We start from the raw sequence: 144,179 nt of genomic DNA, 5'->3' as shown, positions 1-144,179 counted from the left end.
TTACAAACCATTTCATAAGAACACTCTACCTTCAGATGGTGAGGGAAACCTGTACATAAACACCAAGAAGGACACAAACTCGTCTGGAAACTACAAAAATCCAGGCAGAAGCATAAAACAAGAAATCATGAGAATTTTTAGGAGTTTGGTTCTCAACAGAAAACTCTATTAACAAGCATATTAAACTGGATGCAATTTATGAACCTGTGTATCTGCAGGATCAGGGCCGAGCGGTGAATCACGGACACCCAAAGAACACACGCTCACAACAACCAATAACCGGGGATCCAGGAATAACCGGGGATCCAGGGATATGGGCCAGCGGAGATCACTCAGCTATATGGTTGGCTGGGAGCCAGCAGATACTAGCAGACAATGTGATAGCCAGCCAATCAGAACCACGAGTGAATCCAATATAAACGCGAACACCCGGTTCAAACAATACTCAATTGCCCACTGATGATGTCATCTCGACTGGTGATGAAACATTTGCCACCTAACCTCCAGGCTCGGTGCACAACCCCACAAATGCATATAAGCTATGCGTAAATACATAATTACCAGCATGTATTTACAAAGTAAACAGCATTATAAAAAGCCGTTTAAAATGTTTACAATGCAGTGACTGAGGTAATAGATAGAGGGGGTGGGTCTCTAACTAAAATGGTTGATCAGATTAACTGCCTGGGAGAAGAAACTTGTAAGATGTCATGAAGGTTTTTGTTTTAATGACACTTTCAGAAATGGAGCTTTTGGAAAAGGCAGTTTGCAGGGTTGCCACTGTTCCAGGATTTACACCCAGTGAGGATAGAGTGGTAGCAATAGTGCTCATTGTGAAGAAATAACTGCCACCTGCAACACTGACAATAATACTCATGGACAATTTGGCCTGTTGACAAAATGCTCTGCAACAGATTTCTATTTTAGATTGGCTTCTAGTATAATTAAAGCATAAAACACTGAAAGCACTCAGCAGGCCAGGCAGCATTGAGGAAAGAGAAAACAGAGTTAATCTTTCAGTACAAAGAAGTGACTCCAACCTGAAACATTACCTATTTTTCTTTCCACAGATGCTATAAGACCTGCGGTTTCTAATTTAAATAGATTTCTGACTTCTGCAATTATTTGAACTTCATTTAGTTTTTAATGTGTTTCCCCGCATGTTTCTTTGTGTGAGCTGTTTTTGGAACAATGTATGAAAGGAGACTTACAGCTGTTTGTTACTAAATCTAAAATGGCTAAGAGCTTGCACAACGCACATCACTACACCTTGCGTGAAGTCAGACACGTGGGTGTCTGTGACAGAGAAGGTCTGCCACAGGTCATTTCTTCCCTCCCCCAGTAGTCCTGTAATTTTCATTGTCCCTGTCTTGGCAGTGCTGACACTGTGCTTATCGGGTGCACATGCTGGGCTAACACGTGCAACATGGACACTTATTTTTGTACTTGAACACAAAGACAGTGGCATCCTTTGATACGTCCTGGTTTTTGTTACTTCCAGTTTCAGGGAGGGGACCTGACTGATGGGTGGGGTGTCTTCAAAAGGTGCCTGTTTGTGGTGGCACCTGCTCTGTGCTCTCTCAGTGGAAGAATTCGATTTGGGGGATGGGGAGGAGTGCTGGCTCCTGGAAAATCGTTAGTTGTTGATCGATTTTGTTGTGCAAGGTCATTGTGATCTCATTTGTGATGAATGTATTTCTTGTCAAATGTGGCAGAAGAAAGCAGCAATTGGATTTGGATTAAAAGGAAAGACAACAACTGGGCTGCAAGATGAAGACAGGAGGGTATGGAACTGAGGGGGGTGTATCTGGGACACCAGGTAGCACCGTTGAGCCCTCTGGAGACGTCGTGAGCTTATCAACGAAACGTCAAGGAAGGAGGGTGCCCACCTGATGACTCCAATGACGTACCTACCCTCCCTCCTTGTCACCACTCCAAACCCACTGCCAACATCAAGAGTGCCAACTTACCATAGGGATTGAAACATCAAGTCCTAGTAGCTCTACTGGACATTTGTGATTGTGAAGAAGGATGTGGATTCCTGTGTTTGGTTTTTCGTGTAATTGTTCAGGCTCATGATAACAACTCCCCCGACATTTGCAAAGAATAGACTATCAAATTTCTCCGAGAGTAAGGAGATCCTTCCTTAAAGGCTCATTTTGGTGCCAGTGGGGAGGGGAGAGAGTGTGGTAAGGTGAGGTATATTTCTTCAGACTGATGGTTTGGATCTGAGGTCCTAAAGGTCTGATGGTATATAACTGCATTTTCTCTTTTGTAATTTTCTATAAGTTCTCCACCTCTGGCACACAATAAACACCTCCGCACTGAATGTGCTATTGCGGACTGCTACCTGATTTTTACAGTCCACGGCTTCATGTAGCCCTCACCGAAACCCAACAGTGAGACAGTATCAAGTTAATTCATTCACAAGCACAAATGAAATAGGTGCCAAAAGAACAGACTGGAGTTTGAGCACAGATCAGCTGTGTGAATATTTAGAGGTCATTGGTGAATACGGAACAATCATCTCTGGGAAAAGGATCACAGATTTGTCACGTCACTAGAGGAGGATTTTCAAGGCTCCAAGGAATTCCAGGTTTCATAGAAACATAGAAACATAGAAAATAGGTGCAGGAGTAGGCCATTCGGCCCTTCGAGCCTGCACCGCCATTTATTATGATCATGGCTGATCATCCAACTCAGAACCCCGCCCCAGCCTTCCCTCCATACCCCCTGATCCCCATAGCCACAAGGGCCATATCTAACTCCCTCTTAAATATAGCCAATGAACTGGCCTCAACTGTTTCCTGTGGCAGAGAATTCCACAGATTCACCACTCTCTGTGTGAAGAAGTTTTTCCTAATCTCGGTCCTAAAAGGCTTCCCCTTTATCCTCAAACTGTGGCTCCTTGTTCTGGACTTCCCCAACATCGGGAACAATCTTCCTGCATCTAGCCTGTCCAATCTCTTTAGGATTTTATACGTTTCAATCAGATCCCCCCTCTATCTTCTAAATTCCAATGAGTACAAGCCCAGTTCATCCAGTCTTTTTTCATATGAAAGTCCTGCCATCCCAGGAATCAATCTGGTGAACCTTCTTTGTACTCCCTCTATGGCAAGAATGTCTTTCCTCAGATTAGGGGACCAAAACTGCGCACAATACTCCAGATGTGGTCTCACCAAGGCCTTGTACAACTGCAGTAGTACCTCCCTGCTCCTGTACTCGAATCCTCTCACTATAAATGCCAGCATACCATTCGCCTTTTTCACCGCCTGCTGTACCTGCATGCCCACTTTCAATGACTGGTGTATAATGACACCCAGATCTCGTTGCACCTCCCCTTCTCCTAATCGGCCACCATTCAGATAATAATCTGTTTTCCTATTTTTGCCACCAAAGTGGATAACTTCACATTTATCCACATTAAATTGCATCTGCCATGTATTTGCCCACTCACCCAACCTATCCAAGTCACTCTGCATCCTCTTAGCATCCTCCTCACAGCTAACACTGCCACCCAGCTTCGTGTCATCCGCAAACTTGGAGATGCTGCATTTAATTCCCTCATCCAAGTCATTAATATATATTGTAAACAACTGGGGTCCGAGTACTGAGCCTTGCGGTACCCCACTAGTCACTGCCTGCCATTCTGAAAAGGTCCCGTTTATTTCCACTCTTTGCTTCCTGTCTGCTAACCAATTCTCCAGCCACATCAATACCTTACCCCCAATACCGTGTGCTTTAAGTTTGCACACTAATCTCCTGTGTGGGACCTTGTCAAAAGTCTTTTGAAAGTCCAAATATACCACATCTACTGGTTCTCCCCTATCCACTCTACTAGTTACATCCTCAAAAAATTCTATGAGATTCGTCAGACATGATTTTCCTTTCACAAATCCATGCTGACTTTGTCCGATGATTTCACTGCTTTCCAAATGTGCTGTTAACACATCTTTGATAACTGACTCCAGCAGTTTCCCCACCACCGATGTTAGGCTAACCGGTCTATAATTCCCCAGTTTCTCTCTCCCTCCTTTTTTAAAAAGTGGGGTTACATTCGGCCACCCTCCAATCCTCAGGAACTAGTCCAGAATCTAACGAGTTTGGAAAAATTATCACTAATGCATCCACTATTTCTTGGGCTACTTCCTTAAGCACTCTAGGATGCAGACCATCTGGCCCTGGGGATTTATCTGCCTTCAATCCCTTCAATTTACCTAACACCACTTCCCTACTAACATGTATTTCGCTCAGTTCCTCCATCTCACTGGACCCTCTGTCCCCTACTATTTCTGGAAGATTATTTATGTCCTCCTTAGTGAAGACAGAACCAAAGTAATTATTCAATTGGTCTGCCATGTCCTTGCTCCCCATAATCAATTCACCTGTTTCTGTCTGTAGGGGACCTACATTTGTCTTTACCAGTATTTTCCTTTTTACATATCTATAAAAGCTTTTACAGTCAGTTTTTACGTTCCCTGCCAGTTTTCTCTCATAATCTTTTTTCCCCTTCCTAATTAAGCCCTTTGTCCTCCTCTGCTGAACTCTGAATTTCTCCCAGTCCTCAGGTGAGCCACTTTCTCTGGCTAATTTGTATGCTTCTTCTTTGGAATTGATACTATCCTTAATTTCTCTTGTCAGCCATGGGTGCACTACCTTCCTTGATTTATTCTTTTGCCAAACTGGGATGAACAATTGTTGTAGTTCATCCATGCAACCTTTAAATGCTTGCCATTGCATATCCACCGTCAATCCTTTAAGTGTCATTTGCCAGTTTATCTAAGCTAATTCACGTCTCATATCTTCAAAGTTACCCTTCTTTAAGTTCAGAACCTTTGTTTCTGAATTAACTATGTCACTCTCCATCTTAATGAAGAATTCCACCATATTATGGTCACTCTTACCCAAGGGGCCTCTCACGACAAGATTGCTAATTAACCCTTCCTCATTGCTCAAAACCCAGTCCAGAAAAGCCTGCTCTCTAGTTGGTTCCTCGACATGTTGGTTCAAAAAACCATCCCGCATACATTCCAAGAAATCCTCTTCCTCAGCACCTTTACCAATTTGGTTCACCCAATCTACATGTAGATTGAAGTCACCCATTATAACTGCTGTTCCTTTATTGCACACATTTCTAATTTCCTGTTTAATACCATCTCCGACCTCACTACTACTGTTAGGTGGCCTGTACACAACTCCCACCAGCGTCTTCTGCCCCTTAGTGTTACGCAGCTCTACCCATATCGATTCCATATCTTCCCGGCTTATGTCCTTCCTTTCTATTGCGTTAATCTCTTCTTTATCCAGCAACGCCACCCCACCTCCCCTTCCTTCATGTCTATCCCTCCTGAATATTGAATATCCCTGAACGTTGAGCTCCCATCCTTGGTCACCCTGGAGCCATGTCTCTGTGATCCCAACTATATCATAATCATTAATAACAATCTGCACTTTCAATTCATCCACCTTATTACGAATGCTCCTTGCATTGACACACAAAGCCTTCAGGCGCTCTTTTACAACTCTCTTAGCCCTTGTACAATTATGTTGAAAAGTGGCCCTTTTTAATGCTTGCCCTGGATTTGTTGGCCTGCCACTTTCACTTTTCTCCTTAGTACTTTTTGCTTCTACCCTCACTTTACACCCCTCTGTCTCTCTGCACTGGTTCCCATCCCCCTTTTGTGAACTAACCTCCTCACGCCTAGCCTCTTTAATTTGATTCCCACCCCCCAACCATTCTAGTTTAAAGTCACCTCAGTAGCCCTCGCTAATCTCCCTGCTAGGATATTGGTCCCCCTAGGATTCAAGTGTAACCCGTCCTTTTTGTACAGGTCACGCCTGCGCCAAAAGAGGTCCCAATGATCCAAAAACTTGAATCCCTGCCCCCTGCTCCAATCCCTCAGCCACGCATTTATCCTCCACCTCATCGCATTCCTACTCTCACTGTCGCGTGGCACAGGCAGTAATCCCGAGATTACTACCTTTGCGGTCCTTTTTCTCAACTCCCTTCCTAGCTCCCTATATTCTCCTTTCAGGACCTCATCCCTTTTCCTACCTATGTCATTGGTACCTATATGTACCATGACCTCTGGCTCCTCACCTTCCCACTTCAGGATATCTTGGACACGATCAGAAATATCCCGGACCCTGGCACCAGGGAGGCAAACTACCATCCAGGTCTCTGAACTGCGTCCACAGAATCGCCTATCTGACCCCCTTACTATCGAGTCCCCTATCACAACTGCCCTCCTCTTCCTTGCCCTACCCTTCTGAGCTACAGGGCCAGACTCTGTGCCGGAGGCACGGCCACCGTCGCTTCCCCCCGGGTAAGCTGTCCCCCCCAACAGTACTCAAACAGGAGTACCTATTGTTAAGGGGCACAGCCACTGGGGTACTCTCTATTACCTGACTCTTCCCCTTCCCCTCCTAACCACTTGTCTGCCTCCCGTGGCCCTGGTGTGACCACCTGCCTGCAACTCCTCTCTATGGGGAGAGCACCATAGGACAGATAAGCCAATGTGTAGTCACAGTACAGTTGTTTCAAATGGAGCAAGAGCACCATGGACAGATAAGCCAATGTGTAGTCACAGTACAGTCGTTAAAATCTTTCACCCTTCCTATCGGGTGGATGTGCGCCATCTTTATTTTCCCCCAGGGTTGGGAAGTCAAGAATTAGAGAGCACTGGTTTAAGATGAGAAGGGAGAGTTTTAATAGGATCCTGAGGGGCAACTTTTTCTTCCCAGTGGGTGGTCCATTTATGAAAGGAATTGCCAGAGGAAGTGGTTGAGGCAGGCACGATAATGTTAACCTGGTCCTTAACACCCAGAAGACCAAGGGGATCATTGTGGACTTCAGGCATACTAGGAGCCACACTCACGTCCCCATCTACTTTAACGGAGCTGTAGTGGCGCGTGTATCAAGCTTCAAATTCCTTGGTGTCCACACTTCCAAGGATCTCACCTGGTCCCTGAACTCCTCCATCCTGATCAAAAAGGTGCAACAGTGCCTTTATTTCCTGTGGAGCATCAAGAGAGCTCACCTCTGTTGCAGGATACTGATGGACTTTTACTGCTGTACCATTGAGAGCATACTCACCAACTGTATCTCAGTGTGGTATGGCAATTGTCCCGTATCGGACCGCAAAGCACTCCAGTGGGTGGTGAAAACTGCCCAGTGGATTATCGGCACCCAATTGCCCACCATTGAGAACATCGACCATAAACGCTGCCTGGGCAGGGTGAAAAGCATTATCAAGGATGCATCTCACCCTAACCATGGACTTTTTACTCTCCTCCCATCCAGTAGGCACTACAGGAGCCTCCGCTCCTGCACCAGCAGGCACAGGAAGAGCTTCTTCCCTGAGGCTGTGACCCTGCTGAAACTCTCATCACAGCACTAAGCAGTATTGCATCTATATTGTATTGTCTTAGTACTTCTATATTTGTGTGCTGTAGCACTACTTTTTATTCACAGTTATTCTGTAAATAAGACTATTTTTTGCATTCCTGGTTAGACGCTAACTGCATTTCATTGGCTTTGTATCTGTACTCAGCACAATGACAATAAAGTTGAATCTAATCTAATATAATGTTTAAAAGGTACTTGAACAAATATTTCTCCCATGGTCCACTCTCCTCTCCTATCAGATTCCTTCCTGTCCATCCCTTTATCTTTCCTACCCACATGGCTTCACCTATCACCTTATAGCTATCCTCCTTCCCCTCTCTCCACTATTTTTTATTCTGGCCTCTTCCTCCTTCCTTCCCAGTCCTGAAGCAGGGTCTCTGCCCGAAACATCGACTGTTTATTCATTTCCATACGTGCTGCCTGATCTGCTGAGTTCCTCCAGCAGCTTGTGTGTGTTACTTGGACAGGCACCTGGTTAGGAAAGGCTTCGTGGCATATGGGGCAAACATGGGCAAATGGGACTATCCTGGATGGGAATAGTTGGTTGGCATAGGCCAAGCTGAACAAAAAGTCTGTGACTCTGTGACTGTGCAAGTCTGAAGGAGTAGGATTAGTCCACCACCTCATCTATATTTAGAGAGATAATGATGAAGCGATTGCATAAAGAGTTGTTTTATCTTATGTATTCATTGGTGCTACAAGCCACAGGGACCATTCCCTTCCACAAGCTCATGATTTCAGACCGTACACCAGTATCGGGTAGTTGTACCATTGCCGACAGATAAGGTTGGTAATGCCATTTATTCAGCTGTGTTGGTCCACCAGTACTCTCCCAAGGGAGATGGTAATTCAAGAATTAGCATCCAGTTCTCACTCTTCAATTGAGAAGCATAATTTCGACAACTGATTCAAATATGATTATTGCTCTTTGTACCTCCTCTCCAGTCATTTTCTGACCAATGCAGGCATGCTTCATCTTTCACGCTCAATCAATAAAACTCATCCATTGGGACATCAAGAGGAAGTTACTCAGAAAAATATGGGAGATGTTAGGAGACATCCCCAACCAATAGCTGCAGGACTTGTGGCTTTAAAGAGATGAATGCAATGTCCTTTAGGAGTATGTGGGTGAAAAATGGGCAGCTGGAGAGAAATTTCTGTGCCAGGAATAGGATGCCCAATGAATTTCATTTCTCCCAATGAAGTTCAAAGTAACTCTATTATCAAAGTATAATTGTTACGTAACTGGCAACAATGAATATCAATCGAGACAGGTTATATAAAAACAACCAAACATTTATTAAACACGGATAAACAGTAAAAAACAAACGAAAACCTGAACCGGAAGTTAACCGCTATGCGGCCGTTCAACAAATCGTCACTTGGCACTGGTTAAATGCGAAAACAGTTCTTTTCGAAAGCGGTAAAATCAGATATAGTTCTTAAAAGGGTAAATTCGAAAGTTCAACAGATTTATACATTCAATTTGGAGAGACTTCTCTGGAGAGAATTTCTTCATAGACGCGACTTTCCTGCTGGTTCTGTCCAAAGGATTCACGATGCAGGAAATAAACGGCTTAAAACAACTGACCTTAATTTCTAGAGAGCAAACCTTGCATGAACTACCTTGCTCTTTCAGCAGGAGTTATCTCGATGCAGGTGGCTACTTCCTCAACAAAGACTCAATAAGGTCGATCCCTTATTAAACTGCCGAACATTCCCAACTTATTTTAATCCTTCATATCCTGTACTTCAATGAAGTCTTCACTCTCCAATACTACTGAAAAGGTACATCAACAAATCTAGAAAAAATTGCCAGTCCAGCACTATTGCAACAGAACGTAATACCCCTTTCTAAAAATGAAACTGCATCATAAAATAAATACGCAACAGAAATGGAGACACAGTCGCACGTTCTAGCTGGAGAACTAAAAACTAAAAACTAACTGCGTCATCTGAGGTCTTCCCTTATATACCCGTGGGGAACATGCCCTCACGTGACCTCACATCGGCGGGAAAAGTACATCAGGTGACCTCCAAAAGACCATTACATCATTCTCACAAAAAAAGTCACAAGATCTCCTTGAGGTATCTAAAGAAAATATATATGCCACCATAAGATTCACTTTCTTGCAGGCATACTCCATAAACCAAATAAACATATTAGAATCAATAAAAGACTGCAGCAACAGAGCGGACAACCAGGGTGCAAAAGACAACAAACTGTACAAATGCAAAAAGAAAGATTAAAACTAAATAAATAAATAAGCAATAAATATAGAGAACATGAAATGAAGTGTCCTTGAAAGTGAGCCCGTAGTTTGTGGGATAGTCCTGTGATAGAGCAAGTGAAGTTGAGTGAAGTTACCCGCTCTGGTTCAAGAGTCTAATGATTAAGGGGTAGCGCTGTTCCTGAACCCGATAGTGTGAACCCTAAGGCTCCTGTAGCACCTTCCTGATGGCAGGAACAAGAAGAAAGCAGGGCCTGGGTGACGGGGGTCCGCAATGATGGATGCTGCATTCCTGAGACACACAGGATTTCTGGGCAGGCAGCACAGCAAGGTGTTACCACACATGTGAGAATTCACATAAGGAAGTTGGAATCGTAGAAAAAGTCATGCTCATAATGAGCAACAGCAAAATGGCTTATCTCGGCTTAATCTGTGAATAATCAAATCTGTTCCTGATATTGTTGAGGAAGTAAACAGACACTAACAAAATGACAACTAAATCACAGTGTGGGAGCTACTGGGAGAGTGCCTGAATAACAAACTGGTATCTAGATCTGTGCAAAGGCACTTAACAATTATTTTCAGCCTGCAAATTACAATCCAAATTGAACATTTTTAACATATTGTTACAAACAGTTGGTAAGGAATTAAAAATAAAAATAACAAAGTGTTTTGAGAAGCTCAGAGCCAGAGAGAGATATGATGGTTTATCAACTGCTGGAGGAACTTTGCAGTTCGAGCAGGTTTGAGAGCAAAATGAAGCAAGGTGGGGAAAGGAGTGTGAAGATTAGAAGACTGGAGACAGTTGCCAGGGGGAGATATGCAGGGCTTCGAACCAAAGTGTCAGCAATTCCTTTCTCCCCACAGATGCTGTTCGACCTGCTGAGTTCCCACAGCAGATTCGTTTTTGACAGCCGGATCAGCATTACAGATGGGTTGGCGGAGAGAGGCAACTAATTTCTGAGTTGGAAAGGAGATGGAATGTGAACAGAATTGGTCTCCAGGTGCCCGAGATGGATGTCCACTGCAGACAGAAGGCTCCTTGAGTATGCTGCTTGGGTAACTTGTCCCAAAGCATCTAGTTAATGTAGTCAATATTTATAGTTGGTAACTGTTCCTTTCCTCCAATCCAGGAAGGATCACAACACTTTGGTGGGCTTCTCTTCTGTCACTCTGTAGATCATTGGCAGGTGCTATTTTGGCTGATGTTTATCAGGGCTAAATTAACAATCTGCCGGAGAAACTCAGTGAGTCAAGCTGCATCAGTGGGAGGAAAGGAATTCTTGATGTTCAGGTCAAAACACTACAAAAGGAATGAGAATGGGGAGGGGAGATGGCTAGTATAGAGAGGAAGGGATGTGGTGAGACAGGATCCTGAGATGATCGGTGGGCTGAGGAGGCGTATGAGATGATGGACAGGTTGACCCAGGTAGGGGAAGGGAGCAGGGATAGAGGGATAGTGTCGGGAAACAGGTGAATGACAGATGGAGGCAGATAAAGAGAGAGCAAGAGAAATATTGAGAGGCAGATGAAGCAAGGTGCGGGAAGGAGTGTGAAGATTGGGAGACTGGATACAGCTGCTGGGGGAAATATATGTCAATAATTCCTTTCTCCCCATAGATGCTGCTCAACCCACTGAGTTCCCCCAGCAGGTTCTTGCTCCAGATTCCAGCATCTGCAGTCCCCTGTGTGTCCTCTCTGAATGACATATGCACCGACCAAAGTAAACTTACTAAAAAGGACACAACTTAGTCTCCACCTTTTTTTTTAACATATGAAGATATATCATCGTCATTATCACATGCCGTGTCATAAGACGTGGGCGATCATGGTCTTCCATCTGTCTTTAACCTGAGAGGTTCTAATAAGCTCCTCAAAACTTTTGCCTGTCCATCCCTGATGAGGGTTTCTAAAGAGAAAAAGTTTGAAGACTAGCTTTATTTATCACCTGTACATCAAAACATACAGAGAAATGCATTATTTACATCAAATTAGATCAGCGAGGACTGTACTGGGTGCAGCCCACAAGTGTCACCGCACTTTCAGCACCAACATTAGCATGCTCACAATATACAATTTACTAACCCGAACTGTCTGTCTTTGGAAAGTGTTAGGAAGCTGGACCACCTGGAGGAAATTCATGCAATCACGGGGAGAATGAACAAGCTCTTCACAGACAGCAGTGGGAATTGAATCCAAGCGCTGGTTGTGCTAACTGCTATACCACTACGCCATTCCGTACATCACCATGCTGCCCCATTCAGGATACCATTCCCAATTAAGCCAAAGCTAGATAAAGCATTGGCCTTGTGTGGTACACTTATGTGTTATGGGCCTAATCCGTGGCCTTAAAAGAGCCACTGCGGAATGACAATGGCAGGGTATCTTTGTTGAAGCATGGAAGTGAATCGAGAAGGAGAAGGTGTACAAAGCCCAAATGGCCACTGCACAGCTCGCTGATTTTCAGGAGCTGAGGCAACACAGCTCTTTTGGCAGCTGCTCTTTGGCTAACCTCTTCAGGAGTACCCCAGGAGTGATGCCTGGTTTCTAGCGCCAAGTAAATATCTTGGCCAGTAGGTTAACCTGACAAAATGAGAGAGGGAGTTCAGCAAGAAAAAATGAAATGACCTTAGCTTTCTCAATCCTTTTCATTTTATTGTTTATTGATTTGTTGAGCACAACTCATGCTGTGTGTAAATTCTTAGACTGTGCAATCACAGCAAAGAGCTGGTAACCTTGATTTGTTCCTAAGATCTATTATAATGGTCAAGTGGCTCCATATATCACCAGTGTCTTTGAATGCATGTTTGTAAAAGGGCATTCCTTACTTACTGGATGAGGACGATAGCGCTGCAGAATTGGCTGTCTGATTTAATATTGAAAATGACATGCCATTCTCCAAAACGCCTTTTTAAATGCTTGGGTACAAGAGTTCCCTTATTCTGTTTAAAATGAACAATTCATAAGTTGTCAGATTTAAATGGAAAAATACTTACCATCAAATGATTTGAAATGGAAAATCTCTGCGCTTAAGCAGATTCTTCGCCATCATCCTTCCTCGGAAATATGTCAACAGTGCTTCTTCCTCACTGGAAGTCCTGGAACTCCCTATCCACCAGATTATAGGAAAACTTACACTAGTAGAACTGCAATGGTGAAGATGGTGGCTTATCACCACCTTCTCAAGGGTGGTTACGGACTACCAATGAATGCTGGCTTAGGAGTGCAGGGGTGCCAGGCAATAAACAAATAAATCATTATTCTCCGGTGATCCCGCTGCATAAAAAAATATTTTGAGCTCAGCAGAATGGATGCTTCTACAAGGATGAACTTGGACCAGTAGAGACTTAAAAGGAAAAATTGATAGACTCTCTGTTGTGCAAATCATACAGCAGGCTGCAGTAAACCCATAATCCTTTTATGGGATAGACATGGTCAATTGAATTTCTGTTTGTAAGGTACAGTAACCGAAAAATGGATGCAAAACAGTCAGAGGATTTTACACAGAGAGTGATAAGTATGTGGAACGTACTGCCAGGCTTGCTGATAGAGGTGCTTACATTAGGAAGATTTAAGAGACTTTTAGATAGGTACATGGATGAAAGAAAAATAGAAGTTTACGAGGGAGGGAAGCATTAGGTTTATCTTGGAGTAGGTTAAGAAGTCAGCACAATATTGTGGCCGAGGAGCCTGTATTGCGTTATACTATTGCTCTATGTTTATTTATTATTTATTATTATGTATCAGTTTTTGAAGCTGAATTTTTGCATAAATGAAAGAGCACATTTCAATCCACTTGGAAACTTGCTTTGTACACAATGTATTTAATATTAAAAATTTCAATCAGAAAACATTCCCCTTCACCCCACTCCCCCTTTGTCTTAGCAAGAAAAATTTTTTTCCCTTCATTTCCTGAGAGAATTGACTTATGCTGGGGTCAGTTCATCATCTCTTGCATCTCACCCATGAAACAGCCTTTGTAGCTTGGGCATTCTATTACAACTAAAATTTCTCTCGTCCTCGCTACCTGGTTAAAACTGCAAATCTTGCTTGTTTTATTTCTTCTTATCCTATTGTCATTGAATCTATTTGTGGCACTCCACCTGAGTTCACTTAGGCAAATGACCAAATTTAGACCAGAGAGATCTCCTACCATATTACAACCTACATCCACTCAAGGTTAGGACTACATCATTGCTGTGCTTGGTATTTGTTGTGTATTTGTCTCACTTCTCTCTGGACCATAGTGCTGTCTGTGTGGCGTTTGCAAATTCTCTCTGTAACTTGTGTGTTTCCTTTGGATATTCAGATTTCCTCCCACATACCAAAGATTCCTGTTAATTATTGAGAAAGTAAGGAGGCATGGGATCCAAGGGGACATTGCTTTGTGGATCCAGAATTGGCTTGCCCACAGAAGGCAAAGAGTGGTTGTAGACGGGTCATATTCTGCATGGTGGTCAGTCACCAGTGGTGTGCCTCAGGGATCTATTCTGGGATCCCTACTCTTTGTGATTTTTATAAATGACCTGGATGAAGAAGTAGAGGGATGGGTTAGTAAATTTGCTGACGACACAAAGGTTGGGGGTGTAGTGGATAGTGTGGAGGGCTGCCAGAGGTTACAGAGGGACATTGATAGGATGCAAAACTGGGCTGAAAGTGGCAGATGGCATCCAACCCAGATAAGTGTGATGTGGTTCATTTTGGTAGGGCAAATATGATAGCAGAATATAGCATTAATGGCAAGACTCTTGGCAGTGTGGAGGATCAGAGGGATCTTGGGGGCTGAGTCCACAGGACACTCAAAGCTGCTACGCAGGTTGACTCTGTGGTTAAGAAAGCATACGGTGCATTGGCCTTCATCAATTGTGGAATTGAGTTTAGGAGTCAAGAGGTAACATTACAGCTATATGGGACCCTGGTCAGACCCCACTTGGGGTACTGTGCTCAGTTCTAGTCACCTCACTACAGGAAGGATGTGGAAACCATAGAAAAGGTGCAGAGGAGACTTACAAGGATGTTGCCTGGATTGGGGAGCATGCCTTATGAGAATAGGTTAAGTGAACTCGGCCTTTTCTCCTTGGAGTGATGGAGGATGAGAGGTGACCTGATAGAGGTGTACAAGGTAATGAGAAGCATTGCTCATGTGGATAGTCAGAGGCTTTTTCCCAGGGCTGAAATGGCTAGCATGAGAGGGCACAGTTTTAAGGTGCTTGGAAGTTGGTACAGAGGAGATGTCAGGGGTAAGTTCGTTATGCAGAGAGTGGTGAGTGTGTGGAATTGGCTGCCGGCGGCGGTGGTGGAGGCAGATACAATAGGGTCTTTTAAGAGACTCCTGGATAGGTACATGGAGTTTAGAAGAATAGAGGGTTATGGGTAACCCTAGGAAATTTCTAAGATAAGGACATGTTCAGCACAGCTTTGTGAACTGAAAGGCCTGTATTGTGCTGTAGGTTTTCTATGTTTCTAATTATAAATTTCCCCAAATGTAACTAATCAGTGAGGTGTTAATAGACATATTTGAGATCATAAGGCACAGTGATATGTAGAGAGATGGGATTATTGAGTTTGCTCTGAGAGTCAGCATGGATACAATGAGCCAACTGGTCTCCGATATCAAAAACAAATATAAAGATATGAATACTACATTTCAGCTGTCTGCTGCATGTGCATGAGCTTCACATTAAGATTAGATCAGGAGCAGATACTGCATAACACTCTAGTCATCAAGTTCGTATGTCAGTTGTGCTAAATGGTCAGTGAGCCAGTCTCCAAAACATTACTGTACTCAGCAGAAATTTCATTGTTATCAGTTTACATATCAGCTTTTGAAAATCATTGTCATATCACATGGTCTCAGAAGATACAATACTTAATTTAATGTAGAACTGAACCATTTTAGTTTTGGGAAGGGTCTTGTATGGTCAGAGGTGAAGCATTGGTCCGAGTGGAAGTTTTGATTTTGTGTATGTTCTTGCACCTACATCCCATTGCTGGGGTCTGAGGATGTAACTGACATGCTCACTTCAGTGCAATAGCATCAGAGCCTCTTCCTTTTGGGTCTGATGTTGAATCGAGGCTCACCCTGCCTTTCTAGTCGTATGCAAAGTGTTCCATTCCACTATCTGAGCGGAACTCTAGTTTCAGTCCGTGAATCGGAATGATTTCAGTCCGATTAACTGATTGATAGAGTCTACAGACTGTAGTGTCGGTAGGCTGCATAGTGCTGATGGGGCAAAAGCAAATTACGGAGGTGCAGCTGACAACAGGACTACCCTTTTTTGAAAGCAGTTCTCTCTCAGCCAACAGCAGTGTCCAGGGCAACAATATATCAAATCACATCACATGACACACCCAGTCCTTATGCTTAATTTAGAGGAAAAATTCAATATTTTGCTCTCTTGCTACTTGTCGTGCCTCCATACGCCTTCCATCCATCTACCTGTCCAAATTTCTCTTAAATCTTGAAACCAAGCCCACATCCACCACTTGCACTGGAAGCTCGTTCCACACTCTCACCATCCTCTGACCCGCTGAGTGGAGAAACTCCCTCTCATGTTCCCCTTAAACATAGAAACATAGAAACATAGAAAATAGGTGCAGGAGTAGGCCATTCGGCCCTTCGAGCCTGCACCGCCATTCAGTATGATCATGGCTGATCATCCAACTCAGAACCCTGTACCAGCCTTCCCTCCATACCCCCTGATCCCTTTAGCCACAAGGGCCATATCTAACTTCCTCTTAAATATAGCCAATGAACTGGCCTCAACTGTTTCCTGTGGCAGAGAATTCCACAGATTTACCACTCTTTGTGTGAAGAAGTTTTTCCTAATCTTGGTCCTAAAAGACTTCCCCTTTATCCTCAAACTGTGACCCCTCATTCTGGACTTCCCCAACATCGGGAACAATCTTCCTGCATCTAGCCTGTCCAATCCCTTTAGGATTTTATACGTTTCCATCAGATCCCCCCTCAATCTTCTAAATTCCAACGAGTATAAGCCTAAATGACGAAGGGTCTCAGCCTGAAACGTCGACTGCACCTCTTCCTACAGATGCTGCCTGGCCTGCTGCATTCACCAGCAACTTTGATGTGTGTTGTGAGTATAAGCCTAGTTCATCCAGTCTTTCATCATATGAAAGTCCTGCCATCCCAGGAATCAATCTGGTGAACCTTCTTTGTACTCCCTCTATGGCAAGGATGTCTTTCCTCAGATTAGGGGACCAAAACTGCACACAATACTCCAGGTGTGGTCTCACCAAGGCCTTGTACAACTGCAGTAGTACCTCACTGCTCCTGTAATCGAATCCTCTTGCTATAAATGCCAGCATACCATTTGCCTTTTTCACCGCCATCTGTACCTGCATGCCCACTTTCAATGACTGGTGTATAATGACACCCAGGTCTCGTTGCACCTCCCCTTTTCCTAATCGGTCACCATTCAGATAATAATCTGTTTTCCTGTTTTTGCCACCAAAGTGGATAACTTCACATTTATCTACATTAAATTGCATCTGCCATGAATTTGCCCACGCACCTAACCTATCCAAGTCACCCTGCATCCTCTTAGCATCCTCCTCACAGCTAACACTGCCGCCCAGCTTCGTGTCATCCGCAAACTTGGAGATGCTGCATTTAATTCCCTCATCCAAGTCATTAATATATATTGTAAACAACTGGGGTCCCAGCACTGAGCCTTGCGGTACCCCACTAGTCACTGCCTGCCATTCTGAAAAGGTCCCGTTTATTCCCACTCTTTGCTTCCTGTCTGCCAACCAATTCTCTATCCACATCAATACCTTACCCCCAATACCGTGTGCTTTAAGTTTGCACACTAATCTCCTGTGTGGGACCTTGTCAAAAGCCTTTTGAAAATCCAAATATACCACATCCACTGGTTCTCCCCTATCCACTCTACTAGTTACATCCTCAAAAAATTCTATGAGATTCGTCAGACATGATTTTCCTTTCACAAATCCATGCTGACTTTGTCCGATGATTTCACTGCTTTCCAAATGTGCTATTATCACATTTTTGATAACTGACTCTAGCAGTTTCCCCACCACCAATGTTAGGCTAACCGGTCTATAATTCCCTGGTTTCTCTCTCCCTCCTTTTTTAAAAAGCGGGGTTACATTAGCCACCCTCCAATCCTCAGGAACCAGTCCAGAATCTAAAGAGTTCTGAAAAATTATCACTAATGCATCCACTATTTCTTGGGCTACTTCCTTAAGCACTCTGGTCTGCAGACCATCTGGCCCTGGGGATTTATCCGCCTTTAATCCCTTCAACTTACCTAACACCACTTCCCTACTAACATGTATTTCGCTCAGTTCCTCCATCTCACTGGACCCTCTGTCCCCTACTATTTCCGGAAGATTATTTATGTCCTCCTTAGTGAAGACAGAACCAAAGTAATTATTCAATTGGTCTGCCATGTCCTTGCTCCCCATAATCAATTCACCTGTTTCTGTCTGTAGGGGACCTACATTTGTCTTAAGCAATCTTTTTCTTTTCACATATCTATAAAAGCTTTTACAGTCAGTTTTTATGTTCCCTGCCAGCTTTCTCTCATAATCTTTTTTCCCTTTCCTAATTCAGCCCTTTGTCCTCCTCTGTTGGACTCTGAATTTCTCCCAGTCCTCAGGTGAGCCACTTTTTCTGGCTAATTTGTATGCTTCTTCTTTGGAATTGATACTATCCCTAATTTCCCTTGTCAGTCACAGGTGCACTACCTTCCTTGATTTATTCTTTTGCCAAACTGGGATGAACAATTGTTGTAGTTCATCCATGCGATCTTTAAATGCTTGCCATTGCATATCCACCGTCAACCCTTTAAGTGTCATTTGCCAGTCTATCTTAGCTAATTCACGTCTCATACCTTCAAAGTTACCCCTCTTTAAGTTCAGAACCTTTGTTTCTGAATTAACTATGTCACTCTCCATCTTAATGAAGAATTCCACCATATTATGGTCACTCTTACCCAAGGGGCCTCTCACGACAAGATTGCTAATTAACCCTTCCTCATTGCTCAATACTCAGTCTAGAATAGCCTGCTCTCTAGTTGGTTCCTCGACATGTTGGTTCAAAAAACCATCCTGCATTCATTCCAAGAAATCCTCTTCCTCAGCACCCTTACCAATTTGGTTCACCCAATCTACATGTAGATTGAAGTCACCCATTATAACTGCTGTTCCTTTATTGCACATATTTCTAATTTCCTGTTTAATACCATCCCCAACCTCACTACTACTGTTAGGTGGCCTGTACACAACTCCCACCAGCGTTTTCTGCCCCTTAGTGTTATGCAGCTCTACCCATATCGATTCCACATCCTCCCGGCTTATGTCCTTCCTTTCTATTGTGTTAATCTCCTCTCTAACCAGCAACGCCACCCCACCTCCTTTTCTTTCATGTCTATCCCTCCTGAATATTGAATATCCCTGAATGTTGAGCTCCCATCCTTGGTCACCCTGGAGCCATGTCTCTGTGATCCCAACTATATCATATTCATTAATAACAACCTGCACTTTTAATTCATCCACCTTGTTATGAATGCTCCTTGCATTGACACTCAAAGCCTTAAGGGGCCCTTTTTGATGCTTGCCCTGGATTTGTTGGCCTGCCACTTTTACTTTTCACCTTACTACTTTTTGCTTCTACCCTCATTTTACACCCCTCTGTCTCTCTGCACTGGTTCCCATCCCCCTGTTGTGAACTAACCTCCTCTCGCTTAACCTCTTTAATTTGATTCCCACCCCCAACCATTCTACTTTAAAGTCACCTCAGTAGCCCTCGCTAATCATTTCACCCTCCACCCTTAACCCACGACCTCTAGTCTAGTATCTCCCAACATCAGTGGAAAAAAATCTGCTTGCATTCCCTTTTATCTACACCCCTCATAATTTTATATACCTCTATCAAATCTCCCCTCAATCTTCTACACTCTAGGGAATAAAGTCATAATCTACTCAATCTTTCCATACAACTTAGGTGCTCAAGTCCTGGCAACATGCTTGTAAAATTTCTCTGCACTCTTTCAATCTTATTGACATCTTTGCTGTAGGCAGGTGACCAAAGCTGTACACAGTACACCAACTTAGGCCTCACCAACATCTTATACAACCTCACCATCCCAACTCCTGTACTTGAAACTTTGATTAATGAAGGCCAATGTGCCAAAAGCTCTCTTTAAAAACTATCTATCTGTGATGCCACTTTCAAGAAATTATGGATCTGCATTCTCAGATCCCTTTGTTCTATCTCACTCCTCAGTGCCCTACTATGTAAATCCTACCCTGGTTTGTCCTGACAGAGTGCAACATCTCATATTTGTCTGCATTAAATTCCATCTGCCATTTTTAAGCCCATTTTTCCAGTTGGTCCAGATCTCGTTACAAGCCTTTGTAGTCTTCCTCACTGTCCACTATGCCCCCAATCTTGGTGTCACCTGAAAATTTGCTGATCCAGTTTACCACATTCTCAGCCATTGATATAGGTGACAAACAACAATGGACCCAGCATTGATCCCGACTCACTAATAGTCACAGGCCTCCAGTCAGAGAGGCAACCCTCTACAACTACTCTCTGGCTTCTCCCATGAAACCAATGTCTAATCTAATTTACTACTCCATCCTGAATGCCTAGTGACTGAATGTTCTTGACCAATCTCCCATGCGGGACCTTGTCAAAGTCCTTGCTTAAGTCCATGTAGACAACATCCACTGCATTGCCTTCATCAATTTTCCTGGTAGCTTCTTCAAAAAAACTCCATAAGATTGGTTAGACACAACCTATCATGCACAAAGCCATGTTGACTATTTCTAATCAGTCCCTGTCTATCCAAATGCTTATATATCTGATCGCTTGGAATATTTTCCAATAACTTATCCACTATTGATGTCAGGCTCACCAGCCTATAATCTCCTGGTTTATTCTTATAAATTTCCTAAACAATGGAACAACATTAGCCATCCACTAATCCTTCAGCACCTCACTCATGGCTAAGGACATTTTAAATATCTCTGCTGGAACCTCTGCAATCTGTGAACACCTTGTCAGGCCCTGGGAATTTGTCCACCCTAATTTGCCTGAAGACATCCTCCTCTGTAATCTGTAGATGGTCCATGTCCTCACTGCTGCTTTGCCTCATTTCTATAGACCCTGTGTCCATATCCCCAGTAAATACAGATGCAAAAAATCCAGTTAAGATCTCCCCCATCTCTTTCGGCTCCATGCATAGATGACCACTGACCTTCCAGAGGATGTTGTCCCTTGCTATCCTTTCATTCTTATTACTGTATATGTGTGTAAACCCTTGAGATTATACTTTATCTTTTCTGTCAGAGCAAACTTATGCCTTCTTTTCACCCTCCCAATTTCCTTCTCACATTTCACTTGCATTTCTTAAACTCCTCAAGTACCTGAACACATTTGACAAATTCTAGCCCCGTTACAGTATTGGGGTCCAACTCAATATGTGGAAAGTTAAAATCACCTACTATGTTTCTTGCAAGAGTCTGCAATCTCTCTTCAAATTTGTTCCTTTAAATTCTACGGACTGTTAGGTAATGTATAATATAATTACATTAAGATAGTCATCCCTTTCTTATTCCTCAGTTCTATCCTTATAGCTCAGTAGACGAGCTCTCCAGTCTGTCCTCTCTGAGCACTGCCATGACATTTTCCCTGACTTGTAATGCCAGCCCCTCCCCTTTTAGTCCCTCTGGCTCTATCATGTGTAAAACATCAGAACCCTGGAGCATTGAGCTGCCAGTCCTGCCCCTTCTGCAACTAAGTCTCACTAATGGCTACAATATCATAATTCCATGTGTTGATCCATGCCCTGAGCTCATCTGCCTTTCCTACAATACTCCTTGAATTGAAATATACATAACTCAGATCATTAATCCCACCATGTTCAACCATTCGTTTCCTGACTTTGTATGTAGGCTTAACAACATCTTTCCCCACAACTACTCCACTATCTGATCCAGCACCCTGGTTCCCATCACCCTGCAACTCTAGTTTAAACCCCACTTCATGCAGCACCAGCAAACCTTCCCTCTAGGATATTGGTCCACCTCTAGTTCAAGTGCAAACCATCCCTTCTGTACAGGTCCCACCTTCCCTGGAAGAGAGACCAATGATTCAAAAGTCTAAAGCCTTCTCTCCTGTACCACCTCCTTAGCCATGTGTTAAACTGTACGATCTTCCTATTTGAGGCCTCACTAGCATGTGACACAGGCAGCAATCCTTAGATCACAGCCCTGGAGGTTCTGTCCTTCAACTTGACAGCAAATTCTCTGAACTCACTTTTCAGGATCTTGTCACCCTTCCTACCCATGTCATTGGTACTGACATGGACCATGACCTCTAGCTCCTCACCCTCCCACTTAAGGATGCTGTGGACTCAATCTGAGATGTCCCTGACCCTGGCACACAAGACGCAACAAACTATCCTGGAATCTTGTTCTCTTCCACAGAACCTCCTGTCTGTTCTCCTAACCTTTGAATCCCCATTGCTACAACTCACCTCTTCCCACACCCCTCCCCTCTGAGCCGTAGAGTCAGACTCAGTGCCAGAGAACTGACAACTGCGTCTGTCCTCTGCTAGGTCATTTTCACACACACCCCCAGCAGTATCCAAAGCATTATCGAAACCTGTTGTTGAGGGAAACATCGACAGGTATGCTCTGCACTGGCTGCCTACCCCCTTTTCCCCTCCTGTCAGCCTCCCAGTTATCTGTGTCCTGCTCCCTGGGTGTAACTACCTCCCTGTATGTCCTGCCAATCAGCTCCTCAGCTTCCCAAATGATCCGGAGTTCATCCAATCCCAGCTCCAATTCCTTAACACTTGAATCTCTCAAGTTGAGAGTCAAGGTAATAATGCTAATGCAAATTCAATAAGTATACTTAATTAACTGTGAAACATTTTGCAACACTTCAGAAAGAACCAAATAAATTGCAAGTTGTTTATTTATTTCCAAGCAGGTTGCACGTTCACTTTGACATCTGTGTTGATGTGAGACAGGATTGCTAGATTTGTAAAGCAAGTGAAGCCCTGAAGTTTTGAATTATACAAGAACACTCTGACACTTCAATTACTGACAATCATTAAAAATAAATACATTTTATTTTGTACAAAATAAAATAGAATTACGGTCACCTTAATTTTCTGAAGCAGGCAGATATTCACTGGTGTGCCATTAAAAAAAATCCACTGCTTCCAATATTCTCTATCAAACTCAATCACTTGATAAAGATTTAAAATAGACAGAGATCCAGACATCAATAAGGCAGACAGCCATTACATCAGTGTGGTTACAAGTGCTGAGTGCGCTTATTTACTGTAGATGTCAGCAGTTAGTTAACCAGAGGACTGGTTATTGTTCTAAAATCAAAACTCTATAAAGCTGCGATCGTGCATTGATTTGGATTTTTTTTTGTTTGAAAGAAAACAGAAACGTTCTCTGGTTTGAGCTACATTTCAAGATATTTTCTGTGCAATTTCTAAAAATGTACAAAACCCATAGTATCTTGAAAGTTGGCCCTTCTCCAAATACAACATATTGTCATTGTTGACTGCTATTATGGGCAGTTGTAATTGCGAATGTGAAATGAAGAAGTAACCTTCATAAAGAAAATGGACACATCATTTGCAGAATTTTGAAGCTGAACTATGCAGATCATGCTACATGTACAAAATGGTTGTATGGCTTGTCAGGATAGACATGGAGTTGCTATTTCTCCTGGATGTCGTGTCTAGGAAACCACAATCTTAAAATAAGAGGTCAACCAGTTATGAGAAAGAATATGAGAAGAAGTTTCTTTATCCAAGGGTTGGTGAGTCGTGCAGATAGATCGAATGCTATAGAGGCCCAGACATGGAATATAGCCAGAGATCAACGGGTTCTGAATAATTATAGAATTAGGCATACAAATATTAATCCATGAAAGTGATGCTGAGATAAAAGATATGCCTTGATCTTACTTAATGGCAGAGCCAAATGGTCTTTTTCTGCTTCTGTTTGTTATGGTTTTATATATTCGTTTTCTATTGAACTGAAATGCTAAATGGGCAACGTGGTTCTACATGAAACCTATTGGACTGTTTGAGAGAGTCAAAGTATTTCTGAAATTCTTAGTCACCTGATGTTCTTGAACTTAAGTTATTCTGCTGATTTCCAATTAGACAGACTCATAGAGTAGCACAGCATAGAATCAGACCTTTTGGCCCAACTCATCCATGTCAAGCACCGCAACCTCCTTGCTAGTCCCAATTGCTCACTTTCAACCCATAACGCTCACATCTATGTACGCATCCAAATGCTTCTTAAATGTTGCAATTGCACCCACCCAGACAACTTCCTCTGTCAGTTCATTCCTCTGTGTAAAGAACTTACCTCTCAGGTCTCTTTTAAATCTCACCTCTCTTATCTTGTATCAGTGCCCTCCTGTTTTGAACTTCTCAGCACCGGGGAAAAGACTGCAACCACTCACTTGATCCATACCCGTCATGATTCCATAAACTTCAATGAAGTCCATAAGACCATAAAGTATAGGAGCAGAAGTAGGCCATTCAGCCCATCGTGTCTGCTCCGCCATTCAATCATGGGCTGATCCAATTCTTCCAGTCATCCCCACTCCTCTGCTTTCACCCCATACCCTTTGATGCCCTGGCTAATCAAGAACCTATCTATCTCTGCCTTAGATACACCCAATGACTTGGCCTCCACAGCCACTCCAATAAATTCCACAGATTTACCACCCTCTGACTAAAGTATTTTCTATGCACCTTAGTTCTACATCGATGTCCTTCAATCTTGAAGTCATGCCCTCTTGTCCTAGAATCCCCTATCATTCTCCTGCACTCCAGCAAATAAAGATCCTATATGGTCAACTTCTCCCTAGAAGTCGGGCCTTCTAATCCAGGCAACATCCTCCTTTGTAACCCCCTCCAGCACGACAATATATTTCCTACAAATGGGTGACCAACATTGTACACAGTAATCCAAGTATGGCCTCACCAAAAACTGCAACATAATGTCTCTACTCCTAAACTCAGTGAACTGACCAATGGAGGACAGTATACTAAACGACTTATTCACCACCATGTCTAAATTTGTGACTGCTTTCAGAGAAGTGTGCACTTAAACCCTAGGATCCTTTGCTTCAAAATAGATATCAATGTTCTGACAAGCAATGTTTTTGCATCAGTCTTCACTGTGGAGGACACTAGCAGTATGGTGGAAGTTACAAAGTCGGGGGTCATGAAGTGTGTGAAGTTACCACAACTAGAAAGAAGTTCTTGGGAAATTGAAAGATCACCTGGATCAGATGGTGTACACCCCAGAGTTCTGAAAGAGATGGCTGAAGAGACTGTGGAGGCATCTTTCAGGAATCAGTAGATTCTGGAATGGTTCCGGAAGACTGGAAAATTGCAAAAGTCACTCCACTCTTCAAGAAGAGAAAGAGGCAAAAGAAAGGAAATTATAGGCCAGTTAGTCTGACCTCAGTGGTTGGGAAGATGCTGGAGTCAATTATTAAGGATGAGATCTCTGGATATTTGGAGGCACCTGATAAAATAGGCCGTAGTCAGCATAGTTTTCTCAAGGGAAAATCTTGCCTGACAAGTCTGTTGGAATTCTTTGAAGAAATAACAAGCAGGACAAAGGAGAATTGGTTGATGTTGTGTACTTGGATTTTCAGAGGTGCCACACATAAGGCTGCTTAACAAGCTACGAGCCCGTGGTATTCCAGGAAGGATTCTAGAATGGATAAAGCATTGACTGATTGGCAGGAGGCAAAGAGTGGGAATAAAGGGAGTCTTTCTGGCTGGCTGCCGGAGACTAGTGGTGTTCCACAGGGGTCTGTGTTAGGACTGATTCATTTCATGTTATATATGTCAATGATTTCGATGATGGATTTGATGGCTTTGTTGCAAAGTTTGAAGACAATATGAAGATAGGTGGAGGGGCAGGTAGTCTTGAGGAAGTAGAGAGGCTACAGAAGGACTTAGACAGATTAGGAGAATTGCAATGAAATGGCAGGTGGAATACAGTATTGGGAAGTATATGTCATGCACTTTGGTAAAAGAAATGGAAAAGCTGACTATTTTCTAAATGGAGAGAAAATACGAAAAACTGAGGTGCAAAGGGACTGGGGAGTCCTCGTACAGGACTCCCTAAAGGTTAACTTCCAGGTAGAGTCTGTGATAAGGAAGGCAAATGCAATGTTAGCATTCATTTCAAGAGGACTAGAATATAAAAGTAGGGATATAATGTTGAGACATTCTAAAGCACTGGTGAGCAGTTCTGGGACCCTTATCTTAGAAAGGATGAGTTGAAACTGGAGAGGGCTCAAAGGAGGTTTCTGAAAATGATTCCAGGATCGGATGGCCCGTCATATGGAGCTTTTGATGGCTCTGGGGCTGTATTCACTGGAATTCAAAAGAACGAGGGGTGAAAGGCCTTGATGGAGTGGATGTGGAGTGGACGTTTCCTGTGGTAGGAGAGTCTAGGACCAGAAGACACGGCCTCAGAATGGAGGGATGTCCTTTCAGAACAGAGATGAGGAAGAATTTCTTTAGCCAGAGCATGGTGAATCTGTGGAATTCTTTGCCACAGACAGCTTTGGAGGCCAAGTCTTAAGGCAGATTTAAGGCAGAAGTTAATAGATTCTTGAATGATCAGGGCCTGAAGGGATATGGGGAGACAGCAGGGGATTGGGGCTGACAGAAAAATTGGATCAACCATGATGAAATGACTGAGAAAACTTGATGGACCAAATGGCCTAATTCTACCCCTATATCTTATGGTCATATGGTCTTATCCATTGTATAAGTCCTTCGCTGGTTAGCTGTTGAAAATGCATCATCAAATACTTATCACAGTTGAATTCCATTTGCCTTTCTTCAGTCTAGCTCCATAATTTATCAGGATATCTTTGCAATTCATTGCAACCTGCTACAATATCATCAAGATCCCCTATTTACTATCCACAAATAATTCCTTCCAGTAACTTCCCTACAACTGAAGTTAGCCTCATCGCCCCGACCTGTCCTTGCTACCCTGATTAAACAATAGAAGAGCATTCACCTGTCTCTAATCTCTGGGACTTTGCCAGATGCTAATGACAAAGCCAAGATCCTATTTGTTCCTTGGCTTCCTATAATGTCTAGGGATGTGCTTGGTCAAGCCCTGAAGATAGTATCACAACTGCAGAAAGACAGGATGTCATGGAGGGATCATCCGCTTGGTCAGAGTGGGTGGAGTCAGAAACAGGAAGTGAGCAATCACTCTATTGGGATTATTCTATAGCCTCCTCTCATAGCAACGGAGCCACTGAAGAGCAGGTCAGTAGGCAAGTATTAGAAAGGTACAGAGATAACAGGACTGTGGTCATGGGTTTAGATGGGGAATGTATTTAATTGGGGAGTGAAAATTTATGATGCTATTAGGCAGGAGCTTGGGAGAGTGAATTGGGAACAGATGTTCTCAGGGAAATATATAACAGAAATGTGACAGTTGTTTAGGGAGGACGTGCATGCAGTTCCGGATAGGTTTGCCCTTCTGAGGCAGGAAAAGGATGCTGAAGGAACTATGGTTGACAAGACATATGGAAAACCAAACAACAGAGCTGCAGAGGGACTTAGGAATCCACGTGCAAGACTCCAGAAAGTTAATTTACAGGTTGAGTCTGTGGTAAAGAAGGCAAATGCAATGTTGCCATTTATTTCAAAGGGAATAGAATATAAAAGCAAGGAGATAATGCTGAGCCTTTATAAGACACTAGTCAGGCCACACATGGAGTATCATCAACAGTTTTGGGCCCCATATCTCAGAAAGGATGTGTTGTCATTGGAGACAGTCCATAAGGTTCAAGGGTATGATTCGTGGAATGAAAGGGTTAACATATGAGGAGCATTTGGTAACTTTGGGCCTGTATTGACTGGAATTTGGAAGAATGCATGGGGATCTCATTGAGTCTACCAAACGTTGAAAGGACTAGATAGGGTTGACGTGGAGAGGATGTTTCCTTTGGTGGGGGTATCCAGAACCAGAGGACACAGCCTCAAAATTGAAGGGCGACCTTTTAGAACAGAGGTAAGGAGGAATTTTTTTAGCTAGAGGGTAGTGAATCTGTGGAATGCTCTGCCACAGACTGCGGTGGAGGCCAAGTCTGTGGGTATACTTAAGGTGGAAGTTGATCGTTTCCTGGTCGGTCAGGGCATCAAAGAATATGGTAAGAAGGCAGGTATATGGGGTTGAGTGGGATCTGGGATCAGACATGATGGGATGCCAGAGCAGACTCGATGGGCTGAATGGCCTAATTCTGCTTCCTATGTCTTGAGTTTTTATCGACTAAGATGAAGAAAGAAGTATAGTTAAGGTTCAGAAAGCAAGGATCAGGTGATAAATTCGAAGATGATATGAAGGTGGTGGGATTGTGAATAGTGTAGACGGTTGTCATAGTTTACAGCAGGACTGATAGGAGGCAAAGCTCGGCTGAGCAGTTAGTGTTGAATGCAGAAAAGTGTGACACAATACACTTTGGAAGGTCAAACTTGAAGGCAAAGTGTAGAGTTAATGGCAGGATTCCTAGCAGTGTGGAGGAACAGAGTGATCTTGGGGCCCACATCCTTATATCCATCAAAGCTACTGTGCAAGTAGAACTCCACTTAGACCAGACTTTGAGTGTTGTGTTCAGTTCTTGTTGCCTCATCGTAAGAAGAATGTGGAAACTTCATAAACAGCGCAGAAGAGATTTACCAGGATGTTGTCTGGATTCAAGAGCATGCTTTATGAGGGAAGGTTGAATTAGATAGAGCTTTTCTCTTGGAGCAAAAGAGGATGAGACAATTTTTGATAGAGGCACATTAGTTGATATGAGGCATAAATAGAGACGACAGCTGGTGCCTTTATCTCAACACTGAAAAGGCTCATATGAAAGCGTATGATTTTAAGGTGGCTGGAGGAAATTATGGGCAGGGTATCAGAGGTAAGCTTTTTCATGGAGAATGGTGGGTGTGTGGAATGCACTGCCAGGGGTGGTGATAGAGGCAGATATGTTAGGAACATTAAAGAGACTCTTAGGGACATGGATGAAAGAAAAATGGTGGGGTACGTGGGAGGCAAGGGTTAAATTGATCCTGCAGTAGGTTAAAGGGTCAGCACAACTTTGTGGCTCGAAGGGCCTGTACCGTACTGTACTGTTCTATATTCTATGTCAATATGCTTCGGTACTTCAAGTACCTCCTTTCTCGTAATATATGTGGATCCAAGAGTTCAATGATTATTACCATCATTTCTTTGTCTTCTACGATATTCTCCTTAGGAAAAATCAAGAAGGGGACATCTCTTGCTGCTCCACACATAACCAGCCCTGATGGTCTTTGGGAGGTTCTAAACTCTCCATATTCACCCTTTTACTGTTAATATAACTGAAGAACTTCTTGGGAATTTCTTTAACATTGCCCGTGAAATCCACCTCATCCCCTCTTTATGTCCATTCCCTGCTCTTAGGACCATTGTAGGCTCTTTAGAGTGAGCCTACTTACCTCAGAGTTTACAGGAGCGGCCAAAAGATCTGCTTGGTCTCCTTTGTGTTCAGTGTCTACTGCTTCATTACTTCTCAAAATCTATCAACAATTGATCTCAATTGTACCCCTGAGAAGGCTTATACTCTAGACGGGTATCAAAAAATGTGATGCTCCCTTTATCGCCATTAAAGCATATATAGTGTGCATGTTGTGGTAATGAAATTGAATCAACCTCAAGCAGGTATTAAAATGATCATTGAATGATAGGCCATACTTAGTTCATCACATCTGTGCTTGTCATCACCAGGGCTCAGCAATCATTTTTTCCTTATATAGTTCTCTTTTGAATTTACTTCTTTCGATCTACTCATTATATATTCAAGATAATCATGAATTACAAAATAAAAGAAACAATTTTTACAAGTTTGCCTCTGTTTATTTGTTATCAGTAACCTGAAATCTGTATCATCTGACAACCAATCCAGTTGCTGTGAAAATATTCATGAAGTGCAACTTTTTAATGTTATGACAGTGGAACTCACGGTAGCCTAGTGCACTTACCATGAATGCTTCAACAAGTCCTCATACTCTGTGAAGAGCAAGGCTGTGAAAGAGCCACATATCACAGTTGGCAGGATGGAGGAAAAAATGGTTCAGAAGCTAGAAATGTCTTTAAATTAACTAAAATCTGTCTGCTTACACCAAAATATAGTCAGCATATGTTACAAGAAGCTGGAATTTCAGGTTAGGAGGCAGAGAGCAAAATCAAAGGTGCTGTTACCACAGTTTTGAATATTCGTTGGTTTTATGGTATTATTTCTGTATTACAAACACAGAAATGGTTAAATGCTCACATTTCCTGGCTTAGATTTGTCTACTATACGAAAAGGAATTAGTTAACCAGAGAGAAAAATTAGACAAAAATAAGACAAAGGAGCAGAAATAGGCCATTTGGCCCATCGAGTCTGCTCTGCCATTTAATCACAGCTGATCCTTTTTCCCCTTCTCAGCACCATTCCCTCGCCTTCTCCCCATAACCATTGATGTTGTGTCCAATCAAGAACCTATCAAGCTCTGCCTTAAATACCACCAACAACAAGGCCTCCACTGCTCCCTGTGGTGATAAATTCCTCAAATTCATCACCTTCTGGCTAAAGAAATTTCTCTGCATCTCTGTTTTAAATGGATGCCCCCCTACCCTGAGGCTGTAGCCTCTTGTCAAGAGCTCCCCACCATGGGAACCATCCTTAACACATCTACTCTGTATAGGCTTTTCAACATTTGAAAGGTTTCAATGAGATCCCCCCTCATCCTTCTAAATTCCAGTGAGTACAGACGCAGAGCCATCAAACGTTCCTCGTATGATAACCCTTTCATTCCTGGAATCATCCTTGTGAGCCTCCTCTGAACCCTCTCCGATGCCAGCACATCTTTTCTAAGATGAGGGGCCCAAAACTGTTCACAATACTCAAGGTGAGGCTTCACCAGTGCCTTATAAAGCCTCAGCATCACATCCCTGCTCTTGTATTCTAGGCATCTTGACATGAATGTTAACATGGCATTTGCCTTCCTCACCACTGACTCAACCTCAAGTTAATCCTTAGGGTGTTCTGCACAAGGACTCCCAAGTCCCTTTGCATCTCAAATTTTTGGATTTTCTCCCCACTTAGAAAATAGTCTGCACATTTATTTCTACTATCAAAGTGCATGAACATTCATTTTTCAACGTTGTATTTCATTTGCCACTTTCTTCCCCATTCTCCTAATCTGTCAGTCCTTCTGCAGCCGACCTGTTTCCTCAACACTACCTGCCCCTCCACCAATCTTCATATCATCTGCAAACTTGGCAACAAAGCCATCTATTCCATCATCTAAATCATTGATATACGACATAAAAAGAAATGGTCCCAACATGGTCCCTGCAGAACACCACTAGTCACTGTCAGCAGCTCCTTCCAATTTACTTTGGTTAACTCCTCTCTCCTACCACTGCAATTTCTTTTACTCCACTGAAATACTGCTGTGTCAGACTTTACTTTCACCCTATGAAATTTCAAGTTGAATTCAATCATATTGTGATCACGGTCTCCTAGGAGGTCTTTTACCTTAATCTCCCTAATCACCCCCGGTTCATTACATAATACCCAATCCAGTATAGCTGATCCCCTAGTAGGCTCAGTGACAAACTGCTCTAAAAAGCCAGCCCATAGGCATTCAACAAACTCACTCTCTTGAGATCCATTACCAACCTGACTTTCCCAATTGACCTGCATGTTGAAATCTCCCATGACTTTCATAACATTGCTCCTTTGACACGCCTTTTCTATTTCCAGTTGTATGCTGTGGTCCACATCCCAGCTACTGTTGGAAAGCCTGTATATAACTGCCACTGGGGTCCTTTTACCCTTGTAGTTTCTTAACTCATCCTACAAGGATTCAACATCTTCCAATTCTATGTCACATATTTCTACTGATTTGATGCCATTCTTTACCAGCAGAGCCACGCCTTCCTATCCCTCCAATACAGTCCGTAACCTTGGACACTCAGCTCTCAACTACAACCATCCTTCTGCCACGATTCAGTGATGGCCCAAACATTAACCTGACAATCTGTAATAGTGCAACCAGATCATCCATCTTATTTCGTATGCTCCATGGACTGAGATAGAACACTTCAAGTACTGTATTTGCTATCCTTTTTCATTCTGCATTCCTAATGCACTGGTATTAGTTCTAACCTTCAGCCTATGCATATACTTGTAACCACTAGATCTGCCTGTTCCAAGCTCCATAGTCCAAGGATCATCCATGATCTGCAGCCTGTGACCTAACTTTCACAAATCATATCATGTAATATATCAGAACCCGAGGAGTGTTGAAAGCAAGATATGGATAAGATGGTTCCTCATATGAGATTACCTAGAGAGAGTGGTCACTTCTTAAAAATAAGTGGTCACCATTTAAAGACAGACGATGCCTTTTTTTTTTCAAGATGGTCTGAAGTCCTTGTGACTCTGTTCCTCAAAAGGAGATGGAAACAGAGTCTCTGATTGTTGTTAAATTAGAGGAAGATAGATTCATGAAAGCAAGGGTATGAATAGTTACTGAGGGTAGCTGGAAATGCATACTTAAGTTGCAATATTATCAAATGGTGCTATGTACCCAAGGGACAGAGTGGCCTTCCGTCACTAATGCATTATCAGGTTTCAGGTTTAATAAAGCCTCGCTTTTAAGACATCAAGTTTTTAGAATGCCTTCACATCTCTGTCACCTTGTCCAACCTCACAACCTTCCAAGGTAATATATGGTTCTCTATTTTGGTGTCTTGATCATCCCTGAATTTACTCTCTCCACTAATGGCAGCCATTCCTTCAGCTACCTAAACCCGCTCTGGGATTTCCTATCTCGACATTCCCACTTCCCTTACCTGCTTAAAGATGCTATTTTGACCAAGTGTCCTATCTTCTGCTGTATCTGAATATCTTTGTGCAATAGGTGTCAATTTTTGAGGGTAGCTCTCCTGCAAAGCTCTTTGAGATATTCAGCTTCACTTAACAAAATGAAAGTTATTGTTATGACAATTTATTGAATCACACGGTAAATGTAGCTATGCTGGTAGTCTCATCTTAGAATAGAACTCATTACATTATTTATATTTGCACAAACACTTCTGAGGTATTTATTACCCATTTCATTGTTGATTAATGTTGTGGCAGCAAATGCGATGAAAAATGATTTCTCTCACTTTTTTTACATTTTCTAATCTACATGGTCATTTGTGGCATAAGTTATGCACTATTTCATTATATTGGGTTTACATTATATTTTATCATATTATTTGGATCCCACAATGTAACATTATAGTTACTACTCAGATTTCAGGGTGACTACCTATAAAACAAAGCTTATTCCTAAAACGTGTCTAATCTTGAAAAAGAACTTACAAATTGAATGTAGAAGTTGCAAAGGTTTTTCATTAGTGCTGAAGGCTGCATGATTCTGGAATGTAAGAGTTGCAATGTCCTTGGTCACATAGATCTTACCACTCCACACTGCAATAGTTCACATACCTTAGAAGTATTCCACAAGGACCTATTTACAGCAGAATTCTTTTTCTTTGATGTTACAGTATGAATTTCCACTTGTCATCTTTCATGATGCATCCGGCTCCTGAACTTTTTGTCAGTAAAATTGAACATCATTTTCAGATTTACTGATAGTGAAGCTTACTGGAAATATCTGTTTTCAAAGGTTTTAAGGCATAAGTCAAACAAGGTCAGGAGTCAAATAATCAATGCTCATATCTCTTTCTTTCTACCTTTTGAGAGTTATAAGGTGTAGCTTTTATTTAAACCGAGCTCACTCTACACTCAGTGACTATTTTATTAGGTATACCTGTTAGTTAATGCAAATATCTAATCAGCCAATCATGTGGCAGCAGCTCATTGCAGAGAAGCATGCAAACATGGCCAATAAGTTCAGCTGTTGTTTAGAACAAGCATCAGAGTGGGGAAGAAATGCGATCTAAATGACCCTGACGGTTGGAATGATTGTTGGTGCCAGATGGAGTGGATTGAGTATTTCAGAATCTACTGATCTCCTGGGATTTTCATGCATAACAGACTCTCGAGTTTACAGAGAATGGTGCAAGAAAAACAAGAAAAAATCCAATGAGCAGCAGTTCTCTGGGCAATAGTGCCTTCTCAGAGGAGAACGGCAAACTGGTTGAAGCTGACAGGAAGGCAGCCGCAACTCAAATAACCATGTGCTACTGCAATGGTGTGCAGAAGAGCATCTCTGAATGCACAACATGTCAAACGTTGAAATGGATGGGCTACAGCAACAGAAACCACAAAAATATATTCAGTGGTCAATTTATTAGGTGCAGAAAGTATCTAATAATGTGGCCACTAAATGTATATACTGTATAGCATACTATTCTAATAGTCATGCATCTTTCAAAGCATGAGCTTAAAACCATATTTTCCCTTGATTAGAAAAGTTGAACGATACCAGTACTTACATAGAAATGAGAAATAAGACCACCTGCAGAACAGAACAGGATTTTCGTGGCAACAGAACTGAAGCTACCAAAGTTGCAGTTGTCAGTAGCAAGAGAAGTATTGACATAGTTACAAACAAACCCTTATTGGTGGCCACTCTAGGTGCATCCTAGAATTAATTCTGATAAGTTAGCTTTGTGAATTGTTGAGCTATGAACTGAAGCTAATTAGCGAATCTTATCTTTCTAAGCAGGTTTTTGAACTGTGTGCGTGCCCTTTGTGCAATCTACAAGTGCAAGAAGAGAAATCTCTGAACTTGTGAACGAGTGAGTGAGCGAGCTCTGTGGTGGCTGCAAAAGCCCCTTCCTGTCGTAGACTTGTTGCTGTTTGTTTCCTTCCATTCACTAAGATTGACGATATTGTTTACATCGGGAATAGAGGAAGAAGCAATGAATTTCAGAAAAGCATTAGAATTCACAGTGTGTGTGCAATTTAAAATAAATATTAGTTTTTCCCCAGACTCAGCAAAGTCGAGCGACATTCTGATTTGCATCTACTCAATGTAGTTAGTAAAATAGCCATAGTTCACAAAATTTAATGCTCTCAGCAGATAAAGCATAAATTAGCTGAGACTTATTTTACTTCCAATGTAACAAAAATGTAAATCTTCTGAAGCACATACATTTATGAGACAGCAACACATCATGTACAGAAGATTGTTGGAATGCAGAGAGTACTGACTGAGAAATTTTTGGGTAATACAATAAGTGGGTCAAAATTCTGGAACTTCCTCTCTGAAACCTCAATTCCAGAAGGCAACTCAACGCCTCCTTCTCAGTGACAACTTGGAACGATCAACTAAGTGCAGCTCCTGAGTGAATATTTTTTTAAAAACACGCGGTGATCTCTTCAAGGGTTGCTGAAACTTGTTTCTGAGTGGCACCCCATGCATTTTGTTTTTCTGAACATCGCAAAGGGGTTCAACATGTGCAAAGGATTTAACAACAACTTCAGGCATAAGTCTATCACTTTTACATTGGTATTGGTCGTCTTCTTCTTAAGTCCATCACCTCTACTAGGACGTAGGCCACCAACAGCAGCTTGCCAGTCCTCTGTACAGGGCCAGTCTTTCAGTCTTTCAAAGTGTAACCCATCAAAGATCCTTCCTTCCCCAGGGATGTGATCGTTGGACTTCTGTTGCTGTTTTTGTAGCTTTGAGTTTTGACAGAATGGGGTTGCTAGCCCAATGCCCAACCCTCCTCCTTTCGCAGCCAGGCTAGGGACCATCCATGGCAGAGTTATCCATATTGGTATGGTATATTATTATCACATGTACAAAGATACGGTGGAACACGTCTTGCATACTGTTTATACAGGTCAAATCATTATACAGTGCATTGAGCTAGAATATGGTAAAACAATAACAATGAAAAATAAAATGTAAAAGCTACCAAAAAAGTGCAATAAAGGTAAACAATAAAGTACAACATTATAATAATGTAGGTTGTGAGTACAAAAGCTGTTTTCCAGAGATTGATAAGAGTGGGGTAGGAGCTGTCCATGAGCTTGGTGGTACGTGCTTTCAGGATTTTGTATCTTCTACCCAATGGGAGAGGGGTGAAGAAAAAATGTTGATGGTGGATAGGGTCTTTTACTGAGGGAGTGAGGAGTACAGAGTCCATGGAGGGGAGGCTGGTTTGGTTCCTGTGACATGCTGAGGCAAATTCACAACCATCTGCACTTCCTTGTGGTTGTGTGCAGGGCAGTTGCCATACCAAGCCGTTATGCATCCAGACAAAATGTTTTCTATGGCGCATCGATAAAAATTGGTAAGTATCAACTGGGACATGTTAAATTTATTTGGCCTCTTCAGAAAGTTGAGATACTTCTTGGTCTTTCTTGGTCGTGACATCAACATGTTTGGACCAAGACAGGCTATCGGTGATGTTCAGTCCCAGGAACAGGAGAGGGTGAGATGAGTACTGTACACCGTTAACATGTATGAACGGGATTTCTGCATAATTCCAGTAAAATTCCAACAGGGCAGCAGGGTCAGTGCTGATAAATCCCTAGGCCATATAGAAACCTACATTTAATCCTCAAAACAAAAGCAGTAATTGCAAAATATCATTAGAGGGCCCAGGTGTGACAATTGTCATTCTACCAACTGAACAGAATGTGATAGAAGTGAAATGACGAGCTGGTTCCAAGATAAATGTTGGAACGTGGGAAACAGAAAAATGCAATAAAGTCACAGACTCAGAGAGTTAGCCTGGAAACAGTCAGTTGAGTTTACTGACATGGACAAATACTTGTATGCACAGGTGCAATGAAAAACCTATTTGCTGCAACATCATAGGCACATAACATCTGATACACAGCGTTCACAAGTCAAACATAAGTTGTAATAATAATAAATGCTTTATTGATCCCGAGTGAGAAATTCTTTTGTTACTGCAGCAACATTTAAAAACACACTTAGCTGTGTGCAGACTTAACTAATATAAAGTACAGAATATTAATATACACTATAATAATAATGATCAAATGTGCAATAATTTGCAATAATAATTTACAAAATAATAAAACAGAGACTATTGTACTATGATGTGTGTTCTCCTGTCACACAGAGATGAACTGTTGTATATGTTTATTGCATTATATTACATAAATTATACAAAAAATTATACAAGAAAGAACACAATTAGAATTGAAAATACAACAAAGTGCTCAAAGTAGTCAAAATGTTGCTGTACTGGGGCAGTGAGCAGGTTCGGTTCAAAAACCAAATGGCTGAAGAGAAGCAGCTGTCGTTGAACTAGGCTGTGTGGAACCTCATCCTGCCCAAAGGTAGCTCAGAGAAGATGACATGGCCCGGTGGGGCCAGTCCGCCACATATACACTGACCATCATGCCTATTTGTACTAGTCCTACTTGGCGGCATTAGTTCTATATCCCACTATGCCCTTCTCATTAAAGTGTCTAGACAGATGCCTTTTAAATATTGTCGCTGTTTCTGCCTCTAGCAGATCATTCAAAATACCAATTACTCTTCATGTGTAAAATTTACCCCTCAGATCTCTTTAAACTTCCTCCCTCTCACCTCAAACCTATGCCCATTAGTTTCAGACACCCTTACCATGGAAAATAGACACTGACTCTTTATTGTTTCTCTGCCTATATACACATATTTTATGTAGCTCTATGATTTCATCTCTCAATCTTCTTTAAAGGAAAACTGTCACAGCCTATCCAATCTCTCCTTATAATTCAAGTCCTCCAAACAGGGAGGACCTTGGAATCCTTGGAATCTTTTCTGCGCCCTCTCCATCTTAATCACATCTTTCCTGTGGTGTGGTAGCCAGAAATGCACACAATACTCCAAATGTAGCTTTTCATGGCTTTTCAAAGATGCAAGGCATCCTTGGACATTGTTAATCTGGAACGCTGCATTCAATTTGCTGATTTATTGGATGAGAGCAGAGCGAATGGAGGGGGAGCTACTGGCCTTGCTTGTAGTGAAGACTAGGCCTGAAGCCCTATTGCTGCCTGAAGTGAGGGGACGAAGCCATTGGCACTTCATTGGGACAATGGGGAGCAGCGTCACTGCTCTTCCAGGGTTTCGTTCAGCAGAAGACAAGCTCTGCTGTGGCTGACTGATGATTTTTTTTTGGCTGCACTCTATGACCTCGGGGCCTCAACCTTGTTTTTCAGCCATCGGGGGAAGAGACATCCGAGCAGACGCGCTCTACCAGGGGCAACGTACCACAGTTTTGGTGACTGCAGATTTCAAATGGACTGCGGGGTCTGGACTATGTACATATATAATTGTCTGGTTGTATTTTTACTAACATTCTATATGTGTGAGGACTGGGCCTCAATGCCATGATGTCGCCTAGTGGGCATTGGGGCCAGTTGACAGATGATACCAGTGGGCTGGGGGGTCTGAACTAAATACATGCATATTTTGCATTGTTGTATTTTACTGATACTCCATATGGGTTTGTTGACTTGTATGTGTGAGGGCTGGGCATCAAGACACGATGTCGCGGGGGCGGGGGAGGAGAGGCGGGGGAGATGTGTGCGCTTACTATGTGTGACTGTTGGTAATGTGTATTTGCACCTTGACCCCGTAGTAATGTTGTCTGTGTTTGGCTGTATTCACGAGTATTCGTATATGATTAAGACCATAAGACCATAAGACCATAAGACAAAGGAGCAGAAGTCGGCCATTCGGCCCATCGAGTCTGCTCTGCCATTTTATCATGAGCTGATCCATTCTCCCATTTAGTCCCACTCCCCCGCCTTCTCACCATAACCTTTAATGCCCTGGCTACTGAGATACCCATCAATCTCTGCCTTAAATGCACCTCCTCTGCCGCACCTGGCAACAAATTCCACGGATTCACTGCCCTCTGGCTAAAAAATTTCTTCGCATCTCTGTTCTGAATGGGCAGCCTTCAATCCTTAAGTCATGCCCTCTCGTACTAGACTCCCCCACCATGGGAAACAACTTTGCCACATCCAGTCTGGCCATGCCTTTCAACATTCGAAATGTTTCTATGACAATTGAATTGAATTAATCAATGTTTTGAATAAATACAACGTGACGTCCTAACCACTGCACTCAGTGCCTCGGTCATTGAAAACAAGTTTACCATACACCTTCTTCACTGTCCTGTTTACCTGTGTTGCCACTTTCAAGGAAATACGTACTGAAAGTCCTTGCGATGAACTTTGGTTTTAACAGAGCATCGTTACTGGTCTGAATGTGAAGGGGAAAGATCCTGTTTCAGCAAGCTGCACCATCAATGTTTAAATCAATCTTTGTCAGCTGAGTGTGCAGGTCAGAGGGGAATGCTATTAAAGAAGTTTCATGCATCTGAACTCACGAATGAATGTATTTCAAAAAAAACAGTATTAAACATTTGCTGCTACATTACATGTGACTGTATTGTAAATTCTCACAAAAGCAATCACAGCTTCTCCAGTGGTCGGTTTGTTAAAATAGTTGTCTAAAAATCAGTGATTTAACATCACTATTTTGCTTATCATGCCTTCAATTTCAATGAAAACTGAAACATAATAAGGACGCATAATAAATTTCACAAAGATTGTGATTTTCCATCTGGGTCTTCCTCTAGGGACTGTTTCTTTTTATGCTGTATATCAATGGTTTAGATGATGGAATAGATGGCTTTGTTGCCAAGTTTGCAGATAATACAAAGATTGGTGGAGGGGCAGCTAGTGTTGAAGAAACAGGAAGGCTACAGAAGGGCTTAGACAGATTAGGAGAATGGGCAAGAAAATGGCAAATGAAATACAATGTTGGAAAATCCATGGTCATGCACTTTTGTAAAAGAAATAAATGTGCAGACTATTTTCTAAAGGGGGAGAAAATCCAAAAATCTGAGATGCAAAGGGACTTGAGAGTCATTGTGCAGAACACCCTGAAGGTTAACTTGCAGGTTGAGTGGGTGGTGAGGAAGACAAATTCATTTCAAGAGGTCTAGAATACAAAAGCAAGAATGTGATGCTGAGGCTGTATAAGGCACTGGTGAGGCCTCACCTTGACTATTGTGACAGTTTTGGGCTCCTCATCTAAGAACAGATGAGCTGGCATTGGAGAATATCCAGAGGAGGTTCGCAAGGATGGTTCTGGGAATGAAGGGGTTATCATATAAGGAATGTTTAATAGTTTTGGGTCTGTACTCGCTGGAATGGGGGCGGGGGGGATCTCACTGAAACCTTTTGAATATTGAAAGGCCTAGACAGAGTAGATGTGGAAAAGATGTTTCCCAAGTTGGGAGAGTCTTGAACAAGAGGGCACAGCCTCAGGATAAAGGGGCATCCATTTAAAACCGAGATGCAGAGAAAATTTCTTTAGTCAGAGGGTGATGATCCTGTGGAATTTATTACCACAGGCAGCTGAGAGGGGAAAAAGGTGGAGCTTGATAGGATCTTGATTGGACACGGCATCAAAGGTTACAGGGAGAAGGCAGGGGAGTGAGGTTGAGGAGGGGAAAAAATAATCAGCTCTGATTGAATGGTAGAACAGACTCAATGGGCCAAATAGCCTAATTCTACTCCTATGTCTTCTGGTCTTCTGTTGTCTGACTCATGGTTTTGCAGAGCAACCTGGGCATGTACACTAGTGCCAAAAGCCTGCCGGAGTGCTGTCATCATAGGTGTGGGCCTTTTAGCTTTGGACCATTCATGCACAAGCAGGCCTTTGTGGCACTATCATGATCAAAAGAACTCTGCCCATTCTGTAAGCACCTGTCTTATCATTGATCCCTGTCAACCAAGCATTGCCTTCATTTTCTAAGCAGCCCTCACCCTGACTCTTCTATCACTCCTAGCCTCAATCCTTCTGCCTACAGAAAGTTTCAACCACCCCAATTTCCAATTAGCTCCAACTCTTATATATAAACCATATAACCATATAACAATTACAGCACGGAAACAGGCCATCTCAGCCCTTCTAGTCCATGCCGAGCGCTTAATCTCATCTAGTCCCATCTACCTGCACTCAGCCCATAACCCTCCATTCCTTTCCTGTCCATATACCTATCCAATTTTTTTTAAATGACAAAATCGAACCTGCCTCTACCACTTCTACTGGAAGCTCGATCCACACAGCGACCACTCTCTGAGTAAAGAAGTTCCCCCTCGTGTTACCCCTAAACTTTTGCTCCTTAACTCTCAACTCATGTCCCCTTGTTTGAATCTCCCCTACTCTCAATGGAAAAGCCTATCCACGTCAATATCTATCCCCCTCATAATTTTAAATACCTCTATCAAGTTCCCCCTCAACCTTCTGCGCTCCAAGGAATAAAGACCTAACTTGTTCGACCTTTCTCTGTAACTTAGGTGCTGAAACCCAGGTAATATTCTAGTAAATCTCCTCTGTACTCTCTCTATTTTGTTGACATCTTTCCTATAATTCAGTGACCAAAACTGTACACAATACTCCAAGTTTGGCCTCACCAATGCCTTGTACAATTTCAACATTACATCCCAACTCCTATACTCAATGCTCAGATTTATAAAGGCCAGCATACCAAAAGCTTTCTTCACCACCCTATCCACATCAGATTCCACCTTCAGGGAATTACGCACCATTATTCCTAGATCACTCCGTTCTACTGCATTCCTCAATGCCCTACCATTTACCATGTATGTCCTATTTTGATTAGCCCTAACAAAATGTAGCACCTCAATCTCTCTATCTTTCATTCCTCACAATCCCACTATTCCTATATTAGCTTACCCTTTCTACATACCAATCAGCTTTCTGATCCACCAACACTTCTCCAGTCCCTAGATCAAGCCACCACCTCTTCATGTGACAAGCTGCAGCCTAAATAGCTCCTCCAACGCTTAGTCCACGAATGTTGAACTCATGAAAGAAGAGCCTTCTTTCATGCAAGCCTACATATTAGAGTTAACTTTTTGGGAATTATGTCCAATTGAACTTCTGAACGGCTAGCCAGCAAACAAAACTTTTGTTGGTCCACTGTGAAGTTAATCACCCAAATCAAACACTTTCCATTTTCTAGGTAATTATATTTTAGCACAAGTATGGGACATAAAATCGAATTTGGTAATGATTTCTATATGTTACAGACTCTAATATATTAGGAGTGGTATTGAAAATCTATAAAAGAATAAACAATCTGCCAGAGGAACTCAACGGGTCAAGCAGTATCTGTGAGAGGAAAGGAATTGTCGTGGTTTCAGGTCAAGATCCTACAACATAGATGCTGCTTGATGTATGGAATTGTTCCAGAGATTAGATGAGAAAATCTGCAGATGCTGGAAATCCAAGCAGAACTCAGCAGGCCAGGCAGCATCTATGGAAAAGAGTAAACGGTCGATGTTTTGGGCTGAGAACCTTCATTAGGTCTGGAAAAAAACATAAGAAGTTAGAGCAAGAAGGTGGGGGGAGGGGAGGAAGGTGTTAGGTGATAGGTGAGACTGGAAAAGGGAGAGGGTTGAAGTAAAGAGCTGGGAAGCTCATAGATGAAAGAGATAAAGGGTTGGAGAAGGGAGAATCTGATAGGAGGGGGTAGAAGACTATGGAAGAAAGGGAAGGAGGAGGAGCACCAGAGGGAGGTGATGAGCAGGTGAGGAGATGAGGTGAGGGAGGGTAAGGGGAATAGGAATGGTGAGGGTGGGTGAGGCAATTATGGAAGTTTGAGAAATCAATATTCATGCCATCAGTTTGGTGACCACCCAGGCGGAATATAACGCATTGCACCTCCCGTCTGAATGTGGCTTCGTCGCGACAGTAGAGGGGGCCATGGACTGGCATGGCAGAATGGGAATAGGAAGTAGAGATCTCACCTTTTCTGCCAGACAGAGTGTAGATGTTCGGCGAAGCGGTCTCCCAATCTGTGTAGGGTCTCACTGATATACAGGAAGCCACACTGGGAGCACTGGACACAGTATATGACCCCAACGAACTCACAGGTGAAGTATCGCTTCACCTTGAAGGACTGATTGGGGCCCTGAATGGTAGTGAGGGAAGAGGTGTAGGGGCAGGTGTAGCACTTGTTCCACTTGCTAGGTTAAGCGGCAGGAGGGAGATCAGTGGGGAGGGATGGATGGACAAGGGATTCATGTAGGGAGTGATCCCTGCGGAAAGCAGAAAGTGGGGGTGAGGGGAAAAAATCACTTGGTGGTGGGTTTCCATTGAAAATGGCAGAAGTTATGGAGATTTATGTGCTAAATGCAGAGCCTACTGGGTAGTAGGTGAGGACAAGAGGAGCCCTATCCCTGGTAGGGTGGCGGCAGGATAGTGTGAAGGCAGGCATGCACAAAGTGGAAGAGATGAGGGTGAGGGCAGCATTGATGCTGGAGGAAGGAAAGCCCCTTTCTTTGAAGAAGGAGGACATCTCATTAGTACTGGAATGAAAAGCCTCATCCTGAGAGTAGATGCAGTGAAAATGGAGGAACTGAGAGACGGGGGTGGCATTTTTACAAACAACAGTTTGTTGTTCCAGATTGCAGATTGCATTGAATTTTAAAATCTCATTATTGTTGTACAAAGAATGCATTGTGTTTAACTATTGGCCATTAGTGTGGACTTCTTACTGCCCACTACACAGCTCACGTCTAGGACAGCAATGAAGGTTCTCCATCTCTGGAGGTGTTCAGGGCTTCCTTCATTGTGTCAAAGGCTTCCATTAGGTTTTCACTACTGTCAGTCATGCAAGTCCTGCACGGAGACTCAGGGGTACCGTCGCACTCAGATGTAGAAGGATTCTTCATTGCTGATTCCGTAACAATTTTTTTTACCAATCAGGCTTGTTAGCCCTAAGCTGAACCCTCAAACCTAGAGGACTGGTGGATCACTCTTAGTCTGTCCTCTGCCCTTTGACCTCACATAAAGCCCTGACTTCTGCCAACGTAGCTCTCTGGGTCATTGAGGCATGCAACCTTCCAAACCACGACGAGGTTTTAGTCCTTTTGGAGGGTTAGTGTGGCCTACTTGCCTTTATTTGATATCCATTGGTAAATTACAGCTTGCTGCCCACGTTATAATCCTATACATGGTTATTGTTGAAGACCATTTTCCTGTGCAGATGCCAGTGTGTGAAGCAACATGTTGAATACCTGGGTACACTGCAGCAAAATGTACGAAGCATGAGCTCTGCAGGAAGCAATGTTCCAAAAGCTGCTAAAACGTCAAGCTGAATAGCAGGGGAAGAAACGAATAAAATCATTTCTGCCCCATGTATCTGGAGGTAACGTGCCTTGCTCTTACACAGCATTAGTCATTTGCTGTGCATGCAATGAATTAGTTGTAATCTCAGTGGAAGGGATAATTAGTATCTCAATTTACTGCCAAACCCAAATTAAGCTATTTCTGTAACTTTCTCGACAAGAACATAATAAATAACCAGTTAGAGCACCATTCTTATCGGCTGATTTTAATTCAATCCACCTATCAAACTCTACACTGCTATGCATTTTAGAAACTAAGAGAGATAAAAAATAGTTCCAGTCAACACATTGTAGGGCGGATGTGATAGCAGTAGAGGGGGTGTAGAGGGCATTCAATTGGATATTACCTGGGATGGAGTGTTTTGGTCATAAGGAGAGATTGGATAGGCTGAGTTGATTTCCTCTTGAGTGGAGGAAGCTGGTGAGGTAATATTATAGAGATGTACAAAATTATGAGGCGAATCCAGAAGGTAGATCATAAGAATTGTGTTTTCATCCAGGTGTTTCTAAAATAATAGGGCATATATGTTGTTATATTTTGTCACTTCAAAGCATTAAACTTATTCAAAGAAAGACAGCGGACTCTGGGAATGTGGGTGTAACTTCCCCTTTACTTTAAATGAGGCAGGCACGTATCACGTGGTAACGTGATGACATATGCAATTCATGTAGTTTTACATGTAACCCAATTAATTATTTAAATGAACAAGAATGATTAATTAACATATATATATATATACAAGATTACTCAAATATTATTGAAATATTAAATACACAACACTCCTCCCTGCTTAGCTATAACCTCCAGCTCAATGTAAAATGTATCTCAACTATGTACACAGTATATTATATAATACAGCTACTATATACAGACATCCAAACAGTCTCAATCAGGCCTAAAGATTTAATCGCTGTGGAGGATTTCTTACTCCTGCTGGATAATGTCTTTCCTGATGAGGGAGGTCACTCTGCTTGGCAGGTGAGACTTGTGGTTGTGAAACAAACTGAGGTTCTGGGGCCTCCTCCATGGTGGTTTGAGGAGTTGACTCTGAGACTGTAGGAATTGGCTCTGACATCAGTAGCCATCTTCCTTCTCCTTCCATTTACTTCTAGTTTGTGCATTTTGATTGTAGGAAGGTCCATTTAGTTCACTGGAATATTCTCTTATTAATCTTTCTGTTGCTCCCTTTATGAATTGATTTCTCCTCATTGTTTCTACATCCACAACATCATCTGTCAAATCCTTTGTTTTCGTTTCCCTATTGACTCCTTTCTATTTTGCCCTCCATTCATCCAACTGGGCTTGGTCATTGCATCTACTTTTCAAGTAGCATCTTGTCTCCCACTTGAAATTCATGCAATAACCTTAATGCACGTAGAGTAGATTCTGGTTCTTTATACTCACAAAAGACATGTGCTTGCAATTTTCCTGAAGCTCCTTGAACTACCTTCCAGCTTAAACCATGCCACATTTCACAAGTAACTGCCTGCTAAGCACAGCAGAAGCTTTACTTTACTTTACTTTATTGTCGCCAAACAATTGATACTAGAGCCTACAATCATCACAGCGATATTTGATTCTACATTTCGCGCTCCCTGGATTACAAATCGATAGTAAATATTAAAAATTTAAACTATAAATCATAAATAGTAAATAGAAAAGGGGAAGTAACGCAGTGCAAAAGGACAGAGGCAGGTCCAGATATTTGGAGGGTACGGCCCAGATCCGGGTCAGGATCCGTTCAGCAGTCTTATCACAGTTGGAAAGAAGCTGTTCCCAAACCTGACCGTACGAGTCTTCAAGCTCCTGAGCCTTCTCCCCGAGGGAAAAGGGACAAAAAGTGTGTTGGCTGGGTGAGTCGTGTCTTTGATTATCCTGGCAGCGGTGCTTCGACAGTGTGCGGTGTAAAGTGAGTCCAAGGACGGAAGATTGGTTTGTGTGATGTGCTGCGCCGTGTTCACGATCTTCTGCAGCTTCTTCCGGTCTTGGACAGGACAACTTCTATACCATGTTGTGATGCATCCCAGAAGAATGCTTTCTACGGTGCATCTATAAAAATTAGTGAGGGTTTTAGAGGACAGGCCAAATTTCCTTAGCTTTCTCAGGAAGTAAAGGCACTGGTGGGCCTTCTTGGCAGTGGACTCTGCTTGGTTGGGCCAAGTCAGGTCATTTGTGATATTGACCCCGAGGAACTTAAAGCTTTTGACCTGTTCCACTTGTGCACCACCGATGTAAATTGGGTCGTGCAGTCCACTACTCCTTCTGAAGTCAACAACCAATTCCTTCATCTTGCTGACATTGAGGGATAGGTTATTGACTTTGCACCATGCCACCAGGTTCTTAATTTCCTCTCTGTACTCAAACTCATCATTACCAGAGATATGGCCTACAATTGTGGTGTCATCAGCAAACTTATATATTGAGTTTGATGGAAACTTGGCCACACAATCATGGGTGTACAGTGGGTACAGCAGGGGGATGAATACACAGCCTTGTGGGGCACCGGTGCTCAGAGTGATTGTAGAGGAGAGCTTGTCCCCTATTTTTACAGCCTGGGTCCTTTCTCATCTATGTTGCCAATAAAAACTATTGTAGTCGAACCACTGCTTTCATCACTTTCGTAAGTCCTCTGGGCAGCATGGTCCTTCTTTGGTCCAATGTACCTTCCAACCAGCGGCACAGAGGTTGGCACCTACACCTGATTGCCTTCTGTTAGGCAATAGTTCATGGTGTTCAGGATGGAGAAAGTTTTGGCATCATTCAGTAGTATCTTTTTCCATTTGTTTGCAGGTGGCTCCATTGCAGGGGATGTGGCATGCAAGTTGTGGATGGATCTCCAATCGAATTGTAGTTGTCTCAGCCAATCACTGCCCCACAATGCAGGCCTTTCTGTTTTTACTACATACAAACTCAATGTGGCCTTTTAGTTGTTGTATTTCACTGTTATGAATGTCATTCCCACAGGAGTTATCTTTTCTCCATTTTAAGTTCTTATTTGGTATCTGGAAGCTTCACTTTAGTATCTTTGAAATGGCTTTTAGTCTCATTTTGTGGAATGACTGAAACAGTTGAACCAGTGTCGAATTCCATTTTAATTAATTTGATGTTCGATGCAATTCTGATCACACTAACTTTTATTCCTGACTGCAACTCAATTGCGTTTCTGTCTGCTGTTTCCATTAAAACAGTTACTTCCAGTAAACTGTGCTATCAGTTAGGACCCATTTTTGAATGCTTTCTTTTCAGATTCCACAAACTAAACAATTTCTTAGTGTATCATTAAGCCCATTACAAATTGCCAATGCTCAAGGTCGGCAATTCAGCCACATACACTGAAATGGACTCCCCTTGTTTTTTATTCCACTTATGAAACCTAAAGTATTCTGCAATCAACAATGTCTTTGGTTCTAAATGTTCCTGCATTACTTTGAAAATGTCAGGAAAGCTCATTCCAGCTGGTTTGGTTGGAGCAGTCAAACTTTGAAGCAAACTGTATGCCTTTAAATCCAATGCACTCAGCAAAATTAGAACTCGCTTCTCATTGATTATTTCATTTGCTTCAAAATACTGATCCAATAACTCAGTATTCATGAGCCAATTGCCTGGTGTGTAATCAAAGCAGCTATTTCTGCCTTTATTGATGATTATTATCACCCAGTACTCATTCTTTATGAAAACTGAATTCTTCCATTTACAGTTTTTTTTATAAACTTGATCATGTCTTTCCTTCTGAAGACCTACTCTGTATGTGCTGGGCTGCATTTATTTTCACTCACTGCGATTTTTGTTAGTTCGAGCGTCTTGCTGCACTTCAACAGGTCGACAACCATATCAGGTTTGCTTTAAAAATACCTCGTTGGTATGTTATTTTTTGTAATTTCAAAGCATTAAACTTATTCAGAGAAAGACACGGGAGTCCAAAATGCAGGTGTAACTTCATCTTTACTTCAAGCGAGGCATGCACGTATCACATGGCAGCGTGATGACGTACGTAATTCACATAGTTTTACATAGAGTCAGTAAGATTTATCTAAATGAACAAGAATGCTTAATCACCCATTATATACAGAAGATTACTCGAATATTATTGGAATATTAAATATGCAACAGGTATATGCTGAGAGGTCATAGATTTAAGGGGATCTGTGGGGGAGGGGGAGATATTTTCCATGGAGAGTAACTGTTATTCAGAAAGCACTGTTGGAGGTGGTGGTGGAGGCAGGTACTCCCGCAGTTGAAAAGCATCTAGGTGAGGACTTAAACCACCAAAGCATTGAAGGGAATGGACCAAATTTGGATAAATGGGACAAATACAAATATTAATATTGGCTAAGTGTACATGGTGGGACAAATGGCCTACTTCTCAATGATTCTATGAAGTGCAGGAGTTTGTAAATCACTGATTAGATGACAGTGAGAACACTACAACCATTCCTGAGCAAAGTATCAGGATGTCATAGGTATGGAGAATGGAGGGATGATAGGTCCAGGAGTAGGCCACCAGGCCTCCTATGGCTGCCCATACACCATCCCCTTCCTCTTTCCAGTAGCTGATCTATGATCATAGCTGATCTTTCCCATCCATCAATTCCTCTTCTGTGTGTTGCTTTGGATTTTCAGCATGTTTGTAACTCCCCTTCTAGGCCAGACCTCAAATCCCCAAGCTTTCTTCTCCTTCAATATCCCCAGTTATCTAGCTTCCACAATCCCACAAGGTAGAGAATTCCAGAGGTTTACATATCTAGGGGATATTATCTATACGGAGAGAATGGAAAAGTACAAGCACTTGATACCAAGTTAAAAATCAGAAATTGAGATGGTCATTCTAGATGTGAAAATCATAAAGGGTCAAGGAGAATCTATTTACAATGGTGGAAAGCTTGGTAACCATAGGGCAGGATTTGGATGGATAGTTGAGCAATCATGCCAAGTCAGCAAGGTGGTAGTGAGATTAAAGACTAATATGATAACAGTCCCAATGAAGGGTGTCAGCCCAGAATGTCAACTGTTTACTCTTTTCCACAGATGCTGCCTGACCTGCTGAGTTCCTCCAGCATTTTGTGTGTATTACTTTGATTTCTAACCTCTGCAGATTTTCTCTTCTTTGAGATTAAACACTAACTTTTACTACTACCCTGCAAAGTCTTTTCCAGGGATGCCCACCTTGAAGAACTTTTTCAGAGAAGTAGGAATGCCTCCTTAGCACCCCATGAACATATGGGTTCAACTCTCCACTATCCACATCCAGTCATATTCTCTACCTGACACCATGCTAGTATCCTAGGCTATTCTGCTTGCTGTATGGAGTGACCTCCAGGCTATCTGACATTATATCAGTCAGTGGAAAGCAGCATCATTCTCCTGTGGGGTACAATGCTCACCAGGAACACGCGGCAGGTACAGACCTAAGCTGAGACTTCTGGCACCAGGAACAGGCAGACATTTCAACTACTATTCTGCGCTGAGAGTTAAAGGACTACTATTTGCAGGAAAAAGCATGACAGTACCATGCATTTAAAGCCCCAATGGGAAAAGAAAACTTAGATATTTACAGGGTAAATATAATATGCATTAAACAATAGCAAACAAGTTTTATTCAGACATGTGAAAACAAAACTTACAGTAGTCCAACTAGCAGAGTTTCAACTCTATAACTCTAATGACTGGGTACAATGCTGAGCTCCTGCACTGCCTGCGTGGAGTTTGCATGCTTCCTCTGCGACCATATGGGCTTCCTCCATTTGCTCTGATTTCATCCCACATCTCAAAGGCATGCAGGCTGGTTAATCAACTGGCCATTGTAAATCACCCTGGGTGCATAGGTACAAAGTGGAATCTGAGGAGAACTGATAAGCACGTGGGAAGATTAGCAATTAGTGGGGCAAGGGGCTGGAATTGTGGGGAAGAGTCTGTGAACTGACATACTCAATGGATTAAATACCTTTCTTCAATAATGTAAGGAAATATTAATATGAATTATAGACTTTGGACCACACACTTCCAGTGCCTTGTAGGAGTACTCGAAACCTACATTTTTATGGAGAGATGTCTGAGCTGAGAAGAGAGTTACGATCATGCGTGGACTGTGATTTGCTTTCCGAATTTGAGTCTTCTGGATGCATTTGTATTCAGGTGTTTTCCTGCCTGTTGCAAGTGAAATTCAACTTCCATGATCCTTTTATAAGATGATGCTCTTAATTTGAAATGCTGCTGAGATCACATTAACAAGAGGTCTTTCTCTATTGTGAAACAGCAAACTGTTGCCTGGAAATAAACTGTCAGTATCTGCAAATCTTCCCCTTGAATATAAATGAAGCTTTACATCAAGTTCAAAGAACACTTTAAAAATGTCGTGATATCAGAAAAATGTAATAGAATATTTTCTGACTGATTTATCAATAGCTTGTAACTTAGAAAACCTGTCAGCCAACAAAGCACGACTCTCCAGTCCTCTATCTTTCCTGCCCACCTAGCTTCACCTATCACCTTCTGGCTGTTCTCCATCTCCTCTCCACATTTTCTTATTCTGGTGTCTTCCCTCTTCCTTTCCAATCCTGAAGAAGGGTCTCAGCCTGAAACGTCGACTGTTTATTCACTTCCAGTGATGCTGCCAGACCCGCTAATTTCCCTCAGTATTTTGTGTGTGTTGCTTTGGACTTCTGGTGTCTGCAGTCTTTCTTGTGTTTACTATACCTGGTAGAATTTCACCCGGTAGCCTTTCATTAGACATAAGCTATCAAGCTCACACCTTTTACTGACTTCAAAAAGTAAGTTATTTAGCATGGTTAACATATTTTTAAAGAAGAGTTTCATACCATGCCATGAAAAGCAACAGCTTATTCAAAAAATGTCTTACATGAAGAGATAGAGGAGTGGTTGAGAGGTTTAATCAAGGAATTCCAGGGCTTTCAAGAGGATGGAGCAATGAAATTCAGGGATTTGCAGAAGGTCACAACTGGACATAACTGTTATTTTACAAACTACAAACATACTATTACAATGGACAAAAGATGTAAACTGTGTTAAATGTGTTGAAAATGTTCCAATATCAAAGCAAGGCATCACCAAAACTACCTGAAATTACCTTACCTTAGCGATTCAAAGCAATCCAGTCCCAAATACCATAAAGCCACTTCTGAAAATTGGAAATGTTGTGAGATTTAGCCAAGCTTTCAAATAACACCAATTCCCTTTAAGTCTGTGAGCAAATCACTGAAAGTAACTAGATACACTGCCTGGGATAATCCTTCATGTGAATGTACTGCTTTTCTCCGGAATTCCCAGGATTAACAAATCCCACGTCACCTGCATCTCTGTCTTTCCTAGTTTTGTTTCAGAACTGAAAAGTTGACTGTTTCGCCCCCACAAATGTCATCTGACCCACTGAGTTTTCCAGCAGGTTGACTTTGGTCCTGCTTCACTTACCTGTCATATGCTGGATCAGTGTAGTTCTAGACAAAATACTTGTGTCACCCTGAAACAGCTGCAGGCAAATGTGTGCTACACCAGACTGAGTGATAGATACTAAAATGCAGCCAAACTAAATTCCAAATAGAAGAGCAACCATAGATACACACCACCTACTTCAAAATTGCAGCATACACTCAACGCCACTTTATTAGGTACACCTGTACACCTGCTCATTAATGCAAATATCTAAACAACCAATCAAGTGGCAGCAATTCAATCCATAAAATCATGCAGACAATAGTCAAGAGGTTCTGTTGTTGTTCAGACCAAACACCAGAATGTGGAAAAAATGTGATCTAAATTACTTTGACGGTGCACTGATTGCTGGTGCCAGACAGGGTGGTTTGAGTATCTCAGAAACTGCTGATCTCCTGGAATTTTCACACATAACAGACTCCAGAGTTTACAGAGAATGGTGTAAAAAATAAAAAAAAAATCCAGTGAGCAGCAGTTCTGTGGGCGAAAAGACCTGTTAATGAGTGAGGTCAGAGTAGAATGGCCAGAGTGGGTCAAGATGACAGGAAGGCGACTCAAACTCAAACTCAACTCAGATAAAGACATTACAACAGACATGTACGAAAGAGTATTTCTGAAAACACAACATGCAGACCTTGAAGTGGATGGACTACAGCAGCAGAAAATCATGAATGTACACTCAATGGCCACTTTATTAGGTACAGATTTTCTAACCAGAATTACATTAAAATGAAACAATTTTTTTCATGGTCATATGTTTTACTGTATTGTAAAGCACAATTTTAGGTAAGGAAGTCGGTGAAGTAAGAGACTGGAAGTAAGCTACCTTAAGTGTTGGTAATGAATTGTATTGGCTGAAAGAAAATGGGCATTTGAAAAGGATTAAGGGGAGATAATTTTTGAATTAGTCTTTTTGCATGGTTTTGAATCATTTCACAAGATCACAAAATAACCTCAGATGAGGGAACCTTTTTGATTTACTTTAGATGATTAACCAAAACAACCCAAAACACAGCAGTCAATTATGTCTACAGGTTGACTTTTCTGAGTGACATGTTAGAATGTAAACAAAGTTTTTCCAAAATATTAATTCTGTGTATGATACCAGAGGACGTCATTGAAGTAAAAGGGGATTTGTAATTTAAAATCAATTATTTATATAACTAAGCGAGCAAATGAAACAAAAACAATGAATTGCCTTTAGACTTCATGTTTTCTTCAATGGGTAGCCGCCATTTGGGAAAATAATTTCCTAAGCAAAATAAAGTCAATTAAGGTTGTGTAAGATTTTAATGCCATGAAATGGAAATGTTAGAAGTTGGGTTAGTTACAGTTCCTCACCGCCACTGATCCAGCTTGCCCCTACATTGGCACAAACTGAAGCCTCAGTCAACTTTACCTAAATTTGCTACAAGTCCTTACCGTCGAGTTCAACTTAATCATCTATGGTGAATAACTGCAGCAGGCTAATACACCGTTATTTTTTCCATTTCCCCTGATTGTAATATCAGGTTATTTCCCTATACAAATAAATCTTGTTTGACCTTGGGCGAAGCTGGATTCTGACACTACCATCATTATAGCAACTCCACAATCCATCATTTTCTAACTTTATGCTTCCTACTTTGTTCACCAATCCCTGCCCACAAAAAACCTACTGAAAATATTTGCTGACTTTCAATTATTTTTTTCATTTTAATATCTTTTTTTTTGCAGATTTACCAGGATTTCTCCTATCTATGACTCTGTAGTAAAAATCAACTGCACATTTGCACACAGAATAGAAAGGACCCTTGCTGGACCTGATCTCACCCATGTCCATCTTCCAAGGTTTCTGCTTAATCTATATTAATATTACAGGATCTAAAGACTGCTGTATATTGAAGTTGTATAACCAATACCTCCAGGATAATGAAAATTCACATGCATTTTAACATTACACCACCACCTAACTCTAATGATATCAGTGGATTGGCAGGTTAGCCTAAAGCTTATCGACCAACCATGTAGTGGAGTAGATAATCCAGAATTTGGCCATTTGTGCACCTTCAGCAATCCAGATCCCATGCTCAGGAAATCTCTTCCGAACATTCTAACCTTCTCGTTTATGACTTTTATTAAGATCCTTCTCCATTAACTCCCCTTAAAATCTCCTTTTATGACTAAGCATTCTCATCTGTTTACATATATATACAACATGCAAAATCCAGACTTTTTGTTCTCCCTGTTTTACTACTCCATCTGCCTTTGGTGCTTTTTCATCTACAGTTTGTTCATTACAAATAATATTGGGCAAGTCATTCTAATAAAATAAATGTGTTAAAGCATCCCCACAGTATCAGAAATAAATGAAGGGAAAGAAAACAATGATTTAAATATAAGGCCAGTTTCACTGTCAATTTATGCTGAAGGAAATTGTTGAAGGCCTGGACGATAATCTGCTCATTTTGTTTGGATGTCGAGCTAGATTTGCTGCTAATCTTTAGAAAATCAAGTGATAGACCCTCTCCTTTCCTGGATGTTTCTTTAATATCATTTCTGAATGCAAACCGAACATATGGAGGCAACAATCTTTTCTATTGAATAAACTATATTTGTCATAGATCAATATTCCGCATCTTCAAAATTAAGGTGGTTTCTGCTTAAGGAACCTTTGGCACAAGTGAAATAAGCCTTCTAGTGAGTTTGATGGACCAGAAACCCTGCCTCTGTTTACTTGTTCAATATGAGGAGTTAAACATCAATTTTAAAGTCTTGGCTAACACTTGTTTATCAACCAATACTTATATTTTTCTATTATTTCTAACCAATTAAAAATAATGCAATTGCTTTTTTAGCTCTAAAACACACTTAATGTAGGGGAAGATTCATTCTGTTTTGTTGACTGTAATGAGAACCCCTCACCAACAGATGTTTAGATTTCATTGAGGGCTCATAATGCACTGATTTACTTTAACATAAGTGCACATTGTCATGAATAATATCTTGCTCAAACCTTCTTTATTGTGTATGAAGACTAAACCCTTGTGCAGCATAACTGCTCAACGCCAGTAGCTCTTTGTTAATAAAGTCTATGTAGTCAGAAGGCTTAATGAGTTCAGAGAATAAAACCCATCTCCAATGATTACATTAAATCTTCTTTAACTGGAGAGCAATTGCTTTTCTGCTAAGAAGCACTGCAACAGCTTATTTTCACTGAATGGCGGGAGAGCAGGCTGATCATGTGGCCATTTTTATTTTAGGTAAGGAACTAGACTCATGGGTAGTCTTTAGAATATCAGGCATTATCCAGGTCATCGGAGCTGTGAGAAAGCCGAACCATCTTCAGTATTTTGCTAATTCATCCAATAATGGTTCTACAACCCACGCCTAAAGATTGGCACTGAAAATTCCCACCTGGGATACATTCTGACGCTTTGTTAATTGCAGTATATATTCCAAATGTTGCTCAATGTATACGCAAGTAACTACTTTATTAGGTACCTCCTATACCTAATAAAGTGGTCACTAAGCGTATGTTCATCGTCTTCTGCTGCTGTAGCCCATCCACTTCAAGATTCAGTGTGTTATGCATTCAAAGATGCTCTTATGCACACCACTGTCAGAGCACATGGTTATCTGAGTTACTGTCATCTTCCTGTCAGCTTGAACCGGTCTGGCCATTCTCCTCTGAACTCTTGCATTAACAATGTGTTCTCACCCACAGAACTGCCACTCACTGGATGATTTTTCCATTCTCTGTAAACTCTGGGGACTGCAGTGCATTAAAATCCCAGATCAGCAGTTTCTGAGATACTCAAACCACACTGGTTGGCACCAACAATCATTGCACAGGAGAGTCACTTCAATAACACTGCTTCGCCATTCTGATGTCTGGTCTGAGCAACAATTGAACCTCTTGAGCATGCCTGCATGTTTTTTATGTATTGAATTGTTGAAACTTGATTGGCTGATTAGATATTTGCATTAACGAGCAGGTGTACAGATGGTCACAGAGTATATGTTCAATAGTTGAGGGAGGAATTAGATGGTAACCAGGGAGAGGTTGTCCTGTCCATTTTCGATCAGGGGTCCCTCCTCATCACCTGTACATCACTATGTCGCCTCCTCTGGCAGATCTGTCTGAAGATTGCAATGGAGGAGCCCAGCGTGTTCCCTATAATGATCCATTTAGCATGATTCATCAGACTTGTTTAAGTGGTCTGTTATACAGTTCTTACACTTAAACCTCCAGTCCGCTCGATGTTTATGAGGAAGACTTTGCAAGGTCAACTGGGGAATGAATGTGACTTTACCACATCCAGTTTTAGTGCTAGGGTCAATGCCATCCAGTTTATCCTTTCTCTTTTTTAATACGTACAACAGCTATGGTATATCTGAGTAGCTTGCTAGATAATGTAAGAATCATTGCTTTGGTGAATCTAGAGTCCCAAAAAAGTCCAAGTGAATAAGGATGAGATATTTCCTCTCCTGAATAGTGTAGCAAATCTGATGGGCTTTTACGTTATTCAAATAATGTGGGCATTGTTGCTAATGATTCACTTGCTTCTTTATGTAACAAGAAAATCATATTATTATCTGAATTTAAATTTTACAACTGCCATGATAAGATTTGAACTTAGATCTCCTGATTTGTTAACCAAAGCTTAGGATGGAAAATCCAGCAACTTTGCCACTGTTCCATAACAGATAGCTGAACCTAACTGATCTAATAATTTCTTGGGTTGTTCTTTGTATAACTGGCTATGTTCAAATTGGCTGCCAGCAATATGATACAGAATACACTTCCAATGTATTTAATTGATTGTCCAGTGAGTGGGAATATGCTGAGGTCCCAAAAGGTACTATGGAAGTGTAAGTCTTTACGACTCATACTTATTATCCTGTACTTGCATTACCAGTTATAGAAATGACTCGATAGATCAGAGAGGTGCTAACTGGTTGATATATTGCACCTGTGATGTTGGCCCAAAAGCAAAACTTGATCATCAGGGATTCTCTGTTTTAAACAAAACGTAAGGCACGTTTGTTCTCATTGGTCAGGGAACTGAGTATAAGAACAAGGAAGTCACGTTGTCTCTACATAAAACTTAACGGCTATACTTGGGAGTATTGTGTGCAATTCTGATCACCCCCATTACAGGAAAGATGTGGAGGCTCTGGAAAGTATGCAGAAGAGGTTTTCTGGAATGCTACCTGCATTAGAGTATGGGCTACAAGGAGAGGTTGGACAGACTTGGATTACTTTCTCTGTAGCATCGGAGGATGAGAAAAGACCTGACAGAAATCTATAAGGTTACAAGAGACAATGATAAGGTGAACAGAATCTTTCTCCTGGTTAGGAATATCAAATACCAAGTTGAGAGGACGAATGATTAAAGTAGATGTGCAAACCATTTTTTTTCTTTCACAAAGCATCATAGGTTGGTGGTGTGCAGATAGGCATTAAGGGGCTATTTAGACGGGTGCACGAATATGCGAGGAATTGGAGGATATGGATCAAGAACAAGCAGAAGAGTTTTATTTTAATTCAGCATTGTGTTTGGCATGGACATTGTGGGCCAATAGGGCCTGTGCTATACTTTTCTCTGTTCCAACCACTTCTCTTTACAAGGCTTACTTACTGCCAAAGTTGCATGGTAGTGTAGCAGCTAGCACGGTGCTATTACAGCTTGGGGCATCGAAGTTCAGAGTTCAACCCTGGTGCACTCTGTAAATCCTCCCTGTGGAACATGTGGCCTTTTTTACCAGGTATTTCAGTTTCCTTCCAGATAAAAGATGTCCCGTGATCAGGTAAGGGTTAAACCATTGTTGTCAGGGGTTGCTGGGCGATCAGGCTCGAAAGGCCAGAAGGGCCTATTCTGAACTGTATTTCTAAACATATAAATAAATAAATTACATAGAGTGCCTCATCAACACAACTCGTAATTAACCCCAAGCTGGCAGTGAGTGGGATTTTCCTGATCTAATCCGTCATGTATAGTTGGAGTCTCACTCACACCACTTGCTGCTCTGGAGATCTAAATCCCTGTGGAAGGTTTGCTCGCCAGGAAGGTCTGCAATAGGCTGCAGTTGTGCTGATCAAGGTTACTCCAAGAAAACTCTGTCACCAACTGGGAAACACACTAAGACAAACACCAACTACTGCTGAATGATCATCATCCTGGTGAAAGACGCATATTCATCTGCCTGAAACTTGAATCCCATCCATTGTAAAGAGCCATCCACAAGCGAATGCTATCAACGGGCTCGTTGTAAAGTGTAGTTGTATGTGCTGTGGGGAAACACAGAACTCTGTGGGGAAGTTTAGTCTAGGGAACGCTGCCACTGGATTCGAAGGGGCTGGGTTCTGCATAAAAGCCTCTGAAATATTTTGTGGGTGCTTAGCTTAAGGAGAAACATGAGTGGGATTGATGCATAGTAAGAAAATGTTTCCAATTAAATAGACAGTATAGAGTAGTAGAGCAAAGGAACAGGGCTTTGGCCCATCATGTTGTGCCAAACCAACGAGGCTAGTAACTAAAACTATTCCCTTCTGCCCGCACAATGACCATATCTCTTCATTCCCTACACAGCAATCCAGTCTCTTTAATATCCCTGTTGTACCTTCCTCAACTACCACCCCTGTCAGCACATTCCAGACACCCACCACTCTCCATGTAAAAAAACATACCCGGCACGTCGTCTTTGGTCTTACACCACACCCCTTAAATCAATGCCCTCCAATATTAGATATTCTGACCCAGGAAAAAACTACCAGCTGCCTCTCACAATCTTATAAATTGATGATACGCAATGCAGAAAAAGACATGTAATAATTGCATTTACTGCAAATACTGTAGTGTATATTGAATTAATAATGTTTTGAATTTGAAGAAGACATAATGTCCCTCACATTCATAGATGAATTGATTGTTCCAATCTCATTCGAACAAGAAACTAACCTGGGACAGTGTGGTCATTGGAGAGCCCCGGTGGACACAAACTGTGATATTGGAAAATTAACTACACTGGAATGCAAATGAAAGCCTCCTCATTAGGGATTGGAGGGGACTGCAATATAAATCATTCAGAAGAAGCCTGCACTGCAACCTGGAGGTGAGCCAGTGGATGGAACAAGACACCTGCTTGTGATTGTTAACTCTTTAGTAATAGTATCCAGTCCACTGAGATTTAGAACTAGGCTGATCAAATACTGAGATGCTACCGCAAACCATTAAAAGGGCATTGTCGAATATTGATTCTTCATATTAAGAAATGCTTAAGTACTTTAGGCACCTTACCTGTAAATGGTAGCAAAGATCTGAAAAGAAAGAACCAGAAGATAATTTCCCAGCCTTGAAACATTGAATCATAAATGGTAAAAAGCATAAACATGAACTTAAAGAGAATATATTGTGGCAGCAAATGGGTATAATCTGGGCACTGAAAGAGAAAGTAACAAATGCAAACCATTGATTAAATTGACCAATAATTTGGAAGTTGCCTTAAAGATAGAACATTGTCAGATTCCATTATAAATAAGATGCGAGGAAGCTAATAAGGATCAGCATAAAAGGTTGAGCAAATTAATCTGCTTCTATGATGTAAATTCTATATAATTCAACACAGTGTACACTCAATGCCTTGAAAACCATTTCAATGTATTCTCTTGAAAGTGCTGGCTGTTGGATCTCTTCCTGCAAGAACAGTAATGGGTTGTTTGGGGTCCATTTTAGAGCAAGGTTCACATGGCCTGCACAGAAACTGTACTCCTGGGTTTCTGCTGGAGTTACTTCTGGTATCTATGGTGATGTTCACGGATCAGAATATTGCCCTGCTCTTTTGCAGCTTTTATTCAGAGAATATAATTGTATTCTCTTTAAAGCAAGGCACACTTACTGATAATGAACTTCAAAGGAACAAAAAAGATGGATTTGAATCAGTATTCTCAGCCACCTGAGCCCAAGAACTGGAATCAACTGATTGAAAAGGTTTCTCCTAATCTCAGGCCACATCACCAGCCATTTAACCAATTAAAATGGGAAGTCTAGAATCTTCATTTTAAGGAAGAAATCTCTCATCCTGCATTACTAAGCCCTCTAAAAATGTTATACTTCGACGAAGGCACCTCTCGTCCTTCCAAACACCTCCTGGCTAATTTGAAAGGGCTTATTGCAATTCATCTATTCCTCTGCGAGAACTCAAGAATGAAACACATTCTGGAAATGGAACTTCACCCACGAATAGGGCAGTAAATGACTGTTGCCTGTTGACCTCATGACCTATGGCCGGGCTCCTTAAAAACTAGGATACTGTGGTTGCCACAGAGAAGGAAAAATTAGAGGAGCATGCGGGGAAATAAATCTTAATTGCATCTGGCTGCACCCTCCTCCCACAGCCACACATGGCTTTCCTCATCATGTCTGAAACCAGTACTGCAAAGCTTGCAGTGTTCAGAAGCTCTGATCTCTTAGGTTAAAACCTATTGCAGTCATGGACAAGAAAGCACTGCCTGCTGCTGATGCACATCAGTGACAGACACAGCGGAGAAGCTATACATCAGTGTTCTAATTGGAACAGCTTAATTGATTTATGATTGATGATTTCATGGATGACTCGCTCCTCCTTAGACTGAGTGAAAAACGCAAGTCATGGGTTGCACACTGTGCATCAATTCGAGTCCTTATTCAGGAAGTCAGTATCGCCATGTTAATGATGCCATCACTTATGTGAGTGATAATCAGGAAATGACATCCACTCTGAAGCATTTTCTCACCCTGTGGTGATTGGTCCGATTTCCCAGTGGAAGTCAACCTCAACATGAAATAGAATCTGTTACTTTACAGCAGGCACAGAGTAATTCTTGTGCATATTTTGCACAGAGGTCACAAACTGAGTTGGCTCCTATTTTAAAGATTGTGCCTTGATAGGACTTCCCAAAGTATTTTTTGTTTGCCCTTAAATGTGTACACAGAAATGGTGAAGTGTGGGTTACCTGCTCCTGTGCCCCCCTGTTGCACTAGAGCCCTATTTTATAAAACATAGAATTTCTTGTAAAAGAGCAATGAGAATTGAATGCAATTCCCCAGATGTGGCCTAACCAGACCTTTATAAAGTTGCAACATAACTTCATGACTCTTGAACTCAATAAAGGCAAGCATGCCGTATGCCTCTTTGCTACCCTATCAACCTGTACAGACACTTCCAGGGAGCTGTGGGCTTGGAACCCACTCCCAGAGTTCTCTCTCTAAAGCAACACTGTTAAGGGTCTTGCCATTTTCCGTGAAATACTGTACCCCCCAAAGTGCGTCACCCAATACAAATTTTCCATTGACCTTCTTGACCATGTGTGCATTTTAAATGTGTAATCCATTGCTTCCCCTTTTTTCTGCATGTTGAATACATTTTTAATGCTGTACACCTGTATAATTGATTATGAGTTAATTGATGTGGGAGCTCTATTTCTGAGAAGGAGATCTGAGCACTGCAGTACTGTATATCATTGTCTTTTGTATTTTTATGGGAGAAATGGATCCTCAGCTTCCTCTTTCACAGACATCAACCTCAGTTTCATGAAGGGGCAGAGAGAGTGGATTTTCCTTTTAAGGAAGGGAAGGGAGGTGATCTTTTGCTGAATTGGGATGGTATTGTAGGGAGTTGCCAAGAGAAATCAGTGGTAAAAATGACAATTAAAGGAACTAGGATGGGTACAGAAAGAAAATCCCAAGCCTTGTTTGCTTGGTCAACATAAATGCTTTGGCTTAAATTCCACCTGGCAACTAAGCAATTTCCATTTCTGTGATACTCTCACTTTTCGTATCTGATACATGTGCACACACACACACACACACACAGACACACACACACACACACACACACACACACACACACACACAGACACACACACACACACAGACACACACACACACAGACACACACACACACACAGACACACAGACACACACACACAGACACACACACACACACACACACACACACAGACACACACACACAGACACACACACACACACACAGACACACACACACACACACACACACACACACACACACACACACACACACACACACACAGACACACACACACACACACAGACACACACAGACACACACACACACACACACACACACACACACACACAGTGGTGCACCTGGCATCAGTAGCTTACAGGCTTAGTATGATGAGTCCACGAAGGAGAAGTCATCCACTGAAGATTATGTTGAGATATATGTGCAAAAGCTGAGGCACATGGGGTGCCTAGCACTGCCACTAAACTTCTAAGAAATTTCAAGGGGCTTGTGGAGACCCCCTCTGACCCTTTGCAAGCATTCAACAGTCAGAATCCATCCTTCTCAGTTGGAAAGTGGTGGACATCTCCTCACTATCAGCCTTGGACACAATATCCCTAACCTCCAAAAACCAACACCCCCTCCCATGTAAAAGACAGTGCATCAGGTTATAGCTTCCATGTCAGCCCATCCAAAGTCTGTACATTCAGTGAAGGATGAGTCCACTCCCATAGGATCATTTAAAAAGTGCCAACAGGAGTAGGCCAAACAGCCTTTGAACTGGTTCCATTGTTCCACTGTTCATCAAGATCAGTCCCGTCTTCCAGCACTGTCTCCATTTCCTTTAAGTCCAGAAATCTCTCAATGGCTGTTTTGAATGAAAACAATGACTGGGCTTCCACAGTGACTCAGACAGAGAAATCCTGATGTTTACTACTTTCTGAGAAACATCCTGGGAGGACCGTTTATTTGTTTTCCATCCAATCATCAACTCTCAATCCATATCCTTAACAGGGTGACACAGGGAGCTCCTGTCATGATACTGCAATACTGTGTACTGATGGTTCAGCTCTCAGCAGCAGTGTGAACTGGCCGCTACTAGATTGCCAGTTCATCTGACACCCCATTCCAGGAGAAGACTAATGGATCCGTACAGCAGGAATGTGCTGCCCTCTCTCAGGCAGAAAGCAACACTATTTCCACCAAAAAGTTCATTCTCAGCTGGCCTGAACTGCTGGCTCCCACACAAATACAGTGCAGTTATCCAATCTTTCTGTCACCCTCCATGGCCCTCTCCTGACCCCTCCTTAGCGAGAGAACATCCTTACAGTAGGGTGACTGAAGCCACAGTAGAAACACTGCCACAAAGTCTTAGGACCAACAAAACTACTTAGAAAGCTATCACTATAAATTGGTACAAAGGAGAATAATTAACAATTTTATTGTGGAATGTATAAGTCTATATAAAAAATTATTATTTTTTGAAAACATTAACCTCCTGATACATTGCTATGAGTAGAAGTGTTGTTCTACTTATATTCTTGGGGGATAGGGTCAGTGGATTTCTGCTCTTCCTTCCCAATCCTTTGGGATCTCAGGCATGCTCAGATTGCCTGTAGCTCCTGTTTGTGCAGCACTGTGAAACCACGGTTGGCAGAGAAATAAAATCTGGAGAAATGACAACACTCAGCAGAAGTTCCTCTGACTCCACTTCATAGCCTCTGCCAGCCTCCACACATAGGTGCCATTCTGTCCATGACAAAGCTAAAAGTTTCTGTTTAAATCATTGGGTGCCAGTCGTGAAGAACGGTGAAAGAGTAGCTCCCTCTTGGTAGCCCAAGCCATGTCCAAATGTGATATGGGTTCAGCAGAGGGGATACAGAGGATTGAGTCATCCATGTACGTTCTACAAAGTGATAAACACACAGAAATTCTACCAAGAACTCCATGTATCACATAAACCAGGTTTATCAGGTTAAGATGTACAATCATAGAGCACATAAACACTTTACACTACAAGATAGAAGTGTTTTAGTTATATGTTCTAGTTTTAATTTATTTTTTTCACCAGAATAGCCATAAGTATAACATCTTCAGCATACTGAAAGATACGAGACCCAAATCAGTATATACTCATAGCCAGTGATAAAGTTATACAAAAATATCACCAATTAATGCAAAAACACAGACGAGAATAATTAGGCAGATCTTAAAAGATTCAAAAAGTTTCAGAAGTATTACACAGAGAGTATTTTCTTTCCGACATTTCTACAATTAAGATTTCTGAAAATGTTGCAGTATCACATCTCTCAGGCAATAGCTTTGAAACCACCTTTTATCTGTGTCTGAAGCATGAGGCTGTAAAATTGATGTTAATCTGTTCACTGAGCTGTTGAAACTGTTTGTAATTGTGAAGATCACTATATCCAAGATGCATGGTTCCAAAACTGCATGCAGCTTATGGGCATATAGCTTCTTACAATTGCAAGGATGCCTATTTTGCAATTTAAGATAATCTGGAGATCTATGTGAAATATAATTGGATGAGAAGTGAGCTGCCAGTTAATTGATTTATTCAGAGGACAGCTGGCGGCTAAAGTGAACTCCAGTCTGCCTCAACACTCAGGGGATGGGGCGGGAGGTGCGGTTTCGGGAGGATTCAGTGCAGATGGTTCAGAGGGAAAAATATTCTTGCTGAAGGTAATTAAGGGAACTAAAAGAAAGGCAAGTTTGATTATCTTAATCCAGCTCCCAAAGGCACCCATCAATCTAAAATGGGATTCATTTGAGAAACTTCATTCAGAACCAGAAACAGGTTTATTATTACTGACATATGCCATGAAATTTGGTGCTTTGCAGCAGCAGTACAGTGCAATACATAAAAAAAACACTAAGTTGCAATAAGAGAATATATGCTGTAAAAAATAATAATTTAGATTAGATCCAACTTTATTGTCATTGCGCCAAGTACAGATACAAAGCCAATGAAATGCATTTAGCATCTGACCAGAAATGCAAAGAATAGTGTTATTTACAAAATAACTGCGAATAAAAAGTGCTACAGCGCACAAATATAAAAGTACTGAGACAGTACAATATGGATGCAAGACTGCTTAGCCCTGTGATGAGAGGTTCAGAATTGTCACAGCCTCAGGGAAGAAGCTCTTCCTGTGCCTGCTGGTGCAGGAGCAGAGGCTCCTGTAGGGCCTACCGGATGATGCAAAAATGGAGAAAAATAGTCAGGTGGTGTTCGTGTGTTCATGGACCGTTCAGAAATCTGATGGCAGAGGGGCAGAAGCTGTTCCTAAGACATTGAGTGTTGGTCCTCAGGTTCAAGTACCTCCTCCTTGATGACAGGAATATGAAGAAGGCATATCCCAAATGGAAAGGGTCAAAGAGCCATTTACAATAATTGCTTAATAAATGGATAATATTATGCTTCAAAATTTGTAGAGTCTTTATGACAGTGCTGGTTATTAAGGTGATGGCTAAATATCTGAATTGTGGTATCCAATGCAAAACCTGTTTTTCTTTTGAATTAAATTAATCTTTTTATTGATGTTTTTAACATTTGAGTATAAAATGTGCACACTGCTTTAATTACAATTTTTTTTCTAATTCTCTGCCAAATTTTCTTCCACCTCTGTTTTCTAGACAATCTCATTATGATTGGGTACAGACCCATTTCAGTAACTCACCCTCTCAATCCTTCTCAATATTATTTGGGATAAGAGAGAAATTTCTTCCATTTTGTCCCCTTAATAATTTGAGAGACATGGAGGCCAAATGCAGTATCTGCACCACTGATAGTGTTAATATTTGAAGATTAGAATGAGTGAGAGATTTAGTAAGTTTTAATAGTTGTTAAGAGCAATTCTGTGTTCTAGGGAGTTTTAAACATACTACACAGTTCCAGTGGCTCTTACACAGAAGTATCAGACAGAACTTAACAATAATTCGAAGGAGGTATTGGGATAAATAGTCGAAAGCTTAATCAAAAGGCAACACTGTGTCAGAACAACTGCTACCACACAGTTCCTGTAAACTGGGTTTGATCCTGACTTTGTGCTGTCTGTGTGAAGTTTGCATATTGTTTGTGTAACAATGTGGATTTCCCCCAGATAGTGTGGTTTCTTTCTACATCCCAAGGATGTTTGATCTGCTACTGTAAAATTCCCCATTATTGTAGGTACATGGCAAAAGAATGAAAAGGGAAAACATACTGTAATAGGTTACAGAGAGGTAAGCGGTTCAGTGGGACTGAAAGGCATTCTCTGGAGTCAAGTAGTCATAGTTTGGTAATAGGCCCTTTGACCCAATGAGTCCATGCTGACTATCAACCACACATTTACATTCATTCAAAACAAATCCCATTTTATGTTCCGTAAATTCCCATCAATGTACGTGCCCCCCCCCCACCCCTGGTTCTACCACTCACCTGCACATTAAGGGCAAGTTACAGTAGCCAATTAACCCACTAATACCCTTATCTTTGGGATGTTGGAGGAAACCAGAGTACTGGAGGAACTCCAGGCAGAAGGTGCGGATACGGCATAGACATAGGAGCGAACGTCGGGATTGAACCCTGGTCACTGGAGCCGTGAGGTAGCTGCACCACTGGACCTCACCCCGAGCACTCAAGATCAAGGGAGAGGGAGGTATGCACAATGGCCCTGAGTTGGATGACTGCAGCTTGCAGGAGTTCTGTAGAAAATGCAAATTCTTTGAGAAATAAGCCACTGAACATGAATAGGAATAAATGAATGTTAAAATCTGTCTGTCAAAAGAAAGAAAAAGTTTGCCCAATATGAATACATGTGATGATCATTACACCTGCTCTATGATTATTATACTGTAACATAGCAGAGGGAGTATGTTAGTCATGAGCAGATATCCCATTGTGGACTGGCATTAATATAAATATAATTCTCAATCCTGTTTACTTTTACTGTGATACATTTAGAATGTCCACTCTATGTATTTCTTAATTTTGTCACATCACATCAGTTGTAATGCTTCCATAGGTCACAGAAAGTCATAGTTAGCCTGGACGTTCTATGAAAGGAGATAATACAGCCTGGACGCTATATTAAACTGCCACTATCAGAAACGCAACATTTTGTCAATGGAAGTCCATTCTGCTAAAACATTATCTTTGCCCTTCCCCTTTGTTCAATATGTCAGTGTTTCCAGCCTTTTAATGTCAGTTTTTATTACAGTAAATGTAATTTACTCTAGATACATTGTTCTGGAAGTGCACGGAAACAGAATGTATATGCCATTCTTGAATGATGTCAATAATTGCCTGGGAGAGCACAAAAGAAAGTTCTCTCCCACCTAAATAATTAAACAAAATCTGACCCAATCATGAGTTTTACTGGGACATTTGTGATACCTGAAGCCCAGAATCCCTTTGATTTGAAGTGCATTGAAACTCCTCCCAGATGTATATTCGTAATATACAGGGATTGCATATAATTTTAGATCATACAAATATAAATATCTCCACACGAAAAAAACACTAATAAAGAAAAATATCTCTTTGAACTTAGAAAAAGAATTGAATTTTTATTCCATTGTTTTCCAGCAATGAAAGTGACATGTCATATTCCAGTATAAATGAACAAAATCAAAGTGCAAATTTCTCAGTTTCAGAAATGCATGCAATCCACCAACCAACAGCTTGTCACCCTTCAACGTTCAAGTAACAAATTAGTAAGCCAAACATCTGCCAGACATCTGTGCTCTAAGGAGAGCCAGGTATGCTACAGATCTCATTGTATATAAGGCACACAGCAGAGCCAAGTTCAGCAACACAACAAATCAGTTCATTTTTCCCCGGGTATTACAGCATCCTCCCAGTCAAGTTCAAAATCATGGTCTCAAGTTGCAATTAATCAAAAAAGCTCATTTTAAAAATGTGACATAAAAGTGCAATATAAATAAAACACAATTTGCATAACATTCAGATGTTTAGTACAATTTGACGATATTCTCATGGAAAATTATAAATGAAATTTTTAATATAATGATCTTGATTCCTGAATTTAAGTTGAACCAATTACACAGCACAAAGGAAGGTCTTTTGGGCTCAAGGCGCTTGCTCTCTGAAAGAGCTACTAATTAGTGCCTCTCTCTTGTTCATTCTCCATTGCCTGGCATTGTTTTATATTTCATTTTAATTACACACTCAATTCATTTGGGATCTAACCAAAGCTGGGAAGCAGACTGAGATGGCAGGAGCTGGCTTTGACACATTGTCACTCTGCTCATCTAGGTCCCCACTTCATTCTTTTATGAATAGTTATTTATACATACAAACATAGAACAAATCCATTAATGTGCGTGTTTATGGCTACTTATTGTCCAGTCAGAATACAGGCAACAACTTATCTTATTAACGTGTGGTTGAACAACCAGCATCATTACATGTACTACAAGTGATTTATCATCAGACCATTGTTATTTCTTCAAAAGTGCCAAAGTTACAGTGAGGGACCATCTTAAATAACTATCTTTATACAAACATCTGACAAAGAATTTGGATGTTAGAAGATCAAAAAAATAGTACATTTTCTGAAAACTCTTAAGTCTTCCCAAGTTAAGTTGGAAATCTTCAGAACAATTGCATAATCTGGCAGAAATCCTACAAGCAAACAACTGCATTCAGTACTGTGCCGGCATATGCAAAAGCAGCCTTGTTATTTGCGCCGAGGTAAAAGGAGTGGATGTTGTGATGATTTCTTCGGTTAAGATTCCCAAGACCTATGGTACAGTTTGTTAAGATCCCGGTCACATTGGCACCTAATGCTTGAAAAACGTTCACAGCAAAATAAATGCAGAACACCAAATAGGAGCTTTTTTCAGTCTTATTTCTTCAAAGTTTCAATGCTGACCCCAAAAAAAATCCAAAGAAAAATGTTGCAATGTTAAAATAAAATTCAATTGACTATAATTCTTGTGATAAAGGCTTGAAATTCCTCAAAACACACAGATTTGAATGGACATAGATATTCCAAACCACTAATTTCCTTAATAGGAAGTGCATGCAGAAAGATTATCAATCAATTGATTGAACTGTACTTAAGTACAAGAGGAGGAAGCATCTTCCAACTGAAGTTGGCACATGGAGCAACACAAGCTAGCCCCAACCCAATTCCTTTGTGATTATAAAATATTGTAACCTTCTCTTCTCAATTTCAGCACCACGGTCAGTTCATCTGGACTGAGAACTTTGCCTTATCAAAACGAACACGCGCATACAAACACACAGACGCGCGTGCACACACACTCACACACAAACTAAATGTAACCACAAATGGATGTACAATGGAATGACTTCTGTAAACAGCCAAGCAAGATCCCGTGATATACAACTGAACCAAGATTTCATTCCCTTCCTCTAAAAAGTGCATAACTTACATATCAAAATAATTAAAATCCAACCTTGTTCATTTGTTGCTGCTGGATGAAATAGGAGATGTATAAAAAATTAGGTCCTTCTAAGATTTCTTGAAGAGCTGCAGCCTGCATTATTATTTTGGAGGTATGACAACTAGAGGTATACCACGTTTAGGTCTCCACATTAAAACCTGGGCATCGTTTGCATTGGGTTTCACCAAGGCATTTGGAGGCATCGGCTCCATCCTAGCTAATATCCGAGGCTGTTCCTGCTGTGTCCTTCCGACAAGCTTTGCACGGTATCCTAATGGGTTTGTGGGGTCAACCTCTATGTCAACACGCATTCTCCATTTGATTGTCTGAAGTATAATCTTTTCTTTGCTGACCGTGTTCATGGCTACCAGCCAAGTGGTAAAACTTTGGTCTCTTTTAATCCTGGTTAGTTGTGACACATTGCTTTCACTCACAGGAACCGCCCATGTCACACTTGGGTAAAAATTATCATTCATACTGACTGAGAACCGGGACACCCTGTTTATAGGGCCAACCAGTGTCACTGTTTCTGTCGTATTGCCGTACCATGGATAGCTCACTCCATCAGAATCACTGATAGCTTTAACCCTTCCTTCCCGCAGGTCAGGAAGTTCCCAGCTGGACCTGGATAAAGATAAGTTTAAGTGAGCATTATTTGTAAACAAGAGGCATTCACTCAACAAGAATTTTCTCAGACCAATGTAATCGACCAAATGTAAAGTCAACATTTTAAATGATATAAACAGTCTAAACATAATTGGTTATTATGGCAGAAAGTTTGGATATTGCAGGACTGAATTCAGTGGACAATTGCTTTTACTGGAATAATGAGATGGAATTCAAAGGAGAGTTATATTTAGACTGTAGATAAGATGTGGATCATCGAGATCCACTGCCAGGGGTATATTGATTCTTCACAATTAATTAATTTCCAATAGATGTTTGGAAACTAGGAGAATCCAGGCATATGGGTATAAGGTGAGAAAGTGGAGCTGAAGAAGATCGATGACATCTTGTTAAATGGCTGGGAAGCATTGAAGAAATGTGGCCTTCAACTGTGGGAAGTAAATAGTTGATGCTTCGGATGAGACCCTTCATCAAGAGCCTCGGTCTGAAACTTTATTCCAATTCATGGATGCCGCCTGACCTGCTGAGTTTCTCCTGCATTCTGTGTGTGTTGCTCAACATTTCCAGCATCAGCAGAATCTCTTGTGTTTACATTTTAACTATAATAATCCTGCCAAGTGATTATACTGATTCATACAGATTAATTCAGTTGAAACTAAGAAAAGACAATTGATGAATTAACAGAAAATGTTGGAAGTATCTGTGGAGAGAAAAAAAAGAATTCTCACATGAGGTGAGTGACCATTTTCAAAGCTCTTCAATCTGAAATAGCAACTGTTTTTTCTCTGCAGATACTATTAGACCTACTGAGTTTTCCCAACATTTGTCTATCAGATAATAGCTTCCCAGGTATTATTGCCCATATGTTGTTGCAGTTAGGGAATCAAATTGTGTTTCTTGATCAGAATTCTTAATTTTACTTTTAAAAATGCTGAGTAGCAAGGCAAGTTTTTTAATAACAGTACCACCGACAGATGAAAAATGTATAATTTATTATCTTGTCCATCAATAAATATTATTTGCAGCAGTCCTTGTTCTACTCCATGAAGAAGATAATTTGAATGCAAATATAAATTAATTCCGCCAGTCAACTGTTGCATCTAAACTACCTAAGGAATGGTCATCATATTATCCCAGCTCTGTACTCTTTTTCAGCTCAGAAACCTTCCTGAATATCTGTGAGCTCCAATTATTGCTTCTAGGATATCCTTTAATTCCTTTTATCCCATGTTGAATGCTCTACTTTTCTCTATCTGAATGGTTAACTTTATGTGGTTTGTTACGCAGATACCTCCACCATTCCCCACTTTTTTTCCTTAAGAGATTCTGTACACTCTGCCCCTTGACCCACTGGGCATTTTACACATTGTCTCCTCCTTTGGCTTTATGTTCATTTGTATATTTTTATAGTTCTGTGAAGTGTCTTGAAACTCATTAAGGATGTTAACTGAAGATTGTTGTGGTGGCAATGTAGCTCACTGTAGGCTATAGTTTGAAAAGGGCCTTACTTTGGAGTATGGTGGAGTAAATGAGTTTGTCAGGTCTCATCATATTAGTATTTCATCAGCAAGAATATTCCAAATAATATGTTTTAGAGAAACAAACAGAAAACATGCAAATATAATCAGACTCTGCTTTGTTTAAATAGAAATTATATGAGAGAAATGCCAGTGGTTTAAAAAATTCCCAATGTGTCAACAATAGATTCAATGTCAACTTTCTGTAATGCATCTACCTTGAAGAACAAAGGCAATAGATGCATGAAAAAGCCACTACTTGCAAACGCCTCTACAAATCACACAAGTGTTGACTTGATCATTAGTGGATATGAACTTGGGATCTCTCACCAGCAACAGTGTGGGAGTATATCCTTTACACAGACTGCAGAGACTCAAGATGGTGATTAAGTCTTTTCAAGCAAAGCCGACCTGAAGCAAATGGACGATGATTGAAGCTCTTAACCATCATCTGGTCCAAGGGGTTCCCAACCTGGGGTTCACTGACCCTTTGCTTAATGGTATTGATCCAGGGCGTAAAAAAGGTTGGAAATCCCTGATCGAGATCAAAAAATATTGAACACTATCTGATAGACTCATCCCTTTCCTGTACTGACCAAGAAATACTTTGTAGTTTACAAGTAAAATTGCAAAATTACTGTCATAAAAATACAGTGGGCCAAAGGCCCTGTATTGTGCTGTAGGTTTTCTATATTTTTTTCTAAAATACAAACCTAAAACCATAGTAAGATTTGCATAAAGTATGTTTAGGAATCAAAATAAATATTATATTTTTAGAATATTTAAGATTTTGAAGCAAAGTGCCCTTGGGAAAATATTTGAGATGACATCATTATTCAAATTAATATATTTGATAGGATTGTTTCATACAGCAAACTAGCCCACAGGAGCTTCAGTTTTAACACTTTTAATTATTTTAACTATCCAGTTTCAGCTATAGTAAATGTAAGACCGTAAAAGCACTCTATAGTTACCAATTGTTGCATTACATTAACAGCTGGGATGTGAAGCAGAGCAAGTATGGAAAATGGAGCGGTATTTTATGGCATGTTTTAGCTGCCTTGACTGAGAACAGGCAATTCTGAAGCTATATTACTGGCAGTATTTACTCTGCATGAATCTGTGCTAATAAGCAATGCCAAACTGAAGATTGTACAATTCGACAGTATTAGCATTCTGTTGAATTAGAAGGCTCACTTCCAATGATAGCAATTTATAAAAATTCTTTAAGGTAGGAACACTTCCTATATTGTTTCAAATGAGAACATTAAACAAACTGGCACCAAGCCATAGTGGAAGACATGAAAACAACTAAATGTTGCATGGCCAATGGCTTCTAGCTACACTTTAAAGATGAAGGTTGAGGAAGGGAGTTTTGGGATGAATTTCCAGAACTTAAGAACTTGTAGTTCAAACCACAAACATCATTGGTGAAGAACCTACATGTGCAGCAGTTCAAAATGTATAGATTTATAAGAGTCATACAACTGTATAAAATTATCAAACGTATGGGGGTGATTTCAGTAGCAGATGATAAATGTATCTCTTAATCAGAAATCTTTGCAAAGTGTATATATCTGACCATTGTAAACTTTATAAAAGTGAAAAGAATGGCACAAATGATTAGAAAACATGTTTTTTCAAAGAAAGATATGAAAGCATATAAGGCTATACAGTCACTATGGAAGGAAGGCAAATTGTATGAGTATTGTATAATTTTGGCCCGCTGAATAGATATGTTCCTCAGGCTGCAGCATATTTGAGGATTTGATATCTAAGGACAGTAGTCTCTGATTGTAAACAGCACTGTTTTGCAGTCATGAATTTTAATAGATTTTGAAATCCACATGGACCATGAGCAGAAGTGCGAACTCCTGCACCCAGATTTCTGCAGCTAGCTCCAACTGGGTCTCAGTCATGATACTGGGCAGATGGGCAATGTGGAGAGAATAACTGGGGAGACATGGCTGATCAGGAAAGCACTGAAATCTGGCATATATTCATGGAGCTGAATTAACATAAGACATATGAGAAGGTGATAGGAGAGAAGTAAATTCCAATCAGTTCTGTCTCATTTGGGTAACTCTAAAATTGGTAGCCGCCCCCAGAATATTGCAACATACAAAGGCTAGTCACCTCTCACAAAAAAGGAAGGTGATTTCTTCTCTAGGAAAATCCTCCATTCACATCGGAACAATAACATATCATTTCCTCATCACTGCAGTTAGTGCATGGCACAGAAAGAAATAATAAAGCCTGGAGAAAACATATCAGAATATAAACTGTGACTTACAAATTAAGTATATAGAGTTACAACATTAGGCTGCTATGGGGTTTTACTGCTCTTGAAGTATAAAGAAATGACAGCATTCCCCCAATTTGACGTAAAGGCTGTGGAAGACTCTCTGGCAGTAGAAAATAAGTATACACCCACTGAACACAGTAATTGCCAAGCTTCTTCTTCTCTCCCCACTTCAATGTATTATTGATTTTAAGAGAAAATGACAAGGTAGATATTGACATCTTATGTTAACTAACAGCAATAAAGTGGAAGGGAAAAATGGTCGCATGCTGTTTGAGCATTGAAGTACGTCGCGATAATAGCATAATATCTTACTATACTTTTTAAGGTGGAGATGAAGAAGGGGATTTAATACAGATTTTGCTACAATAAACATAACTGAACTCATAAGGTTCAGTATGATAAATATCTATTTGGAAAAGTTAAATTATAACAGAAGCTCTCCTATGCTGTCCTTTCACAAGTTGAATCAATGCAAGAAACAGAACAGTTCCCAAATTTAGGTACTTTAGATGCAATTACATCTCTCCACTTTCTGTTCCTTCAATAAGACACTTTATTTGATTAAAGGCACTTTTTATTGATGCAGTGAAAACATTTTCATGGGGCCTTTCAACTTGACCTCCATTTCCTCTCTGCTAAAAACCATAAGTTCAGCAAAAACACGAGTAAGCCTTAACTCCAATGAATGTTTGAATAAATCACTGTGCAATAAAAACTGCTGTCTTGATATAGTGAGGTTGCTCCTCAGAGCATCTGATTTGCAGGGACTTTGATTGGGTTGTCAGATGAAGGAATTCCATCTGTCTGTTGTGAAGGCCAGTGGTGATGATGTATCTGTGAACAAATCTCCGTTGTACAAGAGGTGAAACATGCCGACACTGATACGAAAATGCTTCACCGCTGCATAAAGTATGTCACTTTAGTAACTTGATCCTTCCTGGAAGATTCACGGGTGGTGGGAGAAGTGGCAAAGGCGAGAGGAAAGGGGCATAATGACACCAAATGGACTGCTAACCTCGCTGGCATGGTAGCATGTTAAAGTGACGTTTGTTGTACGGGATCTGACTTAGGTCCTTATTCATTCATCTAACATTATCCCACTGAGGAGCCAACCTGAGACACCAGCAATAAACTGTGTCACCCAGCATCCTCATGCACAATGCTCTCCAGGTGGATATTTTCACTTTTCAAAAAAAAAGTATCAGTAATTGACAGCACTGGACAAATAAGACCCTAAGACCATAGGACATGGGTTCAGAATTATGTCCTTCAGCCCACCAAATCACGGCTGATTTAGTTTCCTTTTCAACTCTATTTTTCTGCCTTCTCTGCATTGTTATGACTGTGATCTAGGACACTGAAGCTGGTGATAAGAGGGTCTCCATTGAACAAATGTTTAATTTAAGCAAATGCTTTCTGACATTGATTGAATGATGCGTAATCTTTCCAAGGCTCTGTCAATTCTTCTTTGTAATTGCATTAGGTAGCTGTAGAATGTTATTGGCACTAATGGCCAGGAGAAGGTTTCCATTGTAAATCGCAGAGAAGTGGGTGGAAGGGATTCACCTGAATCAGATTTAATATCACTGGCATATGTTGTGAAATTTGTCATTTTGCGGCAGCAGTGTGCGCTGCAATATATAATAATAAAAACTAACATTTAGAATAAATACATAAGAGGGAAAAATAGTGAGGTAGTGTTCGTTAGTTCATTGTCAATTCAGAAATCTAATTGCAGAGTGAAAGGAGCTGATCCTGAAACACTGGGTGTGTGTAACAGGCTCCTCTACCTCTTCCTTGATGGTAGCAATGTGAAGAGCAATGTCCTGCGTGATGGGAGCCCATAAAGATGGATGCTGATTTTTGAAGGTGTCCTCGATGCTGGGGAGGCTAGGGCCCATGATGGAACTGGCTGAGTTTACAACTTCCAGCAGCTTTTTCTGATCCTGTGCATTGGTTTCTCCAAACTGATACAACCAGTTAGCATACTCTCCATTGTACACCTGTTGAAATTTACGAGAGCATTGGTGACATACCAATTCTTCTGAAGCCTCTAATGAAATATAGTCTCTGTCCAGCCTTCTTTGTAATTGCATCAATATGTTGGGCCCAGGATAGATCTTCAGAGATGTTGACACCCGGGAACTTGAAGCTGCTCATCTATTCCACTTCCACTCCCTTGATGAGGATTGCTGAGTGTTCCCTAGAATCCTCTTTCCTGAAGTCCAGAATTAATTTCTTGGTCTTACTGATGTTGAATACAAGGTTATTGTTTCAACACCACTCAACCAACTGAACAATCTTGCTCCTATTTGTCACCATCTGAAATTCTGACAAATATAGTTGTGTCATTAGAAAATGCATTTGAGCTGTGATTAGCCACACAGTCATGGGTGTAGAGAGAGTAGAGCAGTGGGCTAAACACACACTCCTGAAGTGCACCATAGAGAGGAGGAGATGATATTTCCTACCCACACAGACTGTGCTCTCCCGATGAAGAAGACAATGATCCAGTTGCAAAGGGAGGTGCAGAGGCCCAGTTTTTGGAGCATATTCATTAGACCTGAGGGTACAATCATGTTGAATGCTGAGCTGTAGTCAATAAGCAGCAGCCTGATGCAAGTATTACTATTGTTCAGGTGATCCAAAACCAAGTGGAGAGCCAGATAGATTGCATCTGCTATAGACCTACTGAGGAAATAGGCAAGTTGCAACAGGTCCAAGTCCTTGCTTAGGCAGGGGTTGATTCTAGCCATGACCAAGCTCTTAAAGGACTTTGTCACCATAGATGAGTGCCACATGGGTGATAATCATTGACGCAACTCACCCTGCTCTTCTTAAGCACCGGTATGATTGTTGCTCCTTTGAAGCATGTGGGATTCTCCGACTGCTTCAGTGTCCTTGAACACAGCCACCAGATGGTTGGCACCGGTTTTCAGAGCCCTACCAGGCATACCATCAGCGCCTGATGCCTTGAAAGGGTTCTCCCACTTGAAAGATGTTCTGACGTTGGCCTCCAAGACAGAGATCACAAGGTCACCAGATGCAACAGAGATTCGCACAGGTGTAGTTTTATTCTCTGTTTCAACTCAGACATATTGAGCTCCTCAGGGAGTGAAGCATCACAGTTGTTAGTGATGTTAGGTTCCACTTTGTAGGAAGCAGTGGCCTGCAAACCCTGCCAGAGCTGATGTGCATCGAATTCCATCTCTAACCCCAACTGGATTGTTTTCTCACTCTTAAAATAGTCTTCCACCCGGACTTCTTGTATAGTCTGATTCACTGGTCTTGAATGCCACGATCTAGTCTTCAGCAGACTTCATATCTCCTGGTGCATCTTATGGCTTTTGGTTTGGGTATATCCAGTATGTTCTCGAAGGCACACATTCATTCATACAGGTGACTGGGATACCATACTCTCAATAAAGTGAAACAGTGCATGGTTAGCATTGCAGCTGCACCTGCCTCTTCGTAGGAAGCACAACAGTTCAGGGTGAATACATTGATGTTTAGCATTGATTAACTTATTTTTATTAAGGAAGTCTAATGCACCAAATGGTTTGTTGGTTGTTTCCTGTGTATTGATTCTTGATCCTGAAATATCGACCTACCAATCCTGAACGATCAGTTATTTTGTATCTTTTATGTTGTCAGTGTAGAAGACCTACTGAATAGTATAATGCCCCTATACAGTATATTGAGAGAGGATAACAAAGAAACAAGCTTTTATTAAACTGGAAAATTCTGTGGGATATATTTGCTAAACTGAGTTTTCCCCTTCTGCACAAAATTGCTACAAGCTATTTTCAATCCATGTAAGTAGAAAGTTAAATCCCAAGGGATGTCCATCCTTCCTTAAGAGGTAACTACAGAAACACATGTGGTTACAGATTGGTTATTACTAGACTTCGAACTGTAATGACACACTCTATCCAATAGATAATTTACAAAAAAAGTCACAAACAACCAGTTGAATGACAGAATAAAAAGAAGTTAATTAAATCTTTCAACCATTGGAAGGGGTTTCATAAAGTCGTAGTTTTAGGGCGTTGCAGGGAAGTGAAGTGGTGAGGGAAGGGATGCTATCTACCAGACAACTTCTGGAAAACAAAAATGAGGAGGTGATAATGAGTTCATTTATAAAGGACATTATCCAATCTGTACAACAAATATCTTACATCTTACTATTTAAAGTTAATTGCTGCCCATTCTTCTGTATCTTTGAAAGCTTCTCTAGCTTTATGAACTCTCCCAGAATATTCATCCTCAGTTTCCCATCTCCTTAGCTTTCATCATCTTGTCTCTCCTTCAGCTATGTCGGAAAAAATTCAATATCCATTCCCCAGACTTTTCTGCCTCTCCCTTGTTCAAAATATCTATTCATGTGGCCGGGTAACCAGCTTGATAAAGGCTCCAATGAATCCCAGGTGACGGGCTTGTTTCTTTAAAAGTCTCTATCTATATACATCATGAAGGCACAATGATTAAGGTCTTACTGGACTAAGACCTTAGATCATTGGTAGAGAAATATGCTGAAATCCCCACATCAAAGCTGGGGAATTTATTTTAAATAACTTTGGAATTTAAAATAAACATCCCGAAAACCGATCAACTTCACCTTGATGTATGAACGGAAATCTACATCCCTACCTGCTCAATGTGTGATCCCATGCCCACCAATGTAGCTGCCTAATCAGACTATTAGAGATGAACATTAAATGCCACATACCATGAACAAAAAAAAAACAAGCTGTTGACAGCTGTAATTTATTAACATTTGGGCCACTGAAGTAAATTGATCCAGTTGGTTGATCTCAACAACCCCATGAAATTAAGCATCTTTCATTTTCAGCTTTATTTGATTTGCTTTGTTGCTGAGAACAGATAGGTGCTTGGTAAGCATGAAGATGTGAAGGACAACACTTTAAGGAATCTTCCTCACAAGGACAATATGATGACATAAAACAACAGCAATCTATCTATATCATATAACTGTCTCTGCTATGTGAAGCACTTGGAATTGTTCCACGTTATGAGCCTGCTGAACTCTTGCTTATCATCCAGTTCCAAGTGGGATTTTCTGCACAAGATTCACTCACTAAAATCCCCTTTTCCCTATACAGTCTCCAGGTCTGCCCATACTTGATTATTTTCAGTAGGGATCCCTGCCAATATAGCTTGGTGACGCTATCTTTAAAGATATTTTCAAAGACATGAAACCCCACGTTCCAATAAAAAGAGAGCGCAAACTCTCTAAAGGGGCTTCTTTCCTTCAAATTTGTGATTTAGGGTAACGCTGGGCAAAATTAAAGTATAGTTAATAGATCTGAGTTTGAAGTAGCAATTTTATAGGGTCTTGGAAGTGCATGGTGTAGTTGGTGAAAAGGTCTTTTAAAAAAAAGCAGAATACCTCAGGCATATGTAGTTATTACCTGTTTAGGTATAAAGGCAGAATTTTCAAGCTCCAGTTTTACTGTCTGTTTCCAAACAGACACAATCCGCGTTTCCAGTGTCTAACAAGCGAAATTCAATGGAAACCTAGCACAAGTTATTTGCAGAGTGAAGAGCTAGCGTTTCATCACGATAAAAGAGACTGCAGAAGTTCGTCATACAATGTTCTACTTTTCCTGGAGTTTAAATATAAGGATGCATTTGATTTTATACCCATCTTAGGTGATTAATGATCAGTCGATCATTCCCGGCTTAAGTTTAACTTGAATCTCTGGAACTGATTTGAAATTATGAGAGGTTATTAATAAATCTATTTAAATATGCACATTGTCTTGTTTATTTAAACATAAACCTAATAGTTTGCGTGGTAGACATCTAATCCAATTGCAGTAACCGCCTCTCAGGACTGACTCCATTCCCTAGAAAGAAACGTGGGCAGGTAAGCAATGTTTAGTCTGAATGTGTCAGTCTGCACGGAAATTAACCGTTCCGTTGCACCAAGCCACACACAGTAACACTTCGATCACTAAATGTAAACATAGATACGCGTTTCGCGGCAAGAAAATAAACAACAGGAACGATTTATCTGCCCTACTGGATGAAATTAATGTAAACCCGGCACAGAAACCACATTTTCACTATTCCCGCATCATGCTGTCGAAGAATTACACACAGTCCTCAGTCTTCCACAGTAATTCAGCTTATTAAATCTATAACACCACAGCCCTATTGAACAATTAACACAACAGCCGCGCAAGTTTACTTAAAATAAAATGAGGCAACACGTAAATTCTGTACACTAAAATCCATTTACCGGCGGTGGTGTTTTCTGTTTTGAAATGGTCATTTTGCGACCCCACTGTGACTCTTATGATGGTAACACGGCACATTGCAGAACTGAACGGCGGTGCATTTCATATACTATACCATGTTAAATTCCCTTACATTCCGAGGTCGCTGTAAGTGTTGAAAAATTCCATTTGGTTGCAAGCTTGAATCCATCCAACCACCCATGTTTCATTCCTAGGGATGGGAGGCATCACCACCCGAGCGGACGCCTTGAAGTATGGTGTCTTGTACCGTAAAACAATAGGGGAATTTTCTTCTATTATAGTTGGGCATTGATCAATCGTTGCAGAAACGTCATACACCACAATATTCTCTCGCCGTATTCTTGATTTACAAGTTATACTCTGAATGCAGCCCATCGTTCCAGGGTTAAACTATATGAAGAGATTTATATATAGTTTATAAAAAGCAAAGGGTTGGGAAATAGAGGCTGGGCAATATTCAGCACTGGCACGAGTCGATCTTGCCGGACGCGGTAATTTAGACACTGTCGTTTGTCTTCGGATTTGATTTTCTGTTTGAATTCGTCATTCGTTCCAGGCTAGTCCCTTTTCAAAATTTTTTCCTCCTCCTTATTGTCATGTCACAAACGGCAGGAAGCAGCAGGAAGACGAGGCAGCATATTGGCAAAAAGATAAGAGGAACGAGAGGATATGCTGGCTTTCCGCTGAAATATAGTAGCACTGGGAGCAGAGGAAGCGGGCTGTAGCCACTGGTTCCAGCATAGTCTGCATTTGTTTTCGAACCACATGGAATAACGCAGTCTTTCTCCTGTCCTCATAGGTAGCGGCTAAGAAACTCTGGGGTCCAGACCTTCGTTGAAACAGAAATGAATCGATCGCCAGACATCAGAAATATAAACCCATTCTTTTCTTTTTCTTGCAATTATGCATGGCAGATTTACCCGGCTACTGGAAGCTCCCTTCATTGTCTGCTCTTACCGCACGCTGTCCATTGCTGTGTTGCCGAAGATGAATGCGATCAGTTGCGAAAATAAATGCTTTTTTTGTTTTGCTTCTCCTGGGACTCAATAGGCTGGTGATCCCAGTAAAGCAGGGATCAAGAGAATGGTTTCCCACTGGATCAGGATTCCCAGGGATTACGCTATAGAGCGGCGCCCCCTTATGCACGGCCAGTTCCTCGTTCGCGTTAGGAAAGAATCGCATCGTTCCTGTATAATCAAATCGGTAATTATATGTTGCTCCGATATTCATATGCTAAATTAAACTTTTCCGGCCATTGGATTAATTGCAACGGATTGCTGTTTTCTGCCGGCTTGACCCGCTAAGTAAAAAAGCGGTTTCCTTTAGTCCAAAATAACCATAGGACGAGAATATATTTAAATGTAATCTCTCACGCACCTCCATGGCAGAGATAAAACAACTGTATTTATCTGGGAGGGAATTCACGTTGGATAAGAAATAAATAGGCAAACTCCGACCTGATGTTAGGTGTGCCTATACTGCTAACCGTTCTGATGACACCCCTATATTTCCAGCATATACTCTACATTATATACTGCTGGAAATATACTCTCCTGATGAAATAATCTGCACGGCACCCAGAATAATTTGCCATTAGATCATCTTTTTTTTGTAAATTCCACAAAAAAAATCAACAAATAACCAATCCAAATTCATGAAATGCTGTAATATTTAACAGGTCCGGCAGGAACTGTGAAGGAGCAAACCAATTTAGCCTTTCAGTATGATAATGTTAAGTCTTCCTTTCTCCAAAGATGCTCCTCAGCCTTTAGAGTTTTTTCAAGTTTTACTTCAGATTTTTATTACCCGCAATTTTTTTTCTGTTTTGCTTTTCTGAACGTTTGTAAAGAAAATGAAAAATGGGTCCGTAAACTTTTTGAGAGGTAATAAAATCAGGACCATTTATCACTGCCTATCGTAGCATTGTGTTTTAGATATTCCTAGCGCATGATATGCTTGTAAAAATGTTTGATGACTTCTATCTACCAAAAAAAAGACTGAATCTTCCTTCGTAAACAACAGGAATTCTGCAGATGCTGGAAATTCAAGCAACACACATCAAAGTTGCTGGTGAAAGCAGCAGGCCAAGCAGCATCTATAGGAAGAGGCGCAGTCGACGTTTCAGGCCAAGACCCTTCGTCAGGACGGCGGTCTCGGCCTGAAACGTCGACTGCGCCTCTTCCTATAGATGCTGCTTGGCCTGCTGCGTTCACCAGCAACTTTGATGTGTGTTGCCTGAATCTTCTTTCAGATGTCAATTGTGGCTCAGTGCTAACATTCAGGCCTCTGAGTTAGAAAGGTGTGTGCTTAGAGTGCTACTTAAAAGACAATCTAAACTGACAATGCAGCACCCAGAGAGATGAGATCACTAATAGAGGCCCTAGAAGACCCTGTTGACAATGCGTTATTTAGTCCTGTATAACATTTCAGTTATGTTGGCAGCATCAGGAGCACATTGTCTTACAAACAACCTACCCATCCGTTACTTTATGTTTCTTCTGCTCCTCAGTGTTCCCACTCTAGCCCCATCAGTCATCTCAAACCCTGTAAAACTGGATTAGAAGCAAGCCATTCTCTTTCCCCAAGGGTTGCCTAAGTAGGAAGGAAGGTTCAGTAAAATCAAAGCTGTGATCCTAACTTAATGTTCTTAAATACCTCAGGTTAGCAAAAATCTCTCTTTTCAGATTTATTGCTTTTAATTAAGTTAGCAATTGCCACTTTTTAGGGAAGAGAACTCCATACTTTACCCACTCTGTACACGAAGTATTTCCTAATTTGTCGTTTAAGTGGCCTGACTCTGATATTATCATCATGAGGACTAAGGGACTAATGGTGGAACACAAGTCAATTATATTATAAATTCCTTTAAAATTCCTAACAGCATTAACAAATTTTCAATACAGTGGCTATAGTACAAAGAATGCTGGTTTATTTAACCTAAACATTGGGCCCCAAGTAAATTTCTGATTCCTGACGAAGGGTCTCGGCCTGAAACGTCGACTGCGCCTCTTCCTATAGATGCTGCTTGGCCTGCTGCGTTCACCAGCAACTTTGATGTATGTTGCTTGAATTTCCAGCATCTGCAGAATTCCTGTTGTTTGCATTTAAATTTCTGATAAATATGGTTTGCACTTGGTCCAAGGGTAATGTGCAACTTCTTGGCTGCAGTGGTGAGAAATGTGTGCAGTACTTCAAATATAGTATAAACAAATGGTTGTACAGCTTTTATACTCTAGACTTCTTGTTATAATGGCTTTCATTCTGTTAACCTTTTTAATTACCTTTTGTACCTGGCTGTCATACTTTAGAAATTTTTCTACACCAGTATTACATCTTTTGGACCACTACTATTCCTAACTTTTTAACATTTAAGTAATACTGTATATGGATCAATAATTCCTTATTCAAATTTTGTGATCTTATACAGTATCTGCATTGAAGTTTATCTGCTACACTCAAACTGTTTCTCTTTAAAAGGTTATCTTCCTGTCTAACTACCTACTGTGCCCATAATCTCTGGCAAACTTGGATGAATTGTTTTCTTGGTCAGACAGTAAGTGGGGAAGTGAATAAACAGTTGACATTTCAGGCCGAGACAATCTCAGTCTGAAACATCGACTGTTTATTCATTTACATAGATGCTGCCTGACCTGTTGAGTTCCTCCAATATTTGGGTTTGTTGCTCTGGATTTCCAGCACCTGCAGAGTCTCATGTATTTATATATTGCTCTCTATAGTGTAATCCAGGTATTTAATAAATGCAATGAATACTTGTCTATGCACGATACATGAAAAGAATATACTTATGGGAGGACACATTTAGCATCTTCCTTCCAATTTAAGTATATAACCATTATCCAACTTCTTTGCCTTTCTTCATGTGGATCAATAATTTGCTTTGAATTCTATGTGCTATCCTTAGTGAATGATCTTATATATGGAATCTTTTCAAATGACTTCTTTATGCTCATATAAACTACATCCATTTATATTTCCATGGACATCTCTCTACTTTAATGCTTCCTCAAAGAAAAAGCAATTAGGTAACATCAATCCTTAATAAATTTATATTGTCTTAGTCTGTAATTCTTACATCAGTTGTTCCTTTGCCTGATATTGTAGATTTCAATAATTGTCCACCATACATTAGATATCAGCCAGTTTATTATTTTCTGCTTCTCTCTCACAGATTTCAATAGACAACTGTAATAGTATAATAATCTATTTTAACTTTTACACTCTGAGAGGACAATCCCTAAAGCTAAGGATTTTAAAAGATAGTGGTGCAGGTATTTATAATTTATTACCCATTGACAAAGGTCCATTAATATGCTGGGAAATGAATGGTGCTACCTAAATGCATGTCACTGTGAAGCCCAAATCCTTGTAGGTCTGGTGCAGCAGTACTGTATAATGTATGAATTTCTTATAGTAATCACCTACAAGTCTGATGCTTTATGCATAATGAGCAGGGCTGTGTTGTCATTATTAACACATGGGTGCATGTTGCAGCAGCTCATGTGTGTTGCTGCAGTCCATTCAAAACCAATCCATACAGATCAACTTTTGGTGCATTGAAAATTGATTAATGAATATTTGCCGCTGCAGGTCAATCATTGGTAATAAATGCATATCAGCAGTTCTTTCATGGTTATTACACACACTCAGTGGCCACTTTATTAGGTGTCTTCCTGTACTTAATAAGGTGAGTGTATATTCATGGTCTTCTGCTGCCGTAGAAGGTTCGACGTGTTGTGTGTTCAGAGATGCTCTTCTGCACACCACTGTTGTAATGCATGGTTACTTGAGGTACTGTCACCTTCCTATCAACTTGAACCAGTCTCACCATTCTCCTCTGACCTCTCTCATTATTAAGGTGTTTTCACCCACAGAACTACTGCTCAATAGATGCTTTCATGTTTTTCTCACCATCCTCTGTAAACGCTAAAGACTGGTGTAAATCCCAGGAGCTCAGCAGTTTCTGAGAAACTCAAACCACCCCATTTGGTGTGAACAATTATTCCACAGTCAAAGTCACTTAGATCACAATTCTCCCCATTCTGATGTTTGGTCTGGACAACTGAACCTCCAGCCAGGTCTACATTCTTTTATGCATTGGGTTGCTGCCACGTGATTGGCTGATGAGGTATTTGCATTAATGAGCAGGTGTACAGGTGTAGCTAATAAGGCAGCCACTGAGTGTACAGCTGTCGTTGCAATTTACAATTTGCTCAATGGCAGTAAATGCAGCCCTCTTACCAAATTAATTCAGTGCTATCACAGACAGTTGTAAATGACATTTATACAACACACCACTGCAAGATCTTGTCAATCAATTGGCCATTTGGAGAAACCAGTGTCACATTATCCTCCCCAAGCCAACATCAACAATAATGAGGCTTCAGACATTCACTTAACAGGCAAGTAGAGGGGAGGGAGCTGGTAGGGGAATCCGTATTCCTGACACCAGATTCGCAAAACAACAACTCATTCTTAACTTGGTTGCAGCAAAAGGTTTTCAGAAGGACGACAAAAAAGTCTAAGGACCTCGCCAAAGTCCCCTTGCAAAAAGATCTAATTTCACCACCTTCTCGTCCTAACCCACTCAAGATGCGAAGAGTATCTGGGAGGACACTGAGCATCTCCAAGTCTTTATCAACACACAGGAGACATTCCAAACAGCAGAAGGAACACACAACGTTCCAAATAAATCACCATTCAGCTCCATCGAGGAGCCTGCGCATCCCATTTCAAATACAAAAGAACCCATGGAGCAAAACGGAAGAAAGTCATCCTTGAGTGCTTATGAGAAGTCATTCAAAACCATCAAGTACTGTACAGCTCTGCAGCTGTTGATTTAATGTTGATGTGCGCATCTCCATGGCTGCAATTGTAGCTGCAGTTAATTCAATGCAAACATGGCAGCTTCATTGCTGCAATTCACTCAATGCCATGCAGTTCCATTAAGAACATAAGTAATGCCAGACGGAGTAATTCTTTAATCCTTTGTATTTAAATAGTATCACAGCTGAACCTTAACCTCAGCATCACTTTCCTATATTAACCCTTTAGCTCTTGATTTCCCTCATGCCAAACTCTTTCAGTCCACATCTTGAGCATATTTATTCAGTGAGCCTCCACAGCCCTTTTAGGTAGAGAATTTTAAAAAATATTCATCAGAAGAGTTTTTTGTTTCATGCCATTTCTGAATTGCAGTCTGGTAAATGTGCAAACGAGAGAAAATCTGCAGATGCTGGAAATCCAAGCAACACACACACAACACTGGAGGAACTCAGCAAGCTGGACAGCATTTATGAAGGGTCTCGGCCTGAAACGTCGACTGTATTCTTCTCCGTAGATGTTGCCTGGCCTGCTGAGTTCCTCCAGCATTTTGTGTGTGCTGCCTGTTAGAAGTGCAGTCCTGTTGCCACAGCTCATCAGGCTCAGTTAATAGATGTTATTCATTGCCAATGTAGCGTCACATTAGCTGCACTTTATATGTTGTTATAAAACCAGAAGGTATAGCTCTGATTCTGCAATACATTAAATTCCATTACTTGCAAATATAGTTCTAGTTTATCCCTTGTCGATATGTGTAAGCATAGTGGCAATATATTCTAAGCAATTTAAGCTGCTGTTTATTTAACACCAACATCTCTGTCTATGAGGCTACAATTTATTCTAGGCCATTAGATGCAGTAGGTGCTGCAGTACATTCAGCTCCATAACACACCAGCATATCTGTATTTCAATCAATGCCAAGGCATGCAGTGTAGTTGTGAATTACACTCAAGCTAATAAACATAGGCATTGCCGGAGTGGATTCAGCACTGGTATACAATTCTGCAGTGGCAATTTATTCAAAACCAGGTTGTTCATTTCTCTTTCTGCAGTTTGTTTGCTGCATTTTAGCAGCTATAATGTTGCATTTCACTACTTGCAAACATTGCAACCCTATTTTCAAAGCCCAAAGCAAGAAGAGTTGTGACTGTTTAATCAACGGCAACAGAAGCAGCTTTATTGTTTCAGTTTATTTAGCCGCAATTTATGAGTTCCTGCTGTTCTGGTTCAATCAGTTCCATTCACTGCAGCTTTGGTGCTGCAGTACAATCCGTGCCAGAAACCTTTGGTTGTACCTTTGGTTTATTCAATCCAGTACATGCAGTCGTAACTGTAGTTTATTCAATACAAAAAAAATGCTGCACATTATTTAAAATAAATTCATGCAGTTTCGTTACTGTATTTCAGTCCCTCAATTTTCATAAGACAAAAGAACTGGGAACAGGAGTAAGCTATTCCATTCCCTCAAGCCTGTTCTGCAATACAATAGGTCATAGCTGAACTGACATTGCTGAAATCCATTTTCCTGTCCTTTTCCGAAAGCCCATCATTCCCCATACTAATTAGAAAATGTATCATTATCAGTCTTAAAATACACCCCAGGACTCTGCCCAAATGGCCCTCTGTGGCAATGAGTTCCAAAGATTCTTAGTCTACTGGGTCAGGAAGTTCCTCCACATCTCAGTTTTATATAGGTGCCTTCTTATTCTGAGACCATATCCTTTGGTTCTGGACTTCCCTGTGAGAAGAAATATCCTCTCAGCATTTATCCTGCATAGCTTCTGAGAAGCTTTTATGCTTCATTGAAAATCACGTTGCACTTTTCAAAACTCCAAAGAACAATGTACCATCCTATTTAATCTGTCCTTATGGGACAACCCTCCATACCTAGAAATATCCTGGTGAAACTTCTCAGAACTGTCTCCAATGCAGGAATACCTCTATAATATATTATAGTAAATAGATGGACCAAAATTGTTCACAGTAGTCTAAAAGAGATTAAGCAGTGCTTTGTACAGTTGTAGTAAGTCTCTTCTACTTTTATACTCCAGTCCCCTTAAAACGAGGACCAACATTTCATTAGGCTTCTCAATTGCCTGTTAATTTTCTCTGTTTCATTCACAGGAACCCCAAATCCCTTTGTGCTACATCTTTCTGCATTTTTTTTGCTACTTAAGTAATACTCTGTTCTTTGTTTTTTGCCCTTCTGCTACTATACATCTAGCGCCAGTACTTGCAATTGTAGCTCCAGTTTATTCACTGCTCACATGCGGGGTTACAGTTACAGTTTTTCAAAAGAAAATACATATTTCAGTTCATTCAACTCCAGCATATGTGATTCCACTGCATTAGATTGTTCAATCCCAATAAAGGCAGTTTATTCAATGTCAGCTTATGGAGTTGCCAGGGTTAATTCAATATCAGTATACAAAACCATTGGAATTCATTCATTGCCAATGCAAGCAGTTCTGCTGCAACAGTTCATTCAAAGTCATTATGGTTAGTGCAATGTCAGTCTATTCAGGTATTGCTGCAGTTCATCCATTGTCAGTAATGCAGCTCTGCTACTGCTATTCATTCATTGCAATTACATGCAACATTGGTGCTGCAGTTTAGTCAATTTCAGTGGGAGCAACAATTCAGTGCCAGTGCTTACAGCTCCGTTGCCACAGTTCATTGAATCTTTGAAGCAACAATGCCACTCAGCAGGTAACTTTAACATAGGGCATAACCATTCTAGGCAGACCCTGCCTCTGACTTTTCCCATCATGGCCAAATTCCAAGGTGTTGAAAGTAGGAGCTAACTTTGTTGATCTCTTCTGCAACTCTGCCACAAGTGGCATGTAGGCCTGCAGCTGATCTCTCCAAAAATTATTTGCTAATTAATTCCATGATCAGTAATCAACAGGTCTAACTTTTTTTTTGATAATTGCTTCTTGGTGTACCAAAATGAAGAATGTCAGGACATTTTAAAAAGACGCTCACAGGTAATCTTCATTCTCCAGTAGTCTACATCAGAAAATGGAGACTTCAATCTAACACTGAAGAGATTGTCATTTCAGCATTCAATCTGAACAGCCTGAAAATAATTTATGAACTTAATGAGCAGTTCTGTAGCTGGGCGTTCCCACAATTCAATACCTAACTACCTCAGCAATATCCTTGATCATATATTGCCCCACAAGCAACATCTCGAGAACATCAGAAATGAGGTCAAGAGAAGAGTGCACTTTCTACAGGAACTGATGGATTCTACTTTGGGCAGTAGATCAAACAAGATCTGCACCGTTTCACTTATCCCGATCAACCCAGCAGCAAAGGACAGCTGAACAATCCGGCACAGGGACCACCACACAAATGAAGTAGCGATCCATCTCCAGGACGATGTGAAGATCATCATTATCACTTCCTTGAGTCTCATGTACCTTATTAAGCCTCCTGGAATTCATACAGAAAAGAAAGACCCTAAAAAAGACACCTGCTTCTGTTCATCCAATACCAATAAGTGCAGCTCCCTTAGCTGCAACACAGTCCATAACAATACATTCACTTCCGATGCCACAGTTTATTACATTTCATTACCTGGATCTCTGCTGGACAATTCGTACAATGCAATCACAATCAGGCATTGCATTAGTTCAGTTAATGCACAGCTATATTGTGTTCATTTGATGCTTGCACATTCAAGCGTTGCTGCAGTTCATGCAATATCAGTGCAGGACAGGCAAGCACTGCACATGTTATTCAGTGCTAATACAGCCAGGTAGTGCTTAAGGTCAAAGTTCAAAGCAAAGTTATCATCAAAGTACATATATGTCACATGTACAACTCTGAGATTCTTTTTCTAGTGGGCATACTCAATAATGCAACAGAATGTGATCAATGTCTGTTCATCTAGTTCTGCCGCTGCAGCTCAAGGGTCATTCAATGCCAGACCAGGGAGACATTACTGCTGTTCACAATGATATCAACACATATAGCTTTGTTACTGCTATTCACTCTACTGCCCAGTTTTGTGCTGCAGCTCCTTCAATGTCAGGAGATGGAAGCATACTCAATCACTCTTCTTATAGGTGTTACTGTAGTTCATGCCATACCAATGCAAGATGAGCAAACATTGATTTGATTCAGTTAAAGGAAGTATAGGCAGGCCATTCAATATCAGTGCAGTACAAGCAAGCATACACTTCATTCAATGCCACATATGCAGTTCTGCAATCACAATTCATTTCATGCTAGCGCATGTAGTAAAGCTGCTGTTGTCATTAACTGACAAGTGCAGCTCTCTTGCTAAACTAAAACAATTTGAGGCAATCGGGAGATTTCACAGGGTAGATGTTGGGATAATGCTCCTCTCGACTGGTGTATCTGGAAACAGAGGTCCAAGTCTCAAAATAGGGTGCCTTCTATATGGGAGATATGAAAGGAAAATGAAGTGAATCTTTGGAGACCTGGTCACTGAATATATTCAAGGCAAAGATCAATAGATTTCTAGATATTAAGTGTATTAAGGCATATGGAAGAAATGGTGTGGAGATAAAAAATTATTGAATGATGGAGCTAATTTGAAGAGTCAACTGGTCATCTATTTTTATTTCTCATGTTCTAGTGTCTAGTTTCATTGTTATAATCCACTGAATGCCATCATGTGCCTTGCTCTTGTTGAAATTCAGTTGCGTCTAATATGTGCAGCTCTCACTGCAGTTCATCATTGTCATATGATACTAGTTTTCTCAAGTGTTGCTGCAATTTGTGTAATGTCAGTACAGGGTGAGCAGGCAGTTAATTCTATGTGAGTGCACATGTACTAGTGCTGTTGATTAGCTGCAATTTATTCAATGGCAAGAAATGCAATGTAGTTGCAGTTTATCAAATGCTAATAATTTCAATCGTGCTTGCAGATTATTCAATGTCCCTCAGGAATGAAGCAAACAGAAATTTCTTCATTCAAATGCTACATCAAATGGAACATAGGACAATATAGCACAGGAACAGCCTTTCAGTTCTACACTAATGGTTATACTGAATCATCAGACCTGATTGTGTGTATCACCCCAAAACATTGACTGTTTGAAGGTTAATTTATTATCTAAGTATGATGCAGTATACAATTCTGAGATTCATCTTCTTCAGATAGCCACGAAACAAAGAAAACCATGGAAGTCAGTTCAAGGAGAAACAGCAAACCACTCCCCACTCAAAAAAAGAACAGCAACATGATCATCAAACCTCCAAACCCTGCGCCCCCGCAAAAATTGCAATATTGGCCCAAAATCCACCTCCCCCCACACAAATGCAACGAGAACATCCACCCCCAAACACCCACCTCCCTGCAAAAAAAAACTAACAAAAGCTCAACAAGAACATCGACCTCCAAATCCCACTCCCCCACACAAAAAAACTAACAAAAACATCACAAGAACATCAACCCGCCCCCTGCCACCCCCAACCCAACTGCCCCTCCAAACAAAAAGGCATCTAGAAAGAACAGGCAACCCACATGGAATATAAAAACCATACGACTGAAAAAGTCCATAGTCCTTCATCCAAATCCGTAAACACAGAACCTCGGAAACATCCTCTGACATTATCGAAAGAGAGAGACACCACTCAAACACAGAAGCCTACCCATTTCTCTCCATAGATGCTGCCTGGCATTTTGTGTGTGTTGTCCCGATATAAACTGAATCTCTTCTGTGTGCATGACCCATATCCCTCCATTCATCATACAGTCATGTGTCTAACAACCTCTTAAACTCGCCCTCATATCATATTGGTGATCTTTCAAATTCTTAACCCCAAAGGGGCACTCGTTACTCAAAACAGAGATTGATAGATTTTCTGGTTTATCAGGGATATGGGGACAGGACAAGAAAATGGGGTTGAAGTGGAAGATCTGTCATGGTCTTGTAATGGTAGGGCAAAAGCATGCTGCAATTTATTCTACGTCATTGTGTGCAGCTCTGTTGTTTGGGTTAATCTGAAGCACACAGATGCTGCTGCAGTTTCTTCAGTTCCAAGAGAGAGAGGGTCATTCAGTTTCAGTTCAGCTAGCCATTGTTGTAGCCATCCAGGACTGAAGCCTAATCTCTTCATCTTTAATAAACCAAATCCATTTCCAATTAAAAATTTACTGGAACAAATATCAGATTTTAATCAAACAGTTGTTGGAGGAACTCAATGGGTCAGGCAGCATCTATGGAAGGAAATGAATAGCTGATATTTTGGCTTGATCCAAAATTCAATGGTCCACTTGCCTCCCCAGGTACTGCGTGACCTGCTCAGTTCCTCCAATGCTTTGTGTTTCTCCACATTTGAGCATCTGCAGTCTCTTGTGTCTCCATTTTGAAGCAAATCATACTGAAGTTCTATCCCTGATTTAGTTGCATGATAATAAATCAGAACTCTAAAAATAATAGATCTTGGCGTCTAATAGTAGACATTGGAGAGGATCCAGAGGAGGATCATGAGAATAATTCCAGGAATGAAAATATTGATGGCTCGGGGCCTATACTCAGTGGAGTTTAGAAGAATGAGAGGGATCTCATTGAAACCTATCAACAATTGAAAGGCCAAGATAGCATGGATGTGGATAGAATGTTTCCTCTAGTCTAGGAGCAGAGGGCACAGCCTCAGAATAGAGGGATGTCCAGTTAGAGCTGAGAAAAGGTGGAATTTCTTCAGCCAGAGGCCAGTGAATCTGTGGAATTCATTGCCGCAGACAGCTGTGGAGGCCTAGTCATTGAGTATATTTAAAGAGAAGGTTGATAGGTTCTTGATTAGTAAGAGGTTATGCAGAGAAAGCAGGAGAGGGATAACAAATTAGCCATGATGGAATGGCAGAGCAGTCTCAGTGGGCCAAATGGCCAAATTCTGCTCCTGTAGAGAGCAGGCAAACAGGAACGCAATCTTTAATGCAGTTTATTCAATATCTCTACTGTCTTTCACTCAATACTAGGCATACAGTAATGTTGCTGCAATTCATTCCACGTAGTTATCTGCAGCTCTGTTACCGCAGTTCATGCAGTGCCAGCGTATCTATTGAGTATGTACCCTCTAGAGTTCAAAGGGTGACCTCACTGAAGCTTATAAATTCCTTCTGGGACTTCTCAGAGTAGGTGTGAGGAAAAGGCTTCATTTGGCTGGGGTGTGGTGGATCAAGGCACAGTATCAAAATAACATACCAACCACTCAGGACTGAAATGAGAAGAAATTTCTATGCAGAAAGGGCAGTGCAGTTTTGAAATTATCTACCCAAGATTGGTGCGGAGGCTCTGTCGTTAAATATATTCAATACAGAAATCAACAAATAACTATATAACTAAGGCATCAAGGTATATGGAATTAGTGCAGGACAGCACTGCTGAAGTAAAAGATTACTGACCACTCTAAGCTCCTCTTCGGATGATATAGGGGTAGTTGATGACAATGTGGAGAAGTTACCGGAGAAAATTAGTGGGGGGGACGGGATTGCCCTGTGAATTGGCAATGGGAGGTATGGGACAAGCAGCCTCCTTCTGTGCTGTAAATCATTTAGAAATATTGATCTTGGCAGAGCAGATGCAAGAGGCAAATGCTCTTCTACTTTGTAGATAGTGTAGAAGTTTTCCAAAGAATACAGCAGGATATTGATCAGTTACAGAGAAATGTCAGGTGGAGTTCAATATTCCAATTGTGAGATGTTGCAGTTGGGAGATCAAATGTAAAGGAAGAGTACAAAGTTAATCGCAGGACCCTTAACAGTGTTGTTGTATAGAGAGATCTTCAGGTCCAAGTCCCCAGCTCTCTGAAAGTGGCTGCAGAGTTTGATGGGGTGGTAAAGAAGCTATTCGGCATGCTTGCATTTATTAATTGAGACACTGAGTTCAAGAGTCAGGAAGTTATGTCACAGCTTTATAAAACTCTAATTAGGGCATATCTGGAATATCTAGTTGCCCCATTATAGGAAGGGTGCTCAAAGTTCGAAGTAAATTTATTAACAAAGTATGCATTGAGGCCCTTTGTTGGTTGCGATCAACCATGGATATTGCATCTTAGTTGTCTACCTGATATGCAAGCCAGGCAGTACAATATGGAGAGCAGGCTAAACCTCTCCACACAGCTAATGAATCCAAAGGAGATGGTAGAGGTCAATACAATTTGGCACCAGCGGCATCGCAGGAGTTGCCAGTCAGCATTGGACTGCCTTAGGTAGTCCAGCTATAGATTTTTTCTCTGTGTTTATTCCCGAAGCCTTCCCCATGAGCAGGTATAGCCACAGCGCAGCAGAGGTTTGAGATCAGAGTTTCTACATTACAAGGTATGTGTATGTCACAATATACTGTACTACCCTGAGATTCATTTTCTTGCAGGCCTTCACAGTAGAACAAAGAAATACAACAGAATCAATGAAATATCACACAAAATGATGGACAATCAATATGCAAAAGACAAATTATGCAAATACAAAAAATATATAAATAAGAAAATAAATAATACTGAGAACCTGAGTTGTAGAGTCCTTGAGTTTGAGTCCATAGGTTGTGGAATCAGTTCGGTGTCGAGGTGAGTGAAGTTATCAATGCTGGTTCAGAAGACTGATGGTTGAAGAATAATAACGGTCCCTGAACCTGATGGTGTGGGAACTAAGGCTCCTGTAACCTCCTTCTTGATGGCAGTGGTGAGAAGAGAGCATGCCCTCGATGATGGATGCTGCTTTCTTGTGGTAGTGCTCCTTGTAGATGTGTTCGTTTTTGGAGAGGGCTTTTCCTGTGATGGACGGGATTCTATCCTTTACCTTCTGTAGACTGTTCCATTCTTGGGCATTGGTGTTTCCAACCATAACAGGCCATGATGCAACCAGTCAGGATACTGTCTACTGTGTACCTATAGAAGTTTGTCAACATTTTTGATGACAGGCCAAATCAGTGCAAATTTGTAAGAAAGCAGAGGTGCCGCCATGCCTTCTCTGTAATGGCACTAACACGCTGGCCCCAGAACAGGCCCTCTGAAATGGGAATGCCAAGGAATTTAAAATTACTGACCTCTGAACACCCCAATGAACCCCCAATTTCTTCCTCCTGTAGTCGATAATCGGCGTTTTGGTTTTGTTGGCATTGAGAAAGAAGTTGTTGTTGTGGCACCATTTGACCAGACTTTCATTCATCCTCTGTGATGATTTCTCACCAACTTTGAATCCGCCAACAGCAGAGGTGTCATCAGCAAACCTGAGTGTGGTGGAACTATACAACCTCACAGTGATAAGCAGAGCAGGGGGCTGAGCACACAGCCTTGTGCTGCACTTGTGTTGATGGTGATTGTGGGGGAAGTGTTGTTGGCAATCCGAGCTGACTGGGGTCAGCAAGTGGGCAAATCCAGGATCCTGTTGCACAAGCAAAATATGGTGGCCTAGGTCTTGGAGCTTAGTGATCAGTTTTGAGGGGATGATAGTTTTCATGCTGAGCTGTAGGCAATGAAGAGCATCCTGATATAAGTGGAGACTTTGGAGTGGGTGCAGAAGGGGTTTACCTGGATTTTAGAGCAGGTGCTATAAGAAGAGAAAGGACAAAATTGGGTTGTCGTCTCAAAGAAGTGAGGAGGAGACATGATAGATGTTTATAAGGTTATGTGAAGCAAAGACAGCCAGTCACTTTTCCCCAGGATCGAAATGTCCAATACTAGAAGACATGCATTAAAGGTGAGAGGGGGAAAGTTCCAAGGAGATGTGCAGCACAGAAGGTGGTGAGTGTCAGGAATCCACTGCCACGGGTGATAGTGAAGGCAAATATGTTTAAATTTTTTAATGTTTGAAATGTTCTTAGATTCTTAGGAGCGAAGTGATGATGGTGCTAAGTGTGACTCTGTTGCTTGCATCTTCAGAAACGCTCAATTTCTATCTTTGATATCTCTTTTTTCCCTTTTCAAGGTTCTTTTGCAGATCCTGACCTGGAGTTACACTCTGCGGGAATGAGACCCATTCTCAGGGCCTCATGACCGGCCACTTTTTGATACCCCGAGGATGCGACCTGGAAGACTAGTGCACCTTCAGGGTGCTGGATTTTCATAGCTCTGGAGACGGACTGATTCAAGGCCAGTGCCCCTGAGGCGTCGTGGGACAACACGGAACATCGGGAGCACCGGGTTAGCTGCCGTGGGCTGTGTGTCCAGGGACCTGAGCCCTGGGGCCGACTCTCCGGGCGCAGAGCTCGGATAAAACTTCTAACATCATATATCAGCAGGTTGTTTGTTATGTCTCCCCTCTTGCTGTGAAATGGGGACATCTCTTTTTCCCTTATTAGGGAGAGAGAGAATCTGTGGTATGTTGAATTACCGGGTGAACGAGTAGTCTTTGGGATGTCTGTGTCTTTTGCTGCACACTTCAGCACTCAGTGGGGGACTCCGATACTTTTTTGCTGGTGGGGGTGGGGGATCGTTGCTTGCTGCTGCTTGTGCATGGGAAGGGAGGGAGCTTTGGGGTTCTAACTTTAACTGTCGTTCATTCTTTGGGACACTCTTGTTTTCATGGATGTTTGCGAAGAGAACAAATATCAGGATTGTTCTATGTTCTGTTTCTTTAGTCCAAATATCCGTTTGCTGTCGTTCGTTCAATGTAGAACAGGCGAACATTGTCGCAGTCGATTTAACGCCGCAGTTGCTGTTCTGTTGTTGCTTTGTTGCTGCGATTCATTCAATGCCAAGACAGCAAGCAGGCATTGTAGCAGTTCATTCAGTGGTTGTGTCAGAGCGTGTGGGAGACTCGGTGACTCGGTGGCTGCGGCACATTCAATGTCAGTGCGGGCGGATGATTGACAGGTGACGCGCCGCCCCGCTCCCGCGAGACGCGCCGGCGGGAAGATGGCGGCGTAGCTTTGCACCCGGGGACCAAACCCCGAGCCCGGCCGCCGATCGCAAACATGCCGGCTCACTCTCCGAAGTCCAGGAGTCGTGAGCGGGAGACGCGCGGAGGCGGGAGGCTGGAGTTCTTAGTGCAGAGTCGGCCGCCGGGCTTTCTGCAGAGACCGGGCTTGGAGCCGCCATCACCACGGCACCGGGCGACGCAGCTGGAAGGCCACGGCCTGCGCCGGGACTCGGGTTCCTCCTCCTCCTCCTGCCTCGCCGCCACCGCACAGTCACAGCTGCCCGAAGAAGACTGCATGAAGTTAAACCCGTCGCTGCTCGGTATCGCCCTGCGGTCGTTGCTGGCCATTGACCTGTGGCTGTCCAAGCGCCTGGGTGTGTGCGCCACCGAGGACTCACCTTGGGGCAGCGCCCGGCCCATCATGAAGCTTATCGAGGTGACGGGCCACGGCATCCCTTGGATAGCAGGCACCTTGTATTGTCTGTGGAAGAGCGACAGTGCCGCCGGGCAGGAAGTGCTGCTCAACCTGCTCTTGGGTAAGAGTCATGATTAAGTCAGCACAGAAACTGGCCCTTCGGCATACGCTACCCATCCTGACCACCGAGTCCCCATTAATTCACCAATCCTATTTGTTGATATTTGGTCCATTTGGAGATCCTTTTAAAATGCTGTGAGTCTCTTGTTACACCACCGTCTTATGCAATGCATTTGAAATTCCAGCTAGTCTCTAGATATGGAAAAATTTCACCTTCAGATTCCCTGAAAGAAGTTTAGGTTCTTATCCTGAACTTCTGTCTGGTTTTATACAGTTCCACTGAGGGGAAAAGTTCCTCACTGTCCACCTTACATATGCCCCTCATAATTTATTGCACCTCTATCAAATTTGCCCTCAGCATCTACATTTCACCAGGGAAAACAAGCCTGAAATATTCAGTTTCTCATCATGGGTGAAAGGTTCCATCCCCAACAGTATCCTTTGCAATGTTTGCACCACAGTCACATCCTGCCAACAGTGCGGTAACCAGAACAATGCGCAAGAGTGGCCTAACTAATGTTTTATAACATCGTTCCATATCTCCCTTTTTTATATTCTATGCCCTGGCTAATTAAAGCAAGAATCTGTTATGCTTTCTTGGTTTATCTACCTGTGATGTCACTTTCAGGAATCCTTGGATGTATATCAGAGTCTCTCTGTTCCTCTGTACCCTAGGGCTCTACTAGCTTTATTAGTCATGACAAAATATCACTCCTCATATATATCAGGATTAAATTCCATCTGCAGTGTTTCTGTCTACCTTACCGTCTCATTAACAGCATCCTGTAGCTGGAGATTACTGTCCTCACTATCAACGACGTCAGCAATCTTTCTCGGTGGGCTGCAATCATTGAGAGCAGTTGCATGATTGTTTGAGGTGGCACGAGGTTTCAGTAGAACTCGGCCTTTTGGAGCTTTTTGGTGGGCTGCAATCTTAATGATCTAGGCACTTTGGCAAAGGCCAATGAAAAGAATCAAGGTGTGAGAGAGCAGTGGTCAGGCTTTGGCTCAACAGGTTTATGCATGCACAGACAGAGACTCTAAGTAAGTTTCTAGTGAGCTTTTTCCTCTTTGTTTGTCTGTTAGCTGAGAATGGGTTCACAGTCGGTCTTATGTTCTCTTTATGGGATTTGGGAACTCAGAGAGATCTTTAATCTCCCTGATAACTACATCTGCACAAAGTGCATGGAGCTGCGGCCGGATGACCTTTGGTTCATCTAGGAGAATGAGGAAGTGATAGATAGGAACTGCAGGGAGGTAGTCACTCCTAACTTGCAGGAGGCTGATACCTGGGTGAGTGTCAGGAGAGGAAAAGGGAATAAATAGCCACTGCAGTGTACCCCTAGGGCCATTCCTCTTAATAATAAGTATGCTACTTTGGAAACTGGGGGAAGAGAAACTACCTACCGGGGGAAGCTGCAGTGACTGGATTTCAGACACTGAGTCTGGCTCTGTGGCTCAGCAGGAAAAGGGAGTGAAGGGTGCAGTAGTGGTTGGGGATTCCACAGGTAGAATAGACAGGAGATTCTGTGGATGTGAACGAGACGCTCGGATGGTATGTTGCCTCCCGGGTGCCAGGGTCAGAGATATCCTGGATCGGGTCCACAGCATTCTCAAGGGGGAAGGTGAGCATCCAGAAATCGTGGTACCAACGACAGAGGGAGGAGGTCTTGAAGAGAGAATACTGGGTGTTGGGTAGGAAGCTAAAAAGAGGGTAGTCATTTCTGGATTGCTGCCCGTGCTATGTGCCAGTGAGGATAAGAATAAGATGATTTAGCAGATGAATGTGTGGTTGAGGATATGGGGCAGGGTTTCAGATTTCTGGATCATTGTGATCTCTTCTGGGGAAGGTGTGACCTGTGTTATACCTGAACCTGAAGGGGCCAATATCCTTGGGAGCAGGATTGTTAGAGTTATTGGAGAAGATTTAAACTAATTTGTCAGGGGTTTGGGAGCTGGATTGATGGAGCTGAAAATGGGGCACTTGGTATACAAGTAGAAGTAGCGTGTAATGAGACTGAGGAAGAAAAAGCAAAATTACAGTCGGGATGATTTGAAGTGCAACATGGCAGATGGAACATAGTGTAGGGAAAGCATGATCATGCACTTTGGTAAAAGGAATAAAGCTGTAGATCATTTTCTAAATGGGAAGAAAATTCAAAAATCAGATGCATAAATGGACTTGGACTCCTCATGCAGGCTTCGCTAAAGGTTAACATGCATGTTGAGTCAGTGGTAAGGAAGGCAAATGCAATGCGAGCATTCATTTTGAGAGGACTAGAATATAAAAGCGAGGTTGTAATGCTGAGGCTTAATAAGGCCCTGGACAGACCACAGTTAGAATATTGTGAGCAGTTTTGGACCACTTACCTTAGAAAAGATGTGCAGCCATTGGAAAGGATTCAAAGAGGGTTCACAAGAATGATTCTGGGAATGAAAGGGTTAACATATGAGGAGAGTTTGTTTGCTCTGGGCGTGTACCAGCTGGAGTTTAGAAGAATGAGGGTGATCTTATTGAAACCTATCAAATATTGAAAGGTCTAGAGTGGATGTGGAGGGGATATTTCCTATAGTGGGGGAGTCTAGAACCAGAGGGCACAGCCTCTATTTAGAACAGAGGTGAGGATGACTTTCTTTAGCCAGAGGGTAATGAATCTGTGGAATTCATTGCCACTGATGGCTGTGGAGGCCAAGTCATTGGGTATATTTAAAGCAGGGGTTGATTGAAATCCATACTAATCAAGAAGCAAAGGTTATAGGGAGAAGGCAAGAGAATGGGGTTGAGCAGGATAATAAATCAGCCCTGATGGAATGGCGGAGTAGACACAATGAGCCAAATGGCCTAATTCTGCTCCTATGTCTTGCGTCTCTGTGTAAGCCATGCAAGAGGTAGGGTTTAAACAGTTTCTTTCACATCCACCCTCATACCAGTCATTAGAAATGGCAATGCAGGGAATGGGATCATAACCAAGAGGTTTTGTTGATTGGAATTTGCAGTGATATGGAATGTATTGCCTGAAAGTTGAGTTTAATGGTATCAATCATAATAGCATTCAGTGTATAGTCAAAATGTAGTAACTGCAGAAGGAAGTGATTAATTGGGTAACTCTTTCAGAGCCACAAGTGGAATGAATTGGAAAATGTTCAAAGTTATGGCATAATTTTTGGAAGGCATAGATTAATAAAAGATAAATCTTCAGGGATACTTCTCTCTCCTAATTGATCAAACTCATTGAGGAACTAACAGTCAAAAGGATGATTACATGGGTTTTATTGGGCACTTGATGGAGTTTCCTCGCGGAATAATCAGAGTAAAAAGAGGATGTGGAAGAGGATCTAAAAATGGAACAGTGGCTGAGAGCAAATGATAATGGTCTGCAACTGCTTTAGTGTCTGGAAGAAAAGAATAGCTGAAAAGAGCGTAGCGGTTAGCATGACGCTGTTACAGCTCGGGGAATCAGAGCTCAGAGTTCAATTCTGGCATCCGCTGTAAGGAGATTGTATGTCCTCCCTGTGGAATGCATGGGATTCATCTGGGAGCACCAGTTCCCTCCCATGGTCCGAAGGTGTACTGTTTGGTAGGTGAATTGGTTTCATTGTAAATTGTCCTGTGATTAGGCTGGGGTTGCTGGGGCAGTGCGGCTGGAAGGGCCAGGGGGCCTACTCTGCACTACACTTCAAAGAAAATGAAAGAAATCAATGCCTGTGCTGCATGTGTTTTGGGATATTATTGATTATTTAGAAATGGAGGAGCCTTCTGTGTAAATGATTCAAAGCCTGGCAGTTAGCAAGAGCAAGAAGATAGTTAGAAATGCGATAATTGGAATTCAGTTTTGGTGTTTTTGGGGAAGTCAAGCGAGGTAAAGGCATGTATGATTGAACTGATTCCTTTTCCTCCACAAAATTCAGAATATTTTAAAGTGTACATTCACTCAGTCAATGACAGCAGGAATGGCAGTTTATGTGAATGTGAAGGAGTGCAGAATATTTCCCTTCATTGGCAGAGCACAGAATGTAAATGGTCATGCACAAGATGTTTAGTACTGCAGTAAGGCTACAGTTCGAATGCTGCATTAAGAATAAAGACGTGGTAATGTTGAAGAGGTTACAGACGTTTTACAAGGATATCGTCAGAGCTGGTGTACCTCGGTTATGAAAAGGGCTTAGCTAGACCTGGAGGGAAATTTAATCATCTGGTTGAATAGAATGAACAGCAAGGATTTATTTCCTTTAATAAAAATGTCTGTAACTCCAAGCATAGATTTACAGAAAAAAGTAGGTTTAGCTTAATGCTGATGGTACTGGAAAAATATAGAGTTGGTTATCTATAAACTATTCAAATTTAAAATATATACAGTAGAAATATAGTGATTCAATGTTCCAACATTCAGTAAGATCATTACTGACCTCATGCCTCTGCCATTTTCCCAACTCTCTAATGCCGAAAAACTCCACTAATGTCAATCCCCAGCATACTCAGGACTGAGTTTGCACTGCTGTCTAGAATGATAAATGGTAAATTGGGTTATTATTGTGTTGTTTTATACAGTGAAAAACTTGCCTTGCATACTGTTCATGCAGTATTCATTACAACAGTGCATAACGTTGCAGAATAAAATGTTTCAGTTGTCGAGAAAATGCAGTACTGGTAGACAGTGAAGCACAAGGTCATAACGAGGTAGATTGTGAGGTCAAGGCTCCATTTTATTGTATTAGGGAACCATTCATTTCTCTTCTAGCAGCAGGACGGAAGCTGTCCTTGAACCTGGTGGTATGTGCTTTCAGACTCTTGTATCTCCTGCCTGGTGGCACCGTGAGAAAAAAAGAAAATGTCTGGGTTGGGTAGGGTCTTTATTAAGGCAGTGAGAACTATATACAGAATCCATGGAGGGTAGGCTGGTTTAATGCTGTTTGAGCTGTATCCTGCACTCTGTATATCTCCTTGTGGTCACAGACAGAGCACTTGCCATACCAAGCTATGAAGCATCAGGATAGAACGCTTTCTATGGTAAAATGGTAAGAATCAGTGGGGACATGACAGATTTCTAACCACTCCCCCCCAGGAAGTAGAGGTGCCAGGGAGTTTTCTTTGCCATGGTGTCAATGTGGTTGGACCAGGACAGGACTAGGAACTTGAAGCTGTCAAAACCCCTGTTGACCTCAGTACTATTGATTCAAACAGGAACATGTGCATCAGCCCATCTTCTGACGTCAATGGCCATCTCTTTCATTTTGCTGACGTTGACGGAAAGGGTGTTGCCATGACACCATGTCACTAAGCTCTCTATCTCCCTCCTGTACTCTAATTCATTGCTATTTGAGATATGACCCACTAGGGTGGTATCATCTGCAAACTTTGTAGCTGGAGTTAAAGAAGAATTTGGCCACTCATTCGTGAGTGTATAGAGAGTAGAGGGCTGAGGATGCAACCTTATGGGACAGCAATGTTGAGACTTATCTTGGTGGAGGTGTTGTAGCCGAACCTTACTGATTGCAGTCTGTTGTCAAGGATTTGGTCGCAAAAGGAGGTGAGTCATAGGTCATGAAGTTTGGAGATGTGCTTATTTGGAATTACAGTATTGAAGGTTGAGCTGTAGTCAATATACAATAGATTGTTGTTGGTATCTTTGTCTTGATACTCCAGGAGGTGGTGTTTGTATTAGCCTTGTTTTGGCAGGACGCAAATTGCAGTAGGTCAAGGTTGTTTTGGAGGCTAGATACGTGTGCCATGACCCGCATTTCATGATGAATCCAACAGGTGAACTGAAAAGCCCTCAGATTGTGTGGTGTAGTTGGGTGAAGAGGGTGTAAGCTATGTTTTGGTGAGATGTAGCACACAGCAGCCTCTCAGTTCCCTTTCAAAGGCCAGTCTCCCTCTTAGTTCATCAACTTTGTACTCAACAGTCTGGATGTTAGCTGGTAGGATGTTTGGGAAGGGAGATTTGAACCCATGTTGCTTCAGTGCACCTGCGGTCCAGCCTGCTTACCTTGCTTCTGGGGTAAGTGGTTGGGTCAGGTTAGTCCTGGGGGTGGAGCCATGTGGACGGGAAGGTAATTAATTTATTCTGGCCAGACCTGGAAGACCTGGAGTGGTTTCTTCTGACCAGTTCTTGTTCCTGTGTAAGTCTGAAAGTTCTGAGGGGGAATGGGCTGTCCAACAGGTAAGTGGGGCATCTGGGTTAGCTTTGTCATTGGGACAACCTTGGGTTCTTTGTAGGTTTGGGCTTCTGATCTGGACAGGCCTTAGCATCGGGGGTTCAGTTGAGTCAGGCATCACGATAGCTCCCTTTCACTCTATGGTTCACGCCTGGGCCTCGTCCCCTGCTGCTTCTGTTGTGTTGGTTTTTGCCTTGTGGTCAGCATTGTCAGGTCTCCTTCACTCCGGTAGGTTCTTGGCATTGGGTCTCTGTGTCAGGTGCTCTCGTGGAGTCCAGGAGTTGGGTCTTGATAGTGTGGGCTCAGTGAAATCAGCTCTTCACCCTGTGCGCGCTTCCAAATGGACTGGCTCGTCGAAGGTCTGCTGGTCTGGGTGCAGAGATTGGGTTGGTAGATCCTGGAAGCTGGAACATCATCAACCTGTGTGCAGATATTTTAAGGAAGTATTATTAATCATTCTTAGACGCAGAATTTAGATTTAAAAGAGTAAAACAATTGTAATAGAAGTAATGACTGGATCTATATGTGTTCTGTAAGTATTATAACACGCACAGGTCAATGGAAGGCAAATAGAACCAGCCTCGTGCTGCACTCACTGACTGGCCTCACTGCAGACTGCCACTCGCCATCTGCAGTTTGTGATTTGGGGTTGGATGTGGAGTGTGGCAGGCTGGTTTGTGATTTGAGGTTGGATGTGGAGCGTGGCAGACTGATTTGTGATTTGGGGTTGGATGTGGAGCGTGGCAGGCTGGTTTGTGATTTGAGGTTGGATGTGGAGCGTGGCAGGCTGGTTTGTGATTTGGGGTTAGATGTGGAGCGTGGCAGGCTGGTTTGTGATTTGGGGTTAGATGTGGAGCGTGGCAGGCTGGTTTGTGATTTGGGGTTGGATGTGGAGCGTAGCAGGCTGGTTTGTGATTTGGGGTTAGATGTGGAGCGTGGCAGGCTGGTTTGTGATTTGGGGTTGGATGTGGAGCGTAGCAGGCTGGTTTGTGATTTGAGGTTGGATGTGGAGCGTGGCAGACTGGTTTGTGATTTGGGGTTGGATGTGGAGCGTAGCAGGCTGGTTTGTGATTTGAGGTTGGATGTGGAGCGTGGCAGGCTGGTTTGTGATTTGGGGTTAGATGTGGAGCGTGGCAGGCTGGTTTGTGATTTGGGGTTGGATGTGGAGCGTGGCAGACTAGGCACACAAAAGTCAGGTTGTTTTGCTTCCTCATTTGCACCATCTAGCATATTTTCCCATTCATTTTATTCAGGATTCCAATTTAATTACATATGTTGATTTTTTGATTTATGTATTTTAGCAATATTTAATTAAAACTGTAAATTTATCATGAGCCATTTGGAGACTCCTGTGGCCCCCAGTTTCTTGTTTTTTTACTTATGACCACTACAAAACCCAACATGGCTGCTGGGACGGTGGGGCAGGGGGGATGCACATATGGTCCACATTGAGAACTATTGTTATAGATTGTGAATAACTGGGTTGGAACAGCAATCCCTGAAACTCCCCGCATGTCACAGCATACAAACCCAAAAATGTTCGATCCATCTCTAATGTTTTCTATTTGTTTCTCAGTCTTAAATCCATTTCCCAATACTGAATGCTTTACTTTTGTTCAATAGCATCTTGTGACATCTTTATGAAGGCCTGAAATTCCAAAAACAGCACATCCGTGATTTTTTTTTGCCTCCTGTCTTTTTGGGTTAAAATCTGTAAAAATCTTTGGTCTGTCTTTGTAATTGGTTTCATTCTAATCTCTTCTGAACTCGCTCTAAGGCCTTGACATTTCTCAAAGTGTAAAATGTTAAGTTAATGGTAGAATGAGGCTTGACCAGAGATTTATAAGTGTTTAGCATTAGTTGGTGCATTTTTTTTAAAACCTGGTTCCTCCTTTCATAAGGTATGAGTGTTAAACGTCTTAGCAAATTGTCTGGGGCACCTTTCATTTTATTTTGCAACTATGTAAGGAAAATAATCTGACAAGACAGTTTTAGTTGAATTTTGTTCAACCCTTTAAGCTTTACATAGCAATTCCCAAAATCTGAAGTTTTGATTTGGACACACTGCTGCTTTCAGTATGAACCTCATACACAAAGCCCTGAATTAATGATAGATTGCGGGACAAAATGATCATGCACTTAGATTGATTTCAAGAGGGATAGAATTGAAATGCAACCACAACAACTTAGGTCAGAGCACACTTAGAGCTTTGTGACCCGTACTGGTCTCCAAAAGTAAAGCTAATAATGGAATCACTGGTGAAGGTGTTAAATGATTTACTAGATTCGTCCTAGAACTGTGGTTAATCCAAATAAAGAAATATTAAATGGAATGGGCTCTTCTGTTCTGGGAGAAAAGACTGAGAGATATCTGAGAAAAGGTCTTTAAGGATTGTGAAACTGTTTGATAAATTTAGAGAAAACCTTACAGTTTGTGGGGGAGGCCTGAAAATTATGTAAATCAGTCACTAATAAATACAAAAGGTGCTTTTGAAGAAATTCTACCAAGAGATTTTTGTAAAGTTGAAGTCTGCTTTAAGGATGAGATGCGAGTTAAAGTGAAATGTAAATGAGATGGGGCTGAGAGGAAAATTGGATTGGCCATGATGAGGTGGCGGTGTAGACTCAATGGACCAAATAGCCTAATCCTGCTCCTATATCTTATGGTCTAAAAGTTAATTGGGTTCGATGAAGAAGGAAGCTAAAATGGTTCACATTGATCATCAACAGTCATCAACTTGTTGTCTGACAGGCCTATCTCTTTGTTCATGTATTTGATCAGTACATTATACATCTATACAGCTCTGCCCATGCCATACAAACAACAAATGGAAGGACTGTACCCTCAGATCAGTTGAATGAATGAGCAGCTATATGGTAGACACAAAGAAATGGATATGCGTGAGGTAATCTACTTTGGTGAGAAAAACAAAAATGCATTAAATAGCACTCAATCCCTTTGTACATTAATATTTCCAAATTTAGTAGTCCTTGTACATTGGTCACTAATAGTAAACATGTAGTATCAGCGAAGAGTTAAGAAGGCACATGATGGCCATCATTTCAAGAGGTTTTGATTGCAGAAGCAAGAATTTTTTTTTACCAGAATTATAGCATCATTGTGAGTATTTTTGAGCAAGTTTGGTTTCTTGACCTAAGGAGTGATGTACTTGCCTTCATTATTAAGGCAATTCTTCTTACTCTTGAGTGTTGATGAAGAGACTGATGAGAAGGAGAGAAGGGCTCCACCCTTAGTCAATAGCTCACATACAGAAGTCAGCTCAGTAAGAACCTATATCATAAGGTTTAATAAAGTCCTCAATGCATTCAAGGCCTGAACTTCCTTGATGGATTTTTAAAAGAAATTACATTGCAGCAGTAGCTTCTAGCTGTTATATTGTCATAGAGTCATACATCACGGAAACAGGTCCTTCAGGCCAACTAATTCATGCCAGCCAGACTCCCATCTAAGCTAATCTCCTTTTACCTATATTTGGCCTATATCCCTCTAAATATTCCTTATTCATACAGTGGCATGCAAAAGTTTGGGCACCCCTGGTCAAAATTTCTGTTACTGTGAATAGCTAAGCGAGTAAATGACCTGATTTCCAAAAGGCATAAAGTTAAAGATGACACATTTCTTTAATATTTTAAGCAAGATTACTTTTTTATTTCCACCTTTTACAATTTCAAAATAACAAAAAAGGAAAAGGGCCCGAAGCAAAAGTTTGGGCACCCTGCATGGTCAGTACTTAGTAACATTCCCTTTGGCAAGTATCACAGCTTGTAAACGCTTTCTGTAGCCAGCTAAGAGTCTTTCAATTCTTGTTTGGGGGATTTTCGCCCATTCTTCCTTGCAAAAGGCTTCTAGTTCTGTGAGATTCTTGGGCCATCGTGCATGTACTGCTCTTTTGAGGTCTGTCTACAAATTTTCGATGATGTTTAGGTTGGGGGACTGTGAGGGCCATGGCAAAACCTTCAGCTTGCGCCTCTTGAGGTAGTCCATTGTGGATTTTGAGGTGTGTTTAGGATCATTATCCTGTTGTAGAAACCATCCTCTTTTCATCTTCAGCTTTTTTATAGATGGTGTGATGTTTGCTTCCAGAATTTGCTGGTATTTAATTGAATTCATTTTTCCCTCTACCAGTAAATGTTCCCCGTGCCACTGGCTGCAACACAAGCCCAAAGAATGATCGATCCACCCCTGTGCTTAACAGTTGGAGAGGGGTTCTTTTCATGAAATTCTGTACCTTTTTTTCTCCAAACATACCTTTGCTCATTGTGGCCAAAAAGTTCTATTTTAACTTCATCAGTCCACGGGACTTATTTCCAAAATGCATCGGCCCTGTTTAGATGTTCCTTTGCGAACTTCTGACGCTGAATTTTGTGGTGAGGACACAGGAAAGGTTTTCTTCTGATGACTCTTCCATGAAGGTCATATTTGTGCAGGTGTCGCTGGACAGTAGAACAGTACACCACCACTCCAGAGTCTGCTAAATCTTCCTGAAGGTCTTTTGCAGTCAAACGGGGGCTTTGATTTGCCTTTCTAGCAATCCTACGAGCAGTTCTCTCGGAAAGTTTTCTTGGTCTTCCAGACCTCAACTTGACCTCCACCGTTTCTATTAACTGCCATTTCTTAATTACATTACCAACTGATGAAATGGCTACCTGAAAACGCTTTGCTATCTTCTTATAGCCTTTTCCTGCTTTGTGGGCATAATTTATTTTAATTTTCGGAGTGCTGGGCAGCTGTTTTAGAGGAGCCCATGGCTGCTGATTGTTGGGACAAGGTTTGAGGAGTCAGGGTATTTATAACGCTTTGAAATTTGCATCACCTGGCCTTTCCTAAGAATGACTGTGAACAAGCTATAGCCCTAACAAGCTAATTAAGGTCTGAGACCTTGGTAAAAGTTATCTGAGAGCTCAAATCTCTTGGGGTGGCCAAACTTTTGCATGGTGTTCCTTTGTTTTTTTTTCACTCCAAAATTGTACAAAACAAATGATACACTAATCTTGCTTAAAATGTTGAAAAGAATGTTTCATCTTTAACTTTATGACTTTTGGAGATCAGTTCATCTTCTACTCACTTAACTATTCACAGTAACAGAAATTTTGACTGGGGTGCCCAAACTTTTGCATGCCACTGTATACCTGCCCAAGTATCTTTTGTAGATTGTTTATGTACCTGCCTCAGCCACTTCCTCTGGCAGTTCATTCTGTACACTGCCCACCTCTTGGGTTGAAAAAGTTGTTCCTCAGTTTCAATTAACTTTCTACCCCTTCACCTTAAACCTCTGTTTTCTAGCTCTTGATTTCCCAACATTGGGAAAAAGACTGTGTGTTAACCCTATCTCTGCCACTCTAAAAGGGCACACCTCATTCACCTACGCTCCAATGAAAAGAGCCCCAACTTGCCCAGCCTCTCTGTAGCTCAGTCTTTTGAGTTCTGGTAACATCTCAGGAAATATCCTTTGCACTCTTTAAAGCTTAATGGAATTTTTACTGCATTAGAAATATTTGCCAAGACCGATCATGGTCATGGGACCATGATCGCTCACATCATACAACACAGCACATGATGATGATGATGACGACTATAGCAGGGTGACCAAAACTGTACACAGTATTCCAAGCACCACACACAAAATGCTGGTGGAACACAGCAGGCCAGGCAGCACCTATAGGAAGAGGTACAGTCGACATTTTGAGTCTCGGACCGAAACGTCGACTGTACCTCTTCCTATAGATGCTGCCTGGCCTGCTGCGTTCCACCAGCATTTTGTGTGTGTTGCTTGAATTTCCAGCATCTGCAGATTTCCTCGTGTTTACAATATTCCAAATGGAGCTTCACCGACCTTTTGGACAATTGCATCATAAGATCCCAACTTCTATACTCATTGCCCTGACTGCTAAAGGCCAGCATACCTACATCTTCCCCACCAGTCTGTCTACTTGTGATATCGCTTTCCATGAGCCATGTACTTGTACTCCTAGGCCCTTTGGTTTTACAATAGTCCCCATGGTCATGCTCTTCACTGCGAAAGTTATTTGTCTTCATAAATTGCAGTAGCTAACACTTACTGTATTAAGTACCAGAGGAGGTAAAAGTGCAGAATTATCTTTTTTTTAATAAATGTTCTCTGTTTCTATATTTCTCATCAATTTTTCTGGATTTTGATTATTATGGTGTGATTTTCAACAAAAGGGAATCTCAGTTTAAAGCAAGATGCTGTAGTCAGGGAAAATAGTGTTGCCTTAATTGCTGGAATAATATTGACATACCAGATCAAAGCAACGCACAAGCTGCTGGAGGAACTCAGCAGCTCAGGCAGCATATATGGAAATGAATAAACAGTTGATACTTCGGGCCAAGACTTCTTCAAGACTAGAGATGGCAGAAGTTGCGGAGGATGTGTTGGATGCGGAGGCTCATGGGATGGTAGGTAAGGACAAGAGGAACTCCATCACTGATAAGGCAGTGAAAAGATGGGATGAGCGCTGACGTTTGGGAAATAGAGGAAATGTAGGTGAGGGAATGATGGAAGGCAAACCACATTCTTTGAAGGAGGAAATATCCCTGATATCCTGGAAAGGAAGGCTGCATCCTGGGAAGAGATGCAATGGAGACAAAGGAAATGAGAAAAGAGAATAGCATTTTTACAGAAGACAGGGTGGAAAGAGGTATAGTCAAGATGATCATGGAATCAGTTAGGTTTATAAAAGATGTTGGTTGACAGTTTGTCTCCAGAGATGGAGACTGAGTGACAGAAGGGAATGGAGGTGTCAGAAATGATACCAGATCAAATGCTACCATAGTTGTTTAAAAATCTAGAGCTAAATTAATATATACAGTTATTTTAAATATGAAAATAAAAATGTATTTGTCATAAATACAACCGCTAGTTTACTAAAGAGGAAAATTTGTCATCTTTAACTTCTCTAGTTTGTGTGTGATTTCAATTCTACGCTCACAGGTATGCAGATTGGCTGCCCTCTAAAATGTCCTAGCAAGTTTTCTCAGTTAAGGACAACCTAGATGTCAGCCTAGGAAATGGAAGTCCTCATTCCAGGAATTAATTTTGGAAAAGACTAGGTAAATCAGTGATCCAATAAAATCCATTTAACTAATTAATTCTGTCTGTAGCATATGCTTACCTAACATTAAGATATCCATATCTGAATATGCACGCACTGGAAATGCTTCATTAAAAGTTATAGTTCCTTTGGTCATTTCAAATGGTTGTTAATTCTAGAGCTAATGCATGCTGATAATCACTGCCCTTCAAGGATTTATGGGACCATAACCCAGTCTACTCCTAGCTGATTCTGTGAGGGTAAATTATTTCATCCTAGGCCATTAGCAGCATGATCTCTACTGCCTTCACTATACATACTGTATGTACAGAGCCATACAGTGAGTTAAACAACTTCTCAAAAATCACTCAAGGCAGAAAGTGAAACTGCAGAAAGTTAAGTAAAAGACATAGTTAAATTCAATATAGAATCATCACATGCCTGAATATACTAATACTGTTGATTATTCTTACATCCGGTGTTAACCAAGTTAATACACATAGAAAAACTCCATAACTATGCAGTGTGAACAAGAGTAAACTCGTGGCGCAACTCTAAACTTAAGACATAATACGTCCTTTAAAATATATCTACTGATTGTGTACCAATATTAACAAACACTTAAGACTCACAGATATTGCTGTTTCAAGGGTGGATAAGGAGTGGCTGGTGATGTGTGTCTTCCACCGTGCACCTCAAATAGAATAAAAACTAACCTGCGCAAGAAATGATATTAAGAAAACAGCTTATGTACAGGAAGGGATGTTCATATAAAACAAACTACGCCTCCAGTGGCGGGAACACCCCCCACCTGGCATCCATAGGATGTCAAACTTAACTACTGAAACTGAAAGTCAAATAATCATTATGTCTTTGGCAAAAGAAAAATAGTGTCGGATTGGTCTTGAAAACAGTCTTACTACAGAGTCTTTAACCGTTCTCATTTCGAAAATGCCATTCTTGATGACATACTTGCACATGGCAATGTCTAATGAGTAGACAGATGGCAAGGAGTTTACCCAGAATAATGATTGAGTGAGTTATGAAGTGAATCATGCCGCCTTTATCCATTCTCCGACTTGCTATATCCCCTCAGAGTCTAGAAAGGGGCAGAATTTACTAAGGGGACTTGTTTTGGGAGAGACACATGCTTTGTGATTCACTGCACATCTCTGCATAAATCTGTCTTTGAACAAGAAGGATTGTAACTTTTGCCCAATTCAGTTGCTTTGTGCTGAAAGGTTGCTTATAAATGTGCCAACCACCACAGAGGCTGTTTGGCTACTCCTTTAAAGGAATGAGCAATGTGTGAGAGCCGGGCAATTGCTCTGGTAGGCGAAAAACAGCTTGAAAAACACGAAGTGTTCACTCCCAAGTTGGAGCAGTGATAATTGAGTGATTTTGGTCGACACTTGAGGACATATTTTGACATTACTTCAGGGTCATCTAAGTCGAAAGTTTCCTGCTGACGCTGTTCCTGTTAGGGATCAGCAAGAAATGCTGGGCCAGTTAACCATGAGGAGAGGGTGAACTGGTTAGTTTGAAGCCATCTTGTGGCATGATCAGCTGGGTTGAAATCAGTAGGATATTGGCTCTTCTGAGCTGGTTGCCTGATATGTTGAATCATATTATGTACATAAAAATAGAATTTCTTTGTTTCATTAAATAAATAACTAAACATGACCTTGCTTTATGTAAAGAACTTGATATCGTCTAGTTCTATGTCCACCTCTTTGGTTATCATTTCTGCCATCTCAACTGCTAGAACAGAAGCACCAAGTTTGAGTGGTGAGATCTGGTTTGGGAACAAGCTTTGCCTTACCCAGGATAAATCCAACTTCACTATATCCAGCAGCATCTCGACCTTCAGGTATGCAACAACAGTAATTGCTTTAGTTGATGCATCACTGAAGGTGCAGATCTGTTTTTCTTTTGGGCTGTAAATACTGAAATTGTTCTGTAGGTTCTTGGAATTTTAAAGCCTACAAGATCCAGAAGGGAAGGACACAACTCATGCTTCTCATTAGGAAGTGGGCCATTTCCATCCACAAATGTCTGAGGTCAATCTTTAACACAAAATGTCTGTGAATACTGACTGGAGGGGCAAATCCAAGAGGGTCAAATAGACTGTTGATATTCAATAGCATGCTACGACATGTAAAAGGTCTTTTGGTATCAGCAACCCAGAAAGTAAGGGGATTGGTAATGAGGTCCCATCCAAGGCCCAGACTGCACTGCAGAGCAGGGAAGTCCTGTCCAATATCAAGATTATTTGGCCAGATCTTCAGATGGGAAACATTGCATGACCTCAGCACTGTTGGATGCAATCTTATGAGATCTGCCTCCAAAAGAACCACAACCTGGTGGTTTGGGGGCTTGTGTGCCTCAGTGACCTGGAGAGCTACGTAGGCTTGAGTCAGGGCCTTATGCTTTGGCTCTTGGTAGGGTCACACATGCTAAACAGGTCAAAGAGTAGAGGCCAGACTAAGAGTGGTTCACCGGTCCTCCAGGTTCAGGAGTTTAGCTCAGAGCTATTAACCTTGAGTGGTAAAACAGAATTGTTATGGAAACAGCAATGAAGAATCTTTCTACATTTTAGTGTGACGGTATTCCGGAGAGCCACCCAGGATTTGCATGACTGATGGTAGTGAAAACCTGAGAAAGCTACTGGCACGATGGAGGAAGTCCTGAACACCATCAGAGGTGGAGGACCTTCATTGCTGTCCTAGACACCAGTGGTGTAATGGACCGTAAGTAAAAATCATGAGGTCTGAGATTACACTGTGCCAACGTGTCTTGTGCTCCTTTCAGCACGCGGATTGCTTCTTCTGCACTAGGAAATGATTTAAGACCGTCCCTATATAGATCCTTTCTATGTACCTCCGTGCTTCAGTCCCAAATTCCTTCTCTCCCTCTCTAGCTCTCCTCACTAGATTGCCACAGCTGATATGGGACAGTTACCAAATAAAAGAACTCTCATGTTGTATTCCAGAATCTTATTGTCCATTTGGTGGTCATGAAACCACAAGAGTCTGAGGTAGTCTCAGTGATCCTATCTCACAAGGAAACTGTGGGATATTTGTCTGAAGTCAGCCATCATTGCGACAGACTCAGTTCAGAAGTGCATGAGGACCCTGAGCAGACTGTTATTAAGGTCCAGACCTTGCAAGAGGACATTGTTTCGTGATATGACTTTGAACTTCACACTTCAATCAAAGATAGTTCATATTTCTGCATGTTTCTGGGGGTGGTAAATTTATTGGTATCTGGTGGAGGAGCTGGCTCAGTATGATTGTTCCTGAAGAATCTCTCCATGAACTCCATGTAACGATCTTTCATTTATGGTTTTCTTTTCAATATGCAATTGAGGGACATGGACCAACTAGGGGCCTGCTCTTTGTTGTTTGGTAAGAGTTGTGGAGAGCAGAAAGGAAAGGAAGCTACCCAAGTGTTTGACGACTTTGTTCATGATTCAAAGGAAGACATCATCTTCGATGGAAGGTGCCACGTTATAATCATCTTCCGAGTGACAGAAGACCAGCTTGCCTAAATCTGATTGAGCAGAGGTAAGTATGTCAGGGCGCCTGTTTTGTTTACCTACAATCTTCTCTTTCATACAGAGTTTACTCTCTCAGGGTCTGAAATTACTTGGGCACCTCTTCTCTGGGATATTAGTGCTGTCAGTGGGCTGCTGAGCACCGTTGGGGAAGACTTCACCTGCTATGACCCAACCCAGGTCCAGTCATTGAGCATAAGGTGCATTGTGCTGACCATCGCACTGTTCATTCACCTTCTGTACATGGATGGCGTCCCCGCCAAGCAACGGGAGAATCTCAGATCTTGTCAGCTATGGCCTTAAGATATGAATGACAGCGTGCAGTTTTTGGTTGGTATTTCATCCCTGTTGTTGGGAATATGGTTGCACTCAATGAGGGTTAGCAAAGGTAAGCAGATCTCCCCTTCTATTGACTCATGTCAAATCGACTGTCTCCTCTTCCAGCGTGTTCCAGAACACGTCTTCAGAGTGTGTGGGGAAACAAAACTTTAAATACTGAATATGTCAACAAATGGTGATTTTTGCCAATGACACATTAATCTGATCATCTAATATCACGTATGCCTTTATTTTTTGCTCAGGATGTTGGCTAGACATATTCCAGAGTAGGAGTTGCCTTGGAAGCCTTTCCCGCGTACCTCTGTGTACGAAGATGTAGCTACATCTGAGGGATGATCAGTTGGCTCCCCACTGCTCTGCTATAGGTGTGCCAGCACAAATGGTAGCCCAAAGTGCTGGCCCTGAATGAAGTGCTGATATGTGCTGGTCACTGTGATACTCAGTGCAGTGTATGATAGCTTCGCAATCGTTTGCTTGGTGCTCTGTTGAAGCACAACATTTGATATATTGAGTGCTCCTTTAGAAACTGTCTCCGATCCGCCTGCAGTTTTTCTCCGAGTCCTCTGCACTTCCTTAAGGGGCGGGGTTTCTTAAGGGCAGGACATTGTCTTTTGGGGTTCAATTTTGCAGATGTGATTGGTATTTTGTTTTTCCATGGTTCTGCTGGAGACCTTTCTTTGAATGAGGTGTTACCGGAAGTTGAGAGCATAAAACTATAGTCATTTCACATGATGCTTCATTTTATATCTGAACAGTTATCCACTGTTTCTGGATATTGTTCAGTAGTTTCTCCACTGTAGGTAACCCTTGTTTTTTTTTGCGGCTTGCAGTTTTGACAACAGGTCTGCAAACTCCTCTAGCTTTGAAAAATGTTCAAGTCTACTGAAGAGAGATTCTTCGATTGCCTCTGGAGAGCCATAGCATTTGTCAAGCCTTTAAAGCAGCATTTGTAAACCTGTAGCTGGATTATTAATGTGAATTGCTTTAACCTTTCTTGTTTCATTGCTTTGAAAGAAGTTGGGTGACTGCAGGGGAACTGCGCTGCACTGAATATGATGTTGGAAAGGCAGTATAGAACATCTTGACCTTTTTTTCACAGTGCAGGGATTCAGAGATTTCTTTCTGCAACCAAAAGTCTGAATTTTTTTTTGCACCTCTGCTTCAACTCAATATCATTTTGTAGCAAGATCAGTTCTTCCTCAATCGATCCAATTAATTCCTTATTACATGTGTTCAGAGATGGTTTTATTACCCAATCTGGAATTTGGATCAAGGGAAGTTCCTGAAATTTCTCTGACGTGTCATTATGCAGCTCACCCAGTATACTTAAAGATCATCATCTGGTATTCTTTATTTCTCTTTCAATTCAGAGGCTCAGAAATTGGAAAAGGTCATGACGGTCAGTGTTGCACTTAAATAGAGTTAACTTTTAGATTATGAAGACACATAGTCCTCTTTATTGTCATTTAGTAATGCATGCATTAAGAAATGATACAATATTTCCTCTGGTGTGATATCACAAAACACAGGACAGACCAAGACTGAAAAAAATGACAAAACCACATAATTATAACATATAGTTACAACAGTGCAACAATACCATAACTTAATGAAGTCCATGAGCACAGTAAAAGTTCAAAGTCTCAAATGTCCCACATCTCACGCAGACGGGAGAAGGAAGAACTGTCCCTGCCATGCCGACCACAGTCCGACTCTGAGTCATCCGAAAACTTTGAGCTCTGATCAACTCTCCGACACCAAGTACTGAGCGCCATCTCTGTCCGAACGATTCGACCTCAACCTCGGTCGCCAACAGCAGGCAAAGCCGGGGATTTTGAGGCCTACCCTCCGAAAGATCCCTGACCACGCAGTAAAGACAGCAGCGAATGAGCGTTTCAGAAATTTCTCCAGATGTTCCTCTGTGCTTTCACGACCATTCTCCATCAAATCAGAATTGTCCACGGCCCCTATTTAATGGATACGATATCATTTTTCACCAGAGGGCTGCGCGCACACACGGTGCGCTGCTCTCTCTCCACCCGCCTTGGACAGATATGTAGAGGCAACTGATTAGATCTTCATAAGATTCATATAATCTCGCAATTGAAGATTGTTTCATTAAACAACACACATCAAAGTTGCTGGTGAACGCAGCAGGCCAAGCAGCATCTATAGGAAGAGGCGCAGTCGACGTTTCAGGCCGAGACGAAGGGTTATGTATGTTAGGTACAGTTGTTCTTTTCAAGAAATTAATAACCCCACTGTGACGTCCTGTCATTGATGGTGCCCCAGCTGTTGCACAAGCAAGAATGCTGGTGACCTGAATGTCCTTGCCTTTGAAATATTGCTCCACAACCCGAAATATTGACTCCCCCCTTCATAATATGCTTTTGGTCCCCTTACAACAACTCTTGAACCATGCTTCTTTCTTTTATGGAAGGGGCCATAACCAAGAAGCAAAGGTTTGTTGCCTGGCACTGCTGACTCATCCAACTGCAGAGCAAATTCTTGTGTCCTAAATATGTCGCACAATGTGTCTTCCACATTCTCAGACATTTCATGTATTCATCTTTGAATAGAGTTGTCACTGAGCGGAATCGTTTTAAGTATTTGGTCTGGTGATGTGCAAAACTGCACTCAGAACCTCCATTTCTGCTGTTAGAATCAGTTTTCCTCCAAATTATATGGGGCTTTCCAGTTTTAGCAATGAGCAATGAAATGTTGTATGAAACACGCATGTTTTATTGTGAAGTGTTGGCAAACTTGTTTTCAGTTTCAGAATGTTTCTAACACTGTACTACAGTAGTGAATGACAATAATGTGCAGGACAGGCCCAGAAATAACATGATTTTTTTCAATCCAGATTTCTCATGATATGCTAAGTACAGAAGTGTCATATAGCTTTTCAACAATTATTAAGTGCTTCGAGCAAAGTCTTAAGTCTTAGCTGTCAGGCATTGTAAGAGGACAGATTTGAATTTGTAAAGGAGCTTCCACAGCCTTAGGTTATTCTACAGCATTACATATTCCTTGCAATAACAATTGCTTCTCCATTTAACACTGGAGTTCTCACCACGTTTGTCGCAAAACACTATTGGCAACAGATTCATTATCGGATTTAAAGCAAAAGCTTTAAAGGGGCAACCTAATTAAATGCTTAAAGAACTTAATGCACTTTAAAGTAGCGCTGAACCAAGAGGATGTCCTTTAATTCCTTGCCAGCCCGAGGACAGCAGCAACAACTAGAGTGCTCTCTTTTCTTTTCCAGCCTGCAAAGGTCCCGGGTCATTTCTCAGTGTGCAGACAGAAATTGCTTCTGGGATCACAGTGCATGCCCAAGTATTGCTCTAAGAGAACAATGAGTTAGCAAGAGATGAGGTGGTTACGTGATCATTGTAATCAATTATGAGGCACTGAGGATCAAATGTGTATAATAAATAATTCATTTCTTAAATTATAATCCCTCTCCCTCAGCTGCTCTCCCTTACTACTGAGTGCCCCTGACTGTCTCCTTTATCACTCCTTTAGAAAGCCCCACTAATCCCGGGAGGGGGGGGGGAGGGAGGGGTGTTCAATATTGCTACTTTGGGAACCATTGGCCTAACTCTTCACTAGGTTTGAGACCTAGTCCTTCCATGGCATTGCAATATCTTGATTTTCACTACAGGTAACTGGCAGACTGGATGTTGAACACTTTCAGTACAGCTGTGACTAGGTCTCGACCAGCCAGATACCAAGCCAAATCTAATGCACCTGCAGCTCCTGAATGAGAACATTGTGGAGACTGGTGCACAAAATGTGTTTCCTGGAATAGGTGGGAGTTTAGTCTGCCCATGTCCGTGCAGATGAGTTTGGCATCAGTAGCAACTTTTTGACAAAGGTGTTTGCTGTGGTTGAACGAAGGAAGGGGGTGTTGTGGATCTTTGCTGCTGTAGACCTTGACTGTCAGTACTTGGACAGTGAAAGACAGGCTGGTTGAGTGGTGAGGACAGCTGCTTCTTGTAGAGCTGGAGCACTTTTTTTCTAGTTGGACACATTCTTTAGTAAGATGCATTGGCTTTTGTGATGGCAATATGAGTAGTTTCAGTTATAGATTCACAATTATCTAAGTCAGTTGCTGCTTCACTCATTTTTGCCTCTGCTGAGGAAGCCTTGGCTTCATGGTCTTCCTTGAGCACACTTAATGCTCTCTCCATGTCTATATGTGCCTTCTCCATATCTATACGTACCTTCTCTATTTGCATCTCAACTTCACGCTGAGCATAAGGTTGAACAAGTTAGGTCTTTATTCTTTGGAGCGTAGAAGGTTGAGAGGGGACTTGATAGAGGTGTTTAAAATTATGAGGGGGATTGATAGAGTTTCCATTGAGAGTGGGGGAGGTTCAAACAAGTTGAGAGTTAAAGGGCAAAAGTTTAGGGGTAACGTGAGAGGGAACTTTTTTACTCAGAGAGTGGTGGCTGTGTGGAACGAGCTTCCAGCAGAAGTGATTGAGACTGGTTCGATGTTGTTTAAAGTTAAATTGGATAGATATATGGACAGGAAGGGAATGGAGGGTTATGGACCAATTGATGTTGCTCGGGTTGGAAGCTGAAATTATCATCTACAGCTTTTAGACACTTCTCCAGTCTATGGACGATGCTTTTGAAGATGAGCTTTCTTTTCACTCTCTTGCTTTCACTGTGCATATGTACACAGTGAGCTAAGCAACTTTTCAAAAATCGCCTGAGGTGGAAGCTTTCCTTAGTGTTTTTAATGAGATCTCTTTTCTGTGAAACTGCAAAGTTAAGTAAAATATGTATTAAATTCAATACAGAACCATCAAGTGCCTGAATATTCTAATACTGTTGAATATTCTCACATCCAGTGTTAACGAAGATAATACACATACACAACACTCCATAACTATGCAGTGTGAACAAGAGTAAACTCATGGCACAACGATAAACATACTTTTTTCAAAATATATCTACTAAGTGTTTATAAATAGTAACAAATAGCTAAGACTCACAGATACTGCAGTTTCAAAGGAGATAAAGAGTAGGTGGAGATGTGTCTTCCACCTTGTGCTTCAAATAGAATAAAGTCTAACCTACGCAAGAAATAATACAAAAGCAGCTTACTTATAGAAAGTGATGTTTGTACAAAATGAACTGCACCTCTAGAGGCCAGAACGTGATCCCCATTAATTCTGAGAACAGATGTTATACGTTTATCTCACTTGGGAAAAGTTGATACTCTCTAACAGAGCAGAAATTAGCATCATAGTCCTTGGGTGGGGTGCATGAAAAGAAACAATAAAAGAATACTTTTTTATAATGGGAACCACCAAATTATAGATTGAAGACTTTTTTTTTCTAGTTTTTAAAACTGTGAAAGAGTTCTGATGAAAAATGTTTGATCTGAAGCATTAATTCAGTTTCTTTTTCCACAGATGCTGCCAGACCTGCCGAGCATTCCCAGTTTTTCTTTAAAGTCAGACTTTCAGAATCTGGATATTTTTAAATTTTTTGAGTTATTATTAGTCTGAAATTAAAGTAAAATGTTTATTAATATCCTATGAAAGGAGAAGAGAATGTTAGTTTATTGTTCACATTTTAGACCATAAGATTCAGGAGCAGAATTAGGCCATTCAGCCCCCGAGTCCATTCCACAATTTCATCATGGCTGATCCCGGATCCCACTCAATCTCATACACCTACCCCCTCACCATATCCCTTGATGCCGTGACCAATCAGGAATCTATCAACTTCTGCTTTAAATATACCCATGGACTTGGCCTCCACCGCAGTCCCTGGCAGAGCATTCCACAGATTCACCACACTTCAGCTAAAAACTTCCTCTTTCCTTCTGTTCTAAAAGGTCACCCCTCAATTTTGAGGCTGTACACTCTAGTTCTGGATACCCCCACCAAAGGAAACATCCTCTCCACATCCACCCTATCTAGTCCTTCAACATTCGGTAGGTTTCACTGAGATCCCCACGCATTCTTCTAAATTCCAGTGAGCACAGGCCCAAGGTTGCCAAACGTCTTCATATGTTAACCCTTTCATTCCTGGAATTATCATCATGAACCTCCTCCGGACTCTCTCCAATGACAATACATCCTTTCTGAGATAAGGAGCCCTTAACTGTTGACAAAACTCCAATTGCAGCCTGACTAGTGTCTTATAAAGCCTCAGCATTATCTCCCTGCTTTTATATTCTCTTCCCCTTGAAATAAATGCCAACATCGCATTTGCCTTCTTTACTACCTGTGAATTAACTTTTTTGGGAGTTTTGCACGAGGGCTCCTAAGTTCCCTTGCACCTCTGCTGTTTGAATTTTCTCCCTGTTTAGATAATAGTCCACACTATTGTTCCTTTTACCAAAATACATTTTCATACATTTCCCAACACTGTATTCCGTGCAATTGCATTGCTTCCTCAGCACTACCTAACCCTCTACCTATCTTCGTATCATCCACTTAGTAGATATGTTTTCAAGGAGAGAAGCAAGATTCTGCTTTGGGAAATTGTTGTCATTTGGCTACATGAATAAGTTACTACCCACTTTATCTAGCCGTTTTGCCTAAAGGATCAGTTCAGGTTACAGCAATACCTTCTATTAAATCCTAGGATTAGAAGGTTACAAATTGGAACTTGGTTAGTAAAGGCATGCTAAAATGTACGTAGAATACTTTACTAGCTCGTAAGACTTACCAAGCACTGTTGTACTTAAAAGCATTTGAACGTGCAAGACCAATATTTTTCTCACATTGCAGTGATTTTTCTTTCGGTTACATTTTTTCTATACATTTTGAGACAAGTAATTGACTCAGCAGTTCAGCTCCAAATTGTTAGTATAACCATGCATTTCATTCTAATGCCGATCAATGAGTATTTCAAACAAGTGACAAATACTTTGCTGTTCCTAGCATTTTATTCTCAATTAGTTTTTACCTATAAAATTATTATGCATTAAAATAAATGTGGTATTAATTGGAAAGACAAATTAGCCATGTGGCAGTTTCGAATCCATGTTCCCAAGGCATTTTGTGTTTAAAATTTGCAAGTTGGCTAGGCTGATATTTATTCATTCTTGGCCAAACAAATGCAGGACAGTCACTTTTAGTTTGATTTCTGTAGTCTGATTTTCCCTACCCAAAGACAGTTCCTGTTCTTGCATCTTCCTTCCATAAAAATGAGTTTCTTCCTGACTAACCGCCCGAAAAAGGCTGAGTGAAGAGAAACAGGTTTGTTTTGCTTGTGGCAGATGGGAAGTGAAAGAATGCCAGTAAAATAAGTCAGCAGTACTTTAATGACAAGTTTCAGGTATTCAGACTCTTCATACTCTACCTTTGGCCAGTTTGTGGTAAACAGAATTTCTGTGGATGTTCTGACCCAAGATGAAATAATTTTGCATTTGGCTTCCCTTCATTAGATAGACACAAATTCATTACTTGTGTGTTGCTTCATCATTCATTAACAGAAAGTGAATGCAGGTTCCAAAACCTCGATGTGATCAGATCGTTTGAATGTTAATTATGAGAGAAGTTGGCATATTGACAAATCCTTGTAGATTTCTGGTTCTAGTTTGGAAGAAGGTAACGTGAATTGACTGCTTTTCTGAACACTTTTTTTCCTGAAATGAATTCAAGCAATTAATATATTGGACTTAAAATGTTTAACTTTGATGGAGACTGTAAGTATTTTTCTGTGTCATTTTCCTCTGTCTGATGGTCTGTCTCTCTCTCCTCATCCCAGCTTTGTTTCTTTTTTGTGGAAGTTTTCTAATATCAAATTAAGTACATTATTTTACATTTCCTGATAAGATTCTAAGACAGAATTCTTGAATATTATGTATTTAGGAGAAGCACAGTTGCTTCACACTGTCCCAGACATTTTCTCTTTTCCTTTTCCCATCAGGCAGAAGATAGAGCTCAAGGACAGCTTCTGTCTCACTGTTATAAGACTATTGAGTGGTTCCTTAGTACAATAAGTTTGACTCTTGACCTTATCCACCTCATTGTAACCTTGCACCTGAATGTCTATCTGCGTTGCACTTTCTCTGTACTGTAATACTTAATTCTGTGTTCTGCTATTGTTTTACCTTGTAATACCTCAATGTGCCATTGTAATGAATTGATCTGTATGGATGGTACGCAAAAGACAAATATTTCCTCTGTATTTCAGTGCATATGTTAATAATAAACCAATTTGTCAATTGTATCACCTCCAGCAGCTACTTCATTGTTCTGATTCTTTAATCACAGAACATTGCTATGCAGTTACATATTAAAATAAGCAAGAATAAGAAATGATAATCATGTTAATTTAACACTAACTCTGTGCTCCATATAGTTTTCTCCAGTTTAAGATGGGCATTGCAGCAGCTAATCAGCTGGTATGTATGTAAAATATGACGTACATTCCTTTTCAGTCTTACAAGAGAGATGTAGGTTTGAGCAGCTCTCCAACTAAGTGAAGTTACATGCTTGTAACCCTAACGCATGAAATGAGTTTAATATATTACAACTGTACCAACACTTCATAAATGATTTGGTCTATACTTTCATGTTTTCAGAATGCTTTTGTTGGTACAGACTCATCCCAAACATGATTTTAAAAATTTATTAAAAGCAAATTTTGTGTACAGCTTGTACTAATAATTATGGCTTTACCACTCTGAGTGAAGACTTCATATTGATAGATTCCCAGAGTTCCTTGCCTATCCATATACTAAGCCTTCATGCCTTTGCAGAAGACATTCCTGCTATGAATGGGTTCCAAAATAAATAGTTTTACTTAAAATGAATGGGGATTGAGAATTCTGGTTCTGCACATTCATAGAATGGGTTGGGGGGAGGGTGTTGTCTGTGCTTGAGGAATAATTTCACACGTGCATCTCCTTAAGAAAGTGCAGGAGACTAGCTCCATCTATAGAGGGAAGTGAAGTGGTGACTGAATTACTAATGGCCTTTCTCACAAATGGAATCAAATCCTAATCAAAATTGCTTGTAAAATGATTCAAGTTTTCTTACTATATTTCGAGGTTAGGAATTCACTGAGCAGTTAGTAAAGAAATAATGGCGGTTAAATGATATTAATACTGATCCATGTCATGTTGTGATATCTCTCCATTGGATTTCACAGTAACACGGGGTTGTGTTGGATGGTCTTGCAGTGAAGATCTGGCTACTTGATCAATTGCATTTGCTTTATTCGTTATCAATATTGTCATCTGCTAATGTGAGCTTCTTTTGTTACAGTGGTTACCCTCTTAAATTGCAGATCCATTCAGACAAATAGAGGGTGCAATAGTTCAATCTGAAACCAGTGTATTATGCCTAAACAATGGAGACTACAATGGGATAAGGGAGGATTTGGCCAGCATAGACTGGAAACACAGGCTATAGGGTGGGACGGTTGAGGAACAGTAGAAGACTTGCAAAGGAATTTTTCACTGTGCTCAACAAAAGTATATTCCAGTTAAAAGCAAGGACAGTAAGGGAGGGGAGTGTCAGCCTCGGATAACTAAGGAAATAAAAGAATTCAAACTAAAAGCTCGTGAGTACAAAGTCATCAAGAGTAGTGGGATACTGGAAGATTGGGTAAACTTTAAAAAGCAACTAAGTACCACTAAGCAAGCAATAAAGAAAGGGAAGCTAGATTATGAAAATAAATTAGCACAAAATATAAAATGGACAGTAAAAGTTTTTATTATATAATGCAGAAAAAAGTGGCTAAAGTGAATGTAGGTCCCTTGGGGGACGAGAGGGGGGAATTGATATTGGGTAATAAGGAAATGGCCAAGGCTTTGAATGACTATTTTGTGTTAGTCTTCATGGTGGAGGACACATCTAACATGCTAAAGAGAGATGTTATAGTGCGATGGAAGGTGAGGACCTCAATAGATGGACATTATTTTCTTGGATTTCCAGAAGGCATTCGATAAGGTGCCACATAAAAGACTTATCACAAGATAAGGATGCATAGATTTGAGGGTGATGTAATGGCATGGATAGAGGATTGGTTAACTAATAGAAAGCAGAGAGTTGGGATACATGGGTGTTACTCTGGTTGGCACTCAGTGGTGAGCAGTGTGCCACAGGGGTCAGTGCTGGGCCCGCAACTGTTTACAATATCCATTAATGATCTGGAACAGGGGACTAAGCGTAGTGTATCTAAGTTTGCTGATGGTACTAAATTGAGTGGAAAAGCAAATTGTGCAGAAGATACGGAGAGTCTGCAGAGAGATATAGATGGTTAAGTGAGTGGGCAAGGGTCTGGCGGATGGAGTACAATGTTGGCAAATGTGAGGTCATCCACTTGGAAGGAAAAATAAAAGAGCAGATTATTACTTAAATGGTAAAAAAAAATTGCAGCATGCTGCTGTGCAGAGGGACTTGGGAGTGCTCGTGCACAAATCACAAAAGTTGGTTTGCAGGTGCAGCAGGCTGTCAAGGCAAATGGAATGTCGGCCGTTGTTGCTAGAGGGATTGAACTTAAGAGCAGGGAGGTTATGCTGCAACTGTAGCCGCACCTTGAGTACTGCGTGCAGTTCTAGTTTCCTTACTTGAGGAAGAATATACTGGCTTTGGAGGCAGTGCAGAGCAGGTTCACTAGGTTGATTCGGAGTTGACGGGGTTATACTATGAGGAGAGATTGAGTCAACTGGGACTGTACTAGCTGGAATTCAGAAGAATGAGAAGAGGTCTTACAGAAACATAACATTATGAAAGGGATAGATAAGATAGAAAAGTTGTTTCCACTAGTAGGTGAGACTAGAACTAGGGACATAGCCTCATGATTCAGGGGAGTAGATTTAGAACGGAGATGAGGAGGAACTACTTTGCCCAGAGAGTGGTGAATCTGTGGAATTCTCTGCCCAATGAACCAGTGGAGGTTACCTCAGTAAATATATTTAAGACTAGGTTGGATAGAGTTTTGCATAGTAGGGGAATTAAGGGTTATGGAGAAAAGGCAGGTAGGTGGAGATAAGTCCATGGCCAGATCAGCCATGATCTATTGAATGGCAGAGCAGGCTCGATGGGAGAGATAGCCGACTCCTGCTCCTATTTCTTGTGTCTTACTCTGGCCAGCTCTGCTTTTGAATGCCTTGTTTCACAATGGGAGTGTGACTCGCTAACTTACCACTCTAGCTGATGTAATTTACCATCATTGCACTAGTAACATTTGATTTATTGGGAAATTTCTATCAATAATTTGTGTGATCTAATCTGGATTCATGAATATTAAATGATTATAAATCAATAGGAAACTATCACATTTGTACTACTTGAACAACTTGACTTTTTAAGTTGCACCAGCTTGGTTTTATTATTGTAACCTTTTGATTAGCAGCTTTCAATTATCTCAGCACCTTGACCTTAATTTGTTGGAATCAACAGTCTACATCCACCTATAGAGTTATGATTTTTAAATCTATTTTTCCTTTCCTAAGTACCTAAAGATGTGGTTTAATTATAGCTAGCATCTAAGCACAGCTGTATAATTTAGCCTTCCCTGTATTTTAGCTGCTGCTCAAGACTTGAGATTTGTACTTCTATTTCTCATTTTCCTCTTAATGTATCTGATACCAAAAAGGGAAATGGTTTCTTGTCCTTCTTCCTCACATCCCTTAATCCTCCAAATACCACATATTCACTCTGGAAAATCTCGATTATTTTGATTATCTCACCACTGATTTTATTGAGTTCCTGACTATTTCTATGTCTAGCCCATTATCCATCATGCAGACATTGATTTGCTGAATCATTGCCCCTCTAATACTTTTGATGCCATCTGAATGATGTTCATCTTCATCATCCTCTGTATTAGACTCTTATCAGCTCTTAAGAGTTCAAGTGGGCTTGTACATCATTGGCAGAATGTTAGTCTCATCAAACATTAGCAAATTTGACTGCAATGCATTAAGGATTATTATTTCAATTATTGATAATTAATCAGAATTACTGGAAATGCAATGATAAAACACAATTTTTTCTGTCACATACTAGCAAACTATCCTCTCCATTCTCCAATAGATATAAAGAGGCAGTAGTTTTTCATTGGGTTACTCTGTTGAGATGCCAGTTGCTATTTCCCTCCTTTCGCTTTACCTAATGGCTCAAACCTCTCCAAATTTTCTCTGCTGCCCTAGAACTAAGATTGCATTTATCGCTCTTGCATTTACCTACCCTGCCAAGCACATTCTCCCCAAACTCAAATCGTTCCCTTTCTTTTCTACTTAATTCTATTCTGATGCACAGTTGACCCCAACTTCTCCTCTTGTGTCTAACATTACTGATATTGTTAAATGGTATGCTTTCTTAGATACTGCCTTCCATTCTGTATGCCCTCCCCATACCCACCAATCAGATTTCAAATTTTCTACAATTAATTCTCCTTTCACAATAAAAGTATGCAGTCTTCACTGCCCTTGTAAGTTATTGCCTCTCTCATAGTCCCCTTCTCTTTCAATGAAAATTACCTGAATAAGGATGTTGCTTCCTAAATCCTTCCAGTCATATTACTGAGCCTATCCAAAAACCACCTCTTTAAAATCACAAAAGTTGCTGTTTGCAACTTTGGCTATGGTAATCAGTCCATCCTGAGGAACTGTGATATATTTAACCATTTCATCCTTGTTCAACTTTCCTCTTTTGTTATACACTTCCTTTTGCTTGGTGCAATTCTTGTATTATAGTGTAGACGGGCATACTTATTGTTTAGCTTCCTGTGTTTTTTTTTCCCTTTTCAGTCCACTAAAGATCTTTCTTTTGTTCCCTTCATATTTATAATTTATATAGTAGATGCTGCTCTTCAGAAAAATCATTAGAAGACAAAACATCATTCATGCTGGTACTTCCAATTCTGGCTCATCAGCACTCCTGTGGACCATTCCAGGGCCTCATATCACACTTCCTTACCGTCACCCTTCCTCAGTTTATCGTCTGCTGAAACCTGCATCCCTATTTTGCCTCCAGGCTTAGGTGTTCCAATCAACTTTTGGCATCTCATTTCTTTTCCCCATATAATTATGCTTGTCCAAGTTTCTGCCGGCAATGCCTGTGGTTACTGGTCTTCAGTGGTTTCTACTCCTGCAATTTTCAATGTTACAATGCTCATTCTTCATTTGCAAGATTCTTCATAGCTTTCCTACTGACCATGTCAACACTTATCTTCAGCTACAATGGTGCTAGAAAGTTTATCAACCCTGTAGAATTTTCTGCATAAATGGGACCTAAAATGTGATCAGATCTTCACGAGTCCTAAAATTAGATAGAGAACCCAGTTAAATAAATAACACAAAAACATAATACTTGTTCATTTATTTATTGAGAAAAATGATCCAGTGATACATGTATAACTGTTGATCGGTCCTGTAAATCAGCTTGGAGGAATTTTAAGCCATTCCTCCTTAGAAAACTGCTTCAACTCTGGGATATTGCTGGGCTTCCTTGCATGAACTGCTTGCTTCAGGTCCTTCCACAACATTTTTACAGGATTAACATCAGCACTTTGACTCGGCCATTTCAAAACACAAATTTTCTTCTTTTTAAGCCATTCTGTTGTTAATTTACTCTTGTCTTTCTGATGATCATTGACTTGTTGCATTATCCAACATCTATTAAGCTTCAGGTGACGGACTGCTACCCTGACATTCTCCTGTAAAATGTCCTAATACAATTTTGAATTCATTGTTCCCTCAGCGATTGCAAGCTGCCCAGGCCCTGAAGCAGCATAAGCGGCTCCAAACCATGATGCTCCTTTCACCGTGCTTCACAGTTGGGATGAGGTGTTGGTGTGCAGTGCCCTTTTTCCTCCAAACAAAGCAATGTGCATTTCTGCCAAAAAGTTCACCTTGTGTCTCATCTGTTCACAGAACATTGTCCCAGAAGCGTTGTACAATATCCAGGTGGTCTTTTGCAAACTCGAGACACGCAGCCATGTTTTATTTTTGGAGAGCAGTGGTTTCCTCCGTGATGTCCTTTCATGAACACCATTCTTGTTTGGTGTTTTTTTATATATAGTGAGCACACAAAAAACAGAGACTTTAGCAAGTTCTAGAGATTTCTGCCAGGTCTTTTGCTGTTACCCTTGGGTTCTTTTTCACCTCCTTCAGCATTGCACGTTGTGCTCTTGGTGTGACCTTTCCAGGATGCCCACTCATAGGGAGAGTAGCAACAGTACTGAGCTTCCTCCATTTGTAGACAATTTCTTTTGCTGTGGATTGATGAACACTCAGGTCTTTAGAAATGCTTTTGTAGCCTTTTCCAGCTTCATGCATCTCTACAATTCTTCTTCTAAGGTCTTCTGAAAGTTTTTTTGTTTGAGGCACATAAACAGATTTTTCTTGAGAAGAACAGCCTCTGTCAGTAACCTGACTTGGAGTCTTTTTTTCTATAGGACAGGGCACCTCTACAACCCACACCTCAGATCTCATCTCGTTGATTGGAACACCTGACTGCAAATAGCTTTTGTAGAAGGTTCACATTACTGTGTATAGTTTGGTCACCGAATTATAGGAAAGATGTCAACAAAATAGAGAGAGTACAGAGAAGATTTACTAGAATGTTACCTGGGTTTCATCACCTAAGTTACAGAGAAAGGTTGAACAAGTTGGGCCTTTATTCTTTGGAACGTAGAAGGTTGAGGGGGGACTTGGTAGAGGTATTTAAAATTAGGGGGTATATAGAGTTGACATGGATAGGCTTTTTCCATTGAGAGTGGGGGAGATTCAAACAAGAGGACATGAGTTGAGAGTTAAAGGGCAAAAGTTTAGAGGTAACATGAGGGGGAACTTCTTTACTCAGAGAGAAGTCAGTTAGTCCTGACGAAGGGTCTCGGCCTGAAACGTCGACTGCACCTCTTCCTACAGATGCTGCCTGGCCTGCTGCATTCACCAGCAACTTTGATGTGTGTTACTCAGAGAGTGGTAGCTGTGTGGAACGAGCTTCCAGCAGAAGTGGTTGAGGCAGGTTTGATGTTGTCGTTTAAAGTTAAATTGGACAGCTATATGGACAGGAAAGGAATGAAGGGTTATGGGCTAAGTGTAGGTCGGTGGGACTAGGTGAGAGTAAGAGTTCGGCATGGACTAGAAGGGCTGAGATAGCCTGTTTCCATGCTGTAATTGTTATATGGTTATATGGTAAATACATGTAATATTGGATTATTTTTCTCAATAACTAACAAGTATAATGTTTTTTGTGTTATTTATTTAATTGGATTCTCTTTATTTAGTTTTAGGACTTCTGTGAAGTCTGATCACATTTTAGGTCATGTTTATGCAGAAATAGAGAAAATTCTGCAGGATTCACAAACTTCCTAGCACCACAGTATTTCTTGCAGTTTTTGAAACCTATTCTCTGCAGTGCTTCATTAGACTCTTTGCCCAGTCCTAATTATTTCAATAGTAATGTTCAGCCTTTCTACTCCCTTGGACCCACGTTCTGTAATATCCTCTCTAAAACTTCATCTCTCTGCCTTTCATCTTTTATGATGCTCATCAAAACATACTTTTTCAACCAAATCTTGGTCAGTTGCCCTAATCTGCTTCTGTCTCAAATCGATTCACTAGTTCAAGATGTTTTGTTGCTTTAGAAATGCTTTATTTGCACACTTCGTGGTATTCCTGCATGTAATAGTAACAATAGTTTGTTTCCTTGTTTAGCTCTAATCTTAGACCTGGTCCTGGTTGGAATTGTCAAGTCATTGGTCCGCAGGCGGCGCCCCACACACAACAGGATGGATATGTTTGCTACATTTTCTGTGGACAGATACTCCTTCCCATCAGGACATGCAACAAGAGCAGCGATGGGAGGTCGATTTTTCCTTAATCACTTGGTTTTAGCTGTTCCACTTCGCATTTTGGTCGTGCTGTGGGTGTTCATTGTGGGACTCTCAAGAGTGATGCTAGGAAGACACAATGTGACGGATGTTCTTTGCGGATTTATCATGGGGTATTTACAGTTTACCCTGGTGGAATATATGTGGCTGTCATCCAATAACCTGCAGACCTTCCTAAGATTATGGGGACTCAAATAGATAAATAGTAGTGCAAAATGTTTAATTTTTATGTATCCAGCCAACAAAGGTACTATATTTTCAATCTGATATGTAGATTGACAGAGACAAAACCAGTCTTGGCTCATGGTTTTCTATGACTTCTGTACTTGTGTTTCACATAATTTCTGTTTAGCATGAAACTTAATCTGTAAATTATATATTTTTTTCAAATTCAGAAATAACAAAAATAAATTAATTTTCCATTGTTCCTTGTAATTACTTTTCAATTAGGTATGTGCAAAATATTGTGTTTTTAAATTGAGGTTTAACCAAAAAATTGGGAACTATTCTGCCTGATTTTGCAATAATGTTTGTTTTTGGGTTTGTCAGAAATTCAAACCAACTTTTTTTTCTCAACAGGACGTTGTCTTGATCATATTTTTACTGCCTGTAGTGGGTTTTTTTCTGGTGCACTCCTATCTGTTCCTTTGTATACATCTACTGACTGATAACCCTCAAAAGGTAAATGGCTGTCTATCTGATGTTCATGCAATTTTTTTTTGTAACCTGGTTTGTTTTTTCCAGATGATTTGCTTCCTTCTGTGACACCTTTTAAACTATTCCCCCTCTCTGGCTGTTTTTACTTGTGCCTTTTTATCTTTGTGTATCAGTTTTTCTTTTTCTATCCCACCTCTTCCAATCTGCCAACCTCTTGCTTCGTCTCTTTTTCTTAGAGTTCTGTTCAAAGGTTTGGTTTGAGGTTTGTAGGTATGACTAACCAAACTACTCTTCTCATTACTTTTCTGTCCACCCACATCTCTCCCTCTTCCTCCTCCTTCCTGCTTCCACCCCCCCCCCCCTTTTCTGTTCATATTGTCTTTAAGTTTCTGTCAGGAAATGATAATGGTAGATGAGGTTGCTGCAGCGAACTCTTAAAATGTTTGAGTAGATTACTAAGAAATGGACTCATTCACATTAGGACCCCTGTAAAGTCTTGCCACTTAGTGGACCGCCACTTTAAAAACTGAAACCCAGTGAGTACTACTTTGAATCAGAACAATTTTCTCATTTGGTTGCTAGAGGTTTATTTCCGCGACTAGCGACTCATTTATTGTATAATGTACTTACAGCTTTTCCCTTAAATGGTCAAAGTTTAACTATGTGGATCTTGTTCTATTTGTCATATCTTGTGTGCTAGAAGAGGGAAGCCCGCAATGTCTGGGAATTGGCCATCCTAAAATAAAGCTTTCTGTCCAAGGAATAACTAATGCACCTTGCCCAGCTATAGAGTGAAAAATCACGGTGTAAAATGTAATAGTTCATAACATTCAGGAGCCTTCCCTTTTTTATTCCTGTCCCCACATATGTTAGTAAAACAAAATTTTGTGTATGAACCCAACGATGATCTAAATGTCTCTTCATTTTATTCATGTATTGCTTTTCTTCTTTATTCAGTGAAGTAGTTGAGCCCCAGCCAGTGCCTTTATTCTTGGCAGTTACTGTGATCTGTTATGAATGGGGAATGCTGAATTTTAATCATTATTCCTATCAGAATTTTTTTTTAAAATCCTATTAAAATGTCTATCCCAAAACTGCCTCTGACCAGGTAGTTTCAAAACATATGACACAAATGCAGGAAATATTTAGGTATAACTATTGTGCAAAATATATCTTCCTTGCAGAACCCTTTTAGTTAACTGTCAACTGTAGTAGTTCCAACACTTGGTGACCATCTTTGACTTTACAGAACCTCAAGTCCTCCATGTTAATAGAGATTCAAGATCAGCTTCTTACTTTGAGCATGTACAATGTAAAATGATTGTTTACCTGTGGCAGTACTGATTTTTGTATTCGTACAACTGCTGCATCTGTTGTTTTTCTCTGCTGAATTACAACTTAGAGTAAATTGATCTTGTTTTATTATATAACAGTTATGTATATTTCCGCAAGACAAGCACGGCTGACAGAGCTGTAGCTCTTGTCCATTAGATGAGGCAGCAGGTAATTGACTTACCCCATATTCACCAGCACATCCTGCTGTGGTCAAAAATATTAGTTTATATTTTGAGAGGTTTACAGATTTCCCAAAATATACTGCGGATGTGCCAAATAGCTAGCAAGGAAGTTGTTGCCTTCAAATCAGTGCACAGAATGTATTACAAACTGTGAAGTTAAAACCTTTTTAATAACATGCCAAGTTAAACCTGATGAGTTAAAAATATGGACTATACCAGCAATATACAGATGCAGTTACGCTCAGTGTAAGCTGCTGTGGTTTTTCTTTTTCATACCACTTGAGTAGACTTGTTTTACACTCAGCTGAAATACCAATGATCTTATTGTGTTTGAGACTAGCTTTTGACTTTTTTTCAAGAGTAAATGAAAAATGTTATGTTGACATTGTTTTTATAATTATGATCTTCGGTATGGCAGCTAAAGTGTTCAATAAACATTTTAATATGAATTATGAAGTCGACAACTGAGGGGAAAAATGGTTCTGGTATGTATGAAATAAACCTTTGGTTTTCCATAACACAAAGCTACACTATTGTGAACCTAGTATTTGTGGTGTGTAGTTGTACTTGTGTACCTGTTCTGAAATATAGTCATATATCTAAAGTATATTTGTGCTGTGTAATTTAGGAAATAAAATGAAAGTTTTTATGGAACAGTTAATTACAGTAATAAATGCTTATACTTAGAAAATAATGTTATGTGAAAAGTTACACCTGTGTTGTAATGCAAGATTATTTGAAGCTTACTAAACAAACTCTGTTTGTAGTGCTATTGCAAATCTCAGGATTAGCATTCCATTCAAAAATCAACCATCCTAATCCAATTATTATTCAACCATTCTTTTGCAGGCTGTATGACTCTGTGAATGTATTTGTTGCTTTTCCAAAAATAAACTAATGGAAGCACAACATTTCCTTTTTGAATTCTGACTGAACCTGCTATTTTACTTAGTGCCTGCAGGAATAGATTTGACTACTACATTTTCCCATCACAGTTTGGCCAAACTCCAAATAGCTTTGAATAGTCATAAATTCCAGAATATTTTAGACTTGGTGAACAGGCCAGTCACTATTCTCTCAATCTTGAAAGAACTTCAAATATAACTATCAAAATGATAATAAGTATCAGTGCTGTAGTAACTTTTTTGTACAAAAATGCATCATTTATTTTTTTAATAATTGATAATTGCCCCATCTCACGGTATCTTGTCTTGCCTGCCCCATTTTTGTTGTCCAATTTTTTAGTTAGTTTTTGATTCTACTGTGAGCTTGCTTATTGATTTAAAATGCATTCCTGTTTGCCTTCTCTTGGGTATGATAATTTTTTGAAAGTGGGAATTATCAAATGGATAGTTGATAGTCCAAAAGGGGCTTTGTAAAGAAGTTCCTCAACACAACTTTGCTTTGACTCATTCCAAACTGAAGGGATTATAATCCAAGTATGATGCTTTATGAAGTTACAGGCTGGTTTTCTGGACTGGTGAAATAGGGCCAGTCTCCTGACTTGCATTAATTGATTTTCTTATGTAGTTCCCTGATTAGAAAAAAAAATCCTGAGTGATATTAAGTGAGGTCATATTGGAGAGAGATTTCTTAAATAAATCCGAAGTGATATGAAATAATGCAATGCACTGAGCAAATTGTTAATATGCAACAGCAAGGGGTTCTATCCATCTGCAAGTCTTTTCTGGGGTTGTTCTGAATTTGGGAAGTCCTTTTTTTGTAGACTGTGGCATCAGAAGTGATCTGTCAAATAAATGTCTGCTAATTGGTACCTCTGATTGCAATGTCTCAGTTAATCAGGAGGTTATCACTTTTTGTGGTGAAATCAGAAGGAAAGATTTTTTTATATTTGCTTGTAACATTGTTTTCCTAGTTCTTGTTAGTTATAAATGATTCCCGATTTCAAGAAACCCCTATTTATCTTCTAAAAATAGGGTATATTATGGTAATCTTTTTTAATTGTTAATCATTGTTGCAACTATGTAAATGTATTTACATTTAATTCCTAAATTATTTTCTACAATAAAAAAATGTGAACTTCCTTTGTTTTGTGTATTCCCTGTTGAATACTTAAAAAATCTTTCAGACAATATGCTCAGATTTAAAGATCCCACTTCACTTAATTACAGTATTGAAAAGTGCTACTGCACTGTAATTGAGGGCCTTGGACCTACTGTAGAATGCAGTTGCCTGGTGCAGTTTCTCCTGTACTTTTTAGGACTAAACTCAGTTATTTCCTACTGGACCTAATTTCACAGGCAGCATACAAACATGTATAGTTTTAAGGGATATGCAATGTTGATCACTCTTGGAATATCAGGTTTATAGCACTGTTAGGCTAACAGCAGTGATGTTTAAAAGGGTCCTGTCGAGGACAGTATTGGGAATCCAGGGGAGGAAGGTTCACTTTGATTGGTTAAAGCGTGCATATTTACTCCTACTCCCCGCAAGTTCTTGCACAGCACCAATTGACACCCTGTATTCAAACCTCCAAATGAAGAGTATTTTAAATGTTTATGAAACTAACATGTAAGAAGGGCAACACACATCAAAGTTGCTGGTGAACGCAGCAGGTCAGGCAGCATCTCTAGGAAGAGGTACAGTCGACGTTTCAGGCCGGGACCCTTCAAGGGCAGTTGATTATACTTTGTTCAGTGTTAACAACTATACAAATCTAGTTTATAAATAAAAGAAAAATATGTGCAACCAAGTGAGGCAGATAAAGTTGGTATCATGCAATAAAAAGCAAATTCATTAACTTTATTTTAGACACCTAATGCTGAGTTTAACCAAAAGGAAAGTTTTAGTTTTTGTTGTAGAATTCAAGGAGATTGCAATAATAAACTTTAACCTATCTAAACTATAATCTACTTATTAATCTTTCTCTATCTCTATCCATGCTACATTACTGTGCAAAATTCTTCAGCGCTTTTATATAGCTAGGGTGCCTAAGACTTCTGGACAGTACTTACTTGTCAACGTGAAGCAGAGAGCAAGTGTGCAAATCTGTCGGATACAAAGGAAGCTGGGAGTGGTGAGGGTGGGATGCTGCAGGAGGGATGTAGCAGAGGAGGAGTGCCAGGGTGGGGGTGGAGTGTGTGCACTCACACCTAGCACCCAGCACTGAGAAACCAGGCAAGGTCATTTGATTCAAAACGATTGAATTATTGATCATTACAAAATGTCTCTCTGGTTCTCCCTACTCCTTTCCCTCTCTTCCTTTTCCCAACCATGATTCCCCTCTCCCTGTCCCCTTCCCATCATCCGTCCCCAATAGACACCCATATCAGAATCACATTTATCATCACTGTATGTTAAGAAAAAAAATTTTTTGCAGCAGCAGCAACAGTATAGTGCGATACATAAAATTACTACAGTAATGTGGAAAAGTCTTGGGCACCTGGCGATACATATGTACCTAAGGCTTTTGCATGGTACCGTGGATCTCCAGCCACCCCTTCGAAAGCCACAGTTGAATTGTCAATCCACGTTCAAAACTTACCCCACTCCCAAACCCCAAGATTTGGTTTCTGCACTTAATAGTTCCTCACTCAGGAGGGTAAATAGCACTGGTGGTTGCACTTTTGGGTTGCTCTCCTATCATCACCAGTCTGTTTTAAATCTCTAGTGATCATTCTCAGAGCTGTAAAAAATTTGACTCAGTTCTCAATCATTTCTGAAACTACCAAGGGTCCAAGACTTAGCAACATACTCCACGTGATTCCAAAAAGTCGCCTTTGATCTGATGTTGCAGTTTTGTGTGCCATTACATTGGAAAGGATAAGCTAAAACTCTGCTGCACTTGATGACCCCGTGATCTCTCTGTCTCGGAGGCCGATGTCAGGCTGTCTTCAAAGAGAGTGAACCTTCGCAAGGCAGAAGGTCTTAATGGAGTACCTGGTAAGGCTCTGAAAACCCATGCCAACCAACTAGTGGGAGTATTCAAGGACATTTTCAACCTCTCTCTGCTATGGGGGGAAGTTCCCACTTACTTCAAGAAGGCAACAATTATACCGGTGCCTAAGAAGAAGAATGTGGGCTGCCTTAATGCGATTACCTGGTATCACTCACATCTGCAGTGATGAAATGCTTTGAAAGGTTGGTCTTGACCAGACTGAACTCCTGCCTCAGCAAGGATCTGGACCCATTGCAATTTACCTATCACCACATTAGGTCAATGGCAGACGCAATCTCAATGGCTCTCCACACAGCTTTAGACTACCTGGACAACACAAACACCTACGTCAGGATGCTGTTCATCGACTATAGCTTGGCATTTAATACCATCATTCCCACAATCCTGATTGAGAAGTTGCAGAACCTGGGCCTCTGTACCTCCCTCTGCAATTGGATGCTTAACTTCCTAACCAGAAGACCACAATCTATGCGGACTGGTGATAACATAACCTCCTCACTGATGATCAACACTGGTGCACCTCGGGTGTGTGTTTAGCCCACAGCTCTACTCTATATACACATGATTGTGTGACTAGGCATAGCTCAAAAAAAATCTATAGATTTGCTGATGATACAAACATTGTTGGTAGAATTTCAGGTGGTGACAAGAGGGCATACAGGAGTAGATATGCCAACTAGTGGCATGGTGCCACAGCAACAACCTGGCGCTCAACGTCAGTAAGACAAAAGAGCTGATAGTGGACTTCAGGAAGAGTAAGATAAAGGAACACATACCAATCCTCATAGAGGGATCAGAAGAGGAGAGGGTGAGCAGTTTCAAATTCCTGGGTGTCAAGATCTCTGAGGATCAAACCTGGTCCCAACGTATCGATGTGTAGTTATAAAGAAGGCAAGACAGCGGCTATACTTTATTAGGAGTTTGAAGAGATTTGGCATGTCAACAAATACACTCAAAAACTTCTATAGTTGTACTGTGGAGAGCATTCTGACAGGCTGCATCACTGTCTGTTATGGAGGGGCTACTGCACAGGACCGAAATAAGCTGCGGAAGTTGTAAGTCCAGTCAGCTCCATCTTGGGCACTAGCCTACAAAGTACCCAGTTTATCTTCAGGGAGCGGTGTCTCAGAAAGGCAGCACCCATTATTAAGGACCTCCAGCACCCAGGGCATGCCCTTTTCTCACTGTTACCCTCAGGTAGGGGGTACAGAAGCCTGAAGGCACACACTCAGTGATTAGGAATAGCTTCTTCCCCTCTGCCATCTGATTCCTAAAAATGGACATTGAATCCTTGGGCACCACCTCACTTTTTTTAAATTTACAGTAATTCTGTTTTTGCACATTTTTTAAAAAATCTATTCAATATATGTAATTGATTTGCTTGTTTATTTATTATTTCTATTTTTTTTTCTCTGCTAGATTATGTATTGCATTGAACTGCAGCTGCTAGGTTAACAAATTTCACATCACATGCCGTGATAATAAACCTGATTCTGATACGATAGTAACACAAATCCTCTCAAGTTTATTCATATTATTTAAATCAAACTTGTAAGTGCAATATTATGATTGACCAGAATTTTTTAACACTCATCTTTTTTACTTTATAACTATAATCTGCTCCATCTTGGAAAAGTAATCATGTTAAATATCCTATGGTTTGAGTTATGAGTTCTGTGTGCTTTACTGAATCAAGGCATTGAAAGACTATTCTGAATATTCTGCCCCACTACCGATTCCCTGGCTTACACATTACATGCACATTAACTCCAGACAACCCTGACTCGTAGTAATTCACCTACTGCCAAAACAGATCCTTGGCAGATGTCATCTCCCGGCTCTATGCTCATCTCTGGAGCATCTGGACAGTGAAATGTTACACTATTTTTCATTGATTACAGCTCTGTCTTTAACACTCTAATTCCAAGTAAATGCATCTCCAAGCTCCTGGATTTATGATGCAACACCTTCTTTGACAACTGAATCCTTGACTTTCTCAGCAAAAACCTGCAGTCAGTAAGGATAGGCAGCAATACCTCCCCCATGATTATTCTCATCACTGGCTCCTACAAGACTATGACCTCAACCCCCATATACTGCTCCCTATGCACTCATGACTGTATGGCCAAATTCTGCTGTAATAATATCTGCAAGTTTGTAGATGGGCTGAATCTCAAATAAATTTTAAGTTGAAGTAAAGGAAAGAGACAGGGTGCCATGACACAACCTTTCCCTCAATTTTGGCTGCACATTGACTTCAGGTAGTGGGTAGGTGCACATACTCCTGTTCGTATTAACAGTGCTGATGTTGAGAGCTTCAATTTCCTCGAAGTAAACATCACTAATAGCTTGTCAGGCCAAGAAAGCTCACCAGTGCTTCTACTTCCTCAGAAAGCAAAAAAAAAATTGGCATGTCCCTCCTAATCCTCATCAATTTTTATTAATGCACCTATAGAAAGCATCCTCTCATTACATCCCAGCTTGGTATGGCAACATGATCACAAGAAACTGCAGATATAGATCAGTGCGTCATGGAAACAGGCCTCCCCTCCTTGCGCCGTCTACACTTCCCACTGCCTCAGTAAAACAGCCAGAATAATCAAAGACTCCATCCACCCGAGATATTCTCTCTTCTCCCCCTCCCATTGGGCTGAGTAAAACCCTGAAAGCACATACAGCCAGGCTCAAAGACGTAGTCTATCCTGCTTTTATAAACTCTCTCGTGCGATCAGATGATCTCTTGGCGCACAATTTATCTCATTGTGACTTTGCACCTTACTGTTTACTTGCATTGCACTTCCACTACAACACTTTACTCTGCATTCTACTATTATTTTACCTTGTACCTTCTACAATGCACCATTGGAATAAATTGATCTGTATGGACAGTATGCAAGACAAATTTTTCACTGTACATGTGGGAGTAATAAGCAAATTTATCAATTTGGTGTCAATGCTGCATTGCTGTAGTTTCTTTTCTCCTTCCAAGCGGTCAAAACCTGCTTCCATATTTGGCTGAGGTAACACAGGATTTTGGAATGTTTGAAACCAAAATGGAGTATGAAATGCCACCTTTTCTTGCAGAAGTTAGCAAACCATGCGTAGAAATTATTTATTGTAATCATTGTCCACTTATGTACTGGAAAGGACTATATGAAAATAAATAATTTCAGGAGGTGAGGAATGAATCTGAAAAAAAAATGATTAAGTGAAAGGAGCAAAATGGCAAAAAAGTTATTCAGTTTTTCTCACTGTCATTCCTGTGGGATTCTAGCTTTGAATGCTGCAATGGTTGCTGCTGATCAGCTTACAAATAAGGATTTCCTTGTAATGTTCTGCTTTGCTGATGTCTTTCTTATCTTAGCAGCTGATTCACCAAGGAGGGCTTTAACATTCGCTTAGTTTTGTGGAGGAGGCCTCATCCCAATTCACAATGTCTTCGTTTGCATTCCAGTCTTAATCCTGGTTTCCATCCTCGATCTCTGGTCTGTTAGGAACTACGTAAATACTGAAGTTTCATGCATCCTGCCCATATTCATTGTGATCAAATCTCCCACATAAGAATATCTCCAAATTTCCAAATGAACTGCATCTTCTATAGCAGAGCATATCATACACGGACAGGATAACCAACGAAGAAGTTCTACAGAGAACAAAAACAAAACGTACATTACTTAAAAAAATCAGAAAACAGCAATCAAAATTCTTTGGACACATCATGCGAACAGAGACATTAGAACATTTTTTTACAACTGGAAAGCTGGAAGGAAAAAGAGGCAGAGGCTTGAACAGAGAATGAAAATGATAGATGGAATAACATCGTGGTTAGAAACAGGGGAGGCAACAGCTACAATTCGGAGGGTCAGCGACCGTGATGGATGGGAAGACATGACCGCCCACGCTGAACAGCAAGGCACCTGAATGAATGAATAGCAGTGTGTTAAAATCAGGTGTAATATCACTGGCATATGTTGTAAAATTTGTTGTTATATGACAGACTAAGAACATAAGAAATAGAACTACATTGCAATATATAATAACTAAATCACAGTAAGAAGTGTATATAAGTGTATTGTGTGTATGTGTGTATATACACACACAAGTTAAATGAGTAGTGCAAAAACAGGGAAAAAAAGTAGAGATAGTCTTCATGGGTTCAGCATCCATTCGGAAATCTGATGGCAGAGGTGAAAATGCTGTTCCAGAATCACTGAGTGTGTTCCTTCAAGCTCCTGTACCTCCTTCCTGATAGTAGCAATGAGCATCACTCTTTAAAGTTGTCCTGGTTGCTAGGAGGCTAGTGTACATCATGGAGCTGACTGAGTTTACAACTTTCTGCAGCTCTTTCCAATCCTGTTCAGTGGCCCCTCCATACCTGATGGTGATGCAACAAGTTAGAATGCTCTCCACGGTACATCTGTAGAAAATTGCAAGTGCCCTTGGTGATATATCAATAGGTTTCAATAGGTACATTTAATGTCAGAGAAATGTATATAATATACATCCTGAAATTCTTTTTCTTTGCAAACATCCACAAAAACAGGGGAGTGCCCCAAAGAATGAATGACAGTTAAACATTAGATCCCCAAAGCAACCCCTCAGCTCCCCCCTCCACCCCCACCAGCAAAAAAGTATCAGCACCCTCCACCGAGCACTCAAGCATGCAGTAAAGCATCAATAAAGACACAGACTTGCAGTACCCCCAAAGATGACTCGTTCACCCGGTAATTCGACATACCACGGGCTCTCTCTCTCCCCAGTAAGGGAAAAAGAGGTGACTCTGTTTCATAGCGAGAGGGGAGACATAACAAATAGCTCGCTGATTTATGATGTTAAAAGTCTGTTGTGTCACTTTTTCAGAGCTCTGCGCCCAGAGAGTCGTCCTCAGACACACAGCCCATGTCAGCTAACCCACTGCTTCCGTGTTCTCCCGCGATGCCTAATTCAGGGGCATCAGCCTAGAATCAACCCGTCTCCAGAGCCACGAAAATCCGGCACCTTGAAGGCGCGCTAGTCTTCCAGGCCACGTCCTTGGGATATCACAAAGCGGCCAGTCGTGAGGCCCTGAGAGCAGGTCCCATTCTCGCAAAGAACCAAAGTCAGGGTGTAATCTTGAAGAGGAAAAAAAAGAGATATCAATGATAGAAACAGAGCTGTTTCCAAAGATGCAAGCAGAGGGGTCACCGTTCGCTCTGCCCCTCCGATTTTCTATCAATTCTCCTCAAGCTCTGAATCAAATATAACCACTGTCATGCTTAGTAGGTTAAGCAGATATATTTAAGCTGCACCAGTATTGATTATCAGCAAGGTGGAGAAGTTATTTCTGATCCTCACTGTCATGTACCCCGTGACGGTTTAAAGAACTAGCAGAAATGGAAACACTTTGGAGTCTGGTATTGCTATTAACTAATGGTATTTATTAAATACGCAATACAGTAATATAAAATCAGATATAGCAAACGGGTTAGCAATGATTATATATATGTGTGGAAATATATGAAAACCAAGCTTCTTCACGTCTAGGGGTAAATAGATAGTCTTACGATGATGAGTACAGTTCAGTTCGTGGTATTTAGTTGAGTAGTGATGGAGAGAGAGAGGGAGAGATTTGGGTCTTCAGGTGAGCTGACGCCATCGATCTTCCCCTTGTCCTCCGAATTCCTTTCGAAGTCACCGACTGTGACTACAACAAAGGGGACCATTCTTCTGTGGTGGAATTATCAACCTAGGTGAGGGTTGGACACACGATTAACTCCCCACCGGTCACACCCTTTTCACACTGCGAGAGCCACTGATCGATCCTCCAAAACCCACCTTTTCTGTGGGCACAATAAAGCTCATTCAGTGTCCAAAACCATGTGTCTGTAGGTCTAACAGCTGACCTTCTATTTATCTTCCCGTGCTGACTACTAGCTGTCCATCAAGCAGCTCCTCCCTTCTCTCTCTGTAAGAACTTGGAAGCTGCTAGTGTCCTTGCAGAAAGTATAAACGAACTGTGAGCAGTCTTCGCTTCTCTCTTTCTTTCTCTCTCTTTTTAACAAGGTGTCTGTGTTGAACAACTCTATCTCTCTCTTTTCAAAAGCACATTTCATAGGGGTAATTCAAGACCCGGTCACATCACTGACTATGGTTTTTTGGTGAGGAAGTCGAGGATCCAGTTTAAGCGCGAGGTATAGAGACCCAGGTTTTGGAGCTGTTTGGTCAGAACTGTAGGAATGATTGTGTTAAACGCTGAGCTCTAGTCAATAAACAGCAGCCTGACAATTACTATTGCCCAGATGATCCAAGGCTCCGTGAAGAGCCAATGAGATCGCATCTACTGTGGACCTATTGTGATGATATGCAAATTGCAGTGGGGCCAAGTCCTTGCTGAGGCAAGAGTTGATTCTAGCCATAGCCAAACTCGCAAAGCACTTCATCACGGAAGATATGAGTGCAACTGGACGATAGTCATTAGGACAGCCCACCCTGCTCTTCTTGGATGCTGGTATGATTGTTGCCATTTTGAAGCAGGTGGAAACTTCTGTCCGTAGCAATGAGAGATTGAAAATGTCTTTGAACATACTTGCCAGTTGGTTGGCACAGGTTTTCAGAACCTTACCAGGTGCATCATTTGGGGCCTGTCGCCTTGCAAGGGTTCTCCCTTTTCAATGACGTTCTGACATCACCCTCTGAGACAGATTACAGGGTCACTGGATGCAGCAGGGATCCTCATAGCTGTGGTTTTATTCTCTCTTTCAGTGGGTGCACAAAAGGCGTTGAAAGGGCCTTCAGTGGAAAGTAATATACAAGAATGTATCCTTTATTAAATTAAGACCCTGTGATCAAACCCCTAATGAAGAGCATTTTAAAAGTTTATGAAACTAACGAATAGGAAGGCAACTTGATTATATTATTTTTGTTTAGCATTACATTGCAAAATATATGAGGCAATAAAAAATTGATACACACAATAAAATGCAAATTCATTAGATTTGTTTTAACACCTAATGCCCGAGTTAAAAAAAAGGAGAATTGTAGCAGCAGTTGTGGAAATTATAAACTAAAGATATTTGTTTGGAATAACAAAATGCTGGCATATATTTTTCAACTATTAAGTTCTTTTTTAAAAATAAATTGGATCTCAAAGTAATGATAGCTGTTTCTTCACCAAGAAACACTGACATAAACTTAAACATGAAGAAAACTGTAATGGCATAACTTCAACAAGTGCCTAATAAACATGAGAATGCCAGAATTTGCTGGGGTGGAGTGAGGGAAGGAGTCTGTGAATATTAATATCAATAGTGGCATGATTCAGGCACCTCATTATTTGTGAATCATTGTGGGTTGAGTGGTTTGCCCACATCTTTGAAAGTAGCAGCTTGCCCTTAATCTGAGTGTCATGAAGTTAATGCCTTTGCACATTAATTGGTTATTCAATTTGGCATAGAAAGTTAGTAATTACCATTTAATTCAGGTGATAATTTTTCTTGTCAGTTATTCATCTCTATTCCCTATAAAATAAAACATTTAGAAGGTTGGTTCCTTGGGAATGGAATTGTTGGGATTTTTCAAAACTATAACTCTTTTTCTCTGTCGCTGCCTCAACCCAAACATTTTATTTCATTTAAGGAGCCCAATGGAACATAGGTAAGGGTTGTCAGATAGGGCTCCAGATGCTTATGCTTCGCCATGGGTTCTTTGTGCTGCTCTTTGCTAAATTGAGATGTAAAGAATTGTCCGAGGAGTGGTTTAGCCATGCCAATGATGTTGGAAGTAATCAATACCAGAGATAGGCATTCGATATTCATTTTCCTTTTTTTGGTTCCCCTCAGAGTAAACATCACAAGTATTGTAAAGGGTGCTGTATTAACATACAAGTCAAAAAATTTGGATTTCTCTTAACTTGGGTGCCCTAAAATGAAATTCCATTTAATACTATTACCAAATTGGGTCTCCCCATTGATCAGAATTGGGTTTAGAAACATAGAAACATAGAAAATAGGTGCAGGAGTAGGCCATTCGGTCCTTTGAGCCTGCACCGCCACTTATTATGATCATGGCTGATCATCCAACTCAGAACCCCGCCCCAGCCTTCCCTCCATACCCCCTGACCCCCATAGCCACAAGGGCCATATCTAACTCCCTCTTAAATATAGCCAATGAACTGGCCTCAACTGTTTCCTGTGACAGAGAATTCCACAGATTCACCACTCTCTGTGTGAAGAAGTTTTTCCTAATCTCGGTCCTAAAAGGCGTCCCCTCTATCCTCAAACTGTGGCCCCTCGTTCTGGACTTCCCCAACATCGGGAACAAACTTCCTGCATCTAGCCTGTCCAATCCCTTTAGGATCTTATACGTTTCAATCAGATACCCCCTCAATCTTCTAAATTCCAACGAGTACAAGCCCAGTTCATCCAGTCTTTCTTCATATGAAAGTCCTGCCATCCCAGGAATCAATCTGGTGAACCTTCTTTGTACTCCCTCTATGGCAAAGATGTCTTTCCTCAGATTAGTGGACCAAGACTGCACACAATACTCCAGGTGTGGTCTCACCAAGGCCTTGTACAACTGCAGTAGTACCTCCCTGCTCCTGTACTCGAATCCTCTCGCTATAAAT

The 144,179-nt window shown here is 41.1% G+C and overlaps 2 protein-coding genes across 5 annotated transcripts; one reads left to right on the top strand and one right to left on the bottom strand.

Moving 5' to 3' along the window:
• Positions 1-66,749: 66,749 nt before the first annotated feature.
• Positions 66,750-93,774, bottom strand: fam78bb (family with sequence similarity 78 member Bb). 4 transcript variants are annotated; one of them, XR_010019958.1, is made up of 3 exons: positions 79,428-80,463; positions 68,595-69,206; positions 66,750-67,913 (listed from the first exon to the last, which is right to left on the bottom strand). XR_010019958.1 is itself a non-coding variant. In XM_063064889.1 (2 exons), the coding sequence occupies exons 1-2, from the start codon at positions 93,671-93,673 to the stop codon at positions 68,684-68,686; spliced, it is 555 nt and encodes a 184-aa protein (XP_062920959.1). In that variant the 5' UTR covers positions 93,674-93,774; the 3' UTR covers positions 66,750-68,683. The 4 variants fall into 4 exon arrangements, 3 of the variants coding, with proteins under 3 accessions (XP_062920959.1, XP_062920957.1, XP_062920960.1); XM_063064889.1 differs by lacking the exon at positions 79,428-80,463 and adding an exon at positions 93,642-93,774 and having other exon boundaries at positions 66,750-69,206; XM_063064887.1 differs by having other exon boundaries at positions 66,750-69,206.
• A 2,184-nt stretch (positions 93,775-95,958) lies between these two features.
• Positions 95,959-133,697, top strand: plpp6 (phospholipid phosphatase 6). Its single transcript, XM_063063807.1, has 2 exons — positions 95,959-96,529; positions 129,309-133,697. The coding sequence occupies exons 1-2, from the start codon at positions 96,049-96,051 to the stop codon at positions 129,680-129,682; spliced, it is 855 nt and encodes a 284-aa protein (XP_062919877.1). The 5' UTR covers positions 95,959-96,048; the 3' UTR covers positions 129,683-133,697.
• The last annotated feature ends 10,482 nt before the right edge of the window (positions 133,698-144,179 follow it).

Source organism: Mobula hypostoma, chromosome 12, assembly GCF_963921235.1.
Source record: "Mobula hypostoma chromosome 12, sMobHyp1.1, whole genome shotgun sequence".
Taxonomy (NCBI): Eukaryota; Metazoa; Chordata; class Chondrichthyes; order Myliobatiformes; family Myliobatidae; genus Mobula; species Mobula hypostoma.
Note: the sequence above shows the minus strand (reverse complement) of the source record. Positions and strands in the feature narration are given on the sequence as shown.

Coding starts and splice junctions, on each gene's coding strand:
- fam78bb (XM_063064887.1), bottom strand. CDS start 79,690: ATGGGCTGCATTCAGAGTATAACTTGTAAATCAAGAATACGGCGAGAG. Junction 69,207..79,427: donor ACTTACAGCGACCTCGGAAT/GTAAGGGAATTT, acceptor ATCTTTATCCAG/GTCCAGCTGGGAACTTCCTG.
- plpp6 (XM_063063807.1), top strand. CDS start 96,049: ATGCCGGCTCACTCTCCGAAGTCCAGGAGTCGTGAGCGGGAGACGCGC. Junction 96,530..129,308: donor GCTGCTCAACCTGCTCTTGG/GTAAGAGTCATG, acceptor TTCCTTGTTTAG/CTCTAATCTTAGACCTGGTC.